This window comes from Paroedura picta, chromosome 8, assembly GCF_049243985.1.
Source record: "Paroedura picta isolate Pp20150507F chromosome 8, Ppicta_v3.0, whole genome shotgun sequence".
Taxonomy (NCBI): Eukaryota; Metazoa; Chordata; class Lepidosauria; order Squamata; family Gekkonidae; genus Paroedura; species Paroedura picta.
Window position 1 is genome coordinate 23,733,661 of NC_135376.1, and position 121,896 is coordinate 23,855,556.

Consider the following 121,896-nt stretch of genomic DNA (forward strand, 5'->3'; position numbering starts at 1 on the left):
AATGAGAGAATGAAGGATATCGGGTTTTGTGCTGGCTGGCCACAAAACAAATATATCGTTTTGCGCATAAATTGTGTAAGGAAGCTTTGGATTACATCGTTACAGTTTGAAAAACTAGGCTTTTGTGAACTCATTTAAAAGGAACTCTTACGCTAGTTACTAATAAACACCAAGTGTCCATTGGGGTCTTGCAACCTGAGTGATCCATGTCTGTTTTTTTAGCGTGGGGGGGACGACAACACAATGACCCTACAAAGGAATTTCTAGGCACGTGGAAGTGATGGTTGTTTGGGTTTTATAATTTGAAACCATTTAACCTCCACAAATAGGGCAGAGGTATCAAACCCATTTGTTAAGAGGGCCAGATCAGACATAAATATCACTTGGTTGGACTAGTCCAGGGGTAATCAAACTGCGGCCCTCCAGATGTCCATGGACTACAATTCCCATGAGCCCCTGCCAGCAAATGCTGGCAGGGGCTTCTGGGAATTGTAGTCCATGGACATCTGGAGGGCCGCAGTTTGACTACCCCTGGACTAGGCTTTATATGCCATAAAATGTAATACTAAGGACCGGAAGGATGAAGCTGATAAAGGACACAGGCATGCCCAGTGAATTATATATTTTTTTACCATGGGCTGTATGTCTGACACCTCTGGGTTAGAGTGTCAGGTGAGGATCTGGGAGATGCGGGTTTGAATTTCCACTCTACCAAGCAAGCTTTCTGGGTGTCCTTGGATCTGTCACTCTCTCTCCGCCTAATCTACCTCACAGGGTTGTTGCGAGGATAAAATGGACAGGCAAAGGAAGTAAGCTGCTTTGCGTCCCCACTGGAGACAAAAGCAAGGTATGAATGGGATAAATAAATACAGTTTTGGCAGAGCCATTGGAGATTCCACGGCTCAGTGGGAGGGCGTCTGCTTTGCGCACAAAAGGTCCCAGTTTCAATCCCCGCCACCTTCAGTTTAAAAATGATTCGATGTGAGAGACCCCTGCCTGAAACCACTACCAGTCAGAGTAGACAAAACTTGTCTTGATGTTGTGGGCTGCCTCAATATAAGGCAGCTTTGTGGGCCGCATGCAGATAAAATGACACACCCTTGCTACTGTGTTTACTTACACTGGGGAAACACAGCCGAGCATGGCTTTCCGAGTCATGCACCCTCTTCTGCAGTCACAGGATGGCATGAAAGGAAGCAACTTTCCTCCTCTGACAGATGCCTGGCAAAAGGTTAAGTCAGACAGCCTCCAGAGCACTTAAGCTCCTCTCCTAAATCCTTTGCCATCAAAAGACTTCCAAGGCTAGTGAGGGTCAAGGTGGCTCTGCAAAGCCAAGAGGAGGTCAGTTTTGCCAGGTATGCACTGCTTCAACGGCAAGTTTGGCCTGATGCAGGAATTACTGTCTGGGACGAAGTGTTCTTTTCCTGGTTGCTACTTAAGTAGAGGGAAATTACACTGTCTTATCCTTTAGATTTCAAGCCTGGCTGGCCAAGTGTAATTTAAGAGCACCTAGGCCTGAACAGCCCCTCTGTACTGAATTTGGGCAGCATCCTCACCTCCTGTGAGCTGTAGACAAGGGTCCCATGTCAAGATCCCCACGCACTTCAGGATTAGGCAGGAAGAAGAAGAAGAAGAAGAAGAAGAAGAAGAAGAAGAAGAAGAAGAAGAAGAAGAAGAAGAAGAAGAAGAAGAAGAAGAGTTGGTTCTTATATGCCGCTTTTCCCTACCCGAAGGAGACAGCAACATTCAACCAGGGAAGCTTTTCAGTCCCTGGAAATATAGGTGACATGCTTTATTTGTTGAATTTTTGCCTTCCAAAGGTGTTCAAAACGCTGAATTCCTGGATTCCAGTATTAAGCCGATGTTTTGTCCATCAGAGTCAGTATTGTCTAGTCTCAGGCAGAGGTCTTCCACATAACGTTATGGTCACCTGATCCTTTTTGCTGGAGAGGCTGGGGATTGAGCTGGGGACCTTCTGCATGGCAAATGGATCCCCTGTCACTCAACCATGGCCCCACTCCAAAATTTCTGTTTGAAAAAGATTAATAAGAACACAAGAGAGGCCATGTTGGATCAGTCTAACAGCCCATCCAGTCCAATCTGCACACATTGGATAATGCACTTTCAATGAACTTTAGAAGCAGATTTTTCCTGTTCTGCACAGGAAAACCGAGCTGCAAAAGCACATCAAAAGTGCATTATTCTACATGTGTGGAATGAGTCCTTGTGTCACACAGTAACCCAAAACCAGGTGCCATCCAGAGGTTCACCAGTGGGGCCAGCACTCCAGAAGCCCTCCCACCGTTACCCTCCTAAGCACCAAGAATCGAGGGCATCACTGCCCCACACATAGTGTTCCACTTATACCTTGTGGTTAATAGCCACTGATGTACCCCTGCTCCATATGTTTATCTAACCCCCTCTTGAAGCTGTCTATGCTTGTAGCTGCCACTACCTCCTGCTAATGACCCTAACTGATTAATTACTCCTAATTTGTGCCTGTCAGGCTGGCCCTGCACATGGTACAGGCAGCACTTCTGAGAAGGTTCCCTTGGAGATCCTGGCCTCCCCCACCCCCGAGGCAGCCTAAATGGTAACTCTACACCCCACCTGATTTCCTCCCTTATTCTGTTTGGAGGTCCTTTGCCAGCCACATATCCTGTTTGCTCCTTCCCATTAAGCACATTGTACACAGCTGCATTGTTGTGTTGATGGACAGTGCTGGAACGGACAAGGAAGGGAGAGCTTCCTTGGAATCTCCATCTCAGCGTAATTTCCTTTTCTCCCACTAAAGAACATAGATTATACCCGTCAGCAGGAATAATTTCTCTTGAATGATGGAGAAAGTTGCCCTGAGAATGTTTGAAAATTCCTGGACGAACATGTTAAGGGCTCTGCTCAGGATCACTTCCCTGCCTGGCTAGAAAGGGCAGCCGAAGATTACATAGAACCCTGGGACAGAGTTAAACATAAACTCTCTCTGGATTTTCTTTAAAATATGACCTGTGGCTCAATAATCTATATTGCTCATTTACATTCAGTTTTCTTTGTCTCTAGTGAAGTCGCATTACTGCTTCCTAAACTACTTTTCAAGCTATTTCAGATCTGCAGACGGTTGTAGGACAGGGAGCATTGCAGCACCCAGAGGGGAAGCAGCCCTCTTCCGTGTGCAGACGTGTGCAAAGCACAGCTGTATGAATGTCCTGCCTCTGCCTTGAAGTGCTGAATGAGAGAGATTCTTTGCAAAGCTTGTCACACAAGCTGGTCTCTCACATAATCTGGATTCCTTTGGGCTAATGTAACCCATAAGCAGGTTTTCCTTCCTGCCATTAAAATCTGCTGCTCCTTGTTCTAACCAGAGTGGTCAAGGGGAGCAAATGATCCTTGTCCTATTTACTCCAGCCTTCCAGGACTGGTCAGGAATCAGATTTCCCACCCCACAGGAAATTCCAAACTCCTGACCTGAATTACATTTTTCGTCCTGAATCAGGAAGAAAACGGACATGCCTACGGTGCTCTCAAAACAAGCATTTTCATTTCTGCTCCCACGGTGAAAAATGTGACTGTTTCCAGAATCTCAGCTTTGATAACATTGATTTCCCCTCCCCCTTCCCAACCTAATCCTAGAAGAAAGTTTAGTGAGGAAAATAAAGTCCTATTCCCTGTCAAAACGCCTATTCCCTGTCAAAACGTGGCGGTGCGAGAAAAGTTATTTTCAGTTGTGCAATAACTTTGTTAGGAATTTCCTGGTTGGGTTTAGTTTTCTCTGCAGAGGAGTCAGTGCTGCATCCACCAGGCCTGACAAACAGCTGGGGGGGAGGGGGAACATTAACTCTCCATCAGTTGAAGTAGTTTCATTTGCTTCAGTTTCAGTCCAATACAGCTGTTGGGTTTGTTTTTTCCCCCTTACCCTTCCTTAAAGCAACCTGGATGGCAGGGTGGCATTGTGGGTTGGAGAAATAAGGGGGAGAAGAGTTAATTCCCTCTTTCTACGACATGGTCCTGATTTTTTAGGGGTGGGAAGGGAGATGCTCCCTGAGGCAGTCAGTCTCCAGGTGGCCCCTCCCAAAATCTCCAGATATTTCCCAACCCAGAGCTGGCAACCCTAGTCCTTTTTAGAGTCAAAAGACCAGTTGGGGGTTCCAGTTACAGAGCTCCAGTATCACTCATATCACTCCAATATCACCTAATAAGTTCGGGTACAACATGGAAAGACACGTTCTAAGTCAGGACTTGAAAGGCTATGTGCTATATAATGTCTGCGGGCATAATTGCTACCATGTATTATGTCTCCAAGAGCCTCTTGTGGCGCAGAGTGGTAAGGCAGTGACATGCTGTCTGAAGCTGTCTGCCCATGAGGCTGGGAGTTCGATCCCAGCAGCCGGCTCAAGGTTGACTCAGCCTTCCATCCTTCCGAGGTCGGTAAAATGAGTACCCAGCTTGCTGGGGGGGTAAACGGTAATGACTGGGGAAGGCACTGGCAAACCACCCCGTATTGAGTCTGCCATGAAAACGCTAGAGGGCGTCACCCCAAGGGTCAGACATGACTCGGTGCTTGCACAGGGGATACCTTTACCTTTACCTTATTATGTCTCCAGGTGTATCTCTGTCAGTCAGCTGGGAATATGGTGCTTTCATGGTACATTTTGAAAAAAATCTGTACAGAACCTGTCCTCGTGGCTGATGCTGCTTTAGGGTAGCTGACTAACTTTTTGAAGATCGTGGTTGTGTGCAGCTTTGCTGGACTTGTACTGATGTCCACCGCTCTTATGACCTTCCACAAGCATAGCCTTTTTTGTTCTCATGGCCAGTTTCAGCCTTAAGACAAATTCCAGCCGTATTTATTTGAGAAAGGAATTTTATCTCTGAGGCTGCAGATCGGAGTGGGGTGGGCTCTGCTGAAGGCAAGAGAGGATTTGTCGGATCCTCTGCTCCTGTTTGAGAATTATCAGTGCTCCCTCTAGTGGAAATCAGGATATCAAATCCGTGCAAATTTCGACTAACAAAAGGAAGATGGAATCCACAATGCTGGCTTTTAAAGGAACGGAACAGTTTCCCATAACAAATCGGAGATTCCCCCCCAAAACATGCCTCCCACTTTCACCTGTGAGTTTAGAATTCCAGAATACTAGAATAGAAGTCTGACAAAAAAATAATTGTCATTTCATCAACATTTCACCCAATGTCCCCTTTTCACTGTGGATGGTTTGGACTTAAGTATAGCTTAAGTATGTCCCCCCCCCCCCCTGAATTCTGACTGAAAGCACCCTTTCTGGAATGCTTGGGTTCCTATGGTCCCTTTCTACTAGGATTTCAAGATGATCCCAGAGGATCTCTTAGGACTGCCAACTTTAGGCTGGAAAATTCCTGAAGATTAGGTGGTGGCTAGAAGTCTCCTGCCATTACAATTGTTCTCCAGGTGACAGATCAGTTCACCTGGAGAAAATGGCTGCTCTGGAAGTTGGACTCTATGGCATTCTACCCCAAACCCTGCCTTCTTCAAGCTCCACCCTCCACATCTCCAGCTATTTCTCAATGCAGAGGTGGCAAACACAGGTGGACCCTGTGGAGGTCAGGGTTTGGGGAGGGGGAAGGACCTCAATGAGGTCTAATGCCAGAGTTTACTCTCCAAAGTAACCAAACATTTTCTCCAGGGAAACTGACCTATGTTGTCTGTAGATCAGTTGTAATTCAAGGAGACTTCCGGGACCTTGCTTTAGGATCCTTTGGGCTGATCCTGGGTTGGACTAGATGGCCTGTATGGCCCCTTCCAACTCTATGATTCTATGATTCTATGATTTTATGACCTGCTTGGAGGTTGGCACCCCTAGAAAAGGTTGGAGGATGACACCCTCAGGAGAAGATCGTCAAGGGCTTGGATCCAGGGTTCCCTTCCAAGAACAGAAGGATTTCGCTCAATGTGTAACCTGCTTTCCTTCCTTCCATAGACCCAAATGCTATTCGCAATGAGAGAAGACCTGATTTGGGGCTGCAGAGTGTGGGAGAAGGAAAGAAAGATTTGTCCCGTAGATGGAATCCTTCTCTTCTACCCATGGAAATGTTTTCTTGGGTCTGAGCCACTGTATGGATGGCAGTCTACGTGCCACAAAAAAGCCAGTGCATAATTTGAAACAGAGGATCCATGATTGTCATGATGCGTACATTACTTATTGATAGCGTTACCCACTCAGGATGTCAATCCTCAGGCCAGCCAAAAGGGGAAAAAATGAAGAAATTGCTAGCCTTTAAAAGACACAGATATGAGAACCTGAGTAGCTTTGTCATTGTGGCTCTAAAGCAAACTGCTAAGGATCTGCTGATTTTATCTCTGTTTGGGCTGAAGCCATATGGTTTTTACTTATTGAACGACAAGCTGAAATTTGATGTTTCCTTTTGGTGAGACTGTAATTGAGGGCCAAACTACCCATTAGACAGAAGTTCTGTAACTGATCCCCCAACACGCTTTTGGGTTGAAATGTGTGTACAGGTGTGTTACTTTGTTCAGAACAGTGGGTGTGTCTGTCCCAAAAGGAATCCCACCCCTGGGAACAGCAGCTGGCAGAAAGCAGGCACTGGCTGGGATAGTAAAATGACATGGGGTAATGTCTCCTGCCTGTGTTTCATTGAAAAGGCACACGGGGGGGTGGAGGGGGGGAATAATGTTTTTAGTCTGTGTAAGAAACATTCTTCAAGAAACAGCCTTCAAGAAACCCAGGGCCCCTCCTCTTCCCACCCCCTCCAGGCCTATCATTGGCCACTTGGGGAGTCAGCCTTCTGGCTGCTGGGGGAAGGCAAGGAAGGCCGGCTGACTGACCACATTCTGCACGGCTGTTGCCAGCCTCCTGCCCACTTGGGGGTGGGGGCATAGGGAAGGCAGAGTGGCTGTGCTCTGCACTGGTCCTGACACTTTTGCTGGCCTTCTTACCACTAGGAGAGCAAACGAAAGGCTTAGTGGGCACATCTGTGCCTCCCCACTGCTCCTACCATCCTCCTGGCCACCAGGAGAGCTGGGGGGTTTCCAGGGCTCCCAGCCCATTTTTAAAATGGGCTTTACTACTAGAATGTAAATAAAACACAAGCAGTATTTAAAAGCTGCTGCAGGTGTACAAATGCTGTGTTTCTGCAAACGTTAGTAGCCCCTGCCAGCCTGTGGGACTCATGACAGCTTTATACTTTATAACAGGGGTAGTCAACCTGTGGTCCTCCAGATGTCCATGGACTACAATTCCCATGAGCCCCTTGCCAGCGTTTGCTGGCAAGGGGCTCATGGGAATTGTAGTCCATGAACATCTGGAGGACCACAGGTTGACTACCCCTGCTTTATAAGATGTTGGATGCCTGCATATGAATGCCCCACATGGTGATACACACATCTTTTAATAACCCACATAAATGCTTCGAGGATCCACAAATGTGCACATATCGACACTTAAATGTATTAATATCTTTAACATGAGTCATCTGTCCCTTACATTGCAGAAGACACTGCGGTGTACATGCCACAAGCCTCCACATGTAAGGACATTTTCCTGGGACTAAGCTCTGTTGGATAACATGGGACTGACTTGTGAGTAGTCAAGCTTCGGATTGCACCAAGTAGCCAGCAGCACTGGCTACTTACTGAATACAAACCTCCAGTTCCTCTGCTGTGCAGAAAGGAAATGGAAAAATCAAAATCAGCTGTACGGGAAGATGTTGTAAGCCTTGAAAATGGCAACAGTTTGGTGAGTCAGATCCAAGATCTTCCTGAATGAAACAATTTTGGGAGGGGAGGAAATGAACGGGTACATGCCCACTCAACACTTTCTCATCTGTTCAACACAAACTATGCACAAGCGCAATGACCAAGATTGCCAAACCCAAAATATATCCCACATGCTGGTGCTTTCCTGAAATCAGGCAACTAGTTCAGGAAAGGAGGGGGGAAATCACAAGACTTTAATTAACATGTCAGGCTCCCTTCCAAATAGTTATTTTCTTAACATTGAAATTTTGACTTTTTCCGCTTCAGACAAGAGAGTTAGAATGAAAAGAGTTTCCCGTTTTTCTTAAGAACTGTTGCCTTGGGTTGAATTATTAACAAACTTTGTGAAACTACCCAGCAGGTCTATCAGTTAGCTTAAGGTGACCAGATTTTAACATAGGTAAAGCGGGACACCATTGACCGGAGAGGGGGGGTGTTCTTGATTAAAATTTGGTCTATATGAAGCAGCAAACATTTTCATAGAACGCATAGAATGCAAAAATAGTATTGTAATATATATATTTTTACTTTCAACATAAATACAATTTGCCAGGTGCCCCCAGATATCCCTCCAAAAGTGGGACAATCTGGTCACCTTAAGTTAGCTAGCAGCCAATGGATGGATTGATTGATGTGTCCACTTGATTAGGTATTGTTCTGCTTTGGTATGGTTTGATATTCATTCATTCATTCATTCATTTCATTATATTTCTACTAGCAAGAAAGCCCATTGCAACCAGGAATGCAGTGAGCACTAGGACCCAGGGGACACCGGCAGGTGCAGATTTCTCTCTCTCTCTCTCTCAGCAGGAGCCATAGGAGGTAATCAGGGCTCGTGTAGCAGGGAAGCAAGGGTTGCTTGCAGTTTGTCTCTGTCTGTCTGTCTCTCTCCCTCACAGCAGGAGCCAGAGCAGGTAATCAGGGATCATTTGTGGTTTGGCAGGGCTCTCTGTGTCTCTGTGTTTCTCTCAGGTGTCTGAGAGCAAAGTGGCTAGCATCCAGGGAAGGAGAGCGGAAGCTGGAGAGGGAGGGCCACCTGATTGGCACCCTGATTGGCCCTATTCCATCTCGTACAGCCAGGATTCTCTCCACCCCCAGGGCTGTTTCACAAATATTAAGAGAGAAACAATGGATAAGGATATCACCCTTCTGTGAAGCTCAGGGCGGTTTACATAAAACGTGAAGGGTACACATTGTTTTTGCTATGGATGACCCTGCAGCTATTTATTTATTTATTGGATTTTTTACCCACCGCTCTCATAGTTAACTTGTGGCGGGTTACAATCCAGAATAAAACCCCAATATATAGAACATTGAAACCATAAAACCTAACAACAACCTGTCCTGGAAATGAGACGAATAATAATTTATAGTTAGGTTTGCCAGCTTTGGGTTTGGAAATACCTGAAGATTTAGGGGTGGAGCCAGAGGAGGATGGGGTTTGGGTATAATAGCATAGAGTCCAACTTCCAGAGCAGCCATTTTCTCCAGGTATAATTCTGTAGAGTTCACCTGCAAAGTGGCCATTTTCTCCAGGAGAACTTATTTCTGTCACCTGGAAATCAGAGGGAATAGCAGAAGATCTCCAGTCACCACCTGGAAACTGGCAACCCTAGCTGCAGTTAATCATCATGGAAGGAATTCATTTTTATTTTAGTCCCAATTAGGGAATCTATAGCAATGGCTTATGATTAAAAAGTAAGGTTTCATTGGGCCTTTGAGCATAGTAAATTTAGTAGTATCCAGGCAAAATTATTTGTCTTCATTCAAAAGTTATATTTAAAGTAAAGTTCCCAACACTGCCTTGATAAATGCCAGAAGATTTTTGGGACGTCACCTCCAGGTGACACTCGAAGCTGTCTCTCCTAGTCTCTTCTAGAGTCAGCTTGGTGTCATGGTTAAGAGCAGTGGCTTCTAATCTGGTGAAGCAGGTTTGATTCCTTGCTCCTCCACATGCAGACAGCTGGGTGACCTTGGGCTAGTCACAGCCCTGAAAGTGCTGTTCTCACAGAGCAATCCTGTCAGAGTTCTTTCAGCCCCACCTACTGCACAGGGTGTCTGTTGGGGGGCAAGGAAGGGAAGGTGAGCATAAGCTGCTTTGAGTCTCCTTCAGATAATGAAAAGTGGGGCATAAAAACCAGTTCTTCTCTATGGCCTTTATCATGAAGACTAGGAGAAATTCCTAGAACAGACAATTGGAAAAATAACTGTGAAATACTGCATATCTAGGGAATTACTTTTCTATTCCCAAACTTGTTAGGTGGAGGAAATAGTGTTACAAAGTGTAGTTAAAGATATTTTTCAAATTAGGAGTAAGCAAGCTCGGGCAGAGCCTACAAACATCTGAGCCACATGTCACATTTCGCACACATGGCATAAACCAAGAAAAGAACAAGAAAGGGAACTAGGGCATACTTCACCACATGACCCAATCAAATATCTGGGCAGCAGGAAAGTAAGACCTCATCCCTCTTACGCATGAGGCAATAGAGGCCTTTGGTGCCCCACTCGTGACCTCATGATTTAGTTAGTTTCGGGAAGAAACGGATCCCAACCTGCCAGGTGCATAAAAAAAGAAAACAAGATCAACAAGGCCCCCATAAATAGCCAGTTTGATATGAATACTTCCTGCCGCAGTTCAACTGGTGAAACCACTTTTGAATAGACCCCTTGATTATATGGCTATCAGTGTGGATTGGGTGTTAAAAGTTTGTGAGAGATGAGTTAAGCTCATGCAGGTCTGTTCTGCTAGGAACAGGTTTCAAGGACAAAAGGCTTGGCTTGTGCTGGCTTGATAGCTAAATATTATATTACGGAACAAGCTTAATCTATAGGCATATAGGTATTTGAAATGTGCATTCTCTTTGCGTGCTGCAGAACTGGCTTTGTGGTCTTGTAGGTAGACATCGCAGGTTAGATCCAGCCACCTTTTCCTCCTTTAATCTCACTCAGTTCTCCTCCCTACTACGGCTCCCACTCAACATGACTCTTGTGCACGTAGGTCTCGTGACTCCTCACTTTTTTCGCAGGCAGAAAAACTGGTTGGGCCCGACCTCGTGTGTATTTCCTTGATTCTTTACAAATTGATCCTCTACCGATACAGCCTGCTTATCCCAAATTGTTTTAAGTTCAAACTGATTACAGCAAAAGTCATTTTCTAAGATGCACGAATGCCACTAGTCCTTTTTTAAAAAGTAGTTTGGTTGTACAGCAGGCAGAGAGAGAGAGAGAGAAATGCCCAGATGCGCTCTATAGCTTTGCTGATGGTTAGCAATGGCATATCGTTCCCATCACAGACTCCTGTTTGTTGAAATGTATAACGCAGTGTTGCAAATTCCTTCTTGGCAGAAACTTGGTTCATATGATATCAGTCTTGGGAGTTGCTTTTCCTTCACTAATACTGAAAAATGTAGATCAGCTGCCACTTTCTGAAATGTATGAAATTGCATAGGAACAGTGGACAGACTGTCTTCAGATATTGGCATTTAAATATATCTCTCGCAACTGCATGTTGTTTCTTTCCATTCAAGCAATTCGTTCCCAGTATGGCAAAGAGCACCGGTTTAATCTGGCATCTGTCGAGGGCCTGAGAGCCTGGGCAAATGCACTGAAGATATGATCTCTTCTGGGGCCCGTTGCAGGTGATGGAAATTAAAAAGGATTATTCCCATTCAAGCAGCTACGGAATAACCTATTGCAGCTGCACACGAGGAGGGAACTCTTAGACAGATGTTTTCAGTGTTCAAGAAGAGCTGGCCTGTGGATTCTCTATTGCTCAGCCCCCAAAAGAATCTACAGGGGCTTGTGCAGCGTAGAAAAGTATTACTCAAATTGTCTTGAGGGCCTCTGTTGAGTCCTGTTCCAACTGGGAACTCAGAGCCTGCAGGAACCAGGCAAGGTCTTATAAAGCCGAATCATCCCAATGGAAAACGGCACAGAGCGAGTGATTGCAGTACCGTAGCAAAGTCAATGTGCAGGGAGATGACTCTTCCATGGAGAGCTCAAAGGCCGATCTGAAGTATAGCGGAGACTTTGTCCCAGTGCAAGTCTGTTGACTTTATGTCCCAGTGCAAGTCCCCTTCACTACAGCAGAAAAATTGGCCCTGAAGACCTTGAGTGGGGCTATGTGTAGTTATTGAGCACATGGCAGACAAAAGAGTCCGCAGAATCAAAATGAAAGTGAGATGACACTCAGGGACATAGCTTGATTTCTGCTCAGTTCTTAGGGAGAGTCCATTGAAATCCAGAGTCTGAGCCATGGAGGGACTTGAGCTGCATCAGAGGTCCCCAGAATGGTTTCTGTGAGTGCCGTGGTGCCTGATGACAGAGTTTTGAGTGTCCACCAAATGTTTTTAGAAAGTGGGTAGGGTTGCCAGGTTGCCTGTCAAACCAGTCATTGGGGGATGAGGTGAAGTTATAGAAAGTGGGGAGGGAAGAAGCTGGAAATAAACACAATGTGCCTATGTCATTCAGATGTAGGCACGTTGGGGAAGCCACTCTGGTTTCTGGGCAAAACCTCTATGGTAGAATTAACCTCTTACCATAGAGTTTTACCCAAAACCCAGTGTCCCCCCTCCACCCCCCACAACATTACAGATGTATCCACATGACTTCTGGGTAACATATGCATGACACATTTATTTCCAACTTTTTGCTTGTTTGGGGAAATAAAGGAACCCCCAATACCTGGGGACCCTGCCCACACGAGGTGTGTCTGGCATCCGTGGGCGGAGGGTTAGCCAAAAGTGTTTCGGATAGGCCACTGAAGGTATGTTCAACTAGGCAGATTAAAATAACACTGTTTCATTGGCAATTATCACCATAGTTTGTTCTAAGAAGACATCCTGTGAGGTAGGTGAGGCTGAGAGAATTCGGAGAGAATTCTGACTGGTCCAAGGTCACCCTGCTGGCTGCATATGGAGGAGCAGGGAATCAAACCCAGCTCTCCAGGTAAGAGTCCTCTGCTCTTAGCCACTGCACCCTGCTGACTTTATTTCCTGGTACATTTAAAAATTACACCTCCTTTCCCCTGCACTTGGGATTGCTCTTTGTATGTAGCCCCTCCTGCTACAGCCATTTTGTGGTTGTGCCTCCCATCCTATGGCAGAATTCCAAAGATGCCCATAGGATCAAAAGGACTGGAGATCCCTGAGCAAGATTAAGGCCACAGGAAGACCAGCAGAGTCTGAACATTGCGCAGACAAAGTCTCTGATCCCTGATCAGAATACATTTATGGCAATAGTATACAAATATATGAATTTTATGCCCATGGAGTTTAAGAGAAGGAAGCCCCCCCATATAGGCCACAGGACCAGAAAGGGCGACCAGGAATTGCAAGTTAGGATCCATCGCAGAGTTCACATTGTTCAATATAGTGATGCCTGGGTTAGAAGTAACTGCAGGTGTCTGGCAACAGTATACCTGGCAACAAGGTGAAAAGAAATAGGAACCTGTAGCTGACGAGGAAACAAGGAACTGCCTTGTTTCTTACCAAGGAAATGAAGGATTATAAACTGCACTTGTGATTTCTCCATTCCTAAAATGGCCACTGAGGAGGCCTGCCAGGATTTCTTTAAATTGATGGGCACGAAGTGTTATAAACTCAAGACGTGGGGAAAAATTAGACACAGAGTCTGCAAAGCTTATTTCCTGTCCTACTGATAATATTAGGACATCTTTTGCTCTTGTATTAGGGCAGGAGAAGCTTATGGTTCACTTTTCAATGTTAACCATTTTTAATGTTTTAATTTTGTTTATTGTAATTGTTGTAAGCTGCCCTGAGCCTTCAGGGAAGGCCGGTATATAAATTAGAACATACATTTAAATTTTTAAAAAGCACTTTTTTGACACATGCATCCCAGATACAGAGGAAGTCGGCCTCTAAAGACCCCTAAAATGCCAGAATATTTTAACCCTAGACAAAAAGTGCCTTTGAAACACAGTTATAGGCAAGCAATGCTGGAGACTGGAGACTTCTTCAGTTTTATTTTATTTATTTATTTATTCGTTTGATTTATATTTTGCCCCTCACTGTGATGTCTCAGGGCGGTTAAAGCAATTAACATTACATTTGGAAATATGGAAGATATACAACACAGGAGTGGTATTCCAGGCCATCTCTCAAAAGTCTACTTCACTTCTGAAAGGAAAAAGAAAAAGAAAGAACCAGATCAAAAGGGGAACAAATCTAAAGCAGAAGGGCCAGACTAAGGGCCATTTCGCACGGGGATCTTTGTTGCAAATTGGTCACTGAATGAAAAATCGCCATTTAAAATAGTGGAATTCGTCGTTTTGCACACCTGGCTTTGTAGTGGAATCAGTTGCGTTTTTTAGCGTTTCCCACAGGCTTCCGGTCTCGGCAGAAATCGCTAGAAAGGAAGCGCTATTGCCAAGCTCGTCCCGCCCCTGGCCGTCAAGCAGCCAATGGGCAGCCGTTAGCATGCTCCCAAACAGCCCCTCTCCCTTTAAGAAAGGTTTTTTAAAAAAAAAACAGACCCATAGCAACGAATCTAGGTAGATTCGTTGCAACGGAGAGACCCATCCAGCTGCCTAATGTGAGCTGTCGTTTGATTGTATGATCGTTGGCACGCTGCCTCGAGTGATAAAAAAAAAATCCCCCCCCCTCTCACGGCCCCGATTTTGGGCTGAATTAATGTGTAAAAAATAAAGGGACTTTATTTCAGCAAACGGGCTTTTATGTGGTTTGTGCTTAGTGACTAAAGGTGAAGGACTGAAGCCAGGGAAGCCTCTAAACAGAAAGAGGCTCGCCGGTGCGTTTATCCCCGCTCGCTCCGAGAAAAAAAAATGGCGATCGCTTCGCCGGAAGTTTGGAGGACAGGCTCAGGAGGAGGGACTTTGAAGAACCCGCAACAATGGTAACGCACAGGTCTTTAGCGCTAGTGTTGCAGATTGGTTGCAGGAGTGTATTGCTATCCGGAGGGTGAATCCACTTTTCTGGATTCCCCTGAAAGCGCTAAAACGAAGCGCTTTTTGCTGATCGGTTTCAGGAGTGTTGCAGATTGTCTACGACGTCATTGTTGTTGTTGTTGTTATGTGCGAAGTCGTGTCCGACCCATCGCGACCCCATGGACAATGATCCTCCAGGCCTTCCTGTCCTCTACCATTCCCCGGAGTCCATTTAAGTTTGCACCTACTGCTTCAGTGACTCCATCCATCCACCTCATTCTCTGTCGTCCCCTTCTTCTTTTGCCCTCGATCTCTCCCAGCATTAGGCTCTTCTCCAGGGAGTCCTTCCTTCTCATGAGGTGGCCAAAATATTTGAGTTTCATCTTCAGGATCTGGCCTTCTAAAGAGCAGTCAGGGCTGATCTCCTCTAGGACTGACCGGTTTGTTCGCCTTGCAGTCCAAGGGACTCGCAAGAGTCTTCTCCAGCACCAGAGTTCAAAAGCCTCAATTCTTTGACGCTCGGCCTTCCTTATGGTCCAACTTTCGCAGCCATACATTGCAACTGGGAAGACCATAGCCTTGACTAAACGCACTTTTGTTGGCAGGGTGATGTCTCTGCTTTTTAGGATGCTGTCTAGATTTGCCATAGCTTTCCTCCCCAGGAGCAAGCGTCTTTTAATTTCTTTGCTGCAGTCCCCATCTGCAGTGATCTTGGAGCCCAGGAAAATAAAATCTGTCACTATCTCCATTTCTTCCCCTTCTATTTGCCAGGAATTGAGAGGGCCGGATGCCATGGTCTTTGTTTTCTTGATGTTGAGTTTCAAGCCAACTTTGGCACTCTCCTCCTTCACCCGCATCAACAGGCTCTTTAGTTCCTCTTCACTTTCTGCCATTAGAGTGGTATCATCTGCATATCTGAGGTTGTTGATATTTCTCCCTGCAATCTTGATCCCAATTTGTGACTCCTCTAATCCCGCATTTCTCATGATGTGCTCTGCATACAAGTTAAATAGGCAAGGCGACAGTATACAGCCTTGCCGAACTCCTTTCTCAATTTTGAACCAGTCAGTGATTCCATGTTCAGTTCTCACTGTTGCTTCTTGACCTGCATATAAATTTCTCAAGAGACAAATAAGATGCTCTGGTATTCCCATCTCTTTAAGAACTTGCCACAATTTGTTGTGCTCCACACAATCAAAGGCTTTAGCATAGTCAATGAAGCAGAAGTAGACGTTCTTCTGGTACTCCCTAGCTTTCTCCATGATCCAGCGTATGTTGGCAATTTGATCTCTAGTTCCTCTGCCTCTTCGAAATCCTGCCTGTACTTCTGGAAGTTCTCGGTCCACATATTGCTGGAGCCTAGCTTGTAGGATTTTGAGCATAACTTTGCTAGCATGAGAAATTAGTGCGATGGTGCGGTAGTTTGAACATTCTTTGGCATTGCCCTTCTTTGGGATTGGAATGTAAACTGACCTTTTCCAATCCTGTGGCCATTGTTGAGTTTTCCAAATTTGCTGGCATATTGAGTGTAGCACTTTTACTGCATCGTCCTTTAAGATTTTGAATAGTTCAACTGGAATGCTGTCACTACCACTAGCTTTATTGTTGCTCAGACTTCCTAAGGCCCATTTGACTTCACATTCCAGGATGTCTGGCTCCAGGTCAGTAACTACCCCATTGTGGTCATCAGGGATGTTAAGCTCGCTCTTGTATAGTTCTTCTGTATAATTTTGCCACCTTTGTTTGATCTCTTCTGCTTCTGTGAGGTCCCTACCATTTTGGTCCCTTATCATACCCATCTTTGCATGAAACGTTCTCTTCATATCTCCAATTTTCTTGAAAAGATCTCTGGTCCTCCCCATTCTATTGTTTTCTTCTATTTGTTTGCACTGTTCATTTAAGAAGGCATTCTTATCTCTTCTAGCTTTTCTCTGGAATTCTGCATTCAATTGGGTGTATCTTTCTCTTTCTCCCTTGCCTTTCACTTCCCTTCTCTCCTTAGCTATTTGTAAAGCTTCCTCAGACAGCCATTTTGATTTCTTGCATTTCTTTTTCTTTGGGATGGTTTTAGTTGCTATCTCTTGTACAATGTTGCGAACCTCTGTCCATAGTTCTTCAGGCACTCTGTCTATCAGATCTAATTCCTTAAATCTATTTGTCACCTCCACTGTGTATTCGTCAGGGATATGATTTAGTTCATACCTGAGTGGCCTAGTGCTTTTCCCTACTTTCTTCAATTTAAGCCTAAATTTTGCAACAAGAAGCTCATGATCTGAACCACAATCAGCTCCTGGTCTTGTTTTTATTGACTGGATAGAACTTTTCCATCTTTGGCTGCAGAGCACATAGTCAATCTGATTTCTGTGTTGACCGTCTGGTGATGTCCATGTGTAGAGTCGTCTCTTGGGTTGCTGGAAAAGAGTGTTTGCTATGACCATTGTATTCTCTTGACAAAATTCTACCAGCCTGTGCCCTGCTTCATTTTGTACTCCAAGGCCAAACTTGCCTGTTATCCCGGTTATCTTTTGGCTTCCTACTTTAGCATTCCAATCCCCCAAGATGATAAGCACATCATTTTTGGGCGTTGCTTCTAGAAGGTGTTGTAGGGCTTCATAGAACTGATCAACTTCATCGTGGGTAATGCCAAATTAGTAGCGTTTTCAATTAGCAACCATTGTGCTATTTTTAAGCCGTGCGAAATGAGTATAAATCTGAACCAGTTTAGAGACAACCTACTTCTGCTGCAGTGGTAGCCCATCACCATAAAAATGCAGCAGGTCTTACCAAAGAAAACATCCGCTTTAAAAAAATAATAAAGCACACAGTCTTAAGCAAAAGCTATGAAAGCAGGCATACAGGCAAAAGTCCAGGAAATAGGCCAAGAGACCTGAGTGGTGAGGGATTATGTTTTTAGCATAAAGATGTGCATACTCAAAGAAGGGCTGTCACTTCTCTAACAGGGCAAAAAGAACTCTTTACAAGAGAGGCCTTGACTTAAAATTACGTGTAGAGAGAAGAAGAGTATGATCAGCAGTCTAGCATGCAATCTCCAACAAGGTGGCTGTGTGAGCCCACTGCTCCCAAGAACTTTTAGGAAGTGGGAGAGCTAGGTGGGTGTTTGCCAAGCAGGGTATGCGGTTGGTTGTGCAGATTAAGCGGCACCCTCTTAAACAAAGCTTCTGGCTGAAATGCTGAAGAGTTCCTATTGCAATTATATGTAATCTTGCCTCCTGATATTTTGATTGGTTCCACTTCCTGTGGCGGCCATTTTGTGCTTGCACTCACAGCCCTGAGTCAGAATTCCAAAAGCGACTACAGGATCAAAAAGGCTGGCGACCTCTATTGTAGTGGAAGTGAACGATATAAAGTTTTCAAAAGTAGTCTATATGTCTTCAGCATATGAACACAAAACCACTGCAGACTAGGTCCAAGGAAATTATGCACATTGCTTTTAATATAAAAATAGTGACAGTTTTGTAACCTGAGAACCAGCTTGGTGTAGTGGTTTAGAGGGACAGCCTCTAATCTGGAGAACTGAGTTTGATTCCGCCTTCTTCTACATGCAGCCAGCAGGCTTTGGGGCAGTCAAATTTCTCTCAGAGGTCTTTCAGCCTAGCGATCCCCAACCTGTGGGCCGCGGACCACATGTGGTCCTTCAACTAATTGGAGGTGGGCCCCGAAGGACGCCTTCTCCCCCCCCCCCCCGGCCCTTTACTTCATCCCCCCCAGCTCTTTACAACACACTTCATTGTTGTGGCGTGTCTGTATCTTATATTGAAGGGATGTTTAAACATTACCATAGCGATCAGAGAGTGTTAGGACAGTGGTTGAGAGTAGAGGAGTAAACTACCCCCCCCCCCACCGGGCCTCAGTAAAAGGCGTTGAGTGGTCCCCGGTGAGTGGTCTCCGGCGTTGAGTGGTCCCCGGTGATAAAAAGGTTGGGGACCACTGTTTCAGCCCCACCTACCTCAAAGGGTGTTTGTTGTGGGAAGAGGAAGGGAAAGCGATTGTAAGCCGCTTTGAGACACTTTGGGGTAGTAAAAAGCTGGATACAAAAAAATAGCTCTTCTAAGTAGTAGCTGCAGAGAATTCAGGATTACTGTTAAACTATTTAACAACTCTTGATCTGAACATCATGAAAGTAAACCACAGCACTGCAGCAAAAATAAGCAAAGACAGATACTGGGAAATCCAAGGATGAATTTTTTTAAAAAACATTGACGCAGATGGCAAACTGCATCCAGCCCTCAAACATATAGATGCCCAGTAATCTGTATTTTTGGGAAGTGAGGGAGTTAAAGTGGAGCTGCAGAAATGGAGAAGATGACATCATAGAGTAGATTGAAGAACCCATACAGCTACTCAAGCAATCTTCTGGGAGAGATGTAGCATAGCAACAATTGTTGATGCAAATAGGAAACCTGCAAGGAATCATGGGAAGGGGGGAAGGAACTGATTTGTTGAACATTGTCAAGAACCTCAGAAAAGAAAATTCTGTGGAATGGCATCATTCTTCATGACATATTTTAAGAAGAGTTTGGAAGATCTGACTTGCTGACATTGAGATTACACTCTAATAGAGCAGCCTCTTCTTAAGAGAAGTGTGGGATATTTTAGGATTGTCAGCTTTGGGCTGGAAAATTGCTCGGGAATTTCGAACACAGCCTCAGGGAGGTAGAAATTGGGAAGGGAGGACCTGAGTGTGGTTTAATGCCATAGATTTTACCCTCCAGTGCTGCCATTTTCTCCAAGGGAACTGATCTCTGTAGTCTGGAGATCAGAGTTAATGCCAATTCTGGCAGAGTTCCTTTTGTTAGAGAACCTACAAAGATATTTGACAGCATATACTGTGGAGGGAAAGGCAAGTATTTGAGATGCTGGTGGGAACAAGACATGGATCTGCCCTATTTCTTCATTCTCAGTACTGGTAACCATTGCAATAGCCTGTGAACATGGAGCAGGGGTAGTCAAACTGCGGCCCTCCAGATGTCCATGGACTACAATTCCCAGGAGCCCCTGCCAGCTTTTGCTGGCAGGGGCTCCTGGGAATTGTAGTCCATAGACATCTGGAGGGCCGCAGTTTGACTACCCCTGACATGGAGGCTCTCTTGCAAGTTCCCAGTGCTAGTTCCCTGTAGTCCAAAACTACTTAATCTGTCTCATCTGTTATATATTGCAATCTGGATGCAGTATGGTCGCTTTAGAGATATTGTGGGACTATCTCCAGGTCAAGGCCTGCTAAAGTATCTCTCAAAAGATGATGTGTTGCTAGGTCATGCTTTGTTTTATTGGGTGCACAAAAAAGTGTTCCGTTTCGCAGAAAGATCAGATCTGGAGACCCAGTGGATGGAGGAAGTACAAACTCAGCATACACCAGCAACCTATTAACCATGGGGAAACAGGCACAACAGCTGTGTGCTGAGAGCTCTCTTGTCCATTGTTGCTGACTCCACTGCTGGTGAGTCATTGCCCTCTTTGGCATTCTTTGCAAATTAGTTGTTTCCTGGTCATTACCTCTTCATGCCCCTCAGCTTAGGCGTTAGGATGAAAGTGAGCTGTCAAAGCTGCCTGTCTTTGTTTAATATTACAAATTCTGAGAGAGGAACAAACACCTTTTCCTTTTCAAGATTTACAGCTCTCTGCACTAGAGGGAGCTTAGAATAAGCAAACCAAGTGAGATTTTCTGTAGAGAGTTATACTAACGTAGTTAAGTGTGGTAGACTTTCACAGGATGACCGTGGGCTGTGTCTCTTCAAAGTGGACAAGAAGAGAACTGAATCTGATCAGCAGGGAAGGGAAGTGGTCAAGTCTCAAGCCAACAGTGAGGTTTCCTTCTCAACAAGGCAAAAAATAATAACCCGCCACTGGGATTGCATTTAAGATTGCCAGCTGCCTGGACTTGAAAAATGTCCTTCCCCTTTAATAGAATCTTTATGTGCGGAAATGGGCAATTGAAGTTTTTCATGGAGGTAAATCTCATTTGGTAAGTAAAATACATACTGAGCCTCCGTTAAATGGGTAGGATATTTTTTATCCAAGTGTTGGAAACCAAGCTGTACTGTTTCAGACTCCTGTGGCCAAAAATCTAGGTATCATGTTCTAGCCAAGAATTCTCCTTGATGTGGTCATTTTTTTAAAATGCACACATTTTTTTAATGGGGAACAATTCCATTGTAATTTAGGGCCTCTATTTTGCATGAAAGGAGAATACGGCAGAAAGATTAACCGAAGATGTTGCCTTGCAAAATTTACATTCCTGATCCTTGTAAAAACATTGGGGTCAGGGCTGATTTTAGCCAGAATCCTTTTGAAGTTGAATATGGAGAAGGATGAAAGGTGAGGAGGAGAAGCTAGATAGCAGGTAGGCTGGAAGGAGTGTATTAGTTCTCTTAAGAGTAAAATCCCCAGATACTTAAATGTTAAAATCTAGGCCTGCTCTCCTCAGCATGACTACTCTATTCTGATCCCTCCTCCATCTCACTGACATTACACTGTTCATTAGGTATGTTACTAGCCAAACCTCCTCAGTCAGAGGGGTAGTTTGTAAGTACCACAAACATAAATGCCATGCCTTTACATATTAATTTGCTGCATCTGGCAGAAATAGATGCTGGATTAGATGGCAAACAAAGGTCTACTCCCAGCAGAAAAGTAGACACCAACCAGATACCAGGACTTGCCCGGACTCTTTAGATTAAATTAGTGAGATGACAGGGGCTGTCTCACTAATAGACTCCTCTCCCCACCCAAAACACGCATGCATATCTTTGGAATAATAGAACTTTTCATAAGATGCTATTGTTCTCATCAACTTTTAATCACTCTTTCACCTTCACACTCATGGAACTCAACTAGTTACTACTAACAGTTTTCCCCACCTTAGCTATCTCATTTCCCGAAATACAGGGGTTGTCAAGACACATGAACATCTATGACTGTACCCAGGTACAGCAATCCCAGTTATTGTTTAGCTCCTTGGAAACTTTCGATATTCTGCCCCGGGTATTGTCTTTACTCCTGACAGACCTATCACATACATCCTAGTTTCTTTATCATACTCAAAAATCACATCAAGCACATTATTTTAGGGGCTATCATGTCAGCCTTAGCCTGAGGGTACAATTTTTCTATACATTAGAACACCCAGAAATATATTGTGTGTATATTCTCTGAGATTTTCTGCACACCCACTACATGTGGGCCTGACTTCATATTCCGTGTGGGCTCTTTGGGTATCCTGCATACACCACCTGCTTGTGTGTTGCCTGCTTCATCTCCTTCTCCAAGATGTAGTCAATTGCATTGGATCCTGGACTTCTTCATGTTGTGACAGTATCTGTAGTTTCCCCCACTTCTGCGTATCTATTCCTGTACAACTCTGCTTTCCATAGCATAACTTCTTGTGTGTGTGTGTGTGTAAGTTGCCTTTAAAATTCTTCTTAATAAAACAACATTTCAGTTACTCTGAATAGGTTTATTTAAGTTTCTTAGGAGGACAACCTGGTATACATAGATGGAGATTCTGTTGTTACCCGCCTCTTGCTAATTCTCCAATTATGTTCACTAATTTCCCTTACTAAATTCAAATAACACCAATCTGGGTAATAGGTATACCATTTGCTAGATTTCATGTGTCCACTAATTTAATTACAGTACCATAATAATTCTGGTGTCAGGATCAGAATGCATTTCAAAGCTGTTAATTGGGGAAATGCCTCTGCATTTGAGTGAAGACTGCAGAGAAGTTTCATATAGATAAATTGAGGAAATTGTCTCCCAAGAAACATGCCGGACAGCACTGTGAACCTGGTAAAGATGAGCTCAGCCATCTTCTGCGTACCAAATCATTAACTTTATCTGGTTTTAAGAGCCATTCCTCAAAATAGTTTATGAGCAAGAGTCTTGAAAAGGTTGTGGCATCTCAAATCCATACATTTCTGAATCAGATGGATTATCTAGATTCCTTTCAGTCTTGTCTCCATCCTAGTCACAACTCCGAAGCTGTCTTTGGGTTCAGCCACAACTCAGAACATCTGTTTTGCATGCAGAAGTTCCCAGATTCAATTTCTGGTACACAAACAGACCTCATGGACAGTCAGAATAGACAGACAACACTGAACAATGATCTGGCTCAGCACAAGGCAGCTTCGTGTGTTCTGTATGCTCAACTGTGTGGCCCTGATTGACAACGTATGCCAGTCTTCCAATGGGGAGGTGCATACAAGTCCATTGATCATATTCTTCTGGGCTATCTGGAAATTCAATCTGGAGAGTAGGGTCCAGAATATACTGCTATACTAGACACAGCTGTTCCTGGACAAAGTTTACCTGATTACTGGACTGCAACATTCTCTGTGTGGTGCTGCCTTTGAAGATGATTTGCAAATGGCAGCTGGTTCTGAATATAGCAGCAGGAATGTAAACCGGGGCCTGCCAAAATGAATGTGTTGAGCTAGGATTGTACCAGCATCATTGCTTTCAGTACCTTTCTTGGCTCAATTCAAAGAGCTGCTGTGTCCTTTAAAGCAGTGGTCCCCAACCTTTTTATCACCGGGAACCGGTTAACGTTTGACAATTTTACTGAGGCCCAGGGAGGTAGTCTTTTGCTGAGGGACATCTCCACTGCCGCCTGAGCCCCTGCTCCACTTGCTTTCCCGCCAGAGCCCCTGTATTCCTGCTGCCCGCTGGGGGGCACTGCCAGCAGCAGCTACGCAGTGCCATGCCAAAGGAGAGCCCCAGCCATGGCGGCCGCTGGAGAGCACCAAAGGTGAGCCGGCGGCAGAGTGGCAGGGCAGCCCCTGAGGCACCAGCTGGGGAGGAGAACAAGGAGGAGCCGCGGCCCGGTACCGACTGATCTACGGACCAGTACCGGTCCCCAGACTGGGGGTTGGGGACCACTGCTTTAAAGCCCTTAAAGAGAGATAGAGGACCATCTTTATTTGTATGTTTTTGCTGTGCTCTGAGATAAGTTGAAGGAAGCCACAGTAGAAACCAGTGTAGTGAAGAGCTTAGAGTACCGTCTGGGATCCTGGGCTCATATATGCACCTTATCATGGAAGCTCATGGCCAGTGGCATGCTCTCAATGCAGCCTTCTCCATAGGAGTGTTGTGGTGAGGGTATAATGGAAGGGAATGATGTTGTGAGCCTCTTTGTGATGTTGTGAACTGGGCTGAGCAGCTGGGGGGAGGAGGAAGATGGGCTGCCATGCTGTAGAGCAGGGGTAGTCAAACTACGGCCCTCCCAATGTCCATGGACTACAATTCCCATGAGCCCTGCCAGCATTTACTGGCAGGGGCTCATGGGAATTGTAGTCCATGGATATCTGGAGGGTTGCAGTTTGACTACCCCTGCTGTAGAGGGATTGGCACTGCTCCTACCTGGGTGTAAACTGCACAGAGCTTTTATTCCAGCCCCAGATCGATTCAGTCCCTGCCCTCTACACAGAATGCGATTTCCGTTTGGATTTTGGGTGATTTTAATTTTCCTTCTGCAGCAATAAGGATTGATCCGGAGTTACCCTACCTTTATTGTGCAATATCTCAGACTGCTTTTAAGCCTGAATATCCATTTGGGAAAGAAAGCTCCCCCCAACCTTCAAGAAAAGAAAGAAAGAGGCTTGGCTCCCCCCCCCCCTTCTGAGCCTCCCTAACCACGTGCAGAAGACTTTCCTGTTTCAATGGGGGGGGGAGGAAGAATCGAGTTCAAAGCTATCTGAATTCAACAGGATTGACAATGGAATAAAGAAAGTAAGTGCAGACTCTGCCCTGGTTCTCATCAGGTCAGCATTTGTGCACTGACAGGAGGAGCAGGAAGGTGTAGGGCAGAGCAGCACCCGGGGGCCTGGGTAAATGAATGCCCTCTGCAGGCTTCAGTCATGCTTCTTTCCAAGCAGGACTTAGGGAGAGTGTGGAGAGGAAGGTGTGGGTTTCCACAGCCCTACATCCTGCAGCATTTCCAACCTTTTTCCCTATGTGTTCACCATTAGCTCTCCACCAGCAGGCTTCTGCCATGTTTTATTGGGGGCATGGATTGGTAATAGATGTAGCTACTACCAATCACACCCGCTCCTCCCAGCAACCTGGCGGAAAGCATACGAGGTTGTGGGGGTGGAGAGAAGAAAGCGTGGAGCGTATTTAACGTGGCCATGACAGGATGACGTCCCTCTGCTGAAGCCACTTTTGTGCTCACGTTTTAATAGAAATACATGAAGTCAATGATGCTTAACACAGAAAAGGAAATCACTTGTTTTTATGTCATCGGGAAATGTGTTATTCTTACCAATGCTTTCGTAAGATGTACCAAGATGTAGGAGGAAAGGTTGTGGGAGCTTGGTCTGTTTAGCCTGGAGAAGAGACGACTGAGAGGGGATCTGATAACCATCTTCAAGTATTTAAAGGGTGACATATGGAGGATGGAGCAGAGTCGTTCTCTCTTGCCCCAGAGGGATGGACCAATGGGATGGAATTAATTCAAAAGAAATTCCGTCTCAACATCCTGAAGAAGTTCCTGACAAAGTGGTTTCTCAGTGGAACAGGCTTCCTCGGGAGGTGGTGGGTTCTTTGGAAATTTTTAAACAGAGGCTAGATAGCCATCTGATGGAGAGGCTGATTCTGTGAAGGCAAAGGGGTAGCAGGTTACAGTAGATGAGTGATAGGGCTGTGAGTGTCCTGCATAGTGCAGGGGGTTGGACTAGATGACCCAGGAGGTCCCAACTCTATTATTCTATGCTTCTATGAACTATTTTTCTGCACTCTACAAGATGTCTTCCCAGTTTGGGGGGGGGGACCTGTCACATGTTGGGAGGGGGAGAATAAATCTGTTTTCTTAAACACAGAGAGTCACAGGAGCAGCATTACAATGACCTCTGACTGGAACAAAAGGAGAATGTCCATCAAAGTGTCTGATGAGCCATCAGCTGTTTTTCTCCGGCTTCTGCCCTTGGGAGTGAAACTGACACCAGAAGCTAAAATTACACCCCATCCCTCTGGGAAAGGGCTCTGAGCATCTAACATGGCCATCTTCTTCTAAACGGTTTTATCTGTTTGCAGCCCGGAAAGCCGTTGGGTACGAAGCGATTCGGCTGCCCGCTCTCAGACTGATTCCTGAACTAGACAATCCAGCTAAATATAGACTGGCCCCAACCCCATTGTCAAGTTTATTTCCTTCCTGCAAAGCAGGTGCTGCCCGCAAGAGGCAAGTTTCCTCTTTCTCTTTGTCGCCACTTTCTCGTGCGGTGCTTGCAGCTGCTGCAGATTAAAGTGACGTGCAGCACAGATGGGCTGATGTGGCACAATCGAGCCGCCCCGGCATAGGTATCGGGCGGCGTTTCTTAAGCTCGCCAACTAGAGCGGAGGAGAGAGACTGTTCAGGGAGCTGAAGCATCCCCTGTTCATAACACCACAGCCCAAACAACAACAGTAAAAACCTCCCTCAAGATCAGCGTTTTGATCAAGGCCCACTGAGTTCATTGGAGAGTGAAGCCCACACTTGCATCGCACCTAAAGCTGGGACTGGTGGACTTTGGCAAAACATTGGGCCTTGTTCACAGGGACACACAGAGCTGCCTTATACTGCATCAGACCCTCGGTCCATCCAGGTTGGTATTATCTTCTCAGTCTGGTAGCAGCTCTCCAGGGTCTTGGGCCGACGTCTTTCACATCACCTACTGCTTGGTCCTTTTAACTGGAGATGCCGGGGGCTGGATTTGGGACTTTCTGCAGGCAGATAAGAAGTTCCACCACTGAGCAAGCCCCCTTCCTCATTATATTCATTATATTTGCTGCTGAAATGCCCTCATGATGTAAGCAGGAAGGTGGAGAGTTTATATATATAATAAATAAATATATTGTAGGGATGTAATGCCTCCTGCTCTGGCAGGGAGGGTGTCTCTGTTAGTGGGGACCAGGCAGGGTTTCCTATCATGGCTGCCTCTTGAACACCAAAGACCGCAATGGAGACAGAATAGGGCCCTGCCCCTGATGATCCCAGAAGCATCATGTGTGGTCTTTGTGGTCTCCCCCACCCCCACCCCTTCTTGTGAAATGGCCTACCTGAGAAGGTCAGAAAGGCTCCCGCACTTCTGTCTTTCCACAAGCGACGCAAAACAAAACTGTTTGGGGGGGCATTTGGGTAAAAGTCATAGGAAACGGTTCCAGAAAGTGCTTTTGTAAAGGGAGCAAGTAGGACTGCAGTCTATGCCTCTCCAGTGCATCCCTTGAAACTGGTGGGCAGTAGATCCAGGACAGACAAAAGGAAATATCCCTTTACACCGAGAGTGATTAAAATGTGCTCCGCTCGGCATAACATATCTGATATTTTTGCATGGCTTCTGACTTTGGGATCTTTCTTCAGATACCTGAAGCAGTAAGCAGTGACCCATGAAAGCTCATGCCCTGCCACAAATGCTGGCAGATGCCCCTGGACTCTTGCTCTTTCCAAGGTCCCTGAACATACCCGAACACATGAAGCTGCCTGACAAGTCGGACCATCGGTCTCCTGTCAACCCTGATTAGCGGCAGCTCTCCAGAGACCAAGGCAGAGAGGCCTTTCCCAGGAATGACAACTGGGAGCAGCTGGGGATTGAATCTGGGCCTTGTGAGTACAAAGGAGATGCTCTGCTACTGAGACATGGCAAAACTATCCAAGTGTTCAGGGACACAGAAGAATCAGAAACAAAAAAGGGCCATCCAGCTCATCCCTCCCACCTTCTCAGAGACTGGGAGGGGTGAATCCTGCTTCTGCAGCCTCTGACCTGGCTGACAAAATGTGATGCTCCTGGAAACACAACTCTGACATTTTTATATGTCTAGTTCCTGCATATGTCTATTTCCTGCACTCTCCTTTTTATTTCATAATACCCTGCTCTTCTATATTTCTTCTGTAACGACACATAATTTTCTGCTGCTGGCAATGGCGGTGTGTGTATGTGTGTGAGATAGAAAGAGAGCTGTGGGGCCTTATAGATATGATACTCGGCAAGTTGTACCAGAAGTTATGGAGGAAGAATTAGGAAAGTGGCTGTTTTCAGCAGCATACTTACTGAAATGTCTACTTTGGTCCACCATGCATTGATGCCAGCCTCCAGGTGGGACTTGGGCATCCCTGGAATTACACCTCTTCTCCAGACTATAGATATCAGACCCCCTGGACAAAAATGGAAGATTTGGAGAGTGGATTCTGTGATGTTTGTTCCTCTGACTCAGAAGCCATGATGCTGGATCTACTGTGGGTCAGCCCCTCAAGGAAAGTCTGTCAAAACAGAGCAGAACAGCAGAATCTCCAGATATCCTCACAAAAAACCAGCACATCTGTTAAACAGATTACAACCTAGTACCTCCTCTAGTGTAAGAGAGAAAACAGGACCCAATTGGAATCCTGCTATGGATCGACAGGAAAGCTTGGACCACGATGCATTTTCAAGGCCATTAAAATTAAAGAAGAATCAAACTAATGCTGAACGCAGGCATCATTCACTATTCGCCAATTAAATGAGAAACACAAGATGTCCTTATAATGTGAAGCGTGAATGAAAGTACAGGATGTTCACCTGTGGCTCCACGGTTCTGAATTATGGATCACCTGGTGGCTGTCATCTCTGTGCATACTGCACATTCTTGACTACGACTGGACAGATGCTCCTGATTTAGAGGCATCATTAAACTTATTTGTTTAACATACTTATACCTTTTCCTTTAAAGTAAAGTCAGATAGCAAAAATACCTTTAAAAATTAAATATTACCCATTCAGGTTTGTTCTTTGCATGGTAAAGAGACTTGTGCTCAGCAGCCTAACACAGATCCCTTGAAGAACAATCTCTTGGAAGGGGGAAAAAAAAGTGTCTTGCTTTCTTTCCCCCCCCAGCATGACCAGCAATCTGATCTCCTTCCTCCTGTCTGGGCCTCATGCTGCTGCTGCTGCCTCAGCCGTGGTTTCCCGGGGCTTGGAATCCGTGTGGCTGGCTACATGGCTATGACTCATTTGGAAGGAATGAGACTAATCTGTGCCCTGTTCATCTTCTCCGTGTCACAGATGAGCCTCGGTGCTTGACAGATCTGCAGTTTTATAAGGGATTGAGGCTGAGCCCAATTCTTATTTCCACTGGAATGGCTGGACATTTGAGATCAACAGAAGGTCACAATCAGGGCCAGCCTGTCAGCTCTAAAGAGTGGGATCCCCGCCCCCGGCAGCCTCTCACCTCTTCTGCAAAAGCCTCTGATATTCTCCTTCTTCCAGAGGGGTGGCCTGGAGCCAGGTTCAGTGAAATCATTTCTGCTGAATGAAGTATTTAGTAGCACTAATGCTGAGCCAAGGCTCGGAGATCAGAGACGGAGGAAGGATATTTATTTATCTGATTTTTAATGTTTCTTTGTTTATTTGGATATTTATACCTTGTTTTTCTCCTGGAACAACTTGCCCACATCTGAATAGCCCAGAGAATTGTCGGTTCTTAGAAGCTAAGCAGAGTCAATGCTGGTTAGTATTCATCTGGGAGACCAAAAAGGCCCCAAAAGAGATCTGACTGCCCTTGACTAGATCTAGGACCTTTTTGACCATGGTTCTTGCCTGGTAGAATGAGTGGCCAGGCCCTGATGGAACTGTCAACGTTCAACAGAGGCTGTAAAACAGCACCCTTCCACTGGCCTATGGCTGAGGCCAGGTAGACCCAGAAGTAGTTTGGGTCTCCCTCCTCTCCTCTCCGTGTTCCTCCCCTCCATGTAGCGCCCCCTATAGGGGATAGCTTCATTGCCGTCAGAACAACAGAACTTGCCAGCTATACTATGGTGGCTACAGAATAAATTATATTTTATCACGTATTTCCAGTTTTATATTTTAAAATGTACACCAGTGTTGGAAACTGCCCCAAGCCCGTCATCGGGGAGAGGTGGTCAATAAATCAAATTATTCTTTGCCTGGCCTATGGCTGAGGCCGGAAGCAACATGTAATTCTACTAGCCTCTCGACCTGACTGCCATCATGCTGAGACGCTACCCTTCAGTTTTTGAATGATGACCCCATCCCCTCTAGAAGAAATGTTACAGCCAATCTTAGTACTATTTTAACTTCTGAAATTGTATGTTGTTTATTATTTACTGTAGTTGTTTATTATTTACTGTAAACATCCTTTTATTGCATAAAATTGTCGTATATAGGTTTTGTTATTATGTAGTAAAAACAAGTAGTAATTTAAAAATTTTATAGGGATTGTATGTTGCCAGCTCTGGGTTGAGAAGTCCCTGGAGATTGGGGAGTGAGGCCGGGGAAGACTCGGCTAGGTAGGGATTTCAGTCGGGTAGTCGGATCCCATTCAGGCCATTCTCCAAGGCAGCCATTTTGCTCCGAAAGAACTAATCTCTGCAGTCTGGCTATCAGTTGTCCTTCCAGGAGACCCCCAGGTCCCCCCTGAAGGCTGGCAACCTCACAGCCATGTCTGAGCTTCTTGAATCCCTCCTGCAAGCCTCTCATGGCGGCTGGACCAGCGTAAATCAAGCATCTGCTCTTTGTTGATCTGAGCGCAGGCGACATTTGGATGCCCCGACTTCCTGACAGGACAGCTTCAGACTGTCTCCTTCTTGCTGCTCTCTGCCTTCCCCTTCCCATGTCGTCTGGAATCGGATAATCCCAGCAATGATTTGCGATGTCTCTCCTGGGAGACATCCAGCCCTTGCAGTTAGATTTAAGTCCAGAAGCACTTCAGAGACCAACAAGAACTTGGGGGAGGGGGAGATAAGCTTGTGAGAGTCATCCCTTTCTCTGGACAGCTTATAACTCCCCACCCCCATTGTGTTGGCCTCTGGATTCCCATCTCACTGTTCCATTGCAGACCAGCACAGCTGCCCTCTAAAAGGATCAACCCCAGCAGGGAGTGGCAAATGCAGGACATTGTCCCTGTATATGTGCCTTGAACAGAAAGAATTTTTCCTTGTCTGAATTGACATAGCAGCTAGTCCTGAATTAATCTCTATGCCCCATCACTCACATACGTTTTACTGCCGCTGCAGGGGTAGTCAAACTGCGGCCTTCCAGATGTCCATGGACTACAATTCCCATGAGCCCCTGCCAGCAAATGCTTCGGATTCTGTGCCTGCCTTATGCACCATTTTTTCATCCGATCCATTTATTCTGCAGCTATTATTTTAAAAGCCCACACTTTTCTAAATCAGGGTGGAATGTTGTGTTTGTTTGTGAGAGTGTGTGTGGCATCCAACTTTTTTCAAAAAATCACGCAATTGCCCTCTTGCATCTGTGCAGTAGTGTCCAGCAAGCACCTTCCATTTAAATCCTCACGGTTCAGGTTTTGCACTGGCATTTTAGCATTTGTGAAAGAGAACAGAAAGAATGCAGGCAAAGGGGCAGGGGGGGGCCCTCAACGTTGAAACTGACCACCCTTTTTTGAAACTGACCAGCAGCGGCCGAGCACTAAGGGAGTCTCTGCTGTGTTACTGGGGACTATGAAAGATGGGAAATAGTCACACAATCTCATAATATGGGGGAACATGTTGCATGTACAGAATTCATGGTAAAACCCAATGGCACTAGCATTGCAAGCTGTGATCGCTGGTGTTGTGAGTCAGCCAGCTGCCTTGTCTGAGGAGGAGGAAGAGATGGAGGATTCAGGAGCTGCACCAGTGGGATGCCCATCTGGATTTAGAGTCAGAACCCGCAAAAGAAACATCAGGGGATGAGTGCTGTTTGTTCTTGCAGGGGACAAAGGGATTGAAATTAGTCTCTTACCTCCAGGGTCCTCTGAGCCAACAGAGCAGTGGAGATAAAAGATAAGATTATCAACTCAGGAAAGACCCAGAAATGCAAGGCCATTGCTCAGCCTTGGCTTTTGACACAGAGTTGGCACAGGACCAAGGACTTGGTGAGTGACAACACCTAATTAGGATGATAAAAGTAAGATGCCAAGAAAAAGCCAATCTGTGGAAGCAACTTTCATAATCACTGCTCTGTCCTTGAAGTCAATTGGTAAAACTGCCGTTACGAATATTGTGTTTATTTCCAAAGAGAGATCTTTCCTGAGACCTGCTTTGTCTGTGCACCTTGAACCCTAGTCCTCCCTGCTTCCTTGGACAGAACACCTAGTTCCCAGACCTGCTGTGGACTGGTTAGTTGATTTTGCTTTGTTTGCTGCCTTAATATCTTGGAGTTGCCTCTTGCCCTCTTGGAAACTCTCAGGCAGAGTAAAAGCATCAGGCATTGGCCTGAATGCAACAGCTGGTTTATTATCATTGCCCGTGTGCATTTCGAAGACTGTGTCAGCAAACACTAGGCATAGCCTTGAACATGACAATTGGCAATAGGCGTGTGTCCACATCTGCACAAAGTTGCCTACAACTCCACCACACCTTTCACAAAGCTGTGATTTGTACGGGGGAGGAATCCTCTGGCAGAAGCAGTGGAGAGCTTTTTTAGTTTTGTGATACTTACAAAAATGGGGGGATATTTTTGCCAATGCCGAAGTACAGCTGCACCACAAGGGAAGGAAATACAGAGCCCAGCTCCAATATTTTAAAGTCAATGCTCAGCTCCACCCCTCCCCCTTATTTACCACCTTCTGAAGTTCCTCCCTTGAGTCAGATCCAAAAAGGCATTGCGTTTGATCTAGCTCAGAGGGAAAAGCCACAGGAGCCCCATAAGTTGTACTTGGAATGAGCTATGCATCATGTTGTGTGGACACGCCTGAAAATGGCAGGGGCATCCCAACCTCTAAAGCAGGGGTAGTCAAACTGCGGCCTTCCAGATGTCCATGGACTACAATTCCCATGAGCCCCTGCCAGCAAATGCTGGCAGGGGCTCATGGGAATTGTAGTCCATGGACATCTGGAGGGCCGCAGTTTGACTACCCCTGCTCTAAAGTACTGTTAGATTGGAGTTTTTCTGCATAGGATTGCCCTGCCAGGAGGTTTGGTAATGCAGGCTCCTGCTGAAACAAACCACCATTTACCAATGCAGCCTGCACATTTAAGGAGCGGCAGGAGGGGGGTTGTCCATAATCTCCCTCTATGAGCACTGCTGCAACCTCTCAATCAGAGCAGCTTGTTTCCAGACAAGTGTTTCCACGTCAAATGGGAAAAAAGCTTTTTTTGGGGGGGGGGGAGGAGGGGAACCTTCCAATCAGTTTCCTAAACTGTGTCTCTCAACAATCCAACAACTGTCTGGCCCATTTGTTTTCTGTTTACTGAACTTTTTCTTTGAAAACTCCACCCCACCCCCCAAAAAAAAGAGAGACTTGTACAGCTTGTCTTGAAACACGATAGTAACACATCTGGGGCTGCTTTAAAAACATTAAAAGAATAATTAGCAGTCTGGAAAGCCAGAGTTTGCACCCAGAATTAATCCTGGGCTAGAAATATCTTTTTTGTTGCGTTGCCACCAATTCGCAGACGTAAACATCTTGCTTATTAGAACAGCTTTGATGTAAATTGCGATGCCAGGCGAGGGTGCCAGCCGCCCACGTCTTATCAGAGTCACGTGAATCTCTGCTGTCTTCGTGTCTCTTCCTAAACAAATATTCCCAGCCCTAATCTCTCCCAATTAGATACAGTTCATGTATCGTGAACTTCCTCCCCCGGGATGAGTGACTCTTCTTTGGCACAGCAGCTAAGAAATTCTAACTTATTGCTGCTCTCTTGTCTTTGCACAAGCATTTTCTACTATGAGAAATCTTCAAAGATGTGACTCTTAGGTGTCACTGAAGGCACATTCCTGCTTTTGAAAACATCTCCCGGCTTCTGTCATTGTTCCTTTGAAGAAGCAAGAGGAGCCTTTGACCTAGCATTTGCCAGCTTCTGCAGACGGCAGTGAGAACTGACCAGATGACCCTCCGTGACGAAGATCTGAGAGCTCTTGATGTGATGCGCAGGTGAGACACACGCAGCATGCTGACATTCTGGTTACCAGGACACCGCTCTGGGAGGGAAATAGTACCTATGGTCGAAATCTGTTGTTATTCTGCATAAATCAGAAAGTTCCTAGCAATATTCTGCTTTTGGTCTCCAGTGCAGTCGTTAAAAACAATGCAAGCACAAAACAGATTACGTGTTCCAACCTCGATGGCACAGGCTAGCCGTGTCTCGGAAGCTAAGCCGTGTCAGCCCTGGTTAGTATTTGGACAGAAGGCCACCCCGGAGTCAGAGGAAGGCAATGGAAAACAACCTCTGTTGCTCTCTTGCCCTGAAAGTAGGGATGCCAATCCCCAGGTGGAGCCTCGGGATCCTCTGGAATGACAGCTCATCCCAGAACAAAATGGCCGCTTTGGAGGATGGACTCCATAGCACTCTAGTCCACAGAAGTCCCTTCCCGCCCACCCCCAGGGCCTCCCGCTCCTTCCCAACCCAGAGCTGGCAACCCAGTTGAAAGGGCCAGGGCTTTCCATACAGCCGCAGTGACTGGATGGCCATTTACGCACGCCTCCTCCGCCGGCGTGTGGCCGCTTCGGCTGCAAGATACCCCCCTTCGCCACAGACCACAGACGCCAGAAGGGCAAGAACCTCCCCGCTGCCAAGCGGGCCACGCAGCTGAAGGGCTGCGGCGGTTTCGACGGGGGCGGTGCGGCTCTTTCTCCTCAGCCCTTCTGACGAGGAGCGACTCGGCGCCCGGGCATGCCTTGCTTTGCCACCAGGTGGCCACTAGGTGGCGCTGTGCTGTCATCTTTCCCAGCCTCCTTCGGACCCGCCAGGTCTAATTGCGGCGCCGGCTCCTGTCGCCGCTCCGCAGCGAGGCTCCCGTCCCCGGGGCTGCCCGCCTGACAGAGGCGGTGTCGCCACGTCCGCGGCCCATTGCAAAGGAAATCTGCGGATCCGGAGCCTCTTCCACCGGTCTGCGCGACGGGATGTCTTCCGGAAGGTTCCCTGGCATGACGTCATGCGGCGGGCATCTCTTTAAATGGCTCGCCCGGGGAGCCACAGCGCCTGAGAAGCGGCGGAGCCACCGCCGAAAGGCAACCCGGCGGCTTCTGCCAGTCCTCGCGAGGAGCAGTCGCTGGCCTCGTCCCGTCCTGCCTCCCGCAGCAACTCTAGGCCCGTTGATTCGCAACTGCAGCGGGAATCCTGCATTCTAAGCAGCCATTGCTGCAGGTCCGGAGCTCATCCCACTCGGCAGGATCCGATGCCCTCGGAGGTGTTTGGCAAGGGTCTTTATTATTCAGGTCTCCAACGCACGCAGGAATAAATACAATTATGTGGCTGGCTCCTGCTCCAGCCCCGACACCACCTTTGTTACCCATTTGGGGGGGGGGGGATATGCGGACTAGTGGCAGAGGCACCGCCCCTTCCCTCTTCCCTGCAGCCTTGCTCCTCGGCCACCAGGTTTTGGAAAGCTATGCCAGCCCACATGAGGAGCCCGACACCCATCTCCCATTGGGCCAATGGGGAAACGCTTGTTCCAATCGCAGTGCGTGCAAATGAGGACAGTACTGCCAGAATCAAGATCTGCGTTTCTGACGCTCATCTGAATATGCCTCTTCAGTATCTTTGTTCTCATTCCCTTGTTCACATGTTACCAAGTCGTGGAGCCCACAGAGCACTTCTGCGTCCTTGCTCAAGTCAGACAGCTCAAATTGTGCCTTGCTGTCTGCTTAGGCTCACTGTCTTTCCCACATGCACAGGCCCTCACGTAAGGCATTTCTTCTGATACGATTTCAAAACTCACGTGAAATCAGGCCAGCCGTCTGCGTACAGGCTGCTTGAGGACTATGTTGAAGCCTGTGCCGTTGCTGCAGCTGCTGTGCTACTGCTAGCACGAGGGGAACGGCTTGAAGTACCGTCTCTTTCTGCTAACGCATCGGTGGGACCTGCTCGATATTTTGATTATGTGCACTTAAAGCTGGGTTGGGAATAACATCTGTACCACCTTCTATTTGTCGCTGTTTCAGATATTTACAGGCTGCGTTCCCCCAAAGTGATTAATCACCCCATCAGTGCGAACATGATGCAGTGATGTTTCTTTGTATGCTGAGAAATTTTAAGAATCAGGGCTAAAAGCACTGCCAAAAGGAAAAATACGACAGAAAAGCCTTGACCTTGCTTTGAGCCAGAAAGATTAGACAGTGGAATGGTACCTAAGATTAAACCAGTGTGTTTTGATTTGCAATCTTCCTTGAGGGCAAAGACCTTCAGAGAGAGATTTTATGGGATCTGATGCTTTTCCAGCAAATATGTCACCAAAGTCTGTGCCCCTTCTTCCACCCCTCTCAGACGGTGGAAGAGGAAAACCAAATCGAGGCCGTCACTTCTGAACCCCTTTTTCTAAACTGGGGCCTCAGGAGAACTTAATCTGATAGAGGGGACAACAGATGAAGTTCCAGGATGAAGTGGCAGATTTAAAATGTACACGTCATTTGTCCAGAGGGCATGCACTTTGAGCCAAATGGGAAATTGTTTGATGTTCTCACAGAATATTTAAGGTCACATAAGTGGGCTGTCTTCCTAGAAAATCAGAAGGTAACCAAATGACCACTAATGCTCATACAGTGATTTGGAGGAATCAGGGTTGCTCTTGGCATGCTGATAGAAAGTATTATTAAAACTAGAAATTTCCACTAGGGTTGTGTGTGGCGGCGTACAAATCAGCTGGGCCACACTTCTTCACCACTATTTGCAGACCAAAGTTCCAATTACAGTAATGCCCCCAAAGTGGAATTTCCTCTGAAGACAGTTTGAAGACTACAGATGGCCTAGCCTATAGCAGCAAAATTATTAACGGAGGCAGGCCATAAGGAACAGTGGACCCTACTACTGAGAGTCTGTCATCAGCTCTGGTTCATTTCTGGACTGAATTCAAAGCGCTGTGTGGACTGACTTTCAGAATTTCCCCAGTCTCTAGGGTCTTTCCCATACAGATTGAGAACATTTCTAGTGTCACTGGAAACATGACACCACTTCTGGACCTCCACCTGGAAGTGACTTCCCACATTGCATGATGCTGCCCCTCCCCAAGCTCCCAGAGATGTCCATAGGGTTACCATCCTCCAGGTGGGGCCCAGAATTACAGCTGATCTCAAGCCTACAGAGATCAATTCCCCTGGAGATAATAGTTGGACTCTATAGCATCACACCTCTGCAGAGGACCTACCTTTCCTAAACATCACTATTCCCGGACTCCAACCCCAAATTCCAGAAATTCCCTAACCTGGAGTTGATTATTCTGCCTGGTAGCCCTAATAATGGAGCCTTTAATCTTCTAACCTCCTGAAGATTTCCTGGAATCATCACTGACCTCCAGACTACCTAGATCAGTTCTCTTGGGGGGGGGTGGATGCTTCAAAGGGTGTAATCTATGGCATTGTACCCCACTGAGGTCCTCCCCAAACCCTACCCACCAGGCTTCAACCCTAAACCATCAAGAATTTCACAACTCAGAGTTGGCAATCTCGTATAGGTATGGGACTTCTCTTTCTGCCCTCCTATTAATTCCAGGAGAGAATTGTCACAAACTTGTCAGCCACTTTCTTTTTCCATCTTTAGAAAGCCATGTGACAAGCTGGGCCTCAGTGTCTATTTTGGGACGAAAGCTCTTCATTTTCTAGTTCCAGGTACTCATTTGAGCAGGACTCCCCCCCCTCCCCACTTTCCGGGCTGGGCTACACAGTGCTGCTTTCAGGGCAAAGATTCATTTGGATCTGACATTGCCCCAGATAGAAGGGAAGTTTTGAAGCACATCCCACTTGGCCGGAAAGTTCCCTCAGCCTGTGTACGTAAGCAGAGCCTGGGGCAACTGGTAGTTTGTGGTAAAGAGGACTGATGGCAGGAACAAATCTCTGGCCAGCTAAGTCTGCATGTAGACAAAGGCAGCCAGGCAGACTGCTCAATAAAGGGAGATTGTATCTGGGATTATAACGTGTGTGGATTGGAATAAAGTCAACAAACCAATGCATATCCCAGACTCCCTCTCTAGGCTGCACACGGAGCCACAGAGGAGGAGAAGAGCTGATTTTTGGACCCAGCTTTTCACTATCCAAAGACGTCTCAAAGCAGATTACAATCGCCTTCCATTTCTCTCCCCACAACAGGCACCCTGTGAGGCAGGTGGGGCTGAGAGAGCTCTGAGAGAACTGCAACTGGCTCAAAGTCACCAATCTGGCTGCATGTGGAGGAGCAGGGAATCAAACCTGGTTCTTCAGATTAGAAACTGCAGCTCTAAACCACCACACAAAGCTGGCTTTCACAGAGAGAGGGGGGGGGGGCAAGTGATCCAGGCAAGGATCTTTTGGACAGACACAGGGCAGCCATATTACACCCCCCCCAAGTCTTTCAAAACAGTAGACAAGGGGGCCCTTTGCCTGAGGTAGAAGGCTGTTCCCCCCTCCACAGTTCCCCAATAATTCAGTGCTGCACATCAGGCTGGGGAGGTCTGGGTATTCCCCATAGCCTGCCTCAGTTTCCCAGCTGTGGTGTTCAGAATGGCTATGGGGGCTGTTTTGGAATGAGCTGTTGCATTGCTGGCATCAGCCACACATGGCCACACCTCCAGCCTGCTGATACAGCCTCAGCAACTCAGGCAGTACATCGGTATGATGCTAGCCTAGTGTTCAGGTTGCCAACCTCCAGGTGGTCGCTGGAGAGGTCCTGGGAAAACTGATTTCAAGGCAACAAAGATCAGTTCCCCTGGGGGGGGGGAAAGGCTGCTTTGGAAGGTTGACCCAATGGGGTTACACTCCCATTGATGATACTCCCCTCCCCAGCCCCAGCTCAGAGCTGGCAACCCTAGTAGTGTTCAGGAGGCAACACTAATCCTGCAGTTCATTGCTGGCCAGAACTAATATGTGCTGCGGCAGCTTCAGGTCCCAGGAGCCTGGCTTCCCCATAACAACGATTCCAGGAAATCCTCGTCTTCTTAAACACAGCTACTCAGACAAATCTTTGCTGCTCTAACTGATTCTCATTCCCTTTCCTATGTTATTCTAAAACCCCTCCCCACCTGCAGCTATTTTTCTGGCCCAAATATGAAATCTTTCCCCCAGCCGCTTAAGAACATTAACCCTTCTGGTCTCAAGGTCCTCTAGTCTAGCCCAATGACCTTCATGCCACAATTTAACATTCCACATGTATACAAGAGCCAAACAGCCTTCTCAGCAGAGCCAATCAGAACCCTGGCAATGAAGAACTTTCTTGGTGATCTCTGTAACTGGTGAATACATAAGCACAATTGCACAAACTCTTTGGCAAAGGAAATCCATATTGCTTGCACCTCTGAAGAATTTGTACCCATCTGTCTTTTTCACACAAGGAGGTGATTAGTAAATCTGAAAGCAAATGGGATATTGAGAGTGGTTACCCTCAAACTGGTCCCAGGGGCTGCAAATTGGTGAGGGGCTATGGCTCAATGGAAGAGCCTCAATGGAAGAGCTTGGCATGCAGAAAGCCCCAGGTTCAATCCCCAGCCTCTCCAGGGCAGAGTCTGCACTTACTTTGTTTATTCCATTGTCAATCCTGTTGAATTCAGATCGATTTGAACTCGAGTCCTCTCCCCCCCCATTGAAACAGGAAAGTGTTCTGCACGTGGTTAGGGAGGCTCAGAAGAGGGGGGGAGCAAATGGAGACTCTTTCTTTGTTTTCTAGAAAGGGGGGGAGAGGATCCAAGAAGTCAGAGGAGGGAGGAAAAAATCCTTTCTTTTCTTGAAGGGGGGGGGAGGATTGAAGAAGGCAGAAAAAAAAAATCCAAGACCAACAGAAGTTGAGAGAAATTAGGGGCTTCTCCTTTAAGGCAAGCTTGTCACATGACAACCTATGGCCAGTCATGGGTTCTCTACCATGGAGGAGAGCCCAGATTCAAAACAATGCAATTTTAAAATATATTGAGCATTAAAAGCACTCTAAGATATCGCACAATAAAGGTAGGATGACTTCGGATCAGTCCTTCTTGCTGCAGAAGGAAAATTTAAATTGCCCCAAATCAAAACGGAAATCGCATTCTGTGTAGAGGGCAGGGACTGAATCGACCTGGAATAAAAGCTCCATGCAGTTTACACCCAGGTAAAAGGACCAGGTAGGAAGTGATGTGAAAGTCATCTATTTGGTATTTCGGAGCGCTGCTGCCTGTCTGAGTAGACAACATGGACCAGTGGTCTGATTCAGTATAAGGCCGCTTCATATGCATGTTCAACCCCCCAAATGAGACTTTTATCTCCTATGGAAACTATCTTGGGCATGGGAGGAGAAGAGGAAAACAAAGAGTGAATGTTTAGGCCTGCGCTTTCGGTGTAACACCCCAAGGGTGTGGGTGTGGGGGTAATTGCCTGTATCCATTGCATCACAATGTAAAAAGCCCTCTGTATCCACCTTGAACTTATGCAGCTCTTTGTAGAAACACCCTACAAATTAGAAAGGTACAGAGAAAGGAAATGCAGCAATGAGGACAGGAACTTAAATATACTTGCATAAATGGTCTTCCACATTGGCAGACAGGCAGATTTCATGCTCTGTACTTACTCTGTTAAACCCATTCAGGAAAGAAGCAACACGTATCATGTAAGCCTTTGTGTTTGTTTCTTTTCTTCAAAGCCTTTGAGGGAGAAAAGATAGGAAGGGGAGAGCAAGGTCTTTCCTCATGCAAGACGTAATTTAATTACGACTATTTGATGCAGAGTTTAATACCCACAAGCCTCATTAGCATTCCATTTAATTTTCTGCACACTGTAACCATCGTTGAGTTAACCGCCTACTACTGAGCATAAGAAACACACTCTGCCGGAAATATACAATGTCAGAGCTGGATAAGGTGGTTGCAGTTGCATGGAATTATCTGCCTCTTCCAGTTTTTTTTGTCACTGAGGCTCTTCATCCCATTTTTATCCTGTCCAAGGAGCTAAAAGTGGCTTACCTAATTGACTCCTCCAGTTCACCAGCACAACAATCCTGTGAAGTAGGTTAGGCTGATAAGGAAATAAGTGGTTTAGGGTCACTTGAGTTTGCATGTGAAACTAGGGCCCTTTCTGTCATTTTCCTTTACTTTCACAATACATTCCCTTCAAGGTTTTTTTCCCTTCTACATTTTACCCTGCTTTCCAAGCAGATGTGCATCAAGTTTTTCCCATTCTTCAATGATTTCCCACCCTTCAACTTTCATCTTGCATTCCATTTTCTGTTTCTCCAGATTTTTAAAAAGTGCTTTTGCCATGGTTTCACCCCTTTCTTTGTCCCCAAGCCAAATTGAAATCAAAAGCAGAATGATTTCTCTCCTCTGCTTTTCTTCAGTCCTGGTGAGAGGGTTTAAAGGTCTTGACGGAAGAGGCTAAGGAAGACTGACTAACTCTGGCTCCCAATGTAGAAGGGTGCAGAATTAGATGAGGTGGAACAGTATGGTCTCAGTGCTCCTCTCCTCCATCTTAGTTCAAGGGAAAGTGCTTCAGCTGGGGCACAGTTGTTGTGCCTTGAGCCCTAACAGTTTGATTATCTCACCAATGTTTTTAATTGAAATGTTAACTCTTCGAATGATATCCTCTGGTCCCCAACCCCCGGTCCGGTGACTAGTAATGGTCCGTGGATCAGTCAGTACCGGGCGGCGGCTCCTCCTCGTCCTCCTCCCTGGCTGTTGCGTCGGGGGCTGCCCTGCCACTTTGCTCCCAGCTCACCTTTGGTGCTCTCCAGCGGCTGCCATGGCTGGGGCTCCCCCTCGGCGTGCCACTGCATTGACCGGTCCCCAGTGATAAAAAGGACCACTGCTCTAGAGCTTTGGGGTTGGGTTCTTCAGTACACTCCATTTTGCTGAACTAACCATCAGAAGCTGACATTTAGAACAGTGTCTTGAAGGCGTGATCAAGAGACTAAGGGACAATAGGTTGAAGCTAAATTTAAACCATGAAAACTGGCCAGTAAACCAAAACTTTTAAAAGGAATTGCTTTGTCCAACCTAGACAGAACAGTGATAGACCTGACAAATTCAGAAAAGATGTTGGGAGTCTTGTTAGATCCTGCCTTATTGATGGAAGATCAGACTAATGCAGTTGTAAGAATTCTTTCAGCTGCGTTCTGCATTGAAAATGTCTCTTTATCTAGATTTTGTTGATCTGGGTACAGTGATCCATGACTCTGTGACATCAAGGCTGGACTATTGTAACATGTTCTACATTAGGGGCAAAGCCCATTGTAACCAGGAATACAATAGGCTCTAGAGCTTGGCTGTGTGAAGAGGAAGGGGAGGAGTTGTCCAGTCTGTAAGGGCATGGGGTTGAATGTGTGTTGTGCAGGAGGTTGTGGTGGCATGGTGACAAATGAGGGCATGGGTGTGGAGATTTTGGTGTCAAAAACCTGTGGTTTGGATTGTTCATTGAGTGTGGGAGAGGACTGGCCTTTGGGAATTATGGCATAGTGGTTACAGATGAGCTTTCCAAAGCCATGTCCCCAGATATGTGAAAGGAAGATCAGACTGGAGACTCTTCTTAGGGGGCAACCAATTTCTCCCAGTTCTGCGTCATGATTGGGCCAAAGTCCTAAGTGGGCATGACATGTCTGAGGCAGGGCCCAATTGGAACGCACTTTGCGCATCCTGATTGGGCCATGCCTCTGACAGGCCACACCCACTCTCTGCCCACTTAGCCCTTAGCGAAATATATAACAGCTCCTGCTGTTACAGATGGGGCTGCCCTTGAATTCTGTCTGAGCACTTCAGTCAGTACGAATGGCAGCTGCCATGTAGAATTCATATAGAATGGCAAATAAACATATTCTGATACTTTGTCATCTACGGTGGCTGCCTGTTTGCTTCTGGGATAAATTGAAATGGCAAATCTTTGCCTATAAAGCCTCATACTCTGATTTTGACCTGTACACCTTTCACTACAAGGTACTCCACGGCAGATGCAGCACAATTCTGTGCAAAGGCTGTAAAGACAGGACGTCGGTTGCCCTGAGGATCTTGCAATATATGGGTCCTATTCTGCACTGTTCTTCTCTTTGGTGTTCCTGCCTGGGCTGGAGAATCAGCAGAGGGCAAGATCAATGGTGGCTTCGGGCCCTACAGGGACCAATTACTTTTAAAATCGCAAGCCAATCAACCTCCCTTCCCTCCAGCACCAGGGGAGTTGGCTGTACTTGACTGCATATTTAATTGCAAAGCATTCAGTTGATACTGATGCTAGCCTTTGCAAAGAAAGGCATTTTTTCTTTGGAGGTCTGAAATAAGCAAAACCTTCACCCTGAGTTTTAAAATATTTTTCCCTCTCTGGCCAGAGACCAGGCTGGTGACAGGCCCCTTCCATAACAACCCTAAAACCTTTACAAGCTAAGCAATGTAACACAAGTCTTTCAAATGAACATAAAAAAAATCCTCATGATTAAGAAGGAGTTGTTTTTATACCCCTCTTTTCACTGCCCCAAAGAGTCTCAAAGTGACTTCCCTCTCCTCTCCCCACAACAGACATCCAGTGACGTAGGTGAGGCTGAGAGAGCTGTGAGAGGAACTGCTCTGAGAGAACAGCTCTAACAGGACTGTAACTAGCCCAAGGTCATCCAGCTGGCTGCATATGGAGAAGCAGGGAATCAAACCCAGCTCTCCAGATTAGAAGCAGCCGCTCTTAACCACGGCACCATGCTGGTGATTAAAGCTATTCCATATTTTTTAAAAGCCTTGTTTACTTATCGGCACTAACTCCTTGTGATTTTTGTACAGAAGCAGGGGACAGAAACTAACTACAATGGAAAGTTTCACCTCTCGGAAGCTAGGCACATTCATGTTTAAGTGACTGGTTCAGCCCAGAGGCAACCGGCCTTGCTGCTGCAGAAGCAATAAATAAAGGATACGCCACAGGTTGCCCTCTCGTTTTATGAAAGGTCAGCTGACAGCATGAGAGCATGAAAGGCAAATGATCTGTGATTGTGCAAGATATTTTGGAAGAGATGGCTTGCAACAGCAGGCCTGGCCTGGGAATGCTCCACATTTCCAGCCTGATCATCATTAAACATCCCGAAGCCCCAGGGAGTGGAATATTCATGGCAGAGCTGACAGTGGGGCTTTTGCCACCCAAGAAGGGAGGACATGCTCCTGAAATAAACTGCGCCAACAGGTTGGTTGCTGCTTTTGTTCTTGCTATTTTAAGACTTCTGAGCTGGTAGGCCTCAAGGACTTTGCAAAACACGAGTGGAACTTGGAGAATTCGTGTCCGAAAAGCAAGAGAAAACTTTGAAGAAGCCATGGAATGCCACACCTGAGGGGTGGGGCCGTGGCTCACTGGAAGAATATGGGCTTTGCATGCAGAAGGTCCCAGGTTCAGTCCCTGGCACCTACGCTAGTAAGGGTCAGACAGCTGGTGATGTGAAGGATCTATGCCCAAACTTCTAGAGAGCTGCTGCCAATCAGAGTAGCACACTGAAACCTTGATGGGCCATTGGCCTGACTCCGCAGAAGGCACCTTCAGACGATCCTGCATGCTGCATTGTTCAAGATATTAACAGGTGCAGAAGCAATTCACAGGCTAATGTCAAGGTGGTTGGTACCATTTAAGCAAGAAAGGGGGTTTAAAAGGAACTCTTTGCCCAGTTATAAGAAAAGAAGGGATGCTTATTGCACACAGAAGCCTCGCCTTCTGGAGACTCTTTACAGCAACTGAAGCAGGGAGAAGAAGTAAATATGGTGCAAACGGATGAAAGTATTACGTGAGGGAGAAGACAAGAGGGTAGAAGTAGACTTTGCCAGAGAAGTAGCTCTGCAGCTCCCTGTTCATAATGTCCAGTTTAACGATGCCATACGTGATTGATATTATCACACGGCCCGTTGCTCTGCCACACCTCACAGCTTCAGCAACGGTGCCGGGAGCCATAACACACACAATAATGGCATCCTCTGACCCTTGTATTAAACTAGGCATCATGAAGGACCATTTCCAAGGTCTCTCTATTCACACAGGATGCAGCCTTAGACTGAATCAGACTGTTGGTCCATCAGGGTCAGCATTGTCTCTGCCAACTGGCAATAGCCCTCCAAGTGGAGGTCTTTCATATCACCTGCTGGAGATGCTGGAGATTTTACCTGGGACCTTTTGCATCCCAAGTTATCTGTAATCCGCCATGAGCTGTTTTTTTCAGGAGTGGCAGGCTAAAAGTCAAAATATGAATGAATGAATGAATGAATGAATGAATGAATGAATGAATGAATGAATGATCTGTCACTGAACCACTATGACCCTTCCCCAAAGGAGGGGGAGAATCACCAAGCAGCGGCAGCTCCCTGCCTCTCTGAGCATTACATTATGTGCAGAGAGAAAGACTTGACGTCTCTATCCAGCTGCACGATTGTATGTGTCTAGCAAGAGTGGTGTTAAAGCAATGAGCTTCTCATATATCCAGGAGATCTACGACTGTGCTGCCCACCCTGGCATATGCAGTTCAGTTAGATGTGTCAGATAGGCTATAAAGGGTGATTCAGAGCCCTGTTCCTCAACAGAGTTCCCCACTCTAATACCAAGAGCTGACGGGAGATAATGTGATGAGATCAATTGGAAGATAAAATGCTGGGAAGAAAGAAAGAGATCAAGCACATGAGGAATCCAGGAGGCCCAGCACATGTCTCCCTGTGTACCCATGCTCATTGCACATTCGGATACACTTTTGCCTAGGCCAGGGGTAGTCAAACTGCGGCCCTCCAGATGTCCATGGACTACAATTCCCAGAAGCCCCTGCCAGCATTCGCTGGCAGGGGCTCCTGGGAATTGTAGTCCATGGACATCTGGAGGGCCGCAGTTTGATTACCCCTGGCCTAGGCGTGTGTTTAAGGGCTTTGGAGAATTTGCAAGTTCTCCTGGGGCATCCAGTGCACAAAAGCCTTGTTAGCCCAACAATGTGAGAAACTAGATAACTCCCAAATGTTCTCCAAGCACAGGGACTATACTTTTTGTGTATTATAATCTCCACCCTTCCATTATATATATTAGCTGAATAGTAAAAGAATGTAAGAGCCCTGCTGGATCAGACCAGAGGACTGGCTAGTCCAGCATCCTGTCTCTTACTGTGGCGAGCCAGTTTCTCTGAAGGTCCAACAGCAGAGTATGGAGGCTGAGGCCATCCCTTGATGTTACCTCCTGGCTCTGAGATTCAGATGTTTACTGACTCTGAACGGGGAAGTTCCTAAGCAGCCATCAACAGCAGCTTCCTGTGGGATCAGACAGAGGTCTTTCATGCCACCTACTTTGTTGTTGTTGTTGTTAGGTGCGAAGTCATGTCCGACCGATCACGACCCCATGGACAATGATCCTCCAGGCCTTCCTGTCCTCTACCATTCCCCAGAGTCCATTTAAGCTCACACCGACTGCTTTAGCGACTCTATCCACCTCCATCCGCCTCATTCTCTGTCGTCCCCTTCTTCTTTTGCCCTCAATCACTCTCAGCATTAGGCTCTTCTCCAGAGAGTCCTTCCTTCTCATGAGGTGGCCAAAGTATTTGAGTTTCATCTTCAGGATCTGGCCTTCTAAGGAGCAGTCAGGGCTGATCTCCTCTAGGACTAGTCCTTTAAACTGGAGATGCTGGGGATGGCACCCACACCCTTCCACATGCAGAGTAGATGACATACAGTTGGGTCATGACCACTCCTCTTATCAAGGTCATTATTATCTACTTGGATTGGCAATCCAGGATCTCAGCTAGAGCGGTTTCAGCTCATGTACAGTGGAGGTGCCTGGGACCTTGTGTGTTCAAAAGGAAAGGCTCTTCCACTGAGCCATAGCCCTTCCAGGAAAAACAACACAATAATGCCTGGCTCACTATGCTATCTGTTTAAAAAATAGATAAAAGAATATCCAGGAAACAGATATTGCTTGGTCTGAGTCATGCTATTCCTGGAGAGGTGATGGCTGCTTTTGAGCATGCCACCGAACTGTGAGTATCACGCAGGCAGCAATTCAACATCAGCAGACTGGATTTATCTGGCCCTGATGAACCAAATAAACAAGCTCCCAGGTATAGTTTTTGACGGAGACCAAGTTCACTGACGGAAAGTCATTCAGATCAACGGGACTACTGTGGGGTAATTGGCCAACGTAACCCAAGGTGTATTTGCACTCCTTAGTTGTTCCCCCTTGAGATTGATTAGAAATGGACTCAGGATAGCCCTTCCCCAATTGATTTATGCCTTAGTGGCCATGTGCACATCTGGTTGTACCAACAGGTGCTTACAGTGGGCAAAATTGCAAGAGATAATGGAATTAAACAGTTTTAATTGGGATCCTGTGTGGCTGCAATTCCCCTTTAGAAATTGTGTGTGTGTGTGGGGGGGTCCAATTGTCGCTGTCTTAATGTCTCATTTGTTTTGATCCTCATTGAAAATCCCTCTGATAGATTTCCAAGGCATAACAGGGTTCCCTAGAACCCAGTTGGAAAACCGCTGCTCTGTTGAATCACATTTTTGCTGCATCGTTTAAATTCTCCGGTCCATTGGCCCGGCCAAACAAATCACTGTTTCAACTGCATGAGGCTGAAGGGCTTTCAGTTTTAAAATACTGTCCTAAAAGATATCACAATCTTTTTGATTGCAATAAGAGGCGGGGGGGGGGAGAGATCTTTCTGGCTTGTCTTATCTTCTTTCAGTGGTTCTAGATCAATTCTGTACCATTTACAAATCAAGAGTTGGGTTTTAAAGGAATTTACTGGGAGTGCAAATTCACACAGTATTCAGCAAATCAAGTTATGATGGCTTAACGCAGTGGTCCCCAACCTTTTTATCACCGGGGACCGGTCAACACTTGACAATTTTACTGAGGCCCGGCGGGGGGGGGTAGTCTTTTGCCGAGGGATGTCGCCATCGGCTGAACCCCTGCTCCACATGCTTTCCCACTGGTGCCCCTGACTTCTTGTCGCCCGCTGGGGGTGCTGCCAGCAGCAGCTGCACAGTGCCACGCCAAGGGTGAGCCCCAGCCATGGCGGCTGCTGGAGAGCACCAGAGGTGAGCCGACGGCAGAATAGCAGGGCAGCCCCCAAGGCAGCAGCCGGGGAGGAGGACGAGGAGGAGCCACGGCCCGGTACTGACTGATTCACGGACCGGGACCGGTCCCCGGACCGGGGGTTGGGGACCACTGGCTTAACGTGAACAGAGCAAAATGTCTGCAGACAGACTTCAGAAGATAGTTATGTGGCTGATAAATGAGGCAGAAGAGAAGCCAACTCACATCGCAGGAATTATACTCCACTGCAAGCCACAACCGAAAGAACTTCCAACCTAGCTTCCCTGGGAATGGCTGATGTTTCCAAATTCAGTGCTATTGTGCAGTAATCTAAGCATTAGTCTCATGCTCTGCAGGAGATATACCAGGCTGTTTTGAATGAGGTTAAACCATCATTAAACTTGGGTTCTACCAGCAGTCTATGTCTGATTTCTGCACCTCATTTTTCTTGCATGTTCAGCCCAGTTTTCAACACTGCACTCAAGACTGCTTGAAGTATTCCCAGAAAAGACAGGTAGATATTTCTCTGTGCTCGTCTCCAGAAATCAGCTGTGCACTTCAGGCATCCCACTGTCGCCAGCTGTGTGGGGCTTCCTGAGAAACCGCATAGGTTGAGATGTACCACACATCTGGATGGTAGCAGCCATCAGAAATGTCGATGTCCCACACCGAGGCCCTGAAATTGGAACCATCTGGACATCTGCTGTCAGTCATCTCCGCTGGCTGAAATACTCAGCTGGTGAGAGAGAGGACGTGTCACTTATCACTATGCCTGACCAGTCATGCTTCCTAGACAGGGAATACCTTACAAGGCACCGATGCATGGCGCTTAGGCTGGAACAGTTGTTGGACCTTGCGGGTGTCCTCTATAGGGCAGCCAGCCCTTCAGCCAGGAAGGTCCTTGGGGGTTTTCCAGGCACCCTTTCCAAAGGCCACTCACTGCCCATGTAGTGGTCAAATGTTGTCTGAGGCTTCCTGTTTTTGCGGCTCCCCAGTTATTGTTTTGCTGCCGCTTTTCTAAATAAAAACCACTTGTCACCAGACTTACAGAGTCAGGTGTTAATTTATATAGCAGAAGGAGACAGCAGGCAATTTTGTCATTGATACAGTGAGTGCTGAATCAAAGATGTGTTACTTTAGAGCTAAAATAAAAGCCAAGTCTGCTCTCTTGTCTTCTCCCCAGGTGATGCAGAAATACATGAGAGATTCAGGATAGGAGGGAGGTGACTGAGCCTTCTATGTCGAATTCCTTTTGTACCAAATATGATGGAAAGGAGCAGGGAACTAAGACACACAATTTTGCCTTCTTTAAGGTTTTAAAAATTGAAAATAATCTGGAAGTTCTCCAGTCTTCTTTCTCCTATTTGTGCTGGTCAGACTGGTAGCATGTTATATTTTAAATAGTCCTCACATTGTCCCACACGAGTCCCTTATAATAGAAAGGGATTTCTTAACAAGCTGACAGAAATAAAGTGTCCCCTTTCCACTTCAGAACTCCCACAGACCCCTGATTGATAATCCCTGCTTTAGAGAATAACAATAAGAAACTGCATTTATTAAGTAAACGGATGTTCTTAAATAAATGACAATTCAGTATAACTATCAATGGTGAAGCAGACTTTGTTACAGCAATTTAAGAAGGTTTCTTGCAAGTATCTGAGTGTTGGATGTTTACAGAGAGAGTTGTTCTTTTTCCTCTGGGAAAACTACACAGCCTTGAAGCAATCCCCTGAGGTGACTAAAGTTGACCTCAAGGCTACAGAATGATCCTTTCATTGACACACATCTTCTTAGTCCAAATTCCCTCATCTGTTAAATACACACCTCCCTTTCAGAGCTCCCCTGAATTCAGCTGCTCATCTCTCTTAGAACCCGGGTTATGAATTGTTCTTTCCCCAGAAGACTCTTTCCCCACTGGGCACCAGAGTTCATTTCCCCCAAACTCCTTTCAAGCCTGTCCCTTATTTGTTCTCCAGAACTGTACTTGGAACAGGAGGATTCTCCACTTTCCCCCCTCAAGCTCTCCTGCCTGGGTGTTTCCCACTTGACTGCCCCTCCTGAGTCTCCTTTGACTCTGGCTCCAATCTAGCCTTTCCCCCTTTTCCCATACTTTCCCCTGCCCTTCATAGCCTGTCAGTTGAATCCACAGACTCTGCCTGGTGTTAACCCTCTATAAGCCAGGATCTGCTGCCTAGAAACAAGCCAATCTTGTGTTTATTATTATTTCCCCTCCCCGCTCTTTTTCAGGATTTTCTTTTACTCTTACTTCTGGGTCTCATCATACCTGCTTCCATACTTTGGCAGTTCCTCTTCACACATTCCCAAAATTACAGTCATTCTTTTTGGTTCTTCCGTACTACATTGTAGTGCATTTGTCCCCTTACCAGATCCCCAACCATGCTCTGAAAGTGTGGCCCAAAGCAGGGTTTAGGGACAGGTGTGGATTTCTGCACCTCCATTTGGATTTCAACATCACCCCTGGTGCCCTTTCCCTGTGCACCTGCCATTTTTTCCTCCCCCCCCCCCACCCCAACTGGACTTGACACAGGCTCATGGGGGGGGGGAACTATGGGTGAAAGGACAAGGCTTGAGGGAAACCTCCCTGTGGAAACTCCTTTGCTGCTATGAATGTCTTTGCTCCGGAGTGACAGCTGGGAAATGTTCCCCATGAGGAAAGCAACCTACCTCTCAAACGTGTTTGCTGCCATGTCTCAAGCTACTACTAAGATAATAATCCGCCCATCAATCAAGCAAGCAAGCGTCATCTGCCTCCCTCAGGACACCGGGGAAACAAAGGGCCGTGAGCAAGGATTGGGGGCATGTGTTGAGAGCTTCCAAAGGGTATTGCTCAGTATTCCGCTCCCTCCTGCATGGCAGCTGGACAAACTTGTTTTTCTTCTCTCAAGCTGAAATGCTTCTTAATGCATAATGTGTGAAGGATGCCAAGTCCGGCTTGTGCCTTTTTGACTTAAAGTAGCAAATTGCGCTCTGGCGTCAGAGAAAAACGATACAGGGAGTAGCCTGAAATTGTCAAAGCAGCTTAGAGAACAATCCCCATTGCTTTTGAAATGCAGCTCTGTAGCCCTTAACCATTTACGATATCCACACCTGCAGGCGGCTTCATTTTTTCCCTTACACAGAGACACGAGTGATAATTAGAGTCTTTAATCCAAGCATATATTTGCTTCTTTCTTCTTCTTCTTTTTTTAAGGAGTCCTTTCTGATGGGACACAGATGGAAATTCTCTGAGGGTTTTTTCTTAGCCAGAGGGGTTGTGCCTGGCTCTTGCAGAGCCGAGATTCCTAGACAGGGTTCTGCAGAAGTAGGTTAAGAGGCTGTGGCTTCAGTCTCTCCAGACCTCTGCTGTCAGATTGCCCATCTCTTCATGCAAGCTCCACGTCCCCCCAAATCCCTCTGAATATATTTCCAGGCTGTCAGCCCCAGGCAGGCCCACCAGTGGGTGGATTCTTCGGCAGCTCCCTGAAGAGGTAACCAGGAGTCAAGAACCAAACCAAGCCAGAACTTCCTAATTTTATCTGGTAGCCTAACCAGAGTTTATTTCCACAAGGTATTGTGACGCTACTGTCTGGGGATCTTTCGGATTCAAAATGCTATGACTGGGGGAATGGCTTGGCTGCACAATAGGAATAAGTCTTGGAGAGAAACATTCTCTGCGCATGAAAGTGAGAAAAATGCACATCAATTATTCAAAAGACACTCCCCCCCAAAATCCACACCCACAAATTAATGGGATGGAAAAGTACTTGGTGATCTTACAGTTCTCTCCTCCTTTCCTCAACAATGTTTGCAAGCCACATGCCAAGATCCCATTATGAAGCTGTCCAACAGCATCTAAAAGAGTTTCTGGTGCTTTAGCACTGCACGGGGTGCAGGGGGAGACGGCTTATCGGGTAAATGGAGGGAATGTCAGGAATGCTGGAGACATCTGGTCATTTAGCTCAAATTTAGCCTTCTTTGTTCTTGCAAGAAGCATGTTGGATACAGTAATGATCAAAAGAGGTCAGCGGCACTGTTTTGTAGGAGCAAACACAATTCCTTGGAGCCCTTCATTTGTTGAAATGAGGGAGGGGCACAATATCTCTTCCCTTTGATGCATAAGGACTTTTCAGATGCGACCTCCATCCCTGACGAAGAACGCATTTGGAGGATACACACCATGCCCCCAAAACACGTGGGCATCACATTGCCTGACAGATCTGTATTTTACTTGCACACACGAGCTTTATTATGCATGCACCAGAACCCTGAAAAATCACTTTGCACATGCTTTGGTCCCATGCAGCCAATATAGCAGCCACATGTATCAAGAAGCTTGGAGAATACCAGAGTGCATAGCTGTGACATCTGAGGACTGTGTATCTGTATCAAAAGTGATTGAAAATCCACATCAGTCACATGTATGCATCTGCCTTTTGAATATACATATTCAAAAGCAAGCATGAAAAGTGACCCTTCCATTTCATGCTGCTTTCTATCTCTGCCCCCTTGCAAGAACAAGGGACCAGGTTCACGGCTGAGGAACAGCTGAGCCGACTCCTAGAATAGAACCATTCTGCATCAGCCACAGACCATGGTGGCTTCCGGTGAGCATACAGTCAGCAATGGCAAGTATGCCGTTATATAAAATAATGTACGAACCAGAAGATATGCTAGGTTTACTGGAATTTTAAATATATGTCATTTAGAGAATGGGTATTGGTACAGGCTCACAAATAAGCAAAGGAAACCTGTGCTTTAAGCTCATTTGGGGCACCAGGGAGTTAAATGGTTGACATCCCATTTTGAAGCATGCTGGCCAAGAGGGCAAGTGTCTGCCCTTAAATATTGCACACGGAGAATCCAGGTTTGTTCTGCCAGAGCTTAAAATAGGATACGCTCCCCAGACCAGACAACTGTGAAAATCCAAAGTGATGACTGCTGGTGGACAATGAATAATGGCCTGCCCCATTTCACTTTAAATGTCCATCCTGCATATGGCCACACACACAAGGTAACTCTCACTCTAAGTATCTAGCTTTTAGCAAACTGCAAACGCTTCTGTTCCCCAAAAGAGAAGAGAGCGGATTTTTGGTACCTTGCTTTTTACAGCCCCAAAGGAGTCTCAAAGTGGCTTACAAAGCCTACGCTTCCACTCCCCACAACAAAGACCTTGTGAGATAGGTGGGGCTGAGAGAGCTCTGAGAGAACTGAGACTGGCCCAAGGTCACCCTGCTGGCTGCATGTGGCGCAGAAGTGGGGAATCAAACCCGGTTCTCCAGATTAGAAGCTGCTGCTGCTCTTAACCACAGCACCAAGAAGCATCACGTCTTGCTGAAAGCATAGTTAGATCAAAGGATATGCTGGGTCTCCCATGGATCCCAGACCGAACCACCGATGTTCGTGATTTTCGGGAATTAATTAAAGCCTTTTATACGTTGCAGAAGACCCAAGTTGAGCTGTGGGTTCTCCTCCCTTCCTGTACATTCAGTGACAAGTATGTCCCCTGCCTGAAACAGTCCCAGGGGGTGCTGTTGGGCTACTTGGGGAAACTCACCCGTATCCCAAGGACTCTTTCAGGTTGAGAAAAGAGAGGGGGGGCAGGGGGAGGGATCTGAGGAGTGCCCACAATTCTCATGCGAATGTTTTACATCTGACAGAGGGTGTGGACCCAGGCCCAACCTGTGCATGCTGTAATCTGTGAATTTTCTTTCTTGTATTATCACTGACAATGTGATGTTAACTCGGTTCTAATCCCCATTCTTCCATGGAAGTTCGCTGGGTGCCATTGGGCCAGTCATTCTCTCTCAGCCTAACCTCACAGGGTTGTTGTGAGGACCAAGTGGAGCAAAGGAGAATGTATAAGAATGTGAGAAATTAAGAAGAGCCCTGCTGGATCAGACCAATGGTCCACCTAGTCCAGCGTCCTGTCTCACACAGTGGCCAACCAGTTCCTCTAGAGCAGTGGTCCCCAACCTTTTTATCACCGGGGACATGTCAACACTTGACAATTTTACTGGGCAGTAGTCTTTTGCCCAGGGACATTGCCGCCGCCTGAGTCCCTGCTCTGCTTGCTTTCCCGCCGGCGGCCCTGACTTCTCACCGCCCACAGGGGGGTGCTGCCAGCAGCAGCTGCGCAGTGCCGAGGGGGAGCCCCAGCCATGGCGGTCGCCGTATAGCACCAAAGGTGAGCCGGCAGCAGAGTGGCAGGACAGCCCCCGAGGCAGCAGCCAAGAAGGAGGACGAAGAGGAGCCGCGGCCCAGTACCAGTCTCCATACCGGGGGTTGGGGATAGCTGCTCTACAGGGCTGACTACAGAAGCCAAGGTCTTCCTCTGACTCTGCCTCCTGGCTCTGGGACTCAGAGGTTTAGTGCCCCTGAATGTGATCCCCCCCCCGCCCACCCCACCCTCAGTCACCATGGCTAGTAGCTATTCATAGACTTATCTTCCCTGAACCCATGTAATCCCCTTTTTCAATTGTTTATTCTTGTGGCTGTCACTATGTTTTCATCATCCTGGATAATTTTGTGTCATCTGCAAACTTCCCTTATCAGCATGGGCAGCAATTAATTGCCTACTCTGAGGACAGCTAAGAATATTTTACCAAACTGAGAGCCAAACTGAGAGCCAGTTTGGTGTAGTGGTTAGGAGTGCAGACTTCTAATTTGGTATGCTGGGTTCGATTCTGCGCTCCCCCACATGCAGCCAGCTGGGTGACCTTGGGCTCATCACAGCATTGATAAAGCTGTTCTGTCCTTGCAGGAATATCAGGGCTCTCTCAGCCTCACCCACCTTGTCGGGAGAGGAAAGGGAAGGTGACTGTAAGCCGCTTTGAGCCTCCTTCGGGTAAAGAAAAGCGGCATATAAAAACCAACTCCTCCTCCTCCTCCTCTTCTTCTTCTTCTTCTACCAGACATACAGTGTCACCCTAAGCAGTGTTACACTCTTCTAAGGCCATGGTTCCCAATGGACTTAAAGGGATGAAACTGCATAGCAAGTCCACTATTCCTATTGATGTAACATGGCATGCTATTGGCTGACAGGGAGAGGACAGGTTTTCCCAGCCATAGCAAACATCTAGGCTAGATGTTTCCATGCAGATGAAGGGATGAAGGTTTGGGGAGGTTCAAGGCAGGAGAAGGAATAAGAGAGGGGAATAGTTATCAGGGAAGAGGCCACAGACCTCTGGCTCCTTCCGGCACCACACCCAATCTTAGGCTCGCTGGAAACTAATTGCAGGGAGAGATGTTAGGCAGAAGCTGATGTCTTAGTATGGAGATGTTTGGACAGAAGTCAGTTTTTCTGGCTTTATGGGACACTCTCAAACACTGCTTTGGTCCCTAATGCAGGGCCAGTTTATGCATGTAGCAATGTAGCATGTGCTATGGGCCCTGTGCTTCCAGGGGTCCACACTGTGCCTCCCGCCCCATGGGCCAGCACTGCAGCCTCTCTCCTCCCCGCTTTTCTTCTAAGGATGCTGAGGGCCGTTCCGCATTCGTCCAAAATAGCACAATGGTTACTAATTGAAATCGCTACAGTTTTGCCGTTATGCACAATGTCGTTGACAATCTGCAACACTCCTGAAACCGTTCCGCAAAAAGCGCTTCGTTGTAGAGCTTTCAGGGAAATCCCAAAAAGTGGATTCACCCTCCGGAAAGTGCTACACTCCTGCAACCGATCTGCAATACTAGCGGGAAAGTTCTGTGTGTTACCATTGTTGCGGTTTCTGCAAAGTCCCTCCCCCTGGCTCTCTCCTCTGATCTTCTGGCGAAGCGATCGCCATTTTTTTTTCTCTGAGCGAGCGGAGATCAATGCACCGGCAAGCCTTCGTTTACCCAGTGAGGCTTCCCTGGCTGCAGCCCCTCTGTTTAAAGTCACCAAGCACACGCATCACAGAGGCCCGTTTGCTGGTTTATTTTCACTTTATTTTTCACACTATTTTCGGCCAAAAATCGCGCCCGTGAGGGGGGGGAATTTTTTTTCACTCGGGGGGGGGGGAAGCATGGCAACGATGAAACGGCAGCTCAAACATCACCTGGTAGCTGGATGGGTCTCTCCGTTGCAACGAATCAACGCATATTCGTTGCAACGTGTGTGTGTGTTTTTTTTTAAACCTTCCTTAAAGGGAAAGGGGCTGTTTGGGAGCGTGATAACGGCCGCCCATTGGCTGCTTGACGGCCAGGGGCGGGACACAGCTCAGCAATAGCGCTTCCTTTCTAGCGATTTTTGCCGAGACCGGAACCCTGTGGGAAACGATAGAAACATAACTGGATTCCACTACAAAGACAGGTATGCATAACGACGAATCCCACTATTTAAAATGGTGATTTTTCGTTCAGCAAACAATTTGCTACATGGATCCCGGTGCGGAATGGCCCCCTGAGTGTGACACCCTTTCCATTGTGGGGGGGGCTCCTCCCCCAGTCTGGCTGCTCCCACCTCAATCGTACTCTGCTCAGGCCCCACGAATCCTTAAAGCACTCCTGCCCTGATGCACTCTGAGCCCATCTGGACTGGGACAAATGAAGCCAGTTTGTCCTGAATCAGACCACTCACCTGCTGTGAATGGTGGCAGTTCTCCAGAATCTCAGGTTAAGGTTCTTCACATCACCTACTACCTGAACCTTTTAAACTGGCAGTGCCAGGGATTGAATCTGGCACCTTTGCCATGTAAAACTTCTAGGTAGTGCTAGTAAATAACTGCCTTGATGTGGATCGTCCAGGCTAGCTTGATCTTATCAGACCTTGGAAGCTAAGCAGGGTTGGTTCTGGTTAGCATTTCAATGGGAGACCACCTAGGCATACCAGGGTCAAGGCATGGAGTCAAGCAATGGCCAACCACCTCTGAACATCTCTTACCTTGAAAGCCCCACAGGATGGATGTGACTTGATCAGAGAACTGTGACTTGATCAGAAAAAGATAAAGTCAATAACTAGCATTATTACTCTCACATACTACCTTTAGCAGACAAAAACAAAAATCAATAATGCTTTTGAAGTTATTGGGCACCAAGGGGTCCGTGTGGGGGGGAGGGATGCGATTGTTCTCATCTGCTCCCTTCTAAAATCTCAAGGAAGCTCATTAATCACCAGAATCAATGAGGCTCTAGTGAAAACAGATGAATTCCATTCTGATTACAATCCATCCTCAATTCAAGAGGTCTTATGGTTGAAATTTCATACCTGGACAGATTCAGGCAAAATGCCAGAGACTAGCATTCAAAACATTCCAAATTCTTTTGGCATCTCTAGTTCAAAAAGTCCCAAATAGCAGTGCTAAGAAAGACTTTGATCCTGGGAGGTCAATGGTTATGCTCACTGTAAGGCAGGGGTAGTCAACCTGTGGTCCTCTAGATGTGGACTCCAATTCCCATGAGCCCCCTGCCAGCATTTGCTGGCACGGGGCTCATGGGAATTGTAGTTCATGGACATCTGGAGGACCACAGGTTGACTACCCCTGCTGTAAGGCACTTTCATACGTTTATCAGTTCAAGTACTTTTTTGCAATGCATTTGTGGGCTTCTCCTGGGCTTGGGGGACTTTTATAAAGGGACATGGAGAAGATGGGATGCTTACCAGGAAATGTTTGGAAGAGAGAACGGTGGGATAAGAGGAAAAGTGGATTAGATTAGCAGGCAACAGAAGAAGCCATGCTGAATTTCTTTCAACATTTGCTGCTCTAAACCCGTAGGGTTAATAGCAATGAACTTAATAGTTCATTAATAGCAATGAACTCTAATCTGGAGAACAGGGTTTGATTCCCCACTCCTGCACATGCAGCCAGCTGGGTGACCTTGGACTAATCATGCTTATTTTAGAGCTGTTTTTACAGAGCAGTTCTCTCAGAGCTCACACAGCTCCACATACCTCCCAGGGTGTCTGTTGTGGATAGAGGAAGGGATAAGTGTTGGTAAACTGCTTTGGGTCTTCTTTAGGTAGTGAAAAGTGGGGTATAAAAAAACAGCTCTTCCCCTCAAGGATATATATCCCAAAGAGACTGAAAATAGGAGGAAAACAGACTCAGAGAGCAGCTATTTAAAAAACAATAGTAAACTCATTTCTGCCATAAAACAGGCTACTTCAGACCTCGTCAGAGAAACAAAGATGTCCAACCTAGAGGAGCAAAAATGCAGGCTTTGTATTGGCTATGCAGAAGGCCCTGACAGAAAGCCCTGATTTTATTTCTTGTCAAAAAGGAACTCAGAAAAGGTCAATTTGCAACAAATGTAATTTATTCCAAACGAGCATATGCTTGTATTCTATCACTCAGAACAAGCTTTCTTGTTCATGTCTGGACAATGAATGCTGGAATTCTCAACAATGGATGAATGGACACCCAGAGGTCACCTCCTGTAAAAATGGAAAGATCCTTAAACATTGCGGTCCTAAGCAGAGTCGCACCCTTCTAAGTCTATTGAAACCAGCAGCCTTCGAAGAGCGCAACTCTGTATAGAATCGTACTGAAAGACTGATTGACACCACGGCTGTAAAGCCAGGATAAACAGTGTCCTCCACAACCTTATTGTTAGAGGTCTTTGGGCTTGTCTTCCCAGATAAAAATAAAGATTTCCGGGGTGTTCCTTTTAGCACATGATGTTTTATGAATGAGTCATTCAAGCACTGCCCCGATGAAGTCATGGGAGATTTTTAAATGGCCTTATTTTAAGTAACATGGATGAAAATAGAAGATTTTGTGAAAGAATACTTTTCTCTGTGTTGAATAATCCCTACCACACAGTTCACATGTATCTGGTGCTGTAAATGAATATTTTTTGCCTTGATACGAAGAAATATTAATATTTTGTCAAAACCCTTTGCTGTTCCGTCATTATCATTCTTGCCAGAGTTCAAGCATGCAATCTCACCGTTATTATTGAAATTGCTTTCCCAGGAGCAGTGTTAAATCTAGCATGCCCCAACGGTATGATGTCATTTTACCAACAGTACCGTCTCCCTGCCCCAAAATATATAATGGTGTTAGTTTTTCTTTTAAAGCTTTTATACGTGGCTGATTCGCCTTGCACATTTTTCTGCCATGACTTGGAGATGTTTTTCCCGTTTCCCAATTCTAGGCTGGGCCCAGACACAAGGGAGTCTGCAGGGCTGTGTCTCTCTGGCTGACGTGGGCACCTTCCTGTGATGTGAATGGAAATGCTGCATGCAGATCGAGGGCAGCATGTATCGCTCGCTCGAGAGGCGAATCCCGGCCTGGCAGACACATGGCAGGACAAAACCGGGGTGCCTCCCATTCGCCCACACAGCCCTGTTTCCCCACAGGCCCTGAGCCCGGGCTGTAGATTAGATAGTGCCGAGGAACAAGTTTAATCACCTGGCGAGGCAGATAGAGAGGCTTGGCTGAGCTTCTCCCTGGTTGGCTGGCTGCTGTTGCCTTGGTTTCAAAGAAGAGCGGTTGCTTTTATGCTGTGCTCAGGCGGTGTGCGAGCCTGACATTTGAAGGGCAGAGAGATCTTGGGGATGAAGGAAAGGAAGCACTCGCCGTCTGCGGAGATGGAGATCGTGGGGAACCGCCTGTTCCTTTCATGGAAAGACTGCGTTCCTGCTCTCTAAAAGAAGTGGAGACCACTGCACATGTGTTCTTCCACCGCCCGTTCTACGACCCACCACGAGCCAAACTTATTCGCCCAGTAATAAATGCAATGCCATATCAATCTAGCACGGAGCATTAGAGAACTTCCGTTGGACGAAAAGCCTCAGGTCTCTCTGTGGGTGGCAAAATGTTGTGCCCTTGTGATCCAAGCACGACGGAAGGACAGGAAACATGCCTAAAGTCCCAGAAACGGACTCACCTATCCATAATTCTTAAGGTTCTTTTAATGTTTTCAGTTTAAATTTTAACACTTTATTGACTGGTCTTTACTTACTTATTTGTAATTTAATTTATATACCGCCATTCCCAGACATTCTGGCACATGGCAGTTTACAACATATACAATAAAACAATTGTATAAAATTCATAAATTCATAAAATAAAACAACTTATTATTACACAATCCCAAGATGGCGGTAACAGTTGATACATCCAGACCTCTAATGCTATGGATTTAGATGTTGGAGCAGCTGAGGACGGACACGCTCTATCCTAAAGTACCAAAAGCTTTTTATTTATTACTATTTCATTTTATTTTATTATTTTATTGGCCCCCTCATCTGGACTGGCCCCGCCCACTTCTCCTCCCACTTAGGCCTTAACCAATTATGAATACCGCTCCCAGCGGTTTCAGATAATTCTTGCATTTTGGTCTATGACCATATAAATAAATATGGTAACCTAGGGACTGTTCTGTGCTTTCCAAGCGGAATTTGGGGCCCTTGGGAATGGCAAATAAATACTGAAAAGTCTTGAGGTGTCCCAGAGAGTTCAGAGGGACTCCTTTATGGCTGCCTGTGGGGAAGGCCCAGGAGCTGTGCTGAGGTACACACCACAGTATTGGCAGGTCATTGAGAGCAGGAACGAGTTTAAAGGAGACAACGTTGATTAATAATTACTTCCTTATGCAGTGCTTTCTTCACGTGCAGAATACTTTAGGGGCTTTCTTGGGTCCTCTCTCACTAACAGATAAAACAAAAGTCCAGTGGCACCAGGAAGGCTACCAACACTTGTTTCCAGAGGGGCTTTTGCGAGTCACGGCTGACTCCTTCAGATACACAGAAATCAAACTGGGAATGTTACTTAAAGGGGAGATTACAGGGGGGAGCAGGAATTAAGTCAGACAGTGAGAGGGAAAGGTCAGATTAACACTTGAAAGGTTCAGTATTGATTTCATTCTCAACCTTAACTCTTCCTCCCCTAGGGTCGCCACCCTCCAGTTTGGCCTGGAGTTCTCACATATTTTCCAACCCAGCGCTGATGACACTAGCTCTGGAGAGTGGAGCCTTTGGCATTATACCTTAGAGAGGTCCCTTCCACTATTCTCCCTAGGCTCCACCTCCACATCCAGGGATTTCCCAACTCCAAAATGGCAATCCTATCTTCCCCTCCTCTTGTAATCTTCTTTAAGTAAGACTCCCATTTTGATCTACACATGAGCTGTGGCCCACAAAAGCTCATATAGAAATAAATGCTGTCAGTCTAAGGTGCTGCTGCTGCTGCTACAACAAACACAGCTACCCCTTTGTGGCCATCCTCACTAAAACCTGATCAAGCAGGTTGATGTTCTAGTTTTACAGTTGAACACCTGGGGCTAAGAGGATATCACTGGCCTGAGGATGCTCAGGGGATTCAAGGCTGAGATGGAACTGGGACCCAGATCTTCTATCTCCCAATGCACATCTCCAAGCTCTGCCTTCTCTCCATCCATAAAAAGCACTATGAACATTCTTAAGTCCTATAGAAATTCAACAACTAGCTAGTTAAGTCGCTCCATGTTCTAAAATATGCTGTTTGCCCACCTTCTCCTCCTGAACCATCCTACTATTTTGAACAGAAGAGGGGCCAGTGGAGAAAAATCTAAGGAAGATTAAATGAATAGCCTACTTTTGGTTCATGTGTGACTAACAGCTCTGGACAATCTCCCTAAATCAGCCTTCCATGTGAGATTTGCCTAAACTACACGGATATTGCACCTTGTAGCAATTATTGCACCTAGTGCTCCTTTTCTTCTCACACCCTTTTCCATGAGTACAGCCACCCAAACTAACTGAGAAGCAGCTGCTATGATTCAACAGTTTTCCTGAGAGCTGCAGAATTGGCCCTCGCTATGCACATGCTTAGCCACTGGCATACAGAGGTGTGAGCATATATTAATATATGTATTCATTATACATATTATTATACATCTCCAGTAATATTTTATTACTTTTATAGCTTGCCTGTCCTGTGGGCTCAGCATAATCTGATGATCCCGTGGCCCAGTGTCGCTTACAATAACAACCTAAAACTGTTAATAGTAATGAATGATTGCTTGATGAGTCAAGAAGGGAAACGTGAGAACATATAAGAAAACCACAGAATGACAATGGGGGTGTTTGAAACAGCAAGAATCCTTTCTTCAGGGTTTGTTCCAAGTAGCAAGAAGGATCAAGCACAGCTCATTATGACACAGTGGGGTGGATCCATTGGTTTCCTTCCATAAATGAAGATTCTTGCATTGAAGAAAAACTTCTTTAAGTGGTAGAGGGAGCCCCTTCAACAGAAGGAGTTGGCCACTGCTGAAGAGAATGCTGACTTAGCTGAAGAGAATCATTAGATATAACCCGTTTGTCTGTATGGAACATTTGCATGCATATTCCTACCATGAGCTGAGCCTTTCATTGATACATGTTAAATCATAATGGCCAAGCCCAGATCTCTGAGTCAGCCAGTAATTCCGGATGGGTGCAGACAACAGACTTTCTGAGTAACCCTGTTGCAATCAAACACTCATCTTAGATTAAGGAACTAGGTCAAAACCATCAGAATCCATTTCCACCTGCCAAGCATAACTTTTTCTCCTCCCTCCCCAAGTCCCCAGGAGCAACATTTCAGAGGGCAGTGAGAGGGGAGAGACAAAAATTTGTGCTCCATAGGTGGAAATGGTTCTGTCCACAGAAAAACTCCGATGGATCCAAGGCCGTATGGTGACAGCATGCTGACATCCAAATATGTTTTTGCACCTAAAACAGCAGTAATACTTTGAATAACTAATAAGCCAGGTTGACATTCTAACCAGCAGGGGGCAGTAGTAAACCAAAACTCTATTGGGAAAGCAGATCAGACAGGAGAGTTAATAAGCAGTGGTAATAACCCTACCGATGGCCTGTTTTTAGACCTGTTTTTAGGCATCTTCTCCTCTCAAAACACTTTGCTTGCCTGGGGGAAATTGGAGTTCACCCATGGAATTCTGAACAGGTTCATCTTCAGCTGCACTTGGAAGAGTCTCTGCCGACAGAGAAGCCCCACTGGGGAAAGGCAAAGGAAGTCTGTGTTCCACGGTCTGCACTGCCAATTTCACCTCTCACTTCTGGCCACTACTGACAGCCTGAACCGAGGACTCTGCACTGTGCAATATAATAAAGAACTCCGAATGGAATAGAGAATGCCTGTCAGAGCGACAGGCATTTATTGAGCTGACATGCTGTAATTGCCCATGTTGAATGCACTTCTCAAATTCTGAATATTCCCCCCCCCCATATCGTTACACACTGGAAAGCAATGACTGCAAAAGGCGGGGGCAGAGGCAGTAGGGACAGGGGTTAGAGAAGGAGCCAGTCTCCTTCCCCCCCCCCTTCCTTAATCCTTTCCCATGTTGGCATATGCAAGATCCGTAGTCTGCATGATTTGGCAGCATATGAAGAGAATCTGAAAGGGCCCATAGGAGGAGATGTGCATAATTTCCTCCAGTGTCCTGATTGACTCGGGTGGAGAATTCCAGGGCCAGTTTATCCATGTAGCACGTGCTGTAGTCCCCATGCTTCCAGAGGCTCTGCGTGGTGCCTTCTCTTCATGGATCAGGGCCGTAGCCTCTCTCCTCTTTCTCCTCGAACTTTTATGGCATGAGGATGTTAGGTACACCATCAATGTACCAGGCCAAGAAGGAAGGTGGCTACATTGTACGGGTGCAGGCCTAAAAAGGAACTTATAGACCCGTCGGGAATGAAGAGACCCGGCGGGAACTAAGAGCAGTCCTGCTTCTTCCTCCTCCATCTGAACCTGGTCCTTTTCTTGCCTGCTGCTGCTGCTCCTTGCCCCCATGCCCTGCACTCATAGAGGCCTCCACTGCCTCTCCTCTCCTTCATGGGACTGCAAAAAAGGCAGCAGCCACCAAGTCGAATACGCCTTCCTCTTTCACATCTTCCAACCCTCCATCGGCAATGGGATTTTTAAAAGTGAGCTCAGTGGATAGAGCTCTTTAAGGGCACACCCCTTTCTCCCCTTTCTTTAAGAGTCACACCCCTTTCTCCCAGCCTGTCTTCTCCTGCTGCAATTGTGCCCTGCTAGAGCCTTGTGAATCCTTAAACTGACTCTAGAGGCTTCCTGCTCCTTTATTTCCTTCTCGTTTGCCTTCAGATAAAGAACAGTTATTCAGTTAGACTGCTAGGACTCTCTCTCTTAGAATCATAGAATCATAGAATCATAGAATCATAGAGTTGGAAGGGGCCATACAGGCCATCTAGTCCAACCCCCTGCTCAACGCAGGATTAGCCTTAAGCATCCTAAAGCATCCAAGAAAAGTGTGTATCCAACCTTTGCTTGAAGACTTCCAGTGAGGGGGGAGCTCACCACCTCCTTAGGCAGCCTATTCCACTGCTGAACTACTCTGACTGTGAAAAACTTTTTCCTAATATCTAGCCTATATCGTTGTACTTGAAGTTTAAACCCATTACTGCGTGTCCTCTCCTCTGCAGCCAGCAGAAACAGCATCCTGCCCTCCTCCAAGTGACAACCTTTCAAATACTTAAAGAGGGCTATCATGTCCCCTCTCAACCTCCTTTTCTCCAGGCTGAACATTCCCAAGTCCCTCAACCTATCTTCATAGGGCTTGGTCCCTTGGCCCCAGATCATCTTCGTCGCTCTCCTCTGTACCCTTTCAATTTTATCTACGTCCTTCTTGAAGTGAGGCCTCCAGAACTGCACACAGTACTCCAGGTGTGGTCTGACCAGTGCCGTATACAATGGGACTATGACATCTTGTGATTTTGATGTGATGGCTCTGTTGATACAGCCCAAAATGGCATTTGCCTTTTTTACCGCTGCATCACACTGCCTGCTCATGTTTAGTTTACAATCCACAAGTACCCCAAGGTCTCGTTCACACACAGTGCTACCTAGAAGCGTATCCCCCATCCAGTAGGCATGCTTTTCATTTTTCTGACCCAGATGCAGAACTTTACATTTATCTTTATTAAATTGCATCTTGTTCTCATTTGCCCATTTTTCCATTGTGTTCAGATCTCGTTGAACTCTGTCTCTATCTTCTCTTCCCTCCCTCGACAAAGTTGTTTCACTTCTCAATAAATCTATGTATTCTTTAGGCAGATGGTGCTGTGTTCCTTGGCATATTTAAACTCTGCCAACATCCCAAGCCTCTTAGGACTTCTAACTGGTGACCCATTTTCTCTCATCAATAAATGCCAGAACACTGAACATTCGAGAGACGTGTGCCTTCTAAAATGTGCTACATATGAGGGGCCTTCCAAGGGGAGGGTGGAAATGGCAGTTTCTGAGGATTCTCAAATTGTTCAGCAAACAGGGCTTGCTTCTGGATCTGCTCCTTAAGAGCCTGATCTTTGTGTAAAAGATTCTACGGGACTTTAGGAAGGCCACTGTGGCATTTTTCGTGACTGCAGAAACAGTTTGAGAGAAGTCCTGGCTTTCTGTATACCTCAGGGAAGCTATATCAGGCTCTTTCTTTCCATCCATCCCACCCACCCACCCCCTGCAAGGGATCATGGCAGGGGGTCTGTACAGGCCAGGCTGCGGTCCCCTGTGTGCAGTGACAGCAAGGCACATGGTACAACAGCAACAAATTGATTTAATGCTCTTCCAGACCAAACTGTAAAGATACATTTTAAATATCAACAAAGGACGAAAAATGTGTCTGCAGAAACATATTTAAGGCAACAGTATGAAACCTAAAACTCATTGTTAAAACACCACAAGCAAAGTAGCGAGTCCATTACATTGGAGGAGAGGCTCTCTGTCCTGCATATGTGCGACGTAATTTAATAGGAGCAGCACAGAACTTAGCAGTGCAGAGGGTTACTCGACTGTTTTCATTGTTAAGAAGTTTCTTCACTTTATCCATTAAGGAAAGACTTTGGAGTCCGTCTAAAACTGGCTACATTAAATTGCCTCTGATGGTGTTATAGATAGGACAGAGGCACATGGTACGAGAACATGGATCACAGCGCTGGCCATGAAATGAGATCCTCAAATTCTGTAGGCAGGGCTGTCTCCAGGTTCCCTTTCCCTGCGCTGCCTGTGCAGGCCTTCCTCCTCTCCCACCCACAATAAAAGTCCCATATAACCCCTTACAAACATACACGAAGGCAGCAGAATAAAATACCTTCCCGCAACCTTGCTCAACAGAGGATGTCACCCCAGGGGACTAATTGGGAGCAACAGGGTGACCTCGTTGGCACAGGGAGGTGCCCAGATCGCAATTGTACTGCCCTGGCCTCAACCAGAGACCCAGAAGAAGAAGAAGAAGAAGAAGAAGAAGAAGAAGAAGAAGAAGAAGAAGAAGAAGAAGAAGAAGAAGAAGAAGAAGAAGAAGAAGAAGAAGAAGAAGAAGAAGAAGTTCATTTTTATATGTTGCGTTTCTCTACCCCAAGGAGTCTCAAAGTGGCTCATATTCGCCTTCCCTTTCCTCTCCCCACAACAGACACCCTGTGAGGGAGGTGAGGCTGAGAGAGCCCTAATATCACTGCTTGGGCAGAACAGCTTTCTCAGTGCTGTGGGGAGCCCAAGGTCCCCAGCTGGCTGCATGTGGGGGAGCGTGGAATCAAACCCAGCTCACCAGATTAGAAGCCCACACTCCTAACCACTACACCAAGCTGGCTCCATCTTACAGGCCCAGCAGAACTGTAAGAGCTCCATCAGGGCCCTCAGCTCTCCCGGGAGCTCCTGAGTTTGAGACAGACAAACGTCTCTCGGGCTGGGGGTCTCCAGCAAATTCGCACCCACAGAGCAAAGTGCCCTGCAGGTGGCATAAGAGACTGGACAAGATTTCTTAAGCCTCTGGGGTCACAAGTGATACCATTATTTATCATATGGTGTGTGTCATGTTGGCAGGAGTTACAAGGATGTTCTGGCAGCCAGGCAAAGGAGGTTTGGAGGTGGTTCGCCATTTCCTGCCTTCGTGTCACGACCCCTAGTCACGCCTACCACTCAAATCCTTGGAGGTCTCCCATCCAAATACTAGTTGGGTCGGCTCTACTTGGCTTCCGAGATCTAACGGGATCAGGCAAGCCTGGGCTATCAAGGGCTCATTCCACACACATAGGATAATGCACTTTCAATGTGCTTTGGCAGCTGCAGAATAGGAAAATCTACTTCTAAAGTGCATTGAAAGTGCATTATTTATTGTGTGCAGAATAGCCCCTGGTCAGGGTTACAAGTCATACAAGCCAACTGGACTGCGTGAAGAAGACCTGTGTCTTGATTTCTATCCCTACATATTTCCCAGACAGCACTGTTGGCAGCTCATTTCAAAACTGTAGTCCAAGTCAGTTTGTTTTCTGCTGCTGCTCCTACTGTTGGAGAGGGAGGCTGGGGATGCTATGTTTTCTTTGGACAAACTGGAATGGTATTCAGAAAATATGGCGAAACAGAAGAGGATGCCGCTGAGTTACATTGGAAACCATTAACTTGACCTTGTCCCTTTCTAGGCATCTGAAGGATATCGTTAATCAGCAATACTGCCTGGGTCTGCCACTTCTAATTGCTAAGGTAAATTAGAATAGTTCAGGCAGTCTAGATGGAACAGTGTAAGTTATAAAAGGGCAGCAATCACAAGGTGAAGGGAGAAAAACTAATTTAACACCAGAGATCATGCCTATCTAATTCATTAAGGATCAATTTTCATAAAAATTAAGTGCTTCAATAGCACGGAGAAATGAGGAGGCATAACAGTGCTAATTAGTATGACTTAAATTCATGGAGTGTGTACTCCAAGGCTCCATGGCTCACTCCTAACTCATATCTAGTGGGGGTAAAGACTGGCATCATTTGTTAGAGACACAATCAGTTTCTAAAGGAAAAGCAATGGAGATGCCTTCTCTCAGTGTGCTGGCTTCAGTTTACTACGTTTTCTCCCACTTTTGCTAATAGTTCAGTATAGAGATTTGGAGATTTATAGGCAAAGGAATTTACATTGGAAGGGTAGAAAATTAATGAATTAAAAACTCAGCAATTAGCCTTTGTCAGTGGGTACTTCCAGTTGTTTGGGCCTGGGTACAAGCCACAGTCTTTCACAGGGACGCTGAGAATTTTGCCAGGTAGACTTTTGACAGTTGAACTTACTGTGTTCAGTGGTACTCATCAGATTTGAGTTGATCGCCTGATCTATTTGGCTCATGCTGAACAGCTGCAAATGCCTTGTGAACTGACTTGAGAGCCAGTGTGGTGTGGTGGTTAGGAGTGGGGACTCTAGCCTGGAGAACTGGGTTTGATTCTGTACTCCTCATTGTGAGGCTGGCTGGGTGACCTTGGGCCAGTCACGGTTCTCCTGAGACTCTCTCAACCCCTCTCCCCAGGTGCTTGTTGTGGCAAGAGGATGAGAAGGTGATTGTAAGCTGCCTTGTGACTCCTTGGAAAAAAGCAAGGTATATAAACCAACTCTTCTTCTGCATCGGGTTTTTGCATCCTGTGCAGGTGCAGAAAAATGGGGTTATACTTCCCAGTAATTGTTGCTCATCGAGTGGCCTTCTGTGCAGGCACACATGAGACTGCAAGATTGCTGTGGAGAAGAGTTTGCAAGCTTTTGGAAGTTTTTAGGCTTGAGAAGGGCTCCCCCTCTCCTCTGTCCGCAGAGATCCCTTTCCTGTCCAAAGAGTCACATGATAGGGGTGGAGGCAAGCACTCCTTCCTCAGTTTCCTCTGCTGCCTTGAGGAAAGGATGCTCTTCCAATACAGCTGCTCCGTGCGGCCCCAAAGACAAGTTCCAGGGAGGTCTTCCATGAGAAACTTCCACAGCGATGAATGCTGGCGTTTCAGATTCATTGACAGCTGCTACCGTTGCTAAGGACAATTTAGACTTGCTTGGGATCAGACTGCATGAATTCCAATCCATGCCTCTCCTGAAAATTCTACAGTGCCTAAGGCGGGCTAAATCCTTCCTCACCACACTCCTCTGTCACCTCACAGAAGGTTTAACAGATGGACCCCACATTCTGGAAATATAAAATGTAATTTTCTGAAAGCCACCAGTGATGGAATCTGCAGCAAACTAAAACCTTGGCAGCTTGCAAGGTAAGGAACAATCCGTTACAGGCAGAAGCTTTCATTAAATTAAATATTGACACTGCTAATACAACAGTATATAATTTACGATGCCATGATCTCATTTTCTGAGTATTGCAGCATCTCAGCCAGCAGTTTGCCAAATATAGAATTTGGCATCACAGAAATTAGAAAGCTTTTACAATTAAAGTTTAGAAAGCACCTATCCAAGATCCTGGATACTCGGATAAAAGATTTCTATCAATTCTGTTTGAAAAGTCAGGAGGATAAAGATCCTGCCCAGGAATTACTCTTCTAATGATAGATAGATGGCAAATAGATAGGTGATGAAGAAGAGTTAGTTTTTATACCCCACTTTTCACTACTCAAAGGAGCCTCAGAGCAGCTTACAATTGCCTTCCGTGCCTCTCCTCACAACAGACACCCTCTGAGATAGGTGGGGCTGAGAGAGCTCTGAGAGAACTGCTCTGCAAGTACAGCACTATCCAGACTGTGATTAGCCCAAGGTAACCTAGCTGGCTTTATGTGGAAGAATGAGAAATCCAACCCAGCTCCCTAGATTAGAGGCTGCTGCTGTTAACCACTACCTAAAGTTGGCAAATAGATAGACAGACAAAATGGGCCTGAAATCAAAGGATCTCACAGTCACCCAATCAAAATCCTATAGTCAAAACTTCTACTTTCCCCCACTATTACTTGGTTCACAGTTTGCCACAATGTCAACACTGAATTTCCATTAACTTTTCCTCCATACCTGAACCAGATGCATCCTTCAAACAGCAGTTTGGAGGCAAACTACAGTTAGCAGTAATCATAGGATGTTTCCACACGAGGGTGGAAAAGCTATTCCTACTGTGTGGAAAGAGCACTGATTGTGGAGGAGCTGTGCAAGGACAGGATCCAAAATCAGATGCCTGTTGTCCCTACCCCCCGCCCACTCCAATCCCTGCATCACTTCAGTGCTTCTCTGAGAATCTCACCCCATTTGTAGTCTGGCAACCCTCCTACCCCATTCACAAAGTGGCACATTAAAAAGTTGAAAGGGGAAAACAAGCAGCTTAGCTCTGCCATATTGGTGGCAGCTCTTAGTTCGGATCCCATTCCTGAATTTGCTACAGTCTCCCTGCTATTTACCCTATGAGTTGTTGCAAAGGAAGGGATTCCCCCACCTGCTTTAAAGGGGAAAGCCCCAGGAAAAATCCCCACATGGAAGCAGCCTTTGTTCGCCTGAGTCAGTTCATGGCAAGCCATGGCTACTGTGTCTCAGGAAATGGAGGAAATAATGGGAATGTACAAGGAAAAGTGGAGGGTGACAGGTGGGCATGCAGCCCCACCATACCTTCTAGACTTTGGCTGTAACATCTAAATCAGGTATTTATGGCATCACACATAGGATAAGTACAGCAGAATGATTTAGACATGTAGGCACCAGAAATGAAACTAGGAACCAACACAATTCCTATGAATTATGAATCACCACAGAAATCCACCAAGTAACAATGGCCAAAGTCCCTGTGGAAACTCAGAAGAGGGACATGATGGAGACAGTTTTCTCCTGATGTTTCTCCCCATAACCTGGCAATTGTTGGTAAACTGCGTCTGAATACAGTGGTTTTTATTATCACTGAGACCTATTTTCCATGAAATTGTCTAATCCTCAATGCCATCTAGGCTATTAGCTATCAATACACTGATTGAAAATTGGTTCCATAAAATTGGTTAATTCGGTGTCATGAGAAGAAGCATTTCATTTTCATTTTCCTAACCCTAGGGCTAAATCTTGCACTGAACAGGGGGTTGGACTAGATGTCCTGATTGGCCCCTTCCAACACTATGCTTCTATGAAATAATGTAAGTGGATGATCCCAAGATCTGGTATTTCAGAAATTTCGTGGATTGAGAATTTTTATTTACATTTCACATAGGATTCGTTGGTGACACACCCTGTGTCTCCTCTCTCTATTATATTTGAGTCCAGTAGCACCTTAGAGACCAACAACATTCTAAAGGCAGAAGCTTTTGAGAGTCAAAGTTCACTTCATATGTCATATCTTCATTCTGTCATATCTGAGGAGGGGAGAGCTTTGACTCTCAACACTCATACCCTGAAAATCTTGTTGGTCTCTAAGGAGCCCCTTTCCCACAGGAGCAACCTTGGGGGCAATTTGGGACTGTAACAGGTTGAGTGAACTGGAGATGTCCCATTCTACGATGGAAATCCATCTGTGGAAATTTCTGCTGGATCTGAGCTTAGAATTCAACAATGGTTAGTTAGGTTGATGTCCAAATGAAGTCAGTGTCGAAAGGGGATGACTCTGCAATCTTTGTTCGGTGTGCAGCAGTTGAGGTGAGGCAAATTATTTGTCACTTCAGCCAATGACATTTCAAGGGGAGTGGCTGGAGGAATATCTCATGGAAACACACAGCAACTGCCATCCCATCCCCAGTGATCCCTCCAGCAGACCCATGATTCCCGATGATAGTGTTTGAAAGTGCTATCTAGTTATCTGGGGGTGGGAGGAAGATGCATGGTATAGCCCAAGGTCATAAGATCTTGGAAGCTAAGCAGGATTGGTACTGGGACGGGAGACCACCCAGGAAGGAAGCACAAGAAGGTAATGGCAAACCACCTCTTCTTCTCACTTGCCTTGGGAGTCCCTTGCTAAGGGGGTCACCAGATGTAAGTTGCAAATTGAAAGTACCTATTCAAATGTTCAAAACGCTTCACGTAAATAAGTACAACTGCCCTGTAAAATTGGTCATTATCCCCTTATTGCAGAAGGGAGGGACTGCGGTTGAGAGACGGTGGCTTTCCTCAGGCCACTGAACAAATTTGCATAAGAGCAATCGCCACCAGATAGCTATTAAAGCAATGGGCATTTAGCTAATACAGATTCATTTTAATTTCCGGATATGTTCCCATGGAACACCAGTGAACAAATCAGCAACTTACTTTCTTGGTACATTTTGCTCACTAGCTGGCAAGCTATATAAGAGACACCTTGATCAGAACCTGCACTAAGGCTTTGAAATTTTGATATAACAAAATCGCAACATGGTCAGATCTGTGGATATTCAAATCTGGAGATTGGAGCCATGAACAGACAAGATAGCTCTTTGTACAAATCTGATAAAAGCCCCAGGTTTGCAGAAAAATCAGAAATTTAAAAATAAGTATATTGGTGGGTTAACTGCCTCCATATTAATAGAAGCAGAGCCTGTCCCTTTGCGAAATGAGATCCCTGTGGGTATTGTGGAAATTGTTATAATATTGCCACTCCTCACGCCTTAGTTTCTGTCAGCAAAAGGCTGGGGGAGGGAGGCAGGACTCTTCCTGTCTTTGAGGAAGGATTCATCAAGACCAGGGCCAGAAGCAACTACCACATAACTTGTTACCACCCAGCTTCATCTCTCACCCAAGGCCAACTGCTTGTGCATTTCAAGGCCAGCCATCTTGTGAAAACGAGCATTGTATGGTGTTTAGAGTTTCATGTTAAGATTTAGGAAACCCAGGCTCAAAATCCGACTCTGCTGTGGAGGTTGACTGGGTGACCTTGGGCCAGCCTCAGACTAGTCTACCTCAAAGGGCTATTGTGATGATAAAATGGAGAATGATGTCAGCTGCTTCGGGTTCCTATTGGGAAGAAAGGTGGTGTATAAATGAAATAAATAATCAATTTAGCTGAAAATGGAGGGCTGTTAAGATGCAACTTGCTTGATGGTGATAAGCAGAGAAGGGATCAGTAAAAGATTAAGGTATGGGGACTTCCAGGAAGACAGAAGAGGGAAAGGGGAAGTTATTAAATCCATGGGTTCTTGGCAGGAATCGTGAATGTGTATATAAATTCCCCAGTTCTGGTCAACCATTTAAAATTACATCTCAACCACCTGGCAAGCAGCAGAGGAAGAAGAGGACAGGTAAGCCCTACATTTGGCCCTCATTGGCATAGTGCTCACTACCTATTGGTGACACACTCTCAGGGAAGGCCAAACAGGTAGGGACTGAATTGTCTGCATGCAATTTGAACTGATTGGCCCTCATTGGCAGATTGCAATTTGAACTGAATGGCCCTCAATGGCAGACTGCTATCTCCGTATTGGCAGCACATCCCCATAGAGGGCCAATGAGGTACAGAGTGAGTTGTCTGCATGCAACCTCCAGCTTTATAATGTTTAATGATAGTGATAATGTTTAATTATAGTGATATTGCAGAAAACAACACAGTTTAGCTACCAAAGAATCTCTAATTATGGCTTAGAAGTAAAAAGGTTAAATGCTGAACCTTGTAAGTTGACAGGAATTCTTGGGAGTATTTTAAACAAGAATAGAGCATTCCATTTTAATTTGGGCCACCCCAGATGTTAGGCACAAGTTTTATATTTTCTAACTTGAGTAAAATTCACAAATAAAACGTTAAACTTTTGAATTAGTTATAATTAGCAGATGATATTTTCAGCTCCCTCCCATGTAGAATTAATTTTCCTCATCTGGAAGCAAGAGTTTTTTTCTCAGATGATTTTTTTAAAGTGCGCGTGCTTTTCTTGTTTGGATTATATGTCTAGTGGCCCAGATCCCACCCAGAGAAGGATGGTGCGTCCTGGTTTAATAGAAAGGAGAGGCTAGCTTAGCTATAAAGATGAAGGGTAAGACATACTTAAAATTTAATTTTTTCTTTGAAATCCACAATTCAGACCTACATTTCAGCACTAGGGAGAGACAGACATTTCAAAAGGACTATATAAAAGGAAATAAAAATAAAATGCAAAAGGTCTTGCAACAGAGACATCCTTTTTTATTATTAAAATTACACTTCTTGCACTTTAGCAAGAAATACACATAGGCACTAAATTTATGGTTACAACTTTCAACTAATTTTCTGGTGCTGCTTCTTTGCTTTTGACAGCTGCATGGGAGGCACAGTGCAGAGATGGTCAAGGAATCAGATCAAAAGATATAAAGGTAGATCCCTGATGAAGCCCTTACAGGAGCCCAAGAGTGAAAGGCTGGTAAATCTATCCAGAAGTTCTTTAACTAGGCCTCCCCAGGCCCTTTCTAATGAAGTTTTATCCTGCCCTTCTTCCAAGGTGCAAAGTCTTGCATGAGATTGCCAGCTTTAGGGTGGCTGCAGGGGTGGGGGGGGGGGGGAGAAACCTGGAGACTTTGGGTGTGGAGCCTAGGGACAGCAAAGTTTGGGGAGGGGAGGGACGTGAATGGGGCATAATACCATATCGTCCACCTTCTAAGCAGCTGTTTTCTCCAGGGGAACTGATCTCTGTTGCCTGGAGATGAGGAAGGAATGCCCAGGTCCCACCTGGAGGCTGGCATCCCTAGTTCTTGCATATGTGATTCTTTCATCCACCTATCTTCTCAAGCCTCCTGTGAAGTGGATTAAGCAGAGGGTGGCTCAAGGGCATCCAGTGAGCTTCATGGTGGAGCAGGAAATTTTGAATCCAGGCCTCTCTGGTACTAGTCCTCCACCTTAGCCACGATACCATGTCTCTCTGCCCCCAACATTTCCCCTTACTTGTTCATCATTGATTAGGCTTCTCCCCCAAACTCCAGATTTCCTAAAATGCTCAACATTTCCAAAAATAATTGGGTGGTGTGGGGGAGGGGGTTGTAGCTAACATGCAAAGCATCAAGTTACAGAAAGCATCAAGATACAGAAAGCATCAAGTTACAGAATTTAGGGTTTTCAACTACAGATTTTGGCTATGATCCAGTGCAAAGGTCAACATGCTTAAATGTTTTGGCCAAAGGCACTGAAGCATTCCTCACTTGGTATCGGAAACTGAATATGGTCTTTTGGTATCCAATGGCATACAGTTCCACCCATGGCAGTCACAAATCCTCTCCCCGCAAGGCCTAATCTTGAGAGTTCTGCTGTAGAGGAATGTGCTGTCCAAACATGAAAATATTGCCAGGGAGAAAGAAAATGTAACTTAATATTCCCTTTGAACAAAGGCATGATGTCAATTTTTAAACTGATAACACCTCCGCTCCATCCCCTCCTTATTCAAGCCTTTTCCCAAAAACCTTAAAAGCAAGCAAAAATATAAGTGAGAGAGAGAGAGAGAGAGAGAGAGAGAGAGAGAGAGAGAGAGAGAGAGAGAGAGAGAGAGAGAGAGGTAACAGATAGAAGTGGAAGCATGCCTGTGGTTCTCCTGGTATTCCAATGTGTGGAACAATATGGGTGAATTGGCAGTTTTCATTAAATAGCACAACTCAGTTGATAAAACTAAAGGGATGTGAGTCACTGTTGATGTAGCAGCCATATAATTTGCCTTGAGCTCAAAGTAGTCAAATAAAAAAGGTATAATGTCTGATAAAAAAGAGAATCTTCTCATTTGCTTGATGTAATAGATTATCATCCCCAGATCATGGAATCTCCGCCAGAGGCACGAATCTGAATAATCCTGCTATGATAACATGGCTGGGTAAATTTCAGACACAAAGATGGGTTTGTGCTTTATTCTAGGAACAACCGCATGTGTCAAGATCTCCCCGCTGGTTGCAGAGAAGGTGAAGCTGTTTCAGGCAATGTTACAGCACGTTTTTCTGACTCAATGCACATCGGTGAGTTATTACATACTCCAGGATGTGGTTTAATGGTTTGCTATGACAGGACCGCACTGTTGCCGAACATGAATGATGATAACCTAGACACTGCAGTTTGTAAAGAAATAATAATAATAACAACTCCATGCTTTTATCCAAAATACTTAAGTTGATAATTCTCATTCTCAGCTACTCAGAATTGTGATAAAAGCCCAATAAACTTATTCATCTGCTAGTTCTGGTTATTGAAACTTCTCCAGACCAGTGCAGTTACAGAAAATTAAGCTTGCAGATCAGGAATTGTTAGCAATATTGCTAACCCTCTCAATTTGATACGCCTAACTAAACAGTTTTGCAGAAGGAGGCATAACTTCTTCCTGGCGATTCAGATATTTACAGGACCGAATTTAAAAGAATAAAAGGCAGTCCTTGGGGCCTGGGGCCTGCTGAGCTAAGCATGACAGTTCAGCATTTCAGTCTAGTCTCGCAGCACAGCATGGCTGCATGAGTTAGCCAACTGGAAAGCCAGAACTGTGGTTGAAACTAACCACTGATATCCATCCTGAAAAAAGGAATAACTTAAGGTTCTCCCACCTCCCCACCCCTGCCTCTTCCTGGTCTGTCATGATTGACATTAATAATTCTCTTAGCCCAGTATCCTAATTCCAACACCGGGTTGCTCATCCACAGGAGAGTTTCGTTTATCTGACTCAGGCTTACATAGAAGCCAGTCCACTCACAGGCCTGCTTTGTGCATTGTTTTATCTTGCTGAATGTCACTGGAAGAACACCACCATGTGTGAAAAGAAAGTGTATACAGGGCTTCATTCTCCATGAAAACAAATGGAGAAGAGTTTGTGGCTCTCTATATGACAACTGAGCTTAGAGCTCCTCCAATCAATAGAGACTCCAGTTCTTGTGCCAGAGAATATGGTTCCTTCCTTTGATATAAAGTTGACGACTTCAAATAGGGCTGCCAGGCCTCCCATTATGGCAGGAGGCCTCCTGCTTGGTAGCCTTAGCCCCGCCACTGCTCTGAGGGGCAGCAGGGGGAAAAAATTGCAACATCAGCAGTGACACTATGTCACTTCCAGGGAAAACCCAGAACTGACAAAGGGGTGGCCAGGAACTCTATGGTTTTGCCAGATTCCTAGAAGCTACATTCCTAGAGTTACATGTTGTACCTGAAAGTGACAGTCTGATGTAGCCAGTGTCACCCTTCACATCCTCTTTCATAAATTCTCCCACCGTTTGCCAGGAGGTGGGCATGGCCTGACAACCCTAACTTCAGGTGATCCCAAGAACGCCATACTGGAATTTATGTAGCATTGTCAGTTCCTTCCAGTCCTCAGGCAGGATATGATTGCCAGACCCAGGTTGGGAATCTCCTGGAGATCTGGAGGACGTGGACCTTAGTGGGGCATAATGGTATAGAGTCCACCTCCAAAGCATCCATTTACTCCAGGACACTGTTCTCTGTAGTCTGCAGGTGAGCTGTAATTCCAGAGGATCTCCAGGTCCCTCAGGCTATTCTGTACCCTGGCAGCAATGTTTTACACTTTGTAGTCTACATTCATCTCCAGGAGATGGAGAACCATTTTGTAGCCCGGTGGCAGGACTGTCCCATCCAGGGGCCTGGGCTGTGCCTCGACAGACAGGCCCTCTAGTTGCAACCAGTGGGCAGTAAGGAAGAAGTAGCCATGCTGCTGGCTTCTCCAGAGGTCTGCATGAAGTGCACAGTTCTGCTGGGATCTGGATAGTTCATCTTTGACCATCATCTTTGACTACCACCCCTGTGAAGTTATGCAAGCCTTGTTGGCTCATGGTCCTCCATGAGGGAACACAGTACTAGGGAGCTAGGTGCTGCAGCAGCTGGTGAAAGGCTGCACCCTCCACAAGGAAAAAAGGGTTGGTTCATAATCAGGAATAAATGAATGAGCTCTGATTTTAACATGTTCCCTGCCTCTCTGTTGTCACCATTTTTTTTCTGCAGGAATTAACCAGTCTGTTCCTAAACACTGTTACACCCTTTTGAAAAACAACTGACCAAAGTTTGTCACCAGTTTTTTTTCTGCAGGAATTAACCAGTCTGTTCCCAAACACAGTTACACCCTTTTACACCTATTGAGCTCAATGAACTTTGAAGAGTTAAGCTATTTAGGACTGCACTGTCTGAGGCACAGGTTAGCTTTCAATCCACTGCAGGCTGCCCCCTCAAAATTCCAGCTCTGCCTAAAGGAAACACCCTTTCCAAGTAGAACCTAGAAGTTCTCGATCCCAATTTTCTCCTCTGAGGCATATCCTATAATTTGTGTGTCACAATTTTAACAACTAACAGTGAAGCGTTGTTCCTGCTTAGCTCATGCAAAGTTCCCAGTAATTCATTCACTCCATGTTTAGACAAGTTTAGCTCTATTAACCTTGTTGGGCTTCCCCTTGACAAGTGGGAGGAAAAATTAGCCCCAGCATGAGGTTCGGTGGAGAAAGAAGTAAGTACTGTTCAAACAGGGCCTAAAGAAGAATGATTCTAAAAAGAAAATGTTCCACTCAAATAGAAACAACTTCTCTGTTCCAGCAATGAGCGGCTTTAAAGAACAAGCTGCTTAGAATTATTTAATTGAATGTTCTTTGGACCAAGAGAAGCTTCTACCTAATAAACAAAACAGCTCAGATATACTCTCTGTAGCTTTACACTTTTGCTAAGGAACAAAAAATCTGGACAGAATCCATTTTAGACCAAACTCTACAAGAGACTTTGCATAGATTAGTGCATTCAGTGGGAAGGTCAGTAGAACCAAAGGAAATCGGTATAAATCAAGAAAGACTGAAAAAGACTATGGATTAGGGACCAGAAATAAATATTCTGCTTTGGTTTCTAATCCGGGAGGGGAAGGCATTACAGCCTTTGTTGTAGTTGGTCCTGCATTCAACGGATGCAGCTTTCTTTGCCTAGAGATGCAATGGTGGAAGCTGCGTCACTCGCTGAATTTAAGTGCTGCACTTACCTGTAACTGTTGTTCATTGAGATGTCTTCTGTGCCTGGAAACATTGAGACTGTGCTTGCACAGTCCAGCCAGCAGAGGCTCTCTTACAGCTACTCTAGTATTCTTACCACTCCCATGTGGAGCCTTTCCCCTGCAGAACTTATTAGAGGGCATTTTCTCATGTAACAGTCATGTGCCCCTCCTTCCCCTCAGCCATCCTGAGTCACCATGAGCATCATGAATGTAATGGCATCCTATGAAATCATAGCAGGGTAAGAGGGAAGGAATGTGTCCCTGCACAGAAGACACCTCAATGGACAATAGTTACAGGTAAAGGCAACTTTGTTTTCATCTTCAGAGTTCTGTGCAGTCTCACATTGGAAGACTACAGAGCGTCTTACTTTGGAGGCTGGGTGATTTTCAGTGGAGCAAGGAGTGCAGCATGGCTCTGCCAAATTCTGAATCTCTTTTTGCATTCATGTCCACAAAATAGCTCTTTGACAAACTATTTCTGAAGATATCGCTGCTTTGCAGATGATCTCCAAGGGGGTGCCTCTTTGGGATGTTGCTGATGCGGCCTGCACCCATGCACAATGCAACAGAAGTTCCAGAGGACACAGTTGACTGACCTGCTCCTACCCCAACCAAATAGCCAACACTGTCCATCCAGAAATGGTCTCTGAGGCAGGCCTCCCCCTTGAGTTACCAGAGCGGCAAACAAAGTCATGGGGAACTGCCGGAAACCTTTTGTTTTGTGTAAGTAGAACAATAAAGACCTCTTCAGCCTCTGAGGTACAGGACAGAAAAAAATACTGGAGAGACAGTGTCCTGGGCAAGGTGGAAACTAGAGATCCCCTCAGGTTAAAAAAAATGTAAACTGGGTCAGAACCATATGGCTAGCCTAAAATTTAATAAATGGCTGGTCAGGCCACAAAGCTGCCAACTTCCCCAGTCTCCTGGCTGATGCAATTGCCACCAAAAATGCAGTCTTAAAAGGCAAGAGTTGCAAGCTACAAGAACCAAGTGAGTTGGCAGAGAACCAGCAACAGAGACCACTGCGGCACTTTGGGTGGCCATGGGGGAAACAAATTAAAGAACTCCTTCCAAAAAATTATTGGACACTGGGTGAGAAAACAGTGCCATGTCCTCAATCTTGGCATGACAGGCAGACATAATGGCTAAATGTACCTTAATGGAAGAAACCAGCCAACCAGATTCTTTACAATAGATATTAAAATACCAGGGCAAGAGGACAATTTTCTGCATGAAGTCCCTGAATCCTGGTCCAATTTGAAAAACAGACCCACTTTCTCCTATAGGGGAGGGCGGTATAAAAATCCAATGAATGAATGGAATGAATGAATGAATGAATGAATGAATGAGGACACTGACTACTTTGTCAGAGAACCAAACTAGGATCTTTTACTTTTTACTTTATTTATGTGGTCACAGATCAGGATACAGAGTTAGGCATATTAAAATATAAGAAGTAAAATTTCTCAGTATAGTTTTTTTTATATGGATAAATAAAACAACATGAGGTTAAAATGGTTAAAAATATTTTAAATCCCTTAGGCTGGCTTGAATGATGTAGGTGCAACATCTGGCTATCTGTTAAGAGACTTGAGGTTTTTAATCAATGCATAGCTCCTTGGTCCATTCTGCTTCAGTTTGGTGTGTCTTCCTAGCCAACAGGGGGCAGATAAGCTTGTTGTGAGCTGTAGTATACAGAAGGCAATGAAAAAAGATATATTCAATTGTTTCCACCTCCCTTAGTGGGTAGATGCACACTCTTTGACACTGGAGTTCTTTTGTATCTGTCCCCCAGAACTGCTGTGGGCATGGCCAAGCATCTTGCTAATGTAAAAGCTCTTCTGTATTTATTGATGTTAATTGATGAGTGATAGGCAGCTGTTTTTAATGTACATCTCATTAACTAGCAATGAGAGAAAGGCTGGAGTGGCTGCTTTTTCCATTTGTCTTTCGGTATCTCCTGTTTCTTTGCCTGAGAACTCGCTTTGCCTGATCTTTACCCAGTCTAAGTAGATCACTTGGGGAGAAGCCTAGGCATGCAAGTTTGGTCTTGGTAGCTTTAAGCCAACTAGATTGAAAAGGGTCTTGTAGGATCAGTGGGAGAGGTTCTTGGGCTCTAAATTCTATTTTGAGCCAAAGATATAAAGAGAGCCAGTTTGGTGTAGTGGTTAGGAGTGCGGACTTCTAATCTGGCATGCCAGGTTCGATTCTGCGCTCCCCCACATGCAACAGCTGGGTGACCTTGGGCTCGCCACGGCACTGATAAAACTGTTCTGACCGAGCAGTGATATCAGGGCTGTCTCAGCCTCACCCACCCCACAGGGTGTCTGTTGTGGGGAGAGGAATGGGAAGGTGACTGTAAGCCGCTTTGAGCCTCATTCGGGTAGGGAAAAGCGGCATATAAGAACCAACTCTTCTTCTAAAAAGACTGACCCTTGCCTCAACTCTTGATGTGCTGGTTTCAAGTTGTGTTATGGCACTCGAGACACATCTAGGTGTTTGTAGAACAGCTCTCAGATAATTTGACTGGACTCACTGCAATGGTATGAAACAGGCTTCAGGAGATCCAAGATATGTCCACATAGCTATTGTGCTAGGGATTTGGCCTTGGAATAGCTTTAGTGCTGTTGGAATGGAGTGACTTCCCCAAGTGTGGAGGAACTTTATTATGTTGTGGATTGACTCCCCAAAAAGGGATCCTGTACCCCTCACCCCTCAGTCCAGCATCTCAGGTTAATCGAGGTTAATGAAAGCCTCTACTTCTGAAGACTATACATCCTGAATGGAAAATGACTCACAGTGGGCTCCCCAGGCCAGTAATGATGCAACAGAGATAACAGACACCCTTCCCACAAATAGTACCCCAGCTAGGGATAACTCCTGTATTCCTTTATTATTGTGCACTATTCAAAGATACCATACACAGAACAATACTGGCTTTTAATTTTTAATATATTTTTATTATAATGTATATTCTCCAAGATTACATTCTGTGTTTTCAGCAGGACCGGATAACTGTCAACAGTTTGGCAATGCCCTTATAGGTATACAGCTATAGCCTTCTGGTACCTCCACTGGTTGCTCAGGGAATGACAGGACTCATTCTGGTCCTAAGGGAAAAAACTGTAGGAACTAAACAACAGCCAAATTAAAAAGGGCTTTGTGTCCTGCATTTATTTTAATCTGATTTTCGGTAAACCATTTTGAATATTGGCTAATGTAAAAGATAAGCTCTGCAATGCAATAGAATCACTCTTTGTTTCAAAAATCTCCACAGAAATAGTGAGCCGTAAGTAAATTTGCCACTATCCCCCTCCACTCACATTTTTTTTCTACCAGGGAACTTAAGGTTTTATTGGAAGCATGCAAGGCAAATTTCAGCTGTTGAAACCATCCTATTAGTACAGTAGTCTATCACACCCAACGAGTTCTGTGTATCACAAACTATTCCCTCTCACAGGAGTTCACCAATACATATATTACTGAAACAATATGAAAAAACTACCGAGCTGCCAAAGTAGCAGCAATATTTCTGCAGCAATACCTGGTTACATATGCCTATTATACATGTGTGTTTCCCTAGCTTTCAGCATGCATCATCATGCATCATTTTTATCCTGCATCAATTTTCCTCCTTTCAGCACTCAGTTCACTTTCTCAGCGCTGTTACCCCAGATTTTCTGCGAGCACACTTATGCCAATTTCCCCCTTGTTTCATTTCCAAACCAAAGATAATTCAAAAATATACATATCCTCTTTTATTCCTCCCTGACCGCAATTTTGCTGCCCTTGAGGGTCACTCCCCACATTGTGATCATTCTAAACACCCTGTGCCTTCCATCATCCCCCCAATTAGTGTACAAGTTCCATTGATTACTTTTCCCCTCATTTTAAATTGAATTTTTTTTAACAAGCAGCACGAATCTGAGATTTATCGCTAGTCTCAGATGGCTGGTTTAAAAAAAAAATACAGACGGGGAGTTTAAAAGAAGCTGCACACAGTTTACGTCCCTGCTAGCATTGACTTGAAAGGAGGATCAGAGAGGAGACAAACAGCAGTTTCTGGTGCAACAACAACAACAAAAAAGATTTTCGTGCATGGGAAGGGGGAATAAAAGACAGGAGAAGGAGGAATGATTATTACTTCCTAATTGCTGGGATAACTATGGGAACCAGGGCAGCACCAAGGATTTGGGGCACTCTAGGCAAATTATAACTTCAGTGCCCCTCTCATGCTCCATGTAAAGAAAAGTAATATGTACAGTATATGAGGCTTTCATGTATAAATGATAACTTGAGGTGGGTGGGGTGGAGGACAGGGCTTTGTAGTTTTTAATTTGAAGGATGGTAGTTTTTAATAATTTGTAGTTTTAAATTTTTAGGATGTTTTAATCTATTTATGAATATTTTTATTGATTGATGCAAACTGTCCTGAGCCTGCTTGTGGAGAGGGGCGGTCAATAAATCAAATTTTATTGAGTCAGCTGGCTGAGAGTGGATGCGTAACAAATATAGCGTGTGGCGCTATGTGGCAGGCCCCCCTGGACCTTGCCATCGTCAGCCGTCTTGCCAGCTCCCTCCTGGAATAAACCAGCCCAGTCTCCCTGCTCTGTCTTCAAGGAGGTTTTATTTCAAATAGTTTTCACTCGCTGTATAACCACTCTTTCCTCACGCTCCTCTCTATCCCTGTTCTCTGCCAATACCCACATCCATGTACTGAACTTTCCTGCCTTTCATTTGCTCCATGTAATAGATTTCTATGTGCTTTCTTTATTTCAAACTTCACGGGCCATGAGGCAACATTAAGTGAGAATTCGTATGTTCTTTATTAGATAAAAATATAATTTCATAGCCCTTCTGCTGTTAAGGAAGCATTTTTCTTCACTAGCAATTAAAACTTCTGCATCTAAATGTGAAAGCGTTCCTGGACCTCTAAGAAAATGTCTCTAAATTGATGTTGTACCAGTTTGAATACTGTTGTTTCCGGCTCATCCTCCCTCCCCATCATGGGAATGTTAGCTTGCAGAATACTCTGCTATAGCTCCCTTTAATTTCTCCTGGAAACAGAGTTCCCAAGGTTCCCTGAGAAAAGGCAGAGGAACTGATTATAAAAATAGTCTCTTATGCCCGACAATTATATAGAACAATATTCTCCCATTGCAGCATTGTTACGGGGATAATGACACCTTGCCAGCATAATCTGTAGAAACACAGTTCCCCAGCTTTGACACTGGACCTTGCAACTTTGTTGGTGGATTCTTTATGAACAATATAATTGAACACTGATGACCTCAGACAATGCTAGAAGTCATTGCCTATTGCTGTGAGGGCTCAGAAATGCTCCTTAACTTTCAGAATGCCTTATATAACTTGTTTTCTTTCCTCCCTGCTCATAATCCCCTGGATTCTCAAAGTGGGAGGCAGGTTTCACTAAAGCAGCAGAGGCATTCAATAACACAAGTTCATGCTCTTTCTTGCCACTTATAACAGCTTCATAACAGGCAGTTTACCTCCAGTCTTCTGTGCTCTCCCCCACTGGGACTGTGTTTGCTTGTGCAAGCCAGCCTCTGGAGGCTCTGTTGCAGCTGCTCGAGTATTCTTAGGACTCCAAGGGCAGCCCCTCCCCTGCAGAGCTTATTAGAGGCCCTCTTCCCATCTGATGGTCCCATGCTCTGCAGGGAAAGGAGGACCCTTTCCCTCAGTCCTTTCTTCACTGCTGCATTGTGAGAGCCAGCTTGACATAGTGGTTAAGAGTAGCAGACTGTAATCTGGAGAAACCGGGTTTGATTCCCCGCTTCCCCCCCCCCCCCAGACACACACACACGCAGCCAGCTAGGTGGCCTTCGGCTACTCACAGTCCTCGTAGAGCTGTTCTCGCAGACCAATTCTCTTAGAGCTCTCTCAGCCCCACATTCCTGCCATTAGGAGAGAAAGGGAAAGGTGTTTCTAAGATACTTTGGGATTTCTTTGGGTAGTGAAAAGCAGGGTATAAAAAAGCAGCATATTCAGTTCTGGGTCTCATGAGTTTCTCTCAAAGTTTTTATGCTCCATACTGGACTCTTCATTTATTTGTTTGTATTTTTATTTCTAGACTGCTCCCTTCTTTGGAAAATGTCACAGAAGGCATTACTTTGAAAAATGTATGCAGTGCAGCATGGAAATGACCCATTCAGGAGAACAGCTTCATTATCTTCATCATCATGATTATTATTATTATCATCTGATTGGGAGAGGCCCATTACATGGCCATGTGCAAGATCTGCCTCCAATTTATCTCGAAAGCCTGCTCTGATTGAGTAATGCACTTGGAGGTAAGCTTATGGGAGAAAGCGCTCTCTTGCTCAGATAGCTCAGCAGTGAAACATCTGCCCCACAGAGCACAGTTAATCCTCGCCTTCGAAATCACTGGTTAGAACCAACCAACTTGTGAGCCCACCCTGAGCATCTCAGTTCCATTGGTTTCGGGACAGAACCGAAGCATCAGATCCAATTGCCTGTTTGTTCAGCTGAATGTTGCATGTTGGAACCCCCACCTAAGAAACCCCCATTCCAAAACTACACAAGAAATATCGTTTCAAGACACTCCTGGAATCTATTGTGTCTTTAGTTCCAGCCATATAATCTCCAGTTCTGACAGAATGGAGAAAAATCTTTCCACCATGAATGCTTTTTCCACATGACTCCATGGTTCATTCATAATAAATAAATCTCAGGAGGGGAAAGAGTCTGGCCTAGGTGCGTTGGCCGTTCTACCAGCTAGTCAAGCATCCTCTCCTGTACTGCGACAGAGTTCTATGCCCCGCCTTCTTGGCTACCCTTATTATTCTCCTTCCCTTAGATCTCAAGAATCGGGTGACTGGTAATTGTGGAAAGTACCCTCAGAACTGGGGCACCCCTTTCCATGGAACCATGACACTGCAGGTCCACCATGTTTGGTATCCTCCTACAGTCTCCTCATCCTTTTAGGGGGACTTGGATTCCAAGGAGGAGCAGGCTTTGAGGGCTGACTCCTCTTCTAGTTGAGGCTCAGACACTTTCCCCTGATGATGCTGTAGGAGATCCTGATCTAGTGTCACCTAGTGAAGATTTGAAGCTCTATGCATAGCAAATGATGCAAATAGCCAAACTGTTGGAAACAGAGGTGATCTCCAACAACCCAAGACTTTGAGACAAGATCTTAAAGGTAAAGGTATCCCCTGTGCAAGCACTGGGTCATGTCTGACCCTTGGGGTGACACCCTCTAGCGTTTTCATGGCAGACTCAATACGGGGTGGTTTGCCAGTGCCTTCCCCAGTCAAGATCTTAGGCAAGCTGTATGCAGTCACCCAATATAATCATCTTCCCTATCCTGGAGGGCATTGCAGACATCTCTAAGGACCTCTGGCAGAAACCAGCTAGTATAGCTGCCACATCCAATAGGGAATGTATAGAGTGAAACAAGGTCATTCCTGTTTATTTTGCTTCATCCCTCATAGTCAAGGAGATGCAGGCAAGACAGCATACAGGTGTGCATTCCTCACCTGCTAATAGAGAGGGGTGAAAAACTAACACAGTTAGCAGAAAAGTTTACTCTTCTCTTGAACTTAAGCTGCACATTGCCAACTATACTGATATTATGGGAGTTTACCAGTTGTTTTTCTGGGGAAAGATGGCCACTTTTTTTAGAGATTCTGCCTAAAGGCGAGAAACCTTTGGCTAAATTCTTCCAAGCAGAAGCACTGTGCGTATCCAAGCAACAAATTAATGCAGGCAGAAACTCTGCTGACTCCTTTAGAGTCATGGCTTCAACTTTTGTACAAGACGACGTTCTTGGCTGCACTCCACAGCTCTCCCTCCTGATGCCCCGCAGAAAGTGGAAGACCTCCCAATTTAGGGAAGTACACTATTTGCTTCATCGACTGACAGTCTTTTATCCCAAATCAAGACCAAGCAAACATTTGATATCACAGCAGATTCCGCCGCTCTGTATAGGCATTGGCCTATGTATGGATTCCTTCAGTTGCAGCCGTCATACTCTTGGCACTTGCATTACAGTGGCTCTGTCACAGGCAGGCACAGTTCCAGTCACAGAACCAGACATAATATTAACTGTTGCCTAAAAAACTGCTACAGGCTCCAAAAAGTTCTTTCTGACTAGGGCCTGTAATAGACCAGCCACGTACCCTCTTTTAATGACACACAGGTGTTTTTAGTGATAAATGGCAGGGGGTCATTCAGGTCAACTGTTAGTTTGGGTTATAAATTAGAGCAGCCTTTTTCAACCTTTTGACCGTGGAGGAGCCCCTGCAATGATTTTTCAGACTTTGAGGAGCCCTGGAAGTGAAGTCAGCTCTACCATGAGCTGACTCTACCATGTCCCTCAAAGTGACATTACTCTCCGCACCCTTAGCCCGTCTTTTGCTCCCTTCTTCTGCCTTTAGTACAACTATGGCAAATCTGCAAATGCTGGCAGGGGCTCATGGGAATTGTAGTCCATGGACATCTGGAGGATCACAGGTTGACTACCCCTGGTCTACAGGTTATTCTGTTTACTCATAATGGGATAACTAGCTCATCACAGCACCTTACTGTGAGGAACTAGAGTTGCAGGTTTCCTTGATTGTACAAATGAGTCAGGAATTGGATTTTATAACTAACAGCAAAAAATCATGCCTCCAACCTTCTCGGGTTTCCTTTAATGGGGTCCTTCTGGACAACACAGTAGCCAAAGCTTTCCTGTCAGAAGATAGAGCCTTACAGATGAAGGTGTCGATTAGGTGCCTGTCTAACAACAGATTTCAGCCAGGGCAATTCCGGACAACGGGCCATTTCGCTAAGTCTGAGCGCTATTGAAAAGCGCTGGAAGCAAAAGCGGCAGGTCTCGGTAACGCACACAGCCAGTTCAATCGAAAAAAAAGGCTCTCCCACTAGCACTGCTATCGTAATGCACAAGTTTCCGTTCTTGCCGAAATTGCAACAAAGAAGGCGATATTTTTTCCGCGCTTCCTCCCTCCCCTGGCCGTCAAAGAGAGCAGCCAATTAACTGTTGTGTTTGTGTTTCCCTTTTTAAAACTTTTTAAAAAAACACAAAAAGACCAGTAGCAATGCATATTCGGTCATTCGATGTATCAGAAAGACCTTTTTTTGCTGGCTTAGGAGCTGGCGCTTATTCGTTTATACGTTTTGAAATTTTTTTAAAAATCCCCCCCCCCATGCTATTTCTGGCCGAAATTAGTGCAGTGTCGAACAGGGAGCTGTATTGTGCTCGGAAATTTTACGGATAATTGCTTGTGGAGGGATTTCAGCCATAGAAGCATCACTGATTCGTTGCTTTGGCCGGTTTAAGGAGGGGAAAATGGCGATCGGGATGTCGGAAGCTCGAGTGCGAGAGATTAGGGAGGGACATGCTTGCTACCGCTGTTTTGAGAACACACATGTATTTTTCGGATGTGTTGCAGGTTGTTCTCAAGAGTCAAGTGTTTTTTTTTTAGGGGGAATCCACTTTTATGGATTCCCCGAAAATCGCTACAACGAAGTGATTTTTGCGGGAGTGTTGCAGGAGTGTTGCGGATTGTGTATGACGTCGTGAATAACGCAAAATAAATAGCATTACACAATGGTAACACTTTGGCAACATTAGCGCTGTACAGAATGGCCCTCACTCTTTTTCATTCAGAAGTTTTTAGGACTGATAGCTTCTACTACAGCCACAACCCTGCTTGCCTAAGTATGCAACCTTTGCAGAATTGATTCTTAAGTTTCACCCTTTCCAGCATACTAGGTTCACACTCCCTAGGTCCATAATACAGGAGTATTATGCAAGGCCATAATGTTAATTAGCTAGTATTATTTAAAGACTTTTTCAAAGACTTCAAGTCCTGCCTTTAAGTGATGTATTATGTAGGTGGGTCAACTAGTAAAACTAGTTTGAACAGTTAAGAAAAAGGGATGGAGAGCAGAATTTCTAAGGAAAAAAATCCTTACATCTTGAGTAATGTCATAAACATAGTGCCCATCTGAAGCAATTGTTTGAAGTCATTTCAACCAGGTCAATATACTCATAAAACCAGCAGGAATGTATAGTATGGAAGAGGCTTGCTGAAAGAGATCTGATTAGTACAATTATTCAGACTCCAAAGTTATACAAAGGGTCGAGAGACAATTACACAAGTCTCCTGGGATATTTACATAGATTTCCATCAGGATGCCTATTGCTAGGTGAGATAATAAGCAGGCAGGATGCTTTAATATGAAAAGGGAAGCTTAAAACCAGGACCTTTTGTCTCAATGCATGACAGCCCAAGAGAGCTAGCTTTATATTGACGATGCCCACAATGTTGCCACACAGTGCAGGGAATTTCTTAGATTCTGATCTCAAGAGTCCAACCTGAGTAGCGCACCTGTGAAATGGCATTTTGGCTGATCCTCTGCTGATTTGAGATGGCATCTGTGAAAGACTGAGGGAGGTCTAAAGGGCCATGTGGTGCACAGACTCCATTGCTTTAATGGGGGGGGGGTAGAGTTGGGGAAATTTTGAGAGATGGGTATATTCCAAATGAACCTCTGGAAGTGATAAACCAGTGGCACTCATGTTGGATCAGAGACTGGGGTTCAAAACATCCTCCATGCTATAAAACTCACTGGGTGACCTTAGATTAATGTCCAGTGTCTCATTCTGGACCTATGTATGTGTAAAGTGCAAGATGGGAGAACAATGAAAATAGATGGGAGAAAAAGGTAATGAAATGACCTTCATGTTTCTCTTTTTATGTTGACTTTTTTTTTTGCCCCAAGCATGTTAGAATTTTTTAAATGTTAATATAGCTACCTCCCATACTGTCCTCTACCAGTAAATAATCAATGAAAGGAACATTTTTTTAAAAAACCACATAAAAAAGCAAACAACAGTTTCAGTCAAGTTTCTTTCTTTGGACTTGCATTGCCATAGTTACCGTCAACTTGATTGTATTCTATGGGTGGTGTCTATTATTTTATGCCCTGAATATTACAGAGGTCAATTTTTCTATCCCCCTGGCCAGAAAAGAACGAGCCAGGTCTGCTCTTGTATGCTTCAGATGCAGAAATAGATGGGTGAAAGCTACAAGGGCCAATTCAAGAGATGACAACCATAAATATCATGTTTTGCACAATTATAGCCCTGATCCTTCCAATAAATGTAATAAGGAAGAATAATTTGGGTTACAAACTTTCTTACATTACAGCAGCTTGATCTGTAGCAATTAGTAGACAAAATGTTTGGCTGTAGGCTGTGTAAAGACTTATGTATCTATTTCTATACATCACCGAAATTCTGGCCTTCCTGAAGCCAAATCTTCACCATTTGACATCAGTACTCTGCCACTGAGAAATCAGAGGTGGTACAAGACAATAAATTGTGAGAGTTCAGTGACTGTGATCTAGTAGCTTCTGCTAATAAATAAATGTACATGCCACTGCAAACTTGCAATAATTTTATAAAATGTGCTGTCATGATAAACTGAAACAATGGCCAGAAAGAAAAATGGTATGAAACTTCTGTCCACACCAGTTCAGCACAGACTGTATCACTTTAATAAGCACAATTACTTGAAAATAAGTTCTAATGAAATCAATGGAACTTACTTTGATGTTTAGCTTCAGGCTACAGAGGGCTGTTGAGCACAAGAAGCTGCTTTATACCAAGTTAGAAAATTCATCTATCTGGACCAATGTTGTCTACTCTGACATGCAGTGGGTCCCTAAGACCGCCACAGCAAAAACATGTGTTTTTTTTCCAGCAAACATCTCCAGGGATTGAACTTGTGACCTATCACATGAGGGGCAGCAGATCTGAACAGCTTCTTTATTATAACAGTGGATGTATGTAGTAGCATCCAGAGGCATGTATTTCAGTTAACACAATTGTAATGTTTGTTTTGACAAGAAATGTCAGGCTACATATCATGCCACCCCTCCCGGCAATAGTTTCTAACCCATTTTGTTCGTGCTCCAACTGCCCTCAGCGATGAAACCCCATATTATATCAACCCAGTATGTAGACTATTATAATTGCTGAAACACACAGTGGTTCATTTTGTAATCCTGGGCATTAAAAAAAAAATTCACATGTACCTCAGGTTCTAATGTCAGAGTGAAAAGCTGTAGGCAGAACAGGTGTATGAACAATGTCTACCAATTTGAAAGTCTAAATAACCACCTTCAAATAATTCATTGCGAAAGTAATTATATTGACTGCAAGGAGAGTGTTTCAAGTTGAGGACTAGGCCCTGTCCCTCAAAAGGGAAAGCTGAGTTCAACATTATTAAATGCTCTACAAGCAAAGAACAAAGTGCTAGCTCAGCCTCTTCTACAAACACATTCTGCATTGTATTACTACTGGTACATCTTAATCTGCAAATCTTTGTAAACTTGAGCAGATTCCAGACTGCATTTAGATCTGATTGGAGGGAATTTGACCAAGCAAAGAAAAATAATATTAATAGTCCTGGCACTGCAAACCAAGGCCTCACTGACTGGCCAACTGATTGCCTTGCAGAGGCATCACAATTATGAGCATATTTTTCACAAAAGAGAGTTGAAAGCAGGGACATACCTAATCCAAGGCATCCCAATGTCTCCAACATTCATGATACTTCATGCCTAAAATGGACATCATAAAGTCTATAAAATGGAATACCCCTTTACGACACATTTTAGCAGACAGGATTTGCAGTTCAGGATGCCTTTACTAATTTTCAAACCAGACCATATCAGGTAAAACTGATTCATTATGGGCAGTTTTATAAATCTGGTTTTTTTTTCAGGTTCTTATCCCTAGAGTTTGGGGACAGGAATAGGTCTTCTGTTTTATTTAAGGCCCTGCAAAACAGAACCTGTCAAAATTGCATTCACATGTGCAAAGATCAAGTCAAATTCTCCCTAATATGCTAGTTCTCTGAGGAGGGAGTGGTTTGATATACGATTAATCAAATACTTGATTCCCTTGTCTGCAGCAGAATGAAGCATTATAACCTAGATGCACTGTGAGTCTCCTGGTTATAGCATGATAGAGATTAACACCAAGCCAAGTTTCAGAATAACTTAAATAGTCTATTGAATAAAACTGGGTTTACTTCAATGAAGACCTGTTTAGGATTGTGCCTTTAGTAATCTAAGTGATGTTTACTGTAATTGTATGCATTGTAACATGTTATGCAACGATGTAATTTTGGTCTCCAAAGAATGTATATGCTAGTGTGAATTATACAATCATGAGCCTCTTGTGGCGCACAGTGGTAAGGCAGCAGACATGCAGTCTGAAAGCTCTGCCCATGAGGCTGGGAGTTCAATCCCAGCAGCCGGCTCAAGGCTGACTCTGCCTTCCATCCTTCCGAGGTCGGTAAAATGAGTACCCAGCTTGCTGGGGGGTAAAACGGTAATGACTGGGGAAGGCACTGGCAAATCACCCCGTATTGCGTCTGCCATGAAAACGCTAGAGGGCGCCACCTCAAGGGTCAGAAATGACCCGGTGCTTGCACAGGGGATACCTTTACCTTATTTTGTGTTGATCTGAAGCAACAGAACAATGTTTTAGCCCAGTGGCACCTTTAAGACCAATACATTTTAATTCTGGGTATAAGCTTTGAACGTGAAAACTTATACATTAAACTTTGCTGGTAAAGTTGCCACTGGACTTTATGTGTTACAGAACTTCAAAATAATTTTGGAGCAAATAAAATTTTCTTATTATAGAATCATAGATTTCGAAGGGTCCATACGGGCCATCTTGTCCAACAACCTTCTCAATACAGGATCAATCTAAAGCATCCATGTTAAGTATTTGTCCAGCCACTGCTTAAAGACCGCCAGTGAGTGGTAGCTCATGGCCTCCATGGGCAGCCGATTGCACTGTGGTGAACAGTGGGACTATGACAGTGATGGCAAACCTTTTAGAGATCAAGTGCCCAAACCGCAACCCCAAATCCACTTATTTATCTCAGAGTGCCTACACGGCCATTTAACTTGAATGCTGAGGTTTTAGTTTAGAAAAAATGACTCATACATTAACATATTTTTATTTTTAGGTTCCCCCCCTTTCCCCCCACCGCACCTTTCCCTTCCCTCTCTTCTTCACCTTTGCTCTGCTGAGGGGAGGCGGAGAGGCCAAGTGTGCATACGTGTGGGCAGCGGTGTGTGGCATCTCATGCAGGGTCTGGCCCGGCTCTGCTCTCCCCGGACCCCGTTTAGCACAGCCTTCCTCCTCCCACTGACGCTTGCAGACGCCAGCCCAGCTGAGCAACCTGAGCCAACCAGTCACTTCCCGAACCAGGGAACAGGTGGGAAGAGTCCTCCACATCCTCTGGGCGTTGGATCTCATGCAGGCCGACTTAGTGAACTCTGTGCTTGGGGCAACAGCACGCATGCCTACAGAAAAGGCTCTGAGTGCTGCCTTTGGCACATGTGCCATAGGTTCACCACCACTAAACTATGACATCTTGCAATTCTGATGTGATGCCTTTGTTGATACAGTCCACAAGTACCCCAAGATCCTGTTCACACACATTGCTACCCAGAAGTCTACTTCCCATCCAGTAAACATGCTTTTCATTTTTGTGACCTAGATGTAGAACACTGCATTCTCCAGTCTTCTGGCACATCTCCAGTCCTCCAACAGCATCTAAAGATGATGGACAAAGGTTCTGCAAGTTCACCAGAAAGTTCTTTGAGTACTCTTGCATGCACACCATCTGGCCCAGTGGCTCTGAACTCATCCAGTGCAGCCAAGTGCCTTTCGACAACCACTCTGTTCATGTCACCCCACCACCCAGATGCTATACGTTGCCTACTGCCATCCCTAGATGTCTCCATATTCTTCTGAGAAAACACAGAGGCAAAATAGGTACTGCTTTCTCTGTCCTCCATCAGTGTATCTCCATCTTCACCAACAGTGGGCCTATTGCCCCATTTACCTTACATTTGTTCCTCACATATCTGAAGAAACTTTTCTTGACTATTTGGTTGGGGTAGGAGCAGGTCAGTCAACTGTGTCCTCTGGAGCTTGTTGCATTCTGCATGGGTGTAGGCAGTGTCAGCAACATTCCAACGAGGCACACCCTTGATCATCTTCAAGTAGCGATGTTGTCATCATTAAAAAGAATTCCTCAAATAAGTATTCTGTGGACGTGAATGCAAAAAGAGATTCAGGATTTGGAAGAACTATGTTTCACTCTTCGGTACACTGAAACTCACCCAGCTTCCAATGTAAGGAGCTCTGCAGGCTTCCCTGGCCAGTCTCGGCTTACTCCCAGCCTCGGCTTCTGATAGTTGACTTACAGTGCCTAGTAACCTGCAGATACTCTTCTGGAGAAGCCTGTCCTTCCCTCCATTTCTTGAACATTACATGCTATTGACCACAGCTACCAATGCAGAACTATGGCCATAACTGAATTATTGCTTAGTGTGGAAATAGATATTATCTTGACATATGAGTTTTTCCAAATCCATAGGATAACAAGAATGTAGGAATGCCGTGAGGCATCTGCATGTCAGAACCAGTGGGCAACAAATGCTTGATTTTTGCAGTATTCACCATGTCCATGTTCCTGCAAAGGATTAGCCAATGTTCATCAGCTGAGTTTCCAATTTTAGAGCTCAACATGCAGGCAGGGGAATAATGGGAAATGTTTGTTTGTGTACATGTAGAGGAGAATCTGTGGACAAGGTAAGGATGAAGCAGCACTTCCTGTCAATTGAATCTGCACTGGAAGCTCCTTGTACCACATATTAGCAGTACAAGGAAAACATGACATTTTTTCTCCTACTACCAGTTCCAACCCAATATTATGCTTGCTGCTATTTCTCTCTCTAAACCTTAGTTACAAACTGAGCATTATGCTAGTGTTGGAGGGATCTTACAAGAGCATCATTGATAAATGCACTGGTGCAAACCAGTACTCAAGTATGCACACATTTTAGTTAACCTTTGCCTTACAATATTCTGTCGAACTGGGAAACCAATATGGCAATAAATGATCCAAATTGAACTTATATAGAGTTGTCTCTCTTCAGTAATTCTTTTATTCTTATTTCACACACGTCCCAATGTGTTTCACCTTACAGTTTTTTCAAGGGACGTTTTTTATATTTAAGGACCAACTTCAACTTATTAAGGAATCTCTTAAGAGTATAAGATCATACAATAGCTAAACTTAGCTTGTGGTGCTTCAGAGAGACGACTTAATATAAGTCCAATTTGGATAATTTATTGCCATATTAGTTTCCCAGTGCGTCTGTATTTTTCTATATTTGTTTCTTCACTGGGACTCACCCCTCCCAGTTCATTATTTTTACAATATTCTGTCAGCATGCAAAGCATAAAATGAAATTTTATTTTATGCAACAGATAAGCGAATCAAGACAAGATACGAACAGAATTAACATTTGTGAACAGGCAGATTTCTTACAAAAAGAGGTACACAAACATACAAACAACGTATTTTAAATACAATACAGCAATCATTAAATAACTTGTGCTTCCAGGTCTTCTATCCTTGAAACAGCAGAGTCCATTTCTTCTTCTGTTTTCAGTAAAAATAGAAAATGAACTAAAAAAAATCAAGTAAGCTGACTTCATGGAGTATGGTGAACTATTACTATACTAGTTACATTTTTGGTACATTTTGGTACAGTTACAGAAGATCTAGCCCTACATGCTACAGATTTTTTAACATGATTACTTAATTAGTTTTAGAAGCAGATCTTTCCCCTTAAGGGTACATATTTTAAGTGGTGAATATTTTGGGCTTTTCTGCACCCATTAAAAATGGCATCATGACCGCCAAATGGAAGCTGGATATTCTGGCCCCTCCACAGGATGTCACCCACATCTAGCATCTGGCCAGCTGACTGCTCACTACATCCTCCATTTTAAAGTGCTTCTTCAGGAATCGCATAAAGTGGATTCACCAACCTAAAAAACGCGATCCACTGGCAGACAACCAGCAGGAAACTAGCAGAAAGAACCTGCTACAGTCATCTGCATCGCCCCGGCCTTGCACCTGCCTCCCTCTCCATTGTTTTTCTTTTTTAAAATGGTGATATGCCTGGAGCACCTTATAGACGGACATGCATGTAGGCAACGCCAGAAATAAAAGAATATTTTATTCAGAGTTATAACACAAAGTGTGCCTCTCAAAAGTTTTCTTCCCCCAAAATCAGGAATGGTATTAATTTATCAAAGGATTTGTGATCCCATAAGAGGTGGCGTTCAAAAACCACTATGCATCTATGATTCCATGCATAGGCATTGCAACAGATAAGTATGAATTAAAATAGTGGGCATCCTGGGACCTTTAAACTGTGTCAAAATATGAAGGGGACTGGTAACTTGAATTGATTGACAGGCTGAAGTGCGACACGTATAAAGCCTGTTGCTCTCTTCCTCCTTTTCCACAGCATATGAGAGGGTGAGACGTGCGAAAAGGCAGCAGGCAAAGGTGACACAGCAAAAAGGTGAGGATGGCCTGGGAGGCGCAATATAATTTAACACTTTGCCATTCCGCGGGCGTAATACTATTTTTACTGAAGTGCAGAAATTCCCTTTGTTCCATTGTGTTTAGCAAACACGGTGGACTATAAATGAATAAAGAAAATAAATAGATTTATGTTTCAGAATCCTGAACCTCCTCATAACTTCTGTATAGATTTTGAAAAAATTATGGTTGTAAAGCTGAATCTTAAACTGTGGCAACAAGAGGCTGCCAACAATAATAAACAAATATCTTTAACCCGCTCCTAGCGGAGCGGATTAAATAATCGGTTAAGGGCCCTGAGGGTGGGCCCTATCCGTGATGGGGAAGGGTGCCCATAGGCCCCTTCCCCCGGACTGACGCTTGGAGGGCCCAATCCGAGTTTCAGTCCGGCGGCAAGGGACCAATTGCGAGCCGCACACAGTGCGGCTCACAATTGGTCCCTTGCCGCCAGACTCACTCATTAAGCCTGCAGCGGGCTTATTTACTAGTAAAGAAAAAACTCTATAATCAGTTATGAGAGTTAGCATCACAGACAGGCACAACAGGATCCTGTCAATCATTCCTCTGTGTGGGGGCATTTTTGCCAGTGTCTCCCTTATGGATCCAGCTCCCCCATAATACTGCTCCTGAGATCCCTTGTCCCCAGGAGCAACATTCTGAAGACTATTTTAGATGGAAGTAGCAGGGGGAAGTAGAGAAATTGTACACTATTGATGGAAATCTTTTCATCTTCAGCAAGATCCAAGCTATTGCATCCAATGTACTCCAAACCATACATATTACACCCCAGCCCTAATTCACTGAGAGGCTGGTGTACTTAGCTGTTTCTACCCACACCTTTGTGATAATGAATGCATGAATTACTGAATTGTAAAAGAAAGATCTCTTTACAACAATGACAATCAAAGGGGCCATTTAATATTAGTTTGACATAAGCTACAATGGGAGATGAACCATAAAATGGACTGTGGCACTTACTTCACACTATCAAATCAAATAAGGCAATAAAGATCAAATTTTCTATTTTATGGAGTATCCTCTGCAGTTTTCTTGAATTGTCAACTCTAAGTATCCTTTGTGACATCAACCACAATATTGGAGTTTTTCATTACTACTGGTTTATTGAGAATGAGAGCTACTTTGGTAGTTGCTGTAGCAAGTATGAGACTTAATGAATTGAATAAATAAATATGCAGATACATATGAGTAGGTTGGGACTTTCTGAAAAGTAGGGGCAACCAGAATCACATGTTTGATTCTCAAAGTCTTCTGCACTTCTGTAACATCCTAACTGGAACTTTCACACTGGTTCATGCAGCAAGTTATGCAGTCTGCCCCATCTGCATACCTGAGTTGAGTGAGGTTATCAAAGGTCCACTTTTTGAGAGCCAAAATGATACAGTGCTTAAGAGTGGCAGCTTCTAATCTGGCAAACCAGGTTTGATTCCCTGCTCTTCCACATGCAGCCAGCTGGGTGACCTTGGGTCAGTCACAGTCCTGGTAGTGCAGTTTTGATTGAGCAGTCCTGTCAGAGCTCTCTCAGCACCACTTACCTCACGGGGTGTCTGTAGGGAGAGGAAGGGAAGATGATTGTAAGCAACTTTGAGACTCTTTTGGGCAGTGAAAAGTGGGGTATAAAAACCAACTCTTCTTCTACTCATTTAGACATTTAAATAAATCACAGGGAAGTGAGAACGCCTTTTTCATTCATCAGATCAAGATGTATGAGGAAAGGTTGGAGATCTGATAAACATCTTCAAGTATTTAAAAGGCAGCCATATAGAGGATGGAGCAGAGTTGTTCTCTCTTGCCCCAGAGGGATAGAGCAGAACCAATGGGATGAAATTAATTCAAAAGAAATTCTGTCTAAATATCCAGACTTTGGGTTGCGCACTTCGGCGCGGTTCGGCTGCCTCAATCACTGAAGCCCGAAGCAGCACGTAGGAGGCCAGTGCCGCACCACAGCGAGGAGGGGCACTGTGCCCCTCCACTCCGCGGTGCTGCCCACCTCGGGCTTGAGTGATTGCTGAGGTGGCCAAATCGTGTCACTGCACACAACCCTATTCCTGACAAAGCAGTTTCTCATTAGAACAGGCTTCCTCGGGAGGTGGTGGGTTCTCCATCTTTAAACAGAGGCTTCATAGCCATCTGACGGAGAGGCTGATTCTTTGAAGGTTCAAGGGGGTGGCAGGTTACAGTGGATGAGCAATAGGGTTGTGAGTGTCCTGCATAGTGCAGAGGGTTGGACTAGATGACCCAGGAGATCTCTTCCAACTCTGTTATTCTATGATACTATTCTATGATTCTTTAAATGGCTGAAGTTGCAGATTGTGCAGATTTGGAACATGGCACATACCTATGTTCCTTATTGATTTTCATTGCATTTTGACACAATAAAATATGAGATGCTGCCTTTGGGGCCCAAACAAATGCTGCAGCCAAATTTCAGTTAATGACCATCTCTTGGTTTTCCTGCATCAAGATGCTTTATGATAAGTGGAACAAATTATATATTGTTATAATGAGTTGTATATAAGATTCCTAAGTGGTATAATTTCATACAGGAATGTTATCCTATGGACAATGGAGAGGCAATAAAGTGCAGAAAGAAAAGAAGTACAGCTTTCTTTTAAAGAAGGCTGCAACTCCCACACTGTTTGCTCATATGATTACTGGGAAAGTAGAACTGCTTGTTCCCTATCCCCCAGAGAGTATGGTTACTTGTGCTGCAAAAAGGAATACTGAGAGAAAGAGCTTTGAGAAATCTCTACATATGAGCCTCCTTCACAAAATTCCCCCCCAAAGAGTATATTCCCTGTGTGCAAATAGTAAAGGTGCAATTTTAGACACATTTACCTAGGAATAAACCCTACTAAACATACTTGTTCCCATGTACACAAAAACACAATTGTGCTGTATGACATGCATTCCATAATAAGCTTTTCACATATCACTGTTTGCTTATGTATAAGCAACTGCAACTCAGATTTTTAAGATGGGAGCAGAGAAAACCAAAGAAGACATTTCTTGGTTGATCCTCCACTGTCTTGAAAAAGGGAAGCATCTAGATGCAAGATACTTTTAACCGCCCCCTCCCCACCACCACTACTACCAAACCAGGACAGCACCCAAACCCGGAGATATAAAATTTCTAGAAATCTGGGGGCAGGGATGGATTCTGGAAAAAACTGAACCCTATGCAGAAATTACTTCATAATCAAACCTTAACTTGTTTTACTGCATTAAACAACAACAATGCATCATTTCTAACCTCATATAAAACTGTATTACTTAGCATACTTATAAAATTTAGCAGTAAAATACTGGATTTCTACATGCAAAACTGCAAATATGCTCCATTCAAGACAAAGAGAAACAGAAAGGAAAAGAGCTGCAAACTGCTCCAATCTAGTCTGCCTTAGCACGTGTAAGTATGTTGATTTTTGCCATTTATAAGGAAGAAAATTAAAGTTTAAATTAGAAGACAAACTTTGCATTAATAAGAGAGTGCATTATTTGGACAGAATCAGCCTCATAAGTCACAATAGGACTATTAGCATTCATTATACTAGATTCCTTGTCAAATGCCATATATTGTTTGGCATATAAATTCTCACACTGTACATTTTGAGAGAATAACCTTGTCATAAAAGTTTCACTTATTTCAAATACTTCATAGATATTTTTTTCCAGTTCTTCCCCCACATTTCCTAACCTTTCTATTGGGAACATTGGGGAAAAGTTTCCTCAGATTTTTTTTCCTGTATCACATTTCTACCAAATCCTACAAACACCAGTGGCACATTTGTCAAAGTATTTTCCAGGCCATATATAAAAGACATGCCTGTCCAAAGCAACTATTTAATATCTTTGGATGGACAAATATGTAAGAGAGTTCATGCTCGTTAAAGTGGATAAACCCAAGACATTTTGCAAGTAATTTCACTGCAAGTGAGCAGAAATAGCTAGACTCCTTTAGCAAATGGTAGAACCTATCCTGAGCATACATCAGATATATGTATGGTTTTAATCTGTAAGCCAGCCTGGATGAGAATGGCAGGAAATAAATAGAAAAATAAATATGCTGCTTTATAGGGCCCAGGAGCTGAAGTATGGACCAATGCTCCTTGTGCTTTCCCAGCTATTGCAATGAAGGTGCTTGCCTTTCCATGTTTAATTGATTGTACAATTGGGGTAATATTAGTATAATATTTATGTTTTCCTATATTTTCCCCCCTTGGAAGAATGTTTTGCTTGATACCACTTCGTATACATGCAAGGCTTGACAATTTCTCACTAAGAGATACACACAAGTTTTAAGCTGAATTCCTACGCAGATTTCCTCAGCAATAAGTCTCAGTGAGCTCAATGGAAACGATTTCCAGCTTAAATATGCAGACTGGTCTGAAAGTTTGTGCAGAGAGAAGTGAATTTTGCCCTGAATGCCAATTAATGCAACAGGAATTTAGAGCACTCAGTATATAGCTGGCTCAGATTCTCACTGCATAGAAGGTCCATGGAGATATAACATGTGGTCTTTATTATTAAGCTCCATTTTATTCTAGCCACAGGAGAATATGCCTTGTGGTTTAGCCCAAGAACAGATCCCCTTGCAAGCTACATTCAACCATTTTTAAAAAATGGAAAAGAAAGAAATAGACCAGTAGACTAAGCATTCAATACTGGCATGACCTGAACCAGCTAGGCTAGTTCTTCATTGTTTGACATCTTTTTCAACAAAACTCCTCTGCTTGCATTAGTGTGTATATGTATGTGGGGTGATTGATAAGCACCACAGATCTGAGTAGCCATAAAAACTTATGCGTTACTGCTGTTGCTCTTTAAGCTAATGTGCTTTGGGACTGTTGAATGTCTGATTAGAAATGAATTGCTGGTTTCAGCAAGAGTGAGCAGAACTACATTAGCCATGGTAGATAAGCATAATGATGCTTCAACAAAACAAAACAAAAACGCATATTCTGAATTGCAAGCAGAATTTCCAATTGGAATCCGACATGATCTTTGGTACAGCTTAATTACACATCCAAGGAAGAGTGCACCATATTTGCTGCTCATGCAACATATAGCAAATGTCTCTCATGAGCAGATAGGACACGATGCAAACAACATAAGTATGTATGATGAAAAATCAGCCTGGTACATCACAAAGACAACCCTGAGAAAATTTTAATTTTGTAAGCATCCTTTGTGGCAACAGCCAACCTGTAATTCATGGAGAAGATTTGTTGGTCTATTTATTCACTCATTCCTGAAGAGTGGGGAAATATAATGCACACCAAGAATTTCTGAACTCTAAATAAATAAATGTAATAAATAAATATACAAGTAAGCAGCACTAGGAACATCCTGTTCATTATGGTCCTATCACGAAAAGCTGGGAAGTGGGGAGAATCATCACTTAAGACACACCTTTTCCCTATATTTTCTTACTCCATGGGTTTTGGGCTAGTTTTCCACTATATGTTATTACATTTGGAACTCACTCTACTTTTGACAAATGCAGGGTAGCGTATATGAAGTTATATTTTATTTGTCATATTTCTGGGACTTGGGAGGCTTCTTACCAAGTCAACCTCAGTGGGCTATCTGAAGTCTGTTAATTTTTGAACAGGATCTGAAGATTATGGGCTGGATCCCAGTGCAAAATTTCCATTTGTGTTTGGGCTCTCACCCAAGCGGAAAAGCAAGAAAAAGACCACTTGCGGAAATTCTTGTGTGCCCAATTTCTGACAATTGCTAGGAAACTGCAAGGGGGTATACAGTATCTTGTGAGAGTGGAACTATGCTCGGTCTATTTATCTTACTGTCTGTACATTGTTACATCAAAGCCACTGTCTTGTATTCAACCATACAGTTATAAAGGCTTAAGGGCACCTCCATCCTTGAAGGACATCAGTTGTACTGCATACCCCAACTTTGTCCCCTGTGCAGTTTCTCAGTGCACACAGACAGCAATGAACAAGTTTTCAGAGTCCTCAATGGGCTGCAGAGGGTGCAAGAGGTTTCACTCTGTGAGGTCTGCTCCTCAAGCAGCTACAGATATCATTGGGTAGCCTTTCAGGTCTATTGCTAATACGTTTTTAGTGCTACTTCAACAATAACATGATTTAGAAACCTACTTCAATAAAAAAGAAAGCTAAAAAGTAGTTCAATGCACCATGCTGTTGTGTAAAGATGAAAAGAATTTGGGTGCAGGCACATGATGTGTACCTTGTTCCTGTGGGGTTTCCTCTTCCCTTATAATCCCCCAAGAACTTTAAGATCTTCAGCTCAATACCAGCTCAAGGTCTCTGGGCCAAAGGTGGTGAAATTGGCTTGAACAAATTTTTGTCTCTGGCTCCAGCCTAGTGGAATGCGCTCCTGTGAGAGATCAGGGCCCTGCAGGGCCCAAACCAGTTTGCAGGGTCAGTTAAATAGAATTGTTCCACCAGGCTTATAGCTGATGCCTAAAATATCATCCACCATGAGGGCTGGCCTCAATGCCGGGAGGAGGAAGAGGAGAGTCGGAAGATTGGCTTCCTACCAAAGCCCTGTTTGGGAATTTTAAGTTTGGAGTATTACTTGTAAAAATTGTAATTTAAATTTTTTTTTAATCCTTTAGGTTGGTTTTACTGCTGTTACGTACCCTGAGCTATTCACAAGGGTGGCTTAGTAATTTAAAAATATTATCGTCATCAACACGATATTAGAGTGTTCTGAATTACCACAGTTCCTTCTCCCATCCCAGAAAAAAGACTAGTTTTGCTAACACAAGGAAGCAACAAGAATTCCTCCAGCAATGCCCCAGTCCAGTGGCAACTGTAGCCCGTATGCCTGCAAAGTGAATATTGACAGAGCCCTTGCTTTGTTTTCAATACTTCTGCAGCCCTGTTGACAGGCAAGGTTGCTGGGAGAGAAATGACAACAGAATTTGATCCTAAGAAAAGAACCCTACTCAGTATGCACAAAATGCTGTTCAAACACTTCCCATTTAAAACAAACAGCTTCCAAAGATTTTGGATGAAGGGAGGAAAATTTCATGATTCCCCTGCCATATAAAAGGTATTTACTACTACTATTGGCTGTGAAATTTTCCATAATTACAAGGGCAGTTTTAGTTTTAAGAAATGATCCTGTGCCCTATGAAGTATTTTATGGGTCGTGCATCCAGTCAAACTCTAGTGAACCAATTAGCTAATGGACTCCACTCAGGATCTCGATGGCTGTCATAATCAATTATCTGAACTTTAATAGACTGTAATTATACCATGTAAGCTTATTTTGGAAAACTGTTTATACCAGAAGCTGGGCTGTAACTTTATACAGCATTTGATTGGTAACTTTATATAGCATTTGATTGAGTCTTATCAACAACCACACTAATGTTGTCATTAACTGTCTTCACAACAAAATCAATCATTTGTATAGAACTTTTAATGCGTAAAGTGCTTTTCGATCTTTACCTTGTTTTCACAGCTCTGAGAGCAACAGGCAAGAATTGGTGTCCTATATCATTCCTGGTTAAATGAACAGCTGAGGTCCCTCATTATATAATCACTGAGTTCTTGAGCTGGAAAGGCCATCTAATCCCCTGCTCAGTGCAGAAAACTCTAACCTAGTGCATTCCTGTCAGCCTTTCTCCACTAAAGGACAGCCAGCCCACCTCTCAAGTAATTAGTTCCAATGCTCAACTGAGTTTCTCCTAATGTTTAACTGGAATCTACCTTCCTGTAACTTGAGCCCATTAGATCTATTCCTGGCCCATTATTCTTGTTGCATTCTTTTGCGAGACAACCCTTCAAGTCGTTGAAGAGTACAATCATGCCTTTTCTTATCCAGATTAAACATACCCAGGTCCTTCAGTCTTTCTTTGTAGGAGCTGGACTCCTGACCATCTTCAGTGACTTCCCCTGAACTTATTCCAATTTGTCTAGTTTTTAAAGTTTTGTACCCAGAAACAGAACACAGTACTCAGGGTGATATTTGACAAGCATGGAGTAGAGTGGAACTATTACTTCTGGTGCCATGAATACCTTTTGCCTATCCATACAGCCTAAAATAGCATTTGTTTTCCCCTCTACAACTGTATCACACTGTTGACTCGTGATCAATTTCTTATCAACGATATTCCTGTGATCTTTTTTGCATATACTAATGCCAAGCCAGGTATTTCCCAACCTACAAATATAGATTTGATTCTTTTGGCCTAAATTAATCTCTTTTGATTAGTTACAATCCAGGTTTCCTAACCTCTTAAGATATTTCAGAAAATGAAAGGCAGCTCTGAATTGTCAGAACATTTATATTTTAATTATTGTTTTGTTGTTTTATTATATATGAGAAAAAGCTGGGCAAGTTAAGGGCCAGGAAGGGGAGGAGCATAAAAGGAAGCTCTTTCCAACAGGCTGGAGAGGAAGAAGAATTGACAAACCCAGTTGCAAAGAGGGTTTGGCAAGCTGGGATTCAGCAGCTCTGGGTGGTTCAACCCCTTCCCCTCTCACTTTGAGGCTTGGGAATCTTCCCCAGGATACCTGCCACAATGGCGGAAGGCGGCATCACACCAAGGGCAGTTGTGGATCATGACACTTTCAGTATAGACACCAACTAGCTGCCATGTAAGGACTACACTGCATCTTATGTTTTTCTAATAGTTTTGGTCCAGGGAACTCACTTTCCATGCATTCACACAGTAGCTGAAGGGAAGGGCACTACAGTAGGTTAAGGATGACACCTCAGGTGGAATAGGAGCTCTTGACTGCCTCCATGTTGCATTTTCCTTTATTTTACAAATGTTGGGGTGTGAGAGAATACCTTCTTCAATGTTTTGCTTTTACTTGTAAAATAACAGTCCTTAATTATGAAGCCAGAAATGAAGAATCATCATAATTTTTAACAGGGGTTCTAACATGCCATTATGCTTAGTTTTTTGCTCAATATCTTATTCAGCTAAATTGAAAGCATGGCTTTGTAGTCATTTAAATCAGTTTCACCCTCCACATTTCTAAAACCACAAGTGGTAAAGAGAAAGCAGAACAGGAAAACATCATGCGGTTAAAAAAAAAAAGTTCTAAAGCAATTCCACAAATGAAGGGAGGAAACAATGAAGGAAAACTGAACATATGCTGGTTTCCATACAAGACTGAGAATCTCAGGACCATGGGCCAATCTTAGGGTGCAATTGTAAACAGACTCCAATTGATTTAGAAGGGCAGAACTGCTGACCTCAATGGATTAGGAAGACATTAACTGCTTAGGACTGCACTTTAGGTATCTCAGTTGCTACCTGTCTCCTTGTAAATTTAATGATCCATGTTAATAAGCTCTTACTATGCCCACTGGTTTCCTACTGGCTTATCTTCGTGAGCCAAGCTACTCAAAACTGGAGTTTCAAAGTGATATGGGAGGACAGATTAAACAGGGAGAAAATCATAATGGTGAAAGCAAGGAGTAAACTATTACAAATTTGGGTTAACTTGTAGTTCAGGTCCAGTTTAACTCCTATTAAATGAATACAATGATTAAATATTTAACTTGAGATAAATTATATTGCTTTCCCTACACATATTATTTCCATGCATTAATGCTACACCTTCCAAAATGATACTGAGCTACTGAGAGCATAAAATGAATTTTTACTATCCAACTACATTTTCTACTGGTTTAGGAAATCATTCCAGGTCCCCCCCCCCTCCCCACAAAGTCTCTTTCAGCAAGCAGGAAATGGTATTATGTAAACCAATGATACACTCTTAGAATACTTGTATAGTATCAGCCAGCCTATGGGGGTGGGGGTGCACACACACGTATGTAGGAAGACAGGTAAAAAAAATTAATAAGTTGGAATGCCTTCCTGAGAAAAGGTAAAAGAATGTGAAGGCTTTTGGGGTAGAGGATCTCATCTGTGTAAAATCATTACTGGTTTTAAAAAAATTCCCTCTGAGTAGACAAGAGGCAGGAGGAAGGCAGGCAGTAGCTTGGTGAAGGTGGTAAAATGCCAGCCACACTACTCCTGTGATCTGTGCCTCCATAGAGAAGGAGGCATCCAGAATCACACCCAGGTTCCTGGTGGAGTGTGCCAGATTGTTGTGGTCCGTCCAGGATGGGCAGAGAGAAAGGAGAGAAAAAAAGGGTGGTGGTGTTCAGTGGCTCCTGCTTCTGTATGTTGTTCATTATCTCCTTGATCACTGCTCTGCCTAACCTTAGAGAAACTTCAGAACATACCTGTTAGATCTTGGCTTATATCTGGCTAATCTCAATGTAAGTGTGTAACAGGGCATGAAGTCTTTTCCAATTCCTAATTTGTCCATTGTCCAGTTTGCTTTTTTTCTTTGAATGCAGGGCTAATAAAGGGCAAGAAATAGAATGCAGAAAAGCATTTTGATTTGCAAATCCCTACTGTTGCGTGTGTATGGATGAGTGTAAAAAGGGATATAGGTATGAAATTGAGTTGTTTGGGAATTTCTTGTTACTATCCTTACTAATGAGCCTCTTGTGGCGCAGAATGGTAAGGCAGCCGTCTGAAAGCTTTGCCCATGAGGCTGGGAGTTCAATCCCAGCAGCCGGCTCAAGGTTGACTCAGCCTTCCATCCTTCCGAGGTCGGTAAAATGAGTACCCAGCTTGCTGGGGGGTAAACGGTAATGACTGGGGAAGGCACTGGCAAACCACCCCGTATTGAGTCTGCCATGAAAACGCTAGAGGGCGTCACCCCAAGGGTCAGACATGACTCGGTGCTTGCACAGGGGATACCTTTACCTTTACCTTTATCCTTACTAATGTAGAATTGGCAAGCAGACCCCAGCTCTAAAATAGTTCGTCTACATCAGGGATTCACAACCTGGGTTCCCTGGAAGTCTGAGGTTTTCCGAGAGTTCCTCAGGGATCTCCTGAGAGTTCCTCAGGGGTTCCACAGCTATTTCCTGGAAGTTCGGGTGGCTGCTGAAGTTACTAGACATCACCGAAGCCAACTTCCTCTGTTGCTCTACCGGCCCGACACAGAGCAGGCCTACAGAATTCACTTTCATTTGACCTTTTTGGCCCTTCCTAATTCTAGTCACATCCAGTGACAGTGTGTGGGTGACATCACTTCTAGTGGCACGTCACTTCTGGGGCTCATGGCAGGCACGTGTGGCCAGCTGACATAACTTCTAAAGGTAAAGGTATCCCCCTGTGCAAGCACCGAGTCATGTCTGACCCTTGGGGTGACGCCCTCTAGCGTTTTCTTGGCAGACTCAATACGGGGTGGTTTGCTAGTGCCTCCCCCAGTCATTACCCTTTACCCCACAGCAAGCTGGGTACTCATTTTACCGACCTCGGAAGGATGGAAGGCTGAGTCAACCTTAAGCCGGCTGCTGGGATTGAACTCCCAGCCTCATGGGCAGACAGCTTCAGACAGCATGACTGCTGCCTTAACACTCTGCGCCACAAGAGGCTCTTGACATAACTTCTGGGGTTCCTCAAAGCCTGAAAAATATTTCAGGGGTTCTTCCCCAGTCAGGAGATTGAAAAAAGCTGTTCTACACTCATTTTAAAAACAATTGGTTATTAAATGAAAAGCAGTAACAAAAACAGTTCTATAAGCATGGAATTTCGTTCATTCCTTTATGTCAGTGTCTATAAAATTTCAGAATCTATAGTTCTCTTTAAAAGTTTTTTTTTTAAGTTAGTATTAGCATGGTGTAGCTTGGGGGGGAAATCACAATACCATTCCAGAATAGCTTAAATAAGCACATATCCATGTTGACCTCATATTAGTAAAAGGTGTATTGCTCTGATTTTGGTTTGCTTTTGTGCATAGCCTGTGATGCTATATTGTACATTTGCAATGATCTCTCGACTCATATGAACTGGATCTTGGCATCGCTCTCAAAACTGCTTTCAGGCACATTCCTTTAAGCCTTTCTGTGCTCCTTTGGACAAACCACTCATGTATCCTTTATCTCTTAGGGCATGCTTTCTCTCTCTTTGAAGTCGGTTGCTTGAATAACAGACTTGCAGAAGCATGCTTTCAAAAATGATTTTTTAAGAAAAGACTTTTCTTTGTGTTTTAACAATAGGACACCCAAAACTAAAACGACTCAACTCCAAAATAAACAAAAGAAAAATGCACCTAAACCATTTACATGCAGTTATCCTAATAAAAGCACACTGAGCTTTTGCATGGTCAAAGATAAACCACCCTGAAAAGTACCTTTCCAATGACACTGCTGAAATAACTACATCGATAAGCTGGGTTAGAAAGAACTATTGTGAAACAGGTATAGCCTCTCCATCCCTTCACATGCTTCCTTTCCAAGAGATGGGTTCATGCAGTTTTTTTAGAGGACCATCCATTCAATCATTTTGGTACTTAGTCCCATCCATTGGCTTCCATTGCTCCCCCTTTTCTTCAGAGTCTCAATAAAAGGGAGAATAGCTGTCCCTCTTGATTGGGATTTGACTCTGGAGTCAGTTTTGTACATGAAATTCTGGGTTTCCTCCAGGTCTCCTTCTAGGAACATCTCTTTCCAATTATGCTGCAGGGCATAGAGCTGTTGCAGCAGCTTCTGTCTGTCACCCTCCTTGAAGAACAGGAGGAGGCAGACACAGGAAATTAGCATTATGCCAGCTACTATGGAGAAGGTGGAAGGAGCAAAAAGACTCTTCCACTGACCTACTTGTCCTTTGGTAATCATCTCGAGCTGCTATTTTCAAAGGAAAAAGCCTTAAAGAGGTTAATAAAAAGATGAAAAAATACAAGGAGTCATTGGAGGCATAATACAAATACAAGAAAAGTAAGCTTTCTTGAGCAGAGGCAACACCCAGAGGGTTCAACAAGCCACGTATTCCCATCCCTCACTCAACACATGTGTGCAAACTGCGCAAGGGGGTGAATGCATGCATACAAGCACTTCCCATATCCACATCTAGCCCTTTTCGCAATGTAACACACTTATTCATTACTCTGAAGCATCTGACTAATACACAGAGGAAGGGCTGGTTGGGGGTATCCGAAGGTATACATAAGTTTCCCATTCCTTGGAATGCTTATTTGTGTGGCCTGTCTGCATGCACACAAACATTTCTGTGTGTGGGTGGGTGGGTGGGGAAACATGACGAGAACAGGGTCTACTGAGCCTTATGGAACTCTGTGTGAGGGGTAGCTGACTGGTGCAAATCCATAGTAATTAGCTGCTAAAACTCTCCCTCATGAAAAGGATATTGTATTTTTGAATCTGTGAGGAGGAAAATCTCAGGAAGTGTTAAACAAAGTTATGTTTATTTCTTTACTGAAGCATTCCAGATCATTAACTGCCTGATGCATTTTCAGTATGCCAGTATTACATCAACAGCAAAAGATTGCTTTTTTGTCTCCTAGATAAGGTTGGTTCTTTTGTTTCTTGTGAAAGAGCACTCACCTTTTCCTTCCTGTTTAATTTGTGATAAAATGAAGGATGACATCTATCAAGATTATTGTTAGCAAAGGCATACATCCTGAACCTGACACATCAGATATAAACCTAAACATCTTCCAAAGCACCTGACTCCTGTAAATTTCAGAGCACTCTTGGTAAGTTATATTGCCCACATATTTTAGTTGGCTTGCTGGGGCTTCCCAGCTCCTATTATGATACATTAACTTTCAAACATTAGTTATGTACATCCCCATTCTTAGGTTAAAGAGCTCAGAGTGGCTTACAGAAGGCTCCTAGATAAGGTTTCTGTGTGTGGGTAGGGGAACATGATGAGAACAGGGTCTACTGAGGGTCCAGGTGCTTATCAAGTCTACATCACCTATAAAGTTAAAGATCATTCCCTCTCCCAAGGAAGCTCGCCTGGCCTTGACCAGGGCCAGGGCCTTTTCGGTCCTGGCCCCAACCTGGTGGAATGAGCTCCCGGAAGAGCTGTGGGCCCTGCGGAAATTGTCATCATTCCACAGGGGCTGCAAGACGAAGCTCTTCCGCCAGGCTTTCAGTTGAGGCCGGGCAGCAAGAAGATCTAGCCCCCCTCACAAATGTGACGGTTGCGTCTGTCATCTGCCTCCTCCCTTTCCCTTCTTAGTGGGTGTGGAATTGGATTAGTTATATTGAATTTTGCTGCCATTCTTGTCTTAACTTTTTAATTAATTGTATCATGTTTTATTGTGCTTTTATTGTTTTAGGGGATTGGTTTTTATGTAACCCGCCTCAAGCCTCCGGGGGGAGGCGGGATATAAATTTTAAAAAAAAGGACTCTCAGAACATCCACATTAAACTACAAAGTAACTGAAAACAGTTATAGGATAGTTTATAGCAGCATTGTACTGAAGACAAAAAAATATAAATCTTTTTTTAAAATATTCAGCAGCAAATATTCCAGCTTTGACAACCCTGTGAGAAGTAGCGGGCACCCAAGTTGATTCCTGAAGTTTAAATTCAAAATTTCTATACAAAGAAGGAATGTTTGATTAAAATGATGTATAATTGCCTATTAGTCTATGATTCCCAATCTGAACAATTTAAGGAGGTTATGATTAACTGGGCTAACAAAATTGGTCATAACATCTCCCAGGAGGATTGGGAAAGATCATGGGATAAAGGAACTAAGTTCTCAAAAAGTGTAAAACTAAAGGAAAATTACTACAAAATGTTATATAGAATATATTTGACGCCAAAGAAGCTAGCTTTGATGTACAAGTCGATCCCTCCAATTTGTGGAAAATGTCAATGCAAAATAGGGTATTTTTTCCATTTGTGGTAGCTATGTAGATACATTAAAACATTTTGGTTAAAGATACACTCCAAGACAGTCTCTATAACTAAAACAGAGATTCCTTTCACCCCAGAAGTATTTTTATTGAATACGGTGAAAACAAATAATAAAATCCAAATAAATCCAAATAAATAAATAATAAATACAGATAGACTGATTTTATACATGGTATCAGCCACTGTTAGCATTTGTGCAAAAATGGAAGGGACAGGATATACATTCAGGAGATAACTGGCTCGTAAAAGTAATTTCAATGGCAGAGTTGGATAAATTGTCAGGTATTTTGAAGGATCAAAATACAGATGCTCTTCTACAGACTGGGAGCCCTTTACTGAAGTATATGGAACCAACTATGTCTGGAATGGTCACAGCAGCTTTTAGGCTATGGCAAAGACTGATTTGAAAGAATATTGTGTTCTATTTTTTTTCTGTTTTACATCATTTTAAGAAGCTGTTAATGGGTTTTCTTTTTGAAAAAAGTGTTTAGGCAACATCACATAGCATTGAGTAGAATGAGTAAGTTACCCCTCAAAGTGTGACCTGGAAATTTTCCAATTCAAGTTTCACCCCACCCATGAATTTAGTAAGTCTCCTAAAGAAAGCCACTATTCTCAAACTTTAGACTTGTTGTAAAGGTTGCTAAAAGTAACACCCTGGATCCTTGTAACATTCCAGTCAATACTATTAATTTCACCTCATGGTTGGAGAGGATGAGAGATTTTGCAGATATGGTGAAACTGACTAACTTGGTAAATAGAAGGCCTCCAGAAGAATTCACTGACAGTTGTGGATTTAAGCTATGTATATTCTATTAGACTCTATCTAAAATGAAATACTTTAGAAATTAATTTTTCCTGGGGAGTTTCCTGGGGTGGGTCATTCTGCTCATCTGTTTTATACAATGTTAATTGCATTTTGATATATAATGTATCTATTTCTGTATTTTCTTTATTTCTGAAAATAAAAGTGAAATATTCAATACAAAAATACTATTAATTTCAATGAAACAGCAGGGCTTGAAATGGCAAATAAAACCCAGTTCTTTTTCAGCTCTTTCCTATATAAATGAAAGAGTTTTTTATACCACTTCAAACATGCCCTAAAATTCAAGATTCATGGTAGGGAATCAATGTGGAAGTATAAGAACAGTATAAAAACATGTGGAAGTATAAGAACAGTACAGGCAACCGAAACACCACTTCCTGATTCATTACAGTGCTAACAATCAAGACACTTAAAAATGACCAGGGACCGGGGGTGGGGGGCTGCTATGGTAAAGATCACAACTGCTGCTCTAGCTAGAAATGTGAATATCTCTTGGACATGCATGCCCTTTTTTTCGAGCTGGGCCTCAGATCAAAACTACAGCTTGCAGGGCGGTAAACGGTAATGACTGGGGAAGGCACTGGCAAACTACCCCGTATTGAGTCTGCCATGAAAACACTAGAGGGTGTCACCCCAAGGGTCAGACATGACTTGGTGCTTGCACAGGGGATACCTTTACCTTTACTGGTATCAGTAGGTTTAATCTCACTTCCCTCTAGACAACAACAAATTGAGAAAATCTGAATTTGCTTATCACATGTCAGATGAGATTTCATTTGAGACATCTGTAATGCTTTCTTTCTTTGGCTGCATTCAGACATCATGACACTGTAATTATACTCTGATGGGGCATGTGGCTATGCTCTTATAATCCCCTCTCTGCTCTCACCTTGATACAAAAGTCTCAGTTTACCAAGATGCCTGAATGCAGGAACTTCAGTGAATCAAAGTCTGTTTGCTTCACACAACCTGGTTTGTGCAGGAAACTATGATCCGCTGAAGTATCTGCATTCAAACACTGAACCACAGTTCATCCAACTGTGATTTTTTAACATCAAGACCTGTACACAACACTAAAAAGGAGAAGCATATATAAACACAGCCACAAGCTGTGTTGGTGCCTGATTGGAGTTTAATTGCAACTTGTTTGATGTTTGAATGCAAAGATTATCTGTACATCTGTGAAGATGCATCATGCCATAAAATAGAAAGTCGTCCCATGTCAATGCTGTCCAAAAATAATTTGGAAAGAAACCGGGTGGTTGAGGCAATTAATTTTTTCCTTGCTTTCAGCAATTTAAGAAAGTCAGTGGCTGCCTCTCCCCATTCCTTGTGCATAAGGTAAAAAGTTACAAGCATCTATAATTCTTAATTGGTTTTGTGTAGCAAAACCTATAATGCTGCATACCCTGATCCAAGCTTTTCCTCCTATTCAAGAAACGTCCCATTCAGGTTTGCAAAAAGGGTCTCACAAGTACGTAACCACCAAACTTTTTCAGCATGGTACCTTAACTTCCAGTGCACTCACGTAACTATCTGATGAACTCAGCCAAGAAGCTTGCAGAGTCTCTCAGGTGTAAAGCTACTTACCTGGGGAGCAATATCTGTGAAATGAAAGTACTCAGGTTGTACTCCTTAAGTTTCACTGGGAAATAACTGAAATATCCAACTTACCTCTGTGCAACATTTTTAAGGGTTGCAGTGAAGGACAAAGACGCTGGCTATTTAACATTAAGCCAACTGCTTCCAAATAAACCTGCTTGTGTGATCGGGCTAAGGAATGACCAACTAGCTAACACAAAACTCTGTTCCACACCAACTTGCAATCAAGCTAGGCGCAAAGACTCGGTCAAGTGGGATCCTGAGCGGTGCAATCCTCAAGCAAAGTCCCAAAGGATTTACGCCCAAGCGCTTAGGAACAAGACTGCATCCCTCCTGTTAATCACATGCTAGGCGGGCTGCCTTCCCCTCTCACGACTCTTCCCTCCCCTGTGCTTTGAAGGCTGCAGGTGGCCAACTCAACAGGTGAAGCTCCCTCCATCGATGCATCGCCATGCCGCAAAAGTGGGGGCATTTCGACTCCCCACGCTGCTCTGAGAGGGGGGGGACACTGAATAAAGGCGCGGGGGGAGACCCTCAGCGGAACACGGGGCAGCACCGAAGGTGCCAGCAGGGACACCGCTGAGCCGTCACTAAGAGGCACGCTCTCCTCTCCCTCACTCCATCACATACCCTCGGCTCCCTGCAGCGGCCGCCAATCCTCACCCGCCGAGGCCCCACGGCGAAGAAGGAGCCAGCGGGTGTCCAGCAGCAACAGCTCCCCTCACGGCGCCAACCCATCCTTCCCTCTTACCTTCCCTCGCCGCGCGGCGCGCACTCCTCGCGTATCCCTCCGCTCGAGCCGCAACGCCAGTAGCATCAGCGGCCGGCGGCGGAAGGATACGCGCCAGGCACCAGCGCGCGGGGATCGCGGCGGTCTCTCTCTCTCTCTCTCTCTCTCTCGCCCCCCTCCCCCGTTCTCCTCAAGCCGTTCGCTGCCGTTGCCCAGTGGCCTGGCTTTCCTGAAGGGAGCGCCCATTAAAGAAAGCGGGCAGGCAGGCAAGCCAGCCAGCAGCCCTCACGGCCGTTGCTGCTGCCGCCGCCAGCGCCTCAGGTGGCCCCACCCCCTCGGTCCCCTCCCCCGCCTGCCTGCTCGCTCGCTCGCTCGCCGCCGCCACCGCCGCCGTCCTTCCCTCTTTCCCTCCCTCCTGCCTGCCTGCCTGCCTGCCTTCCTTCCTTCCCTCTCCGCCCGCCCGCCCGCGGGTGCTGCTCGTCCCTTCTCTTCTCTCTCCCCTCCTTCCTCTCAGCCTCCCTTTCCCTCCTCTTCCTTTCTCCTCCCGCCCGTCCTCCCGCCCGCCTGTCGTAGTCCCGGCTCCCCTCCGCCAGGCGCAAGCCGAAGATGGCAGGCTGGCAGAGCTACGTGGATAACCTGATGTGCGATGGCTGCTGCCAGGAGGCCGCCATTGTCGGCTACTGTGACGCCAAGTACGTCTGGGCAGCGACGGCCGGGGGCATCTTCCAGAGCATTACGGTAAGGGCGGCCGAGCGAGCGAGCGAGCGAGCGGGCGGCCAAGGGGCCCGGCGGAGGAAGAGGAGGAGGGGGCGTCGTGGCCCTCGCCCGGGAAAGGGGCCGCCTTGGGATCGGGGAAGGAGGGGGCGGCGGGTGCTGGGAGCGCCAAAGAGGGGCGTCTCGTCCCACGCGCGGCATTGCACGGGCAGCCCTTCCCTCGCCTCCTGCCGGAGAGGGACCCATGGGTGCATGTCGGGGGGGGGGGGCTTTCAGCGCTCGCTCTCCCGGCTTTTTCCCTGTCCCCCTCGGTCGGAGCGGGGATCGCCGCCTGGCTGTGGCCTGGTGGGCTTTCCCTAAACGAGCCCTTCTGCCCAGGCAGGCTGGAGGTCCGACCTCCGCCGAGAAGCCAGAGGTGGGCGGGGAGTCGAGGAAAGGCAAGAAATCTCGGAGCTGGAGGGAAAGTGGAGGTGCGGGCCGGGGGGGGGGGTTGCAAGAGCGTGAGCTTGCTTCCCCCCCCCCCTTCAGGCAGCCCACCCACCCACCCACCCGGAGCCCCAGCAGCAGCAGCAGCAGCAGCAGCAGCCCTCGTGCCCCCTTGAAGGCAGGCGGGGGGCCAGGGGTCGGGGAGGCGGGCGGGCGGGTGTCCCTGGCAGGCAGCCTCCTTCTCCGTGCTGCCCTCGCGGGAGATTATGAAGGCCGTCAAAGCGCCTGGGAGACGAGAAGGCAGCCGGCGCTGGCGAGGTCCGGGGCGATTGGGACGCCCCCCGCGGGCGAAGGAAGCCAGGCCCTGGAGCGCTCTCTGCCGCAGGGGTTACCTTGGCGCTCGCTGCCGCGGCAGGCCGGTGTGGGCCGGGGGTGTCCCCAGGCCGAGGCTCCTTAGGGGACCATTTTGTATGCCGGGCTTGGGGCTTGCCTGCGCGGGGGGTGGGTGGGTGGGAGGGAGGGAGGGAGGGAAGCAGTCGCCGGCAATACGGCCAGAGGAGGAGAAAAAAGGCCGGGCATGGGGAAGGGGGAGGACGGCTCTTGGAGAGGCTTTGCGTAGGATTCCCGTCGCTCAGGTCCTTGCTGCTGGGTAGGGATTTACGGATCTAGCGTAGGAGGCTTTTGTGAATCCGTTCCTCGCCACTGGCTCCATGTTTTTCACCTCCAAGATGGCGCACTGCCGCTGATTTTTTTTTAACCCCTCCTTTTCTTCCTTATTTCCCGCGATATTAATCACCTCTCTTCCTGCACTGCAGTCTTTCTCTCCCGTTCTCCCTCATCTTTCTCTCTTATGCTCCCCACTTGTCTTTGGGCTGACCACGTCCGTAAGGAGGTTTTAAAGAAAAATGAGGAAAGGGGGGCTGTAGACGGGTCCACGTTAAGCGTCCCTTGGCTATATGGCACTTACAGCCTGTCGTTGAAATGCATATCTGGATTATATAACTTGTGTGAAACTCGCCCTTTCCTTGCCAATATATCAGATCCGTAATTTGAACTTGCGTTTTAATTGGGGTAGTTCCTGGCAGGCTGTTCTCCTTCACCCAAGTACCATTTTGGCCAGCTGCCTACTTGTCTGTTTGTGCAGGCAAATTTCATTTTGAAAAACAAGCTGTCTTCACCAATAGGTGGCCAGTTCTTGTCTTGCCTGTACTTATCCCTTTGGGGAATAAAAGGGGCATTGCCATGAGCCATGGTTGTGTTGAAGCATGGCTCAGCCTGTCTCATCTGCAGCAGGCATAGGAATGGGTTAAAAAGCGGTGCCCTTGGTAGCTGCTGAGCTAGGCTCACTACTGCTGGGATGTTGATAGGCAGGCAAGCTGGCTTATGCTTGGGAATGGCTGGGGCCTGCTATGACTCTGCATTTCTGCTGGAAGGAGCTGCCTCTTCCATCACACAATGTTGGAACTCACTTTTTTTGGGCTGCCTTGCTGCTGTCCACCAGTTTTAGAGCTGTTTGTTGTACAAGCATTAGTTTAACCCAAAGAAATGGGACACATACTCTTAACATCTCTCAGCAGCTGCTATGTAGGATGTTTGTTAATTTTTCCTTGACTTGTGGAGCATTGCCACCATCCTTGGCTGTGCTCTGTAAAACCTGTGCTTTCTGTCCAAATGGCCACTGTGGCCTTGGTTCTGAACTCATGATGTGCTGTCTGCTTGATAAACCAAAAACACAGGATAATCTTGGGTACATGTTGCTTCTGAAGCATGACTTTAATAGCATCCCAAGTACCTCCAGGCAACCCATGAATATAAGTGATAGAGATCCTGCATTTTGTGCCCATGTTGCTGTGAAACCAACCCAAGAGCCTTTATATATTTATATATATTTTACGGCTTTCTGTATGTTAAGGGTTTGGCCTTAACAAGGAATGGTCCTACACATTGCCTTAATATCAGTCTTCTCCCTCATGTGCACTCAAATCCAAGGTCAGTACCTCCCTGTGTGTTTGGTCAAAACATATTAGCAGGCATAACTGGCTTACAGATTGCTTTTCTTAAAGAACCAGCTTTTGAAGCTACTTGTGCAATTTCTTCTAGCCAAAAAGGGACAGTAGTTCAGTGTGTATATATAAACTCTTTAGAATCTGTTTAGGAGACGTTGGTCTAAAATTCTTTGGACTTCTCTTTTGACAGCCTGTAGAAATAGATATGATTGTAGGAAAAGACCGCGAAGGGTTCTTCACCAATGGTCTAACTCTTGGTGCAAAGAAGTGCTCTGTGATCAGAGATAGCCTCTATGTGGACGGTGACTGCACAATGGACATCAGGACAAAGAGTCAAGGTGGCGAGCCAACATATAATGTTGCTGTAGGCAGAGCTGGCAGAGGTAAGCTTACATTTTTCCAATAATGGGAAAACATGTTGGCTTTAAATAATTTCAGTTGCTGTTGACTGCATTAATTCACGAGATCTTTTTATGAAATGATCTGGGTTGTCATAGAGTTTTTTGGAATGTAAGGCTATATTCTTGAAGTATAGAATGAATGCAACAAGATGTAATTTGGCAATCAAAACTTATAATGGCTTCAAGTTATATCTTGGACCTATGCAGCATCCAGAGATAGTATATGCTCGCTCTCAAAATACGATGGGCTTTTTGACTAAATAGTCCATAGACAACTTCTGCTTAGTTAAAGGGTTATTTTAAACAGATAATTAATTTCTAAATTCAACGTCTTTTTTTCCAACCTTGAACTTCAAGATAACACTTCTTATATAAAGTTTGCCTGACTTACTCTTGTGCATTTCTACTCTCAAATGTGTAAGCTAGATAATGCGTGAAGTTCTCTAACAGCCTGTCTCTGCACTATATTTTATTGGAATCCCCTGTTGTTTTCAACATAACTGCTCCAAGAAGCGTAGCTAAGATTGTGCTCTGGGCACGTGAGCTTGACTATTCTTCAGCATACTAACCAACTTAGCATGTGGAGAAAATGGTATGTCTTAAGAAATGAACCCATTACTCAGATAATTTTGCAGGTCACCTTTATACTTACAGTCAGTTGGCATTATTAAAATGTAACCCTCAGATATTTGTTCTTATTGTTATAACTTTAATAAATAAAACTTGGTTAACTTGAGCTACAGCTGGTGTCTTAAGGTAAATCTGTTTTATGTATTTAACCAATATGGCCAAGGGATGAACCTACAAATAGATACTAATATATGGTGAGAACATAACATTGTCTTCAGTACAGAACAAATACATATCTTAGTGACACCTGCTGGCATATTCCTGTAGGTGCAGGTGAATGTTTTAGTAAAGAACTTCAGGACACTGCTTATCCTGGCATAAAAATACATTTAGGTTATTTTTATACTATGAATAATTCTTGATTGACATAAAAGTATTGGATCAAGAAAAAACTGATGTAATGGGTACATTGCATCTCTAACGACTGTACTAGAACATGAGCTGCTACTTTTGCTTTATTCACCTTGCTGGATACAATCAGGTTATTTTCTGACCCAGAATATACTCTTATGATGCTTATATGAAAAAGCTTTGTCTTATTAAACTAATGGCTGTTTTGTTTGCCAAACACTTGTTTGTAGCAAAGCTCCCCTTTAAACAAAGGCTGTTTAAAACAAGTCCGTAATACTGTTTTGAGCATTGTTCTTGAATGCACTGTTTGAAAATGCTTGTTGCACTGCTTTATTAAAAGATTGAAAAACTCCTTGTCTCACACACCCCTTTTTAAAACTACTTTTTCTTTTCTCTTTCAGTCTTGGTCTTTGTAATGGGCAAAGAAGGGGTCCATGGAGGCGGATTGAATAAGAAGGCATACTCAATGGCAAAATACTTGAGAGACTCTGGGTTCTAGTTGCTAGGCAGACTGTTAAGTATTAGGGAAAAATTGCTATTAAATTTTCCTGGCAGCAAGCTACATTGTGGAAACTTTATTAGCAATGCAGGGTGATGGGGTATGAACCTGTGTCTCCTTTGTATCCCTCTGTTGGTGGGGAAAGGTGTTACTCTTTCTTTAATTATGTTCATCCTTGTTTCCTTGTGTACTCCAGCATTGGTTATGGTCATGGGAAAGGAAGGTGTCCATGGAGGGACACTCAACAAGAAAGCATATGAACTGGCTTTATACCTGAGGAGGTCTGATGTCTAAGCAGCCTCTCCCCATCCACATAGCAACTGTCTTCATCACCACCCTGTTGTGTTCACAATGCTACCAGAATGTAGATGGTGGTTTATTTACACATCTTTTCCCTAATGTCATGGCTCCAGTTACCCTTTTTTTTTGTTTGTATGTTAATCACTGTTGTACCCATATTCTGTATCTGGCACCATTATTGCAACACACGGATGATATGCATGATAGGTTGAAGCCTTGGAAGGGGAATCATGTCAAGTCCAGGCTTTGCTTTGTCTTAGCAATTAAAGTGACATTGAGAGCTAAACCAATTAAAAAACTAAATAAGGTGCAGATTGTACAATCCAGATTGATCAATGCCTCTTCAGCACTTTGAGCATTTACTCAGCTCATTAGTCTTCCTTCTGTAGAGCATGGTTGGGAGGGGGAAAAGTGCATGCATATCTCTACTTTCTTCCCCCCTTGTCCTCATCTTTCATCTACTTTTTTGTTTGCTTCATCTATAAATATATATATATATATACATATTTTTTTTAATACAGTGCCTGGTTTGTTTAACCAATTTGCCGCTTGAAAGCTGTTTAAAAGTGTTGCTCTAGTTTTGTTGTTGCTCTTCTGTGTAGACTTGCAAAACTCTTCATGGTGTCTGAAGCACATCCTGCTTTTTACAAGGGTAACTGCAAAACTATGGAAGGTGCCGATGCATTTCTCCCCTCACCTTACCACCACCATCACCGTCTTGAATGAATCCCCAGGGACATTCCATCACTGCAATAGCTCAGGCACGTAACTTTTTTTTTTTTTTGCCAGCTCCTGTTCTGTAGTTGAACTGTATTTAAAAAAAAAGGCTGCCATCATGGACTTTAGATATCCCAGTGTAACCATCTGGAGTGTGTCCGGTTTAAGTTTTTCATAGGACCAATTTTGATTTGCAGCGTGGGGGGTTTTATATGAAACTGCAATGTCATTGTAGAAAAACTACCACCTTCAGCTATATACTGGTAGGCTAGACAGACTTTAGTCTGGCACATCATTAACTGGTAAATAAGACTTGCTGCTCTGATACCAATGTGTGTTTTGAGGGTTGGTAGCTGTAAAATAAAATGGTCCAAACGGATACCATTTCAGATCTAATTGTCATTTGGCCTGTCATGCCCTTGCTGCAGAAATTGTGGAGTAACCTGCCTTGTGCACTAGTTATTTAAAACATGTGTAACCAAATTGTCAGTTTGAGCACGGTACTAACTTGTATGTCCATTTAAAAGAGAACTGCAGAACTGTATACAAAAGAGAAATTGGGAGATGGTCTTGGTTGGAATAACTGAGTTGGCTGTCTTGTGATGAATTTTTAATATGTATTTGTGCCATACTAATATTTAAAACAAACCAATGGAACTGTTGCTATTGTGAGATGGATTTTAACTGACAAGAACGGTTTCTTCTGAATGGCACTATTTTAAGGACACTCTAGTATTTGCTTCTATTGTTTGGGCCTTGTGGATAATGTACAGACTTAAAACAAATTCTTGTTGCTGATTTGTCCATTTCTTTCCCTGCACTTTGTTACATCTGGGATACAGTCTAACTCATCTGATTTAATATGCATTTCAAAAAATGCCATAACTATTAAACACCTTGTTTACAGACAGATGAAATAAATTTATTCCAACCAAATGAAATAAAGAGTGAGTGTGTTTTTGTGATTTGCTCCCCCCCGCAATCCAGAAAACAGTTAAACTTGTAGTGATTTTTGTCTGCATTGGAAGTAGTGTCATGCAATCTTGTCCTGTGGTTATATATCCTTGCAGCAACCCACTGATTGTGACGTAGCCATTCTGGACCAAGTGTTTAGTAGCCCTTCATGTAATAAAAGTTACTACTGGGACTGTGAAACAGCTTCACTAGATTTCAGTAATAACATATGAATCCTAAGTCTTCTGCATATCTGGATAAGTACACTTAAGTCAACTAATATCTCCTAAGCAGGGTTATTTCTATTGCTTTGCTTTTTTATGTGAACGGTTTCTTGTACAGTTACTATTCTTGCTCTTACGGGGCACAAGTTTGATTTATCTACTACTGAGTCTTTTTGATCTATACATTGGAGCACAGAGTTAATGCATGTATGAATTGTTGTACTGAAGGCTATCTTTTGGGTTAGATGGGAGGTAGTAAAACCTAGTTAGATATTTTAGATTTGTTGACCACTGGTTGCAATGACCTGCAGTGGTGACTGGTTTGAGACTGAACAGTTGCCTGAGAAGATCGTGTTACTTCTAAGTACCTCTGTAAATCTATAAAACCCTTGACTTATTCCTTTCCAAAACTACTGCTTTATCGTTGTCTCTGTGCTAACAAGTATGCCAGTCTCCTGTAGGTATGTAAAGCCTGTTAGTCTTTCCAAGTAAAACTTCACTTTTCTATTCTCCACCAGCTGTTTGGAGGAATCCTTCATGCCTAACTGTGCTTGCTTTAAATACACAGACATTTACCAAAGTGGCTGTGAGTTGTGTGTGAATTTTCCCAAGTGCAGCTACAGTTAATAACAGTAACACTGAAGATAGCTGCAGATGTTAGTAGTTCTCCTTTTCTCCTGATTTATGATCGCTTATATTCCTGTCAAGGCCAAGATCCCAGGGCTTCCATACACTATGGAAACCACTACATACTCTATTTCCCAGCTCTTTACTGTTGTCAAGACCTGCTTCATAGGATATTAGATAGATTGTCAAAGTTGCTGCATCTTGAACATTTTTGAGTGGCCTTATAAAATCAGACATGCCTTTAAGGAAATAAGCACACTCTTTTTAAAAAGCTGTATTTTGTCGTTATTGCTCATAGTCAAATGGAGAGGAGTAAGCAACCCCATGTGAAATACTGTTGTTTCCACTTCTATCCTAAATGCTTGTCTTCTCAAGATACCTTTTCTCCACTTCCTTGTGTGTTGAGCTTTAGAGGATATGTTTACTCTGGCATGTCTTGTAGCTAGATCCTGGACTGCATGCTAATCCATTGTTCTTTTAAGTATACTCTCCTTGCTGGTGTGCAGTCTGGTTAACTATACCTTTTGGCTCAAACTTCCATACTAATGGTCACCATTCCTATCTGTGTAGGGTGGTTCACCCAGTGGCTGCTAACGCCAACTGCATCTTCTTTTCTAATAAGAGAAGATGAATAAAGCACCTGGGTGTCTGACACCTCTTGCTACAGCTTGGTTGCTC

The 121,896-nt window shown here is 44.8% G+C and overlaps 1 protein-coding gene and 1 long non-coding RNA gene across 8 annotated transcripts; one reads left to right on the plus strand and one right to left on the minus strand.

The window, feature by feature from the left end:
• Nucleotides 1–24,343: 24,343 nt before the first annotated feature.
• On the minus strand, nt 24,344–113,451 carry LOC143843103 (uncharacterized). Of its 6 annotated transcripts, none has more exons than XR_013233457.1 (6): nt 113,270–113,451; nt 92,923–93,127; nt 83,851–90,613; nt 40,084–40,156; nt 27,692–27,900; nt 24,344–25,262 (listed from the first exon to the last, which is right to left on the minus strand). It is a non-coding gene; the product is annotated as an uncharacterized LOC143843103 (long non-coding RNA). The 6 variants fall into 6 exon arrangements; XR_013233452.1 differs by having other exon boundaries at nt 83,851–83,910; nt 92,088–93,127; XR_013233454.1 differs by having other exon boundaries at nt 83,851–83,910; nt 92,088–93,127; nt 112,712–113,451.
• Nucleotides 113,452–113,731: 280 nt separating this feature from the next.
• On the plus strand, nt 113,732–120,358 carry PFN2 (profilin 2). Of its 2 annotated transcripts, none has more exons than XM_077348697.1 (3): nt 113,732–114,107; nt 116,706–116,898; nt 118,299–120,358. In XM_077348697.1, the coding sequence occupies exons 1-3, from the start codon at nt 113,976–113,978 to the stop codon at nt 118,394–118,396; spliced, it is 423 nt and encodes a 140-aa protein (XP_077204812.1). In that variant the 5' UTR covers nt 113,732–113,975; the 3' UTR covers nt 118,397–120,358. The 2 variants fall into 2 exon arrangements, with proteins under 2 accessions (XP_077204812.1, XP_077204813.1); XM_077348698.1 differs by having other exon boundaries at nt 118,593–120,358.
• The last annotated feature ends 1,538 nt before the right edge of the window (nt 120,359–121,896 follow it).

What these genes read in the sequence shown, in the direction of transcription:
- PFN2 (XM_077348697.1), top strand. Translation starts at nt 113,976, where the DNA reads ATGGCAGGCTGGCAGAGCTACGTGGATAACCTGATGTGCGATGGCTGC. An exon ending in GCATCTTCCAGAGCATTACG is followed by an intron (nt 114,108 to 116,705) that starts GTAAGGGCGGCC and finishes CTCTTTTGACAG; the next exon opens with CCTGTAGAAATAGATATGAT. An exon ending in TGTAGGCAGAGCTGGCAGAG is followed by an intron (nt 116,899 to 118,298) that starts GTAAGCTTACAT and finishes TTTCTCTTTCAG; the next exon opens with TCTTGGTCTTTGTAATGGGC.